General features: G+C 51.0%; 1 protein-coding gene across 1 annotated transcript; it reads right to left on the bottom strand.

Moving 5' to 3' along the window:
- Positions 1–12,513: 12,513 nt before the first annotated feature.
- On the bottom strand, positions 12,514–87,398 carry LOC140721729 (nuclear factor 7, brain-like). Its single transcript, XM_073036529.1, has 6 exons — positions 86,739–87,398; positions 86,514–86,609; positions 85,871–86,104; positions 68,939–68,961; positions 68,724–68,842; positions 12,514–13,550 (listed from the first exon to the last, which is right to left on the bottom strand). The coding sequence occupies exons 1-6, from the start codon at positions 87,396–87,398 to the stop codon at positions 13,018–13,020; spliced, it is 1,665 nt and encodes a 554-aa protein (XP_072892630.1). The 3' UTR covers positions 12,514–13,017.
- Positions 87,399–101,101: the final 13,703 nt, after the last annotated feature.

Below are 101,101 nucleotides of genomic sequence, written 5' to 3'. Positions count from 1 at the left end.
CAACCCACGTGTCTTTGAGAAGTGGGGAAAAAAGTCAAGCGTCCAGGGATACACAGGTAGTCACATGGTGGACGAGCAAACTCCACATAAACAGAAACCTATGTCAGGATATAACCTGAGTCTCGACGTTCTGAGGCAAAAGCTGCTGTGGGCAAGATGTACAGGAGCCTGAGCTCACACACCACCAGGACACTGCGCTTTGGGGCATCCCTCAATGCAAAGTCCTGATGTATGCCTGTCACACACCACCAGGACACTGCGCTTTGGGGCATCGCTCAATGCAAAGTCCTGATGTATGCCCGTCAGAATTCACCAGGACACTGCGCTTTGGGGCATCCCTCAACGCAAAGTCCTGATGTATGCCGTCACACACCACCAGGACACTGCGCTTTGGGGCATCCCTCAATGCAAAGTCCTGATGTATGCCCGTCACACACCACCAGGACACTGCGCTTTGGGGCATCCCTCAATGCAAAGTCCTGATGTATGCCCGTCACACACCACCAGGACACTGCGCTTTGGGGCATCCCTCAATGCAAAGTCCTGATGTTTGCCCGTCACACACCACCAGGACACTGCGCTTTGGGGCATCCCTCAACACAAAGTCCTGATGTATGCCCGTCACACACCACCAGGACACTGCGCTTTGGGGCATCCTCAACACAAAGTCCTGATGTATGCCCGTCACACACCACCAGGACACTGCGCTTTGGGGCATCCCCCAATGCAAAGTCCTGATGTTTGCCCGTCACACACCACCAGGACACTGCGCTTTGGGGCATCCCTCAACACAAAGTCCTGATGTATGCCCGTCACACACCACCAGGACACTGCGCTTTGGGGCATCCCTCAATGCAAAGTCCTGATGTATGCATGTCAGAATTCACCAGGACACTGCGCTTTGTGGCATCCCTCAACGCAAAGTCCTGATGTATGTCTGTCAGAATTCACCAGGACACTGCGCTTTGTGGCATCCCTCAATGCAAAGTCCTGATGTATGCCCGTCACACACCACCAGGACACTGCGCTTTTGGGCATCCCTCAACGCAAAGTCCTGATTTATGCCCGTCAGAATTCACCAGGACACTGCGCTTTGGGGTATCCCTCAATGCAAAGTCCTGATGTATGCCCGTCAGAATTCACCAGGACACTGCGCTTTGGGGTATCCCTCAACGCAAAAGTCCTGATGTATGCTCGTCAGAATTCACCAGGACACTGCGCTTTGTGGCATCCTCAATGCAAAGTCTTGATGTATGTCTGTCAAAATTTGCTGATGACATTAAACTGAGTGGAAAAGCAAATTGTACAGAGGATGTGGAGAGTCTGCAGAGGGATATAGATAGGTTAAGTGAGTGGACCAAGGTTTGGCAGATGGAATACAATGTTGGTAAATGTGGGACCATCCACTTTGGAAGGAATAATAGAAGAGCAGATTATTATTGTTATTATTTAAATGGTGAAAGATTGCAGCATGCTGTTGTGCAGAGGGACTTGGGAGTGTCTATTTTCATTAACCTGACATTAATACATAGGGAGAATCTTTTTAAAATACTGTCTGTGATCTCATTAACTCTCTCCAGATTCTACCACAGACACACACAAGGAACAATACACGGTTTCCAATTAACCCACCTATCCACAAGTCATATTTCAGGTAGCTATTACACTACAACAATCAGATTGGTGAACCAGCGTGGATATCTGTTCACAACAACACTGACCTGTCTCCACAACCTAGAGACTCGCTTTCAAAGACTTTACATCTCATGTTCTCTGTGTTATTTGTATTTTTATTGTTATTGTTTGCACGATTTGTCATCTTTTACACATTGGTTGTTTGCCTGTCTTTGTTTAAGCATAGTTTTTTCATAAAGTCCATTGTATCGTTTTTTCCTGAAAGAAAATGAATCTCAAGACTCTATATGGTGACATACAATATATGCACTTTGATAAATTTAACCTTGACTCTCAGTTCCCCCACAGTACCGGCTTCGAGCAGCAGGTGGGAATCGTGTACCGTGAATCTCCGCCATCCCTTTGCCTCTGCAGTCTTGGTCCAGTCCACACCCCCTCTCCTTACCAGGGAGGGGTCCTCACACACTGAGGGGATCACAAGGTACAGAAGTCTGGGAACACAGTGATTCAGCAGCTGTCGAGGAAACAGTCACCAACTGACACAGACATGATAGACAGTCAGAGTCTCGTTATCCTCAGCGTGGGAATGTCAATTCCCCCAGGGAGTAAATGTAAAGAGGTTTAAAGGAGATTAATGAGGCAAGTTTTTTTTTACACAGAGAATGGTCGGTGCCCGGAACGTGCTGTCAGGGGAGGTAGTGGAAACAGATACAACAACATTTCAGTGACATTCAGACAGACACATGAACAGACAGGGAATGGAGGCTTGTGGACCATGTACAGGCAGATGTGATGAAATTGAATTGGCACAATGTTCAGCACAGACGTGTGGGCCGAATGGCCTGTTCCTGTGCTGTATTGTTCAATGTTCTATGTTCAGCTGTTGTGAACGCAGCAGTCAACAACAACAACAACTGGTATTTAGGCACAGTCGCTGTGTAAATGCAGTAAAGTGTTCCGGGTGCTTACACAGACGTGTTTCTCACTGGATACAAAAACAATGAATACAACAAACTCTGCATCCTGTTACAAACACTGGGGACAGTGGAGTGAATACAGTCAACACGGAGTACAGAGGATGCTCTACACAGAGTGCATTGGTTACCGCTCCCCTGTGTAATCCAACAGACTGAAGACCAAAACATTAAAAGACACAAAGATCGATTTGTGTTTCAAGAAATTGAGAAACAGGAGCAGTTGTGGCCATTCGGCCCCTTACTCCTGCTCTGCCCTTCACTCAGATCATGGCTGATCATTGACCTCAGTGTCAATTTCCTGCACCATCCCATCATCGCTGTGCCCCTTAAATCCAGAAATCTTTTGTAGAGAATACCAAAGATTCACCACACACTGGGAGAGGAAATTTTCCTCATCTCAGTCCTGCTGAGGCGACCTCTGATTGTGAGTCTGTGACCCCTGGTTCCACACCCTACCCAGGGGAAACATCATTCCTGCCTCTACCCTGTCAATACCCAGTGAGACTGTGTCTGTACCAGTGAGACCACCTCTTCTAATTCTGAGACAGTCTCACTTAGTGTGATCTCCCCGAGGACACTACGTGAAGGGTAAAGCTTTAAAGTCAGAGGGTCAAAGTTGAACCGGGATGTTCAAGGAATGTTTTTGGACACAATGAGTTATATCTTCCTGGAATGCACGGCCGGGATGGGGAGTGGTGGAATCAGATACGATCGTGATGTTTAACAGACACACGAACAGGGAAGTGAACAGACAGGGAATGGAGGATATGGATCATTTGCGGGCAAATGTGATTACATCATGGTCAGCACAGACAGTGTGGGCAGAATGGCCTGTTCCTGTGCTGTACTGTTCTGTGTTCAGTGTTTGAAATATCACAGCCGGGGTCACAGCAATTTCTTCCCTGGATTTCCACCATGTCAGACGATACATTGGGTCAGACCCCCAGGTTTATTCAGCTTGTATGTGGGATGGTTTTCTGACCCAACATGTCGAGGAACCAACTAGAGAGCAGGCCATTCTAGACTGGGTAATGAGCAATGAGGAAGGGTTAGTTAGCAATCTTGTCGTGCAAGGCCCCTTAGGTAAGAGTGACCATAATATGGTGGAATTCTTCATTAAGATGGAGAGTGACATAGTTAATTCAGAAACAAAGGTTCTGAACTTAAAGAAGGTTAACTTTGAAGGTATGAGACGTGAATTAGTTAAGATAGACTGGCAAATGATACTTAAAGGGTTGATGGTGGATATGCAATGGCAAACATTTCAAGATTGCATAGATGAGTTACAACAATTGTTCATCCCAGTTTGGCAAAAGAATAAACCAGGGAAGGTAGTGCACCCGTGGCTGACAAGGGAAATTAGGGATAGTATTAAGTCCAAAGAAGAAACATATAAATTAGCAAAAAAAAAGCGGCACACCTGAGGACTGGGAGAAATTCAGAGACCAGCAGAGGAGGACAAAGGGCTTAATTAGGAAAGGGATAAAAGCTTATGAGAGAAAGCTGGCAGGGAACATAAAAACTGACTGTAAAAGCTTTTATAGATACGTGAAAAGAAAAAGATTGGTTAAGACAAATGTAGGTCCCTTACAGTCAGAAACAGGTGAATCGATCATGGGGAACAAGGACATGGCAGACCAATTGAATAACTACTTTGGTTCTGTCTTGACTAAGGAGGACATAAATAATCTTCCGGAAATAGTAGGGGACCAAGGGTTTAGTGAGATGGAGGAACTGAGGGAAATACATGTTAGTAGGGAAGTGGTGTTAGGTAAATTGAAGGGATTAAAGGCAGATAAATCCCCAGGGCCAGGTGGTCTGCATCCCAGAGTGCTTAAGGACGTAGCCCAAGAAATAGTGGATGCATAAGTGATAATTTTTCAAAATTCTTTAGAAGCTGGATTAGTTCCTGAGGATTGGAGGTTGGCTAATGTAACCCCACTTTTTTAAAAAAGGAGGGGAAGAGAAACCAGGGAATTATAGACCGGTTAGCATGACATCGGTGGTGGGGAAAATGCTAGAGTCGGTTATCAAAGATGTGATAACAGCACATTTGGAAAGCGGTGAAATCATCGGACAAAGTCACCATGGATTTGTGAAAGGAAAATCATGTTTGACGAATCTTATAGAATTTTTTGAGGATGTAACTAGTAGAGTGGATAGGGGAGAGCCAGTGGATGTGGTATATTTAGAGTTTAAAAAGGCTTTTGACAAGGTCCCACACAGGAGATTAGTGTGCAGACTTAAAGCACACGGTATTGGGGGTATGGTATTGATGTGGATAGAGAATTGGTTGGCAGACAGGAAGCAAAGAGTGGGAGTAAACAGGACCTTTTCAGAATGGCAGGCAGTGAGTAGTGGGGTACCGCAAGGCTCAGTGCTGGGACCCCAGTTGTTTACAATATATATTAATGATTTAGAGGAGGGAATTAAATGCAGCATCTCCAAGTTTGTGGATGACACAAAGCTGGGCGGTAGTGTTAACTGTGAGGAGGATGCTAAGAGGTTGCAGGGTGACTTGGATAGGTTAGGTGATTGGGCAAATTTATGGCAGATGCAATTTAATGTGGATAAATGCGAGGTTATCCACATTGGTGGCACGAACAGGAAAACAGATTATTATCTGAATGGGGGCGATAAGGAAAAGGGGAGGTGCAACGAGACCTGGGTGTCATTGTACACCAGTCATTGCAGGTGGGCATGCAGGTACAGCAGGCGGTGAAAAAGGCAAATGGTATGTTGGCATTCATAGCAAGAAGATTCGAGTACAGGAGCAGGGAGGCTCTACTGCAGTTGTATAAGGCCTTGGTGAGACCACAACTTGAGTATTGTGTGCAGTTTTGGTCCCCTTATCTGAGGAAAGCCATTCTTGCCATAGAGGGAGTACAGAGAAGGTTCACCAGATTGATTCCTGGGATGGCAGGACTTTCATATGAAGAAAGACTGGATCGACTAGGCTTATACTCACTGGAATTTAGAAGATTGAGGGGGGGATCTTATTGAAACGTATAAAATTCTAAAGGAATTGGACAGGCTAGATGCAGGAAGATTGTTTCCGATGTTGGGGAAGTCCAGAACGAGGGTCACAGTTTAAGGATAAAGGGGAAGCCTTTTAGGACCGAGATGAGGAAAAAATTCTTCATACAGAGAGTGGTGAATCTGTGGAATTCTCTGCCACAGGAAACAGTTGAGGCCAGTTCATTGGCTATATTTAAGAGGGAGTTAGATATGACCCTTGTGGCTAAAGGGATCAGGGGTATGGAGAGAAAGCAGGTACAGGGTTCAGAGTTGGATGATCAGCTATGATCATACTGAATGCCGGTGCAGGCTCGAAGGGCCGAATGGCCTACTCTTGCACCTATTTTCTATGTCTCTGTGTTTAAGCTGGCCAGCCTCCTTTGTAATGTCGGTATGTTTCATGACATTATTATTCTCCTCCCTGGGTTCCCCAGCTTCCATCACCTTCTCCACAGTAAATACTGATGAGAAGTATTTATTTCAGACCTCACCCATCTGCTGTGTCTCCACACACAGATGACTAACTGATCACTCAAGGGACATATTCCCTCACCAGTTACCCTTTTGTTTTCCACAGACTCTCAGAATCTGTTTGAAACCACCTTTATCTGACCTGCTAAAGCTATCTCATGTCCCCCTTTGCTCTCCTGATTTTCTCTGTTCAGTGTTCTCCACATCCCTTCTACTCCTCAAGGACCCCAGCTGGTTTCACCTGAATTACGACTCCATCCGGACGAGAGCCTCAATGACCCTCGTCAGCCAGGGTTCCCTCATCCCTCCAGTCTCGCTATTCACTCTAACAAGGACAGGCTAATCCTGAACCCTTCCAAACTGTTTTAAAGCCGCTCACTTGCCAGATGTCTGTTTACTAGGGACCACCCTCTGGTTCTACACCTCCATTTATTCCCCGACCCCTTCTATCCTCCCTCAGTTCAGTCTGTTCACTGCTCTGAATATCAGAAATAGCAGCAAGAGGAGGCCATTCAGCCCCTCACACCTGCTCTCCCATTGAATAAGATCAAAACCACCTCACTGTGCTACAGATGTAAAGGACGTGACAGAAGTGGAGGTGAGAGAGGGGGGGGAGTTGTGATGTTGAATCGGGAGAACATCACCACAGCACTCAGAGAGATCCTTGTGGGGAACGGCCAGTGAGAGTTTATTTGTAGGAGTTAGAAATATGGAGATGGTCACTTTGCTGGGATTGTACTATAGGATGCCAAATGTCAGTGAGAATCAGAAGAGCCCATGTGTAGGGAGAATGCAGATAACTGTTGGAATATCAGGGTTGTAATAGTCAGAGACTTCAGCTTCCCTAACATTGACTGGGACAGACACAGTGCCGAGGGATTTGACAGGGAAGGATTTGTGAGTGTGTCTGGAATGGTTTCACAAGCAGCGTTCAGATTCCCAACCAGAGAAGGGGTCACACTTGACCTCCTCTCTGGACAAGTGGTTGACGTGACAGTGGGGGGGGGGGGGGAGCGCACATTGGGACCAGTGACCGTCATTCTGTTAGACATGAAATAGTTATGGAAATGCCTGTATTGGACGTGTATTGAATCCTGAATTGGATTGAGGTGAATGCTGATGGGATCAGACGGGAACGTGATTGTTGTTTGGTCGATGTTGTTCACAGTCAAGGCACACAAAGCTGCAGAAAGTTGTAAACTCAGCCAGCTCCATCATCCTTTACTGAAATCCATACACACTACATCCACTGCTCTACCATCATCAATGTGTTTTGTTACATCTTCAAAGAACTCAATCAGGCTCGCAGAGCAAGACCTGCCCTTGACAAAGCCATGACCATCCCTAATCAGATTAAGTCTCTCCAAATGCTCATAGATCCTGCCTCATCTGTATTTACTGTGGAGAAGGTGATGGAAGCTGGGGGATTCAGGGAGAGACACAGTTAGACTGTATAGTGAAGAAGGGGTCTGGTACGCTGGCCTTCATCGATCGGGGATTAAGTACATGAGATGGTTTGTCGTGTTACAGCTGTACAAGACATTGGGGAGACCACACTCAGAGTACTGGGTGCAGTTCTGGTCACCGAGCTGTAGAAAGGATGACATTCAGCTGGAATGTGTGTAGACAAGATTCACAGGAATGTTACCGGGGCTCAAGGGCTTCAGGAGAATCTGGATCGACCTGGACTGTTTCCCTGGAGCAAAGTCAACGGGGGTGGGTATCGTATTGTGTGTGTGTGTGTGTGTGTGTGTGTGTGTGTGTGTGTGTGTGTGTGTGTGTGTGTGTGTGTGTGTGTGTGTGTGTGTGTGTGTCCGTGTGTCCACGATTGTTATTAGTTATCCGCGTGTGTTTTATTGCCGATCCGACTGCTGTAAATTGCGTGAGTGTTGCTCCTGTTGCCATTTTCCCACGTTTGCCGTCTGTAAAGAAAATCCTTTACTACCAAGACTGTGTGTCCAGAGTCCTTGTCTGTGATACCTATCGAATCTGTTCCCTCACTCACAACAGTCGGTAAATGGGACGAGCTGCCAGAGGAAATGGTGGACGCTGATAGAACTGAACCATTTTTAAGACATTTAGACAAGTTCTTGATTGAAAACGTTTAGAGGGATGCTGGCCAAGTGGGACGTGCTGAGGAAGCCACCTTGGTTGTCAGGGACATGTTACGTCGAAGGGCCGGTGTGTGTGCTGTCACCTCCATTAGTCTCATTCGGAAGAGTGGGACCTCACATCAGAGCAGGGCTGTACAGGGGGAAGTCAGGAAGTTTTCCTGCATCCGTGTTTGAGTAATCCCGGTATATCCAACACCTCACAATCTTCCGCTGCATCAATATCCCATATTTCAGTGTCAAAGATATTTTCCTGACAATTTAAATAACCGATATTTAATTACCTTTTCACCCTCCTTCTTTACACCTCTATTTATTCCCCGGACCCTTCTATCCTCCCTCTGGTCAGTCTGTACACTGCTCTGAAGAACATCAGAAACAGAAGCAAGGAGGCCATTCAGCCCCTCACACCTGCTCTCCCATTAGACATGATCAATACCACTTCCCTGTGCTCATGCTGTTTCTACTGATTCACTTTGTATCCAAAACTCTATCCACGTCTCTCCTCAACATAGTTACTGTGTAAATGTGCAGAGCCCTGTTAGATTGTGAGCTGTGTAAATACATTTATTCACCTCTGAATGGTCGTCCCCTCACTGTGTCTCCTCATCCTGTCGCCCCCGTTACCAGATACATCACCTGGGAGCCTGGAGCAAGTCTCAGTCTCTCTCTCTCTCTGTCTCCACCATACACAAATACACACAGGGGGCTTCACCATTTACATTTCTCCATTGCGTCAATGACCAACACAGTCTGCCCGAGGATTGTGCTGGGATCAGCCGGCATGTGTTGCCACACTTCCGGCTCCACGTCTCTCTCACCTTCACCGTACCTCTCCGGGTAGTTCCAACCTGAGCATCGGTTTCTCTAATGGTCCACTCCCCCCTCCTATCGCATTCCTCCTCCTTTATCCCCCTTCCGTCTCTCTCCCCTTCACTGTACCTCTCCGGGTAGTTCCAACCTGAGCATCGGTTTCTCTAATGGTCCACTCACTCTCCTATCACATTCCTCCTCCTTTATCCCCCTTCCGTCTCTCTCACCTTCACCGTACCTCTCCGGGTAGTTCCAACCTGAGCATCGGTTTCTCTAATGGTCCACTCACTCTCCTATCACATTCCTCCTCCTTTATCCCCCTTCCGTCTCTCTCACCTTCACAGTACCTCTCCGGGTAGTACCAACCTGAGCATCGGTTTCTCTAATGGTCCACTCACTCTCCTATCACATTCCTCCTCCTTTATCCCCCTTCCGTCTCTCTCACCTTCACTGTACCTCTCCGGGTAGTTCCAACCTGAGCATCGGTTTCTCTAATGGTCCACTCCCCCCTCCTATCACATTCCTCCTCCTTTATCCCCCTTCCGTCTCTCTCACCTTCACCGTACCTCTCCGGGTAGTTCCAACCTGAGCATCGGTTTCTCTAATGGTCCACTCCCACCTCCTATCACATTCCTCCTCCTTTATCCCCCTTCCGTCTCTCTCACCTTCACCGTACCTCTCCGGGTAGTTCCAACCTGAGCATCGGTTTCTCTAATGGTCCACTCACTCTCCTATCACATTCCTCCTCCTTTATCCCCCTTCCGGAGGAAATTACACTGCACTCCCGTTTTTTCTTCAATCAGATGCTGGAAGAACTAAAACAGAACAGAAATTACCTGAAACCCACAACAGACCAGGCAGTGTTTGAATCAATTCCGGGAGAGGTCACCAACGTGGAATGTGAAGCCTGTTCCTCTCTCCACAGATCCTGACCAACCTGCTGAGTTTTTCCGGCATTTCCTGATTGTTCTGGATCCATTTTGGATGCTGTTGAGGGGGATGATCACAGTGATTGGAGCCTGTTTCTGAGGTGCAGAAGGAAGAAAAAAAGAGGAATGCGGTAGTCAGAGGGGATTCCATAGTGAGGGGAACAGGCTGGAGGTTCTGTCAGCCTGATAGAGATACCCGCATGGTGTGTTGCCTCCCAGGTGCCAGGGTACAGGATGTCTCGGATCGGGTGCAGAGGATTCTGAAGACAGAGTGTGACCAGCCAGAAGTGGTCACTATGCTAAATCATGGATATTTGGCTAAATTTGCCAATGATACAAAGATAGGTGGAGGAGCGGGTAGTGTTGAGCAAACAGAGAGTCTGCAGAGAGACTTAGATAGTTTAGAGGAATGGGGAAAGAAGTGGCAAATTAAATACAATGTTGGAAAGTGTATGGTCATGCACTTGGTGGAAGAGATAAACGGGCAGACTATTATTTAGAAGGGGAGAGAATTCAAAATGCAGAGATGCAAAGGGACTTGGGAGTCCTTGTGCAGGACACCCCACAGGTTAACCTCCAGGTTGAGTCGGTGGTGAAGAACGCCAATGCAATGTTGACATTCATTTCTAGACGTGTAGAATATAAGAGCAGGGATGTGATGTTGAGGCTCTGAAGCTCTCGTGAGATCACACTTGGAGTGTTGTGTGCAGTTTGGGCTCTTTATTTTAGAAAGGATATACTGACATTGGAGAGGTCTCAGAGAAGATTCACGAGAATGATTCCAGGAATGAAAGGGTTACTGTATGAGGAACGTCCGGCAGCTCTTGGTCTGTATTCCCTGGAGTTCTGGAGAATGAGGGGATCTCAGAGAAACACTCCAAATGTTAAAAGGGCTGAACAGATTAGAATTGGAAAAGTTATTTGCGATGGTAGAGGATTCTAGGACAAGAAGGCACGACTTCAGGATTGAAGGACGACCATTCAGAACTGAGATGCGGAGAAAATCTGCATGGTAAATCTGTGGAATTTGTTGCCATGATCGGCTGTGGAGGCCGAGTGATTGGGTGTGTTTAAGGCAGAGATCGATAGGTTCTTGATTAGCCAGGAGATCAAAGGGAATGGGGAGAGGGCAGTGGATGGGGCTGACTGGAGGAAATCAGCAGTTCAGGCAGCAAACTTCTTCTGATTCTGTATCTTCTGGTCTTAAACTGAATATCCGATTCAATGTGGAGATCCCGGCTCTATTTGACTGGTAAATTAGAGGAACGGCTCCTCATGTTCCATCAGGGTGGCCGGCAACCTGATGGCATCAACATCGATTTCTCAAACTTCTGGTGGTCGCTCCCTCTCCGTCACTTTTCCTGTTTAATTGTCTCTCCCCTCCTGATCCACCAGCACCATCACCCTATCTCTTTCCCCTCCTTCCCCACCCTCTCCATCTGCCCATCACCCACACACTCCTCCCCACCCTCTCCATCTGCCCTTCCCCCCACACTCCTCCCCACCCTCTCCATCTGCCCATCACCCACACACTCCTCCCCACCCTCTCCATCTGCCCATCACCCACACACTCCACCCCACCATCTCCATCTGCCCATCACCCACACACTCCACCCCAACATCTCCATCTGCCCATCACCCACACACTCCTCCCCACCCTCTCCATCTGCCCATCCCCCACACACTCCTCCCTACCCTCTCCATCTGTCCATCACCCACACACTCCTCCCCACCCTCTCCATCTGTCCATCACCCACACACTCCTCCCCACCCTCTCCATCTGACCATCACCCACACACTCCTCCCCACCCTCTCCATCTGTCCATCACGCACACACTCCTCCCCACCCTCTCCATCTGACCATCACCCACACACTCCTCCCCACCCTCTCCATCTGCCCATCACCCACACACTCCTCCCCACCCTCTCCATCTGCCCTTCCCCCCACACTCCTCCCCACCCTCTCCATCTGCCCATCACCCACACACTCCTCCCCACCATCTCCATCTGCCCATCACCCACACACTCCACCCCACCATCTCCATCTGCCCATCACCCACACACTCCTCCCCACCATCTCCATCTGCCCATCACCCACACACTCCACCCCACCATCTCCATCTGCCCATCACCCACACACTCCTCCCCACCCTCTCCATCTGCCCATCACCCACACTCCACCCCACCCTCTCCATCTGCCCATCACCCACACACTCCTCCCCACCATCTCCATCTGCCCATCACCCACACACTACTCCCCCACCCTCTCCATCCGCCCATCACCTGCCCATTTCCCTCCACGGATGTAACCTGACACGCTGGGAGACCCAGGCGCTTTGTGTGTTACCACCACTACATGTCCCGTGTTACCAAGATTCGCCCTCCCTCTTCCAGTCAGCATCACCACCACTTGTCCCAGTTACCCTGTCAGTGTCCTGGTTTTCCGTTTCTCACAAATGACCAGGAGACGCAGGAGATTCTTCAAGAAGTTTTAAACTTTAATTTGCAAACCAAAGCTGAGACAGTCACTGATTGCCTTCCGATCATTATACACAGCATTTTTATAGCAATCTTCTTATCTTAGTTGCATTAACATATCCAATGATTCTATAGCTACATATCATCTATACATTAACTAATCAATAGCTCTTGCCTAGCTCTCGATCCGCCACCATTATTTCTTTCCAGTTGACATCTTGGGCCTCATTCAGTCAACCTCCCTTAACATTCCATTGCCTGCTCGTATCATCCTGTCTGCCACCGTTATCTCTTCATAAGCCATTCTATTGTATAATATATTGAGAATATTTCAGCTAAGCACATTTCTGCTAATGATACACAGGTGTTCTTAATATCAGAGTCGGTGGAATTATCACCCGGGGGAGCTTCGGACCCGCCGCCCGCGGCTGCTGCTGAATCCGCAGTCTTTCTGTTCCGTTGACGGATGCGGTGAACGGGTTAAAATTAATGGACCGACAATTCTCACAACGTGTTTATTTCACTCTCCGCACATTTATATTTACACAGACTTACTCCTGACTCCGGTCCCGGGACCCAACCCGTTTACAGACCCGGAGCGGAACCGGAGCAGATTCTCAGCCACTGGTTTGTATATACAGTCCCGAAGAAAGGATAAAGTTTCTCCGTGAATTTATTCCCAGTGAAGGTGTGGAGATGGGATTTGGTCTCCGCGTTGTAAAATGAAACTGTCCCGGACTCATAACTGAGATAAACTCCCACCCTGCGGGGGATGGGACCGGCAGGAAGACGGGATTCAGGGGAGGTGAGAACCCGCATCTGCTCATTAAACCGCCCGATGATCCAGAATCCGGTCTCCGGACTCAGTCTGACCCCTCTCTTCCTGTCCACAGACTCTGCGGCGACACCCAGTCTCCAACACCGATTCCCCGTCACCTCCACCTCCCAGTAATGTCTCCCCGATGTGAATCCCTCCGATCCCAGCACAGAAACCCAGCCTGTGAACCTCTTCCCGGTGTCAGGGAGATCCCTCAGGGTCTCGGTCCATCTCACACTCTTCCGATCCTCAGACACCTCGAGCTTCGGATGCGCCGTTTCCACATCCAGGGTGACAGAGACTGGGGTGAGAAGCAGAGAATTAGAGAGTCCTCGGGATCGGGGGGAGACTCGGGCAGCGCGGCCCTGGGGATAGGGGGCAGACTCGCAGAGAGGAGAAGAGGAGTGATAAGAAAGGAGTCTGAGGGGACTGTGGACTGAGGAGGGGTGAGGGATGATGAGTCTGGGGTGACTGTGGACTGCGGAAGGGGTGAGGGATGATGAGGAGTCTGAGGGGACTGTGGACTGAGGAGGGGTGAGGGATGATGAGTCTGGGGTGACTGTGGACTGCGGAAGGGGTGAAGGATGATGAGGAGTCTGAGGTGACTGTGGACTGAGGAGGGTGAGGGATGATGAGACTAGTCTGGCGTGTCTGTGGACTGCGGAGGGATGAGGAATCATGACACTAGTCTGAGAACACCGTCGACAGAGGAGAGGTGAGGGATGTTGAGACGAGCCTGAGGTGACTGTGGACTGAGGAGGGGTGAGGGATGATGTGACGAATATGAGGTGACAGTAGACTGAGGAGGGATGAGGGATGTTGTGACGAGTCTGATGTTACTGTGGACAGATGAGGGATGAGGTGGAGTCTGAGGTGATGTGGACTGAGGGGCGATGAGGGATGTTGAGACGAGCCTGAGGTGACTGTGGACTGAGGAGGGATGAGGGATGATGAGGAGTCTGAGGTGATGTGGACTGAGGAGGGAGAGGGATGAGGAGACAAGAGTGGTGACGGTTCACTGAGGAGGTGTGAGGGATGATTTGGAATCTGAGGTGACAGTGGACAGAGGAGGGGTGAGGGATGATGAGGAGTCTGAGGTGATGTGGATTGAGGAGAGATGAGGGATGATGAGACGAATCGGAGGTTACTATGGACTGAGTAGGGGTGAAGGATGATGAGACGAGTCTGAGGTTACTATGGACTGAGGGGTGACGGATGATGAGACGAGTCTGAGGTTACTATGGACTGAGGAGGGGTGAGGGATGATGAGACGAGTCTGAGGTGACTGTGGATTGAGGAGTGGTGAGGAATGATGTGACGAGTCTGAGGTGACTGAGGAGGGATGAGGGATTTTGAGACAAGTCTGATGTTACTGTGGACTGAGGAGGGGTGAGGGATGATGAGATGAGTCTGAAGTGACTGTGGACTGAGGAGGGTGAGGGATGATGAGTCTGAGGTGACTGTGGACTGAGGAGGGTGAGCGATGATGAGGAGTCTGAGGTGATTGTGGACTGAGGAGGGGTGAGGGATGATGAGATGAGTCTGAGGTGACTGTGGACTGAGGAGGGGTGAGGGATGATGAGACGAGTCTGAGGTGACTGTGGACTGAGGAGGGTGAGGGATGAGGAGACAAGAGTGGTGATGGTTCACTGAGGAGGTGTGAGGGATGATTTGGAATCTGAGGTGACAGTGGACAGAGGAGGGGTGAGGGATGATGAGGAGTCTGAGGTGATGTGGATTGAGGAGAGATGAGGGATGATGAGACGAATCGGAGGTTACTATGGACTGAGTAGGGGTGAAGAACGATGAGACGAGTCTGAGGTTACTATGGACTGAGGGGTGACGGATGATGAGACGAGTCTGAGGTTACTATGGACTGAGGAGGGGTGAGGGATGATGAGACGAGTCTGAGGTGACTGTGGATTGAGGAGTGGTGAGGAATGATGTGACGAGTCTGAGGTGACTGAGGAGGGATGAGGGATTTTGAGACAAGTCTGATGTTACTGTGGACTGAGGAGGGGTGAGGGATGATGAGATGAGTCTGAAGTGACTGTGGACTGAGGAGGGTGAGGGATGATGAGTCTGAGGTGACTGTGGACTGAGGAGGGTGAGCGATGATGAGGAGTCTGAGGTGATTGTGGACTGAGGAGGGGTGAGGGATGATGAGATGAGTCTGAGGTGACTGTGGACTGAGGAGGGGTGAGGGATGAGGAGACGAGTCTGAGGTGACTGTGGACTGAGGAGGGTGAGGGATGATGAGTCTGAGGTGACTGTGGACTGAGGAGGGTGAGCGATGATGAGGAGTCTGAGGTGATTGTGGACTGAGGAGGGGTGAGGGATGATAAGGAGTCTGATGTGACTGTGGACTGAGGAGGGGTGAGGGATGATGAGATGAGTCTGAGGTGACTATGGACTGAGGAGGGGTGAGGGATGATGAGGAGTCTGAGGTGAATGTGGACTGAGGAGGGGTGAGGGATGATGAGGAGTCTGAGGTGACTGTGGACTGAGGAGGGGTGAGGGATGATGAGATGAGTCTGAGGTGACTGTGGACTGAGGAGGGGTGAGGGATGATGAGACGAGTCTGAAGTGACTGTGGACTGAGGAGGGTGAGGGATGATGAGGAGTCTGAGGTGATTGTGGACTGAGGAGTCGGGAGGGATGATGAGATGAGTCCGAGGTGACTGTGGACTGAGGAGGGTGAGGGATGATGAGTCTGAGGTGACTGTGGACTGAGGAGGGGTGAGGGATGATTTGGAATCTGAGGTGACAGTCGACTGAGGAGGGGTGAGGGATGACGAGGAGTCTGAGGTTACTAGGGACTGAGGGGTGACGGATGATGAGACGAGTCTGAGGTTACTATGGACTGAGGAGGGGTGAGGGATGATGAGACGAGTCTGAGGTGACTGTGGATTGAGGAGTGGTGAGGGATGATGTGACGAGTCTGAGGTGACTGAGGAGGGATGAGGGATTTTGAGACGAGTCTGATGTTACTGTGGACTGAGGAGGGGTGAGGGATGATCAGACGAGTCTGAAGTGACTGTGGACTGAGGAGGGTGAGGGATGATGAGTCTGAGGTGACTGTGGACTGAGGAGGGGTGAGGGATGATGAGTCTGAGGTGACTGTGGACTGAGGAGGGTGAGGGATGATGAGGAGTCTGAAGTGACTGTGGACTGAGGAGGGTGAGGGATGATGAGTCTGAGGTGACTGTGGACTGAGGAGGGTGAGGGATGATGAGTCTGAGGTGACTGTGGACTGAGGAGGGGTGAGGGATGATGAGACGAGTCTGAGGTGACTGTGGACTGAGGAGGGGTGAGGAATCATGAGACAAGTCTGAGGTGACGGTTCACTGAGGAGGTGTGAGGGATGATTTGGAAACTGAGGTGACAGTGGTCTGAGGAGGGGTGAGGGATGATGAGACGACTTTGAGGTGACTGTGAATTCAGGCGTGTTGAGGGACGTTGAGACAAGCCTGAGGTGACTGTGCACTGAGGAGGGGTGAGTGATGATGAGGTGTCTGAGGTGACTGTGGACTGAGGAGGGGTGAGAGCTGATGAGGAGGCTGAGGTGACTGTGGATTGAGGAGCGGTGAGGGATGATGAGACGAGACTGATGGTACTGTGGACTGAGGAGTGATGAGGGATGTTGAGGCGAGTCTGAGGTGACAGTGTACTGAGGAGGGATGAGGGATGATGAGACGAGTCTGAGGTGACTGGACTGAGGAGGGGGAGGGATCATGAGACGAGACTGAAGTGACTGTCGACGGAGGAGGGTGAGGGATGATGAGACGAGTGAGGTGAATGTTCACTGAGGAGGAGTGAGGGATGATTTGGAGTCTGAGGTGACTGTGGACTGAGGAGGGGTGAGTGAAGATAAAACGAGTCTGTGGTGACAGTGGACTGAAGATGGTGAGGGATGATGAGGAATCTGAGGTGAGGAGGGATCTGAGGAGTGGGGAGGGATGATGAGATGAGTCCAAGGTGACCATGGATTGAGCAGGGATGAGGGATGATTAGGAGTCTCAGGTGACAGTGGACTGAGGAGGGGTGAGGGATGATGAGACGAGTCTGAGGTGACTGTGGATTGAGGAGGGGTGAGGGATGATGAGACGAGTCTGAGGTGACTGTGGACTGAGTAGGGGTGAGTGATGATGAGACAAGCCTGAGGTGAGTGTAGACTGAGGAGGGTGAGGGATGATGAGACGAGTCTGAGGTGACAGTGGACTGAGGAGGGGTGAGGGATGATGAGGAGACTGAGGTGACTGTGAATTGAGGAGGGGTGAGGGATGATGAGACGAGTCTGAGTTGACTGTGGACTGAGGAGGGTGAGGGATGATGAGGAGTCTGAGGTGATTGTGGACTGAGGAGTCGGGAAGGATGATGAGATGAGTCCGAGGTGACCATGGACTGAGGAGGGATGAGGGATGATGAGGAGTCTGAGGTGACTGTAGACTGAGGAGGGGTGAGGAATCATGAGACGAGTCTGAGGGGATCGTCGACAGAGGAGGGGTGAGGGATGAGGAGACAAGAGTGGTGATGGTTCACTGAGGAGGTGTGAGGGATGATTTGGAATCTGAGGTGACAGTGGACAGAGGAGGGGTGAGGGATGATGAGGAGTCTGAGGTGATGTGGATTGAGGAGAGATGAGGGATGATGAGACGAATCGGAGGTTACTATGGACTGAGTAGGGGTGAAGAATGATGAGACGAGTCTGAGGTTACTATGGACTGAGGGGTGACGGATGATGAGACGAGTCTGAGGTTACTATGGACTGAGGAGGGGTGAGGGATGATGAGACGAGTCTGAGGTGACTGTGGATTGAGGAGTGGTGAGGAATGATGTGACGAGTCTGAGGTGACTGAGGAGGGATGAGGGATTTTGAGACAAGTCTGATGTTACTGTGGACTGAGGAGGGGTGAGGGATGATGAGATGAGTCTGAAGTGACTGTGGACTGAGGAGGGTGAGGGATGATGAGTCTGAGGTGACTGTGGACTGAGGAGGGTGAGCGATGATGAGGAGTCTGAGGTGATTGTGGACTGAGGAGGGGTGAGGGATGATGAGATGAGTCTGAGGTGACTGTGGACTGAGGAGGGGTGAGGGATGAGGAGACGAGTCTGAGGTGACTGTGGACTGAGGAGGGTGAGGGATGATGAGTCTGAGGTGACTGTGGACTGAGGAGGGTGAGCGATGATGAGGAGTCTGAGGTGATTGTGGACTGAGGAGGGGTGAGGGATGATAAGGAGTCTGATGTGACTGTGGACTGAGGAGGGGTGAGGGATGATGAGATGAGTCTGAGGTGACTATGGACTGAGGAGGGGTGAGGGATGATGAGGAGTCTGAGGTGAATGTGGACTGAGGAGGGGTGAGGGATGATGAGGAGTCTGAGGTGACTGTGGACTGAGGAGGGGTGAGGGATGATGAGATGAGTCTGAGGTGACTGTGGACTGAGGAGGGGTGAGGGATGATGAGACGAGTCTGAAGTGACTGTGGACTGAGGAGGGTGAGGGATGATGAGGAGTCTGAGGTGATTGTGGACTGAGGAGTCGGGAGGGATGATGAGATGAGTCCGAGGTGACTGTGGACTGAGGAGGGTGAGGGATGATGAGTCTGAGGTGACTGTGGACTGAGGAGGGGTGAGGGATGATTTGGAATCTGAGGTGACAGTCGACTGAGGAGGGGTGAGGGATGACGAGGAGTCTGAGGTTACTAGGGACTGAGGGGTGACGGATGATGAGACGAGTCTGAGGTTACTATGGACTGAGGAGGGGTGAGGGATGATGAGACGAGTCTGAGGTGACTGTGGATTGAGGAGTGGTGAGGGATGATGTGACGAGTCTGAGGTGACTGAGGAGGGATGAGGGATTTTGAGACGAGTCTGATGTTACTGTGGACTGAGGAGGGGTGAGGGATGATCAGACGAGTCTGAAGTGACTGTGGACTGAGGAGGGTGAGGGATGATGAGTCTGAGGTGACTGTGGACTGAGGAGGGGTGAGGGATGATGAGTCTGAGGTGACTGTGGACTGAGGAGGGTGAGGGATGATGAGGAGTCTGAAGTGACTGTGGACTGAGGAGGGTGAGGGATGATGAGTCTGAGGTGACTGTGGACTGAGGAGGGTGAGGGATGATGAGTCTGAGGTGACTGTGGACTGAGGAGGGGTGAGGGATGATGAGACGAGTCTGAGGTGACTGTGGACTGAGGAGGGGTGAGGAATCATGATACAAGTCTGAGGTGACGGTTCACTGAGGAGGTGTGAGGGATGATTTGGAAACTGAGGTGACAGTGGTCTGAGGAGGGGTGAGGGATGATGAGACGACTTTGAGGTGACTGTGAATTCAGGCGTGTTGAGGGACGTTGAGACAAGCCTGAGGTGACTGTGCACTGAGGAGGGGTGAGTGATGATGAGGTGTCTGAGGTGACTGTGGACTGAGGAGGGGTGAGAGCTGATGAGGAGGCTGAGGTGACTGTGGATTGAGGAGCGGTGAGGGATGATGAGACGAGACTGATGGTACTGTGGACTGAGGAGTGATGAGGGATGTTGAGGCGAGTCTGAGGTGACAGTGTACTGAGGAGGGATGAGGGATGATGAGACGAGTCTGAGGTGACTGGACTGAGGAGGGGGAGGGATCATGAGACGAGACTGAAGTGACTGTCGACGGAGGAGGGTGAGGGATGATGAGACGAGTGAGGTGAATGTTCACTGAGGAGGAGTGAGGGATGATTTGGAGTCTGAGGTGACTGTGGACTGAGGAGGGGTGAGTGAAGATAAAACGAGTCTGTGGTGACAGTGGACTGAAGATGGTGAGGGATGATGAGGAATCTGAGGTGAGGAGGGATCTGAGGAGTGGGGAGGGATGATGAGATGAGTCCAAGGTGACCATGGATTGAGCAGGGATGAGGGATGATTAGGAGTCTCAGGTGACAGTGGACTGAGGAGGGGTGAGGGATGATGAGACGAGTCTGAGGTGACTGTGGATTGAGGAGGGGTGAGGGATGATGAGACGAGTCTGAGGTGACTGTGGACTGAGTAGGGGTGAGTGATGATGAGACAAGCCTGAGGTGAGTGTAGACTGAGGAGGGTGAGGGATGATGAGACGAGTCTGAGGTGACAGTGGACTGAGGAGGGGTGAGGGATGATGAGGAGACTGAGGTGACTGTGAATTGAGGAGGGGTGAGGGATGATGAGACGAGTCTGAGTTGACTGTGGACTGAGGAGGGTGAGGGATGATGAGGAGTCTGAGGTGATTGTGGACTGAGGAGTCGGGAAGGATGATGAGATGAGTCCGAGGTGACCATGGACTGAGGAGGGATGAGGGATGATGAGGAGTCTGAGGTGACTGTAGACTGAGGAGGGGTGAGGAATCATGAGACGAGTCTGAGGGGATCGTCGACAGAGGAGGGGTGAGGGAAGTTGAGACAAGCCTGAGGTGACTGTGGACTGAGCAGGGATGAGGGATGATGAGATGAGCCTGATGTTACTGTTGACTGAGGAGGAGTGAGGGATGATGAGTCTGAGGTGACTGTGGAGTGAGGAGGGTGAGGGATGATGAGGAGTCTGAGGTGACTGTGGACTGAGGAGGGGTGAGGGATGATGAGACGAGTCTGAGGTGACTGTGGACTGAGGAGGGGTGAGGGATGATGAGGAGTTTGAGGTGACTGTGGATTGAGGAGTGGTGAGGGATGATCTGACTAGTCTGAGGTGACTGAGGAGGGATGAGGGATGATGAGATGAGCCTGATGTTACTGTGGACTGAGGAGGAGTGAGGGATGATGAGTCTGAGGTGACTGTGGACTGAGGAGGGTTGAGGGATGTTGAGATGATTCTGAGGTGACTGTGGACTGAGGAGGTGTGAGGGATGATGAGGAGACTGAGGTGACTGTGAATTGAGGAGGGATGAGGGATGATGAGTCGAGTCTGAGGTGACTGTGGACTGAGTTGTGAGGGATGATGAGAAGAGACTGTAACTGTGGACTGAGGACGGTGAGGGATGATGAGACGAGTGAAGTGACTGTTCACTGAGGACGGGTGCGGGATGTTGAGACGAGTCTGAGGTGACTGTGGACTGAGGAGGGGTGAGGAATGATGAGACGTGTATGAGGTGACAGTGTACTGAGGAGAGGTGAGGAATGTTGAGACGAGTCTGAGGTGACTGTGGACTGAGGAGGGCTGAGTGATGATGAGACGAGTCTGAGGTGACTGTGGACTGAGGAGGGGTGAGGAATGATGAGACGTGTATGAGGTGACAGTGTACTGAGGAGAGGTGAGGAATGTTGAGACGAGTCTGAGGTGACTGTGGACTGAGGAGGGTGAGGGATGATGAGACGAGTCTGAGGTGATTGGGTACTGAGGAGGGGTGAACGATCATGAGACGAGTCTGAGGTGTCTGTAGACTGAGGAGGGGAAGGGATGATGAGACGAGTGAAGTGATCGTTCACTGAGGAGAGGTGAGGGATGATGAGACTTGACTGAGGTGACTGTGGACTGAGGAGGGGTAAGGGAATATGAGACGAGTCTGAGGTGACTGTGGACTGAGGAGGGGTTAGGGATGATGAGACGAGTCTGAGGTGACTGTGGACTGAGGAGGGTGAGGGATGACGAGTCTGAGGTGACTGTGGATTGAGGAGTGGTGAGGAATGATGTGACGAGTCTGAGGTGACTGAGGAGGGATGAGGGATTTTGAGACAAGTCTGATGTTACTGTGGACTGAGGAGGGGTGAGGGATGATGAGACGAGTCTGAAGTGACTGTGGACCGAGGAGGGTGAGGGATGATGAGGAGTCTGAGTTGATTGTGGACTGAGGAGGGGTGAGGGATGATGAGATGAGTCTGAGGTGACTGTGGACTGAGGAGGGGTGAGGGATGATGAGATGAGTCTGAAGTGACTGTGGACTGAGGAGGGTGAGGGATGATGAGTCTGAGGTGACTGTGGACTGAGGAGGGTGAGCGATGATGAGGAGTCTGAGGTGATTGTGGACTGAGGAGGGGTGAGGGATGATGAGATGAGTCTGAGGTGACTGTGGACTGAGGAGGGGTGAGGGATGAGGAGACGAGTCTGAGGTGACTGTGGACTGAGGAGGGTGAGGGATGATGAGTCTGAGGTGACTGTGGACTGAGGAGGGTGAGCGATGATGAGGAGTCTGAGGTGATTGTGGACTGAGGAGGGGTGAGGGATGATAAGGAGTCTGATGTGACTGTGGACTGAGGAGGGGTGAGGGATGATGAGATGAGTCTGAGGTGACTATGGACTGAGGAGGGGTGAGGGATGATGAGGAGTCTGAGGTGAATGTGGACTGAGGAGGGGTGAGGGATGATGAGGAGTCTGAGGTGACTGTGGACTGAGGAGGGGTGAGGGATGATGAGATGAGTCTGAGGTGACTGTGGACTGAGGAGGGGTGAGGGATGATGAGACGAGTCTGAAGTGACTGTGGACTGAGGAGGGTGAGGGATGTTGAGTATGAGGTGACTGTGGACTGAGGAGGGTGAGGGATGATGAGGAGTCTGAGGTGATTGTGGACTGAGGAGTCGGGAGGGATGATGAGATGAGTCCGAGGTGACTGTGGACTGAGGAGGGTGAGGGATGATGAGTCTGAGGTGACTGTGGACTGAGGAGGGGTGAGGGATGATTTGGAATCTGAGGTGACAGTCGACTGAGGAGGGGTGAGGGATGACGAGGAGTCTGAGGTTACTAGGGACTGAGGGGTGACGGATGATGAGACGAATCTGAGGTTACTATGGACTGAGGAGGGGTGAGGGATGATGAGACGAGTCTGAGGTGACTGTGGATTGAGGAGTGGTGAGGGATGATGTGACGAGTCTGAGGTGACTGAGGAGGGATGAGGGATTTTGAGACGAGTCTGATGTTACTGTGGACTGAGGAGGGGTGAGGGATGATGAGACGAGTCTGAAGTGACTGTGGACTGAGGAGGGTGAGGGATGATGAGTCTGAGGTGACTGTGGACTGAGGAGGGTGAGGGATGATGAGGAGTCTGAGGTGATTGTGGACTGAGGAGTTGGGAGGGATGATGAGATGAATCCGAGGTGACTGTGGACTGAGGAGGGTGAGGGATGATGAGTCTGAGGTGACTGTGGACTGAGGAGGGGTGAGGGATGATGAGACGAGTCTGAGGTGACTGTGGACTGAGGAGGGGTGAGGAATCATGAGACAAGTCTGAGGTGACGGTTCACTGAGGAGGTGTGAGGGATGATTTGGAAACTGAGGTGACAGTGGTCTGAGGAGGGGTGAGGGATGATGAGACGACTTTGAGGTGACTGTGAATTCAGGCGTGTTGAGGGACGTTGAGACAAGCCTGAGGTGACTGTGCACTGAGGAGGGGTGAGTGATGATGAGGTGTCTGAGGTGACTGTGGACTGAGGAGGGGTGAGAACTGATGAGGAGGCTGAGGTGACTGTGGATTTAGGAGCGGTGAGGGATGATGAGACGAGACTGATGGTACTGTGGACTGAGGAGTGATGAGGGATGTTGAGGCGAGTCTGAGGTGACAGTGTACTGAGGAGGGATGAGGGATGATGAGACGAGTCTGAGGTGACTGGACTGAGGAGGGGGAGGGATCATGAGACGAGACTGAAGTGACTGTCGACGGAGGAGGGTGAGGGATGATGAGACGAGTGAGGTGAATGTTCACTGAGGAGGAGTGAGGGATGATTTGGAGTCTGAGGTGACTGTGGACTGAGGAGGGGTGAGTGAAGATAAAACGAGTCTTTGGTGACAGTGGACTGAAGATGGTGAGGGATGATGAGGAATCTGAGGTGAGGAGGGATCTGAGGAGTGGGGAGGGATGATGAGATGAGTCCAAGGTGACCATGGATTGAGCAGGGATGAGGGATGATTAGGAGTCTCAGGTGACAGTGGACTGAGGAGGGGTGAGGGATGATGAGACGAGTCTGAGGTGACTGTGGATTGAGGAGGGGTGAGGGATGATGAGACGAGTCTGAGGTGACTGTGGACTGAGTAGGGGTGAGTGATGATGAGACAAGCCTGAGGTGAGTGTAGACTGAGGAGGGTGAGGGATGATGAGACGAGTCTGAGGTGACAGTGGACTGAGCAGGGATGAGGGATGATGAGATGAGCCTGATGTTACTGTGGACTGAGGAGGAGTGAGGGATGATGAGTCTGAGGTGACTGTGGAGTGAGGAGGGTGAGGGATGATGAGGAGTCTGAGGTGACTGTGGACTGAGGAGGGGTGAGGGATGATGAGACGAGTCTGAGGTGACTGTGGACTGAGGAGGGGTGAGGGATGATGAGGAGTTTGAGGTGACTGTGGATTGAGGAGTGGTGAGGGATGATCTGACTAGTCTGAGGTGACTGAGGAGGGATGAGGGATGATGAGATGAGCCTGATGTTACTGTGGACTGAGGAGGAGTGAGGGATGATGAGTCTGAGGTGACTGTGGACTGAGGAGGGTTGAGGGATGTTGAGATGATTCTGAGGTGACTGTGGACTGAGGAGGGGTGAGGGATGATGAGGAGACTGAGGTGACTGTGAATTGAGGAGGGATGAGGGATGATGAGTCGAGTCTGAGGTGACTGTGGACTGAGTTGTGAGGGATGATGAGAAGAGACTGTAACTGTGGACTGAGGACGGTGAGGGATGATGAGACGAGTGAAGTGACTGTTCACTGAGGACGGGTGCGGGATGTTGAGACGAGTCTGAGGTGACTGTGGACTGAGGAGGGGTGAGGAATGATGAGACGTGTATGAGGTGACAGTGTACTGAGGAGAGGTGAGGAATGTTGAGACGAGTCTGAGGTGACTGTGGACTGAGGAGGGGTGAGTGATGATGAGACGAGTCTGAGGTGACTGTGGACTGAGGAGGGGTGAGGAATGATGAGACGTGTATGAGGTGACAGTGTACTGAGGAGAGGTGAGGAATGTTGAGACGAGTCTGAGGTGACTGTGGACTGAGGTGGGTGAGGGATGATGAGACGAGTCTGAGGTGATTGGGTACTGAGGAGGGGTGAACGATCATGAGACGAGTCTGAGGTGTCTGTAGACTGAGGAGGGGAAGGGATGATGAGACGAGTGAAGTGATCGTTCACTGAGGAGAGGTGAGGGATGATGAGACTTGACTGAGGTGACTGTGGACTGAGGAGGGGTAAGGGAATATGAGACGAGTCTGAGGTGACTGTGGACTGAGGAGGGGTTAGGGATGATGAGACGAGTCTGAGGTGACTGTGGACTGAGGAGGGTGAGGGATGACGAGTCTGAGGTGACTGTGGATTGAGGAGTGGTGAGGAATGATGTGACGAGTCTGAGGTGACTGAGGAGGGATGAGGGATTTTGAGACAAGTCTGATGTTACTGTGGACTGAGGAGGGGTGAGGGATGATGAGACGAGTCTGAAGTGACTGTGGACTGAGGAGGGTGAGGGATGATGAGGAGTCTGAGTTGATTGTGGACTGAGGAGGGGTGAGGGATGATGAGATGAGTCTGAGGTGACTGTGGACTGAGGAGGGGTGAAGGAAGATGAGACGAGTCTGAGGTGACTGTGGACTGAGGAGGGGTGAGGGATGATGAGACGAATCGGAGGTTACTATGGACTGAGTAGGGGTGAAGGATGATGAGACGAGTCTGAAGTGACTGTGGACTGAGGAGGGGTGAAGGATGATGAGACGAGTCTGAGGTTACTGTGGACTGAGGAGGGGTGAAGGATGATGAGACGAGTCTGAGGTTACTGTGGACTGAGGACGGTGAGGGATGATGAGTCTGAGGTGACTGTGGACTGAGGAGGGTGAGGGATGATGAGGAGTCTGAGGTGATTGTGGACTGAGGAGTCGGGAGGGATGATGAGATGAGTCCGAGGTGACTGTGGACTGAGGAGGGTGAGGGATGATTTGGAATCTGAGGTGACAGTGGACTGAGGAGGGGTGAGGGATGATGAGGTGTCTGAGGTGATGTGGACTGAGGAGATGAGGGATGATGAGACGAATCGGAGGTTACTATGGACTGAGTAGGGGTGAAGGATGATGAGACGAGTCTGAGGTTACTAGGGACTGAGGGGTGACGGATGATGAGACGAGTCTGAGGTTACTATGGACTGAGGAGGGGTGAGGGATGATGAGACGAGTCTGAGGTGACTGTGGACTGAGGAGGGGTGAGGGATGATGAGACGAGTCTGAGGTGACTGTGGACTGAGGAGGGGTGAGGGATGATGAGACGAGTCTGAGGTGACTGTGGATTGAGGAGTGGTGAGGGATGATGTGACGAGTCTGAGGTGACTGAGGAGGGATGAGGGATTTTGAGACGAGTCTGATGTTACTGTGGACTGAGGAGGGGTGAGGGATGATGAGACGAGTCTGAAGTGACTGTGGACTGAGGAGGGTGAGGGATGATGAGTCTGAGGTGACTGTGGACTGAGGAGGGTGAGGGATGATGAGGAGTCTGAGGTGATTGTGGACTGAGGTGTCGGGAGGGATGATGAGATGAATCCGAGGTGACTGTGGACTGAGGAGGGGTGAGGGATGATGAGACGAGTCTGAGGTGACTGTGGACTGAGGAGGGGTGAGGAATCATGAGACGAGTCTGAGGTGACGGTTCACTGAGGAGGTCTGAGGGATGATTTGGAAACTGAGGTGACAGTGGTCTGAGGAGGGGTGAGGGATGATGAGACGACTCTGAGGTGACTGTGAATTCAGGCGTGTTGAGGGATGATGAGACGAGTCTGAGGTGACTGTGGACTGAGGAGGAGTGAGGGATGATGAGACGAGTCTGAGGTGACCGTCGACAGCGGAGGGGTGAGGGACGTTGAGACAAGCCTGAGGTGACTGTGCACTGAGGAGGTGTGAGTGATGATGAGGAGTCTGAGGTGTCTGTGGACTGAGGAGGGGTGAGAGCTGATGAGGAGTCTGAGGTGACTGTGGATTGAGGAGCGGTGAGGGATGATGAGACGAGTCTGAGGTGACTGGACTGAGGAAGGGGAGGGATCATGAGATGAGACTGAAGTGACTGTCGACGGAGGAGGGTGAGGGATGATGAGACGAGTGAGGTGAATGTTCACTGAGGAGGAGTGAGGGATGATTTGGAGTCTGAAGTGACTGTGGACTGAGGAGGGGTGAGGGATGATGAGGAGTCTGAGGTGATTGTGGACTGAGGAGGGGTGAGGGATGATGAGATGAGTCTGAGGTGACTGTGGACTGAGGAGGGGTGAAGGATGATGAGACGAATCGGAGGTTACTATGGACTGATTAGGGGTGAAGGATGATGAGACGAGTCTGAAGTGACTGTGGACTGAGGAGGGGTGAAGGATGATGAGACGAGTCTGAGGTTACTGTGTACTGAGGAGGGGTGAAGGATGATGAGACGAGTCTGAGGTTACTGTGGACTGAGGACGGTGAGGGATGATGAGTCTGAGGTGACTGTGGACTGAGGAGGGTGAGGGATGATGAGGAGTCTGAGGTGATTGTGGACTGAGGAGTCGGGAGGGATGATGAGATGAGTCCGAGGTGACTGTGGACTGAGGAGGGTGAGGGATGATTTGGAATCTGAGGTGACAGTGGACTGAGGAGGGGTGAGGGATGATGAGGTGTCTGAGGTGATGTGGACTGAGGAGATGAGGGATGATGAGACGAATCGGAGGTTACTATGGACTGAGTTGGGGTGAAGGATGATGAGACGAGTCTGAGGTTACTAGGGACTGAGGGGTGACGGATGATGAGACGAGTCTGAGGTTACTATGGACTGAGGAGGGGTGAGGGATGATGAGACGAGTCTGAGGTGACTGTGGACTGAGGAGGGGTGAGGGATGATGAGACGAGTCTGAGGTGACTGTGGACTGAGGAGGGGTGAGGGATGATGAGACGAGTCTGTGGTGACTGTGGATTGAGGAGTGGTGAGGGATGATGTGACGAGTCTGAGGTGACTGAGGAGGGATGAGGGATTTTGAGACGAGTCTGATGTTACTGTGGACTGAGGAGGGGTGAGGGATGATGAGACGAGTCTGAAGTGACTGTGGACTGAGGAGGGTGAGGGATGATGAGTCTGAGGTGACTGTGGACTGAGGAGGGTGAGGGATGATGAGGAGTCTGAGGTGATTGTGGACTGAGGAGTCGGGAGGGATGATGAGATGAATCCGAGGTGACTGTGGACTGAGGAGGGGGGATGGATGATGAGACGAGTCTGAGGTGACTGTGGACTGAGGAGGGGTGAGGAATCATGAGCGAGTCTGAGGTGACGGTTCACTGAGGAGGTCTGAGGGATGATTTGGAAACTGAGGTGACAGTGGTCTGAGGAGGGGTGAGGGATGATGAGATGACTCTGAGGTGACTGTGAATTCAGGCGTGTTGAGGGATGATGAGACGAGTCTGAGGTGACTGTGGACTGAGGAGGAGTGAGGGATGATGAGACGAGTCTGAGGTGACCGTCGACAGCGGAGGGGTGAGGGACGTTGAGACAAGCCTGAGGTGACTGTGCACTGAGGAGGTGTGAGTGATGATGAGGAGTCTGAGGTGTCTGTGGACTGAGGAGGGGTGAGAGCTGATGAGGAGTCTGAGGTGACTGTGGATTGAGGAGCGGTGAGGGATGATGAGACGAGTCTGAGGTGACTGGACTGAGGAAGGGGAGGGATCATGAGATGAGACTGAAGTGACTGTCGACGGAGGAGGGTGAGGGATGATGAGACGAGTGAGGTGAATGTTCACTGAGGAGGAGTGAGGGATGATTTGGAGTCTGAGGTGACTGTGGACTGAGGAGGGGTGAGTGAAGATAAAACGAGTCTGTGGTGACAGTGGACTGAAGATGGTGAGGGATGATGAGGAATCTGAGGTGAGGAGGGATCTGAGGAGTGGGGAGGGATGATGAGATGAGTCCAAGGTGACCATGGATTGAGGAGGAATGAGGGATGATTAGGAGTCTCAGGTGACAGTGGACTGAGGAGGGGTGAGGGATGATGAGACGAGTCTGAGGTGACTGTGGATTGAGGAGGGGTGAGGGATGATGAGACGAGTCTGAGGTGACTGTGGACTGAGTAGGGGTGAGTGATGATGAGACAAGCCTGAGGTGGCTGTAGACTGAGGAGGGTGAAGGATGATGATTCTGAGGTGACAGTGGACTGAGGAGGGGTGAAGGATGATGAGGAGACTGAGGTGACTGTGAATTGAGGAGGGGTGAGGGATGATGAGACGAGTCTGAGTTGACTGTGGACTGAGGAGGGATGAGGGATGATGAGACAAGTCTGAGGTGACTGGACTGAGGAGGGGGAGGGATCATGAGACGAGACTGAAGTGACTGTCGACGGAGGAGGGTGAGCGATGATGAGACGAGTGAGGTGAATGTTCACTGAGGAGGAGTGAGGGATGATTTGGAGTCTGAGGTGACTGTGGACTGAGGAGGGGTGAGTGAAGATAAAACGAGTCTGTGGTGACAGTGGACTGAAGATGGTGAGGGATGATGAGGAATCTGAGGTGAGGAGGGATCTGAGGAGTGGGGAGGGATGATGAGATGAGTCCAAGGTGACCATGGATTGAGGAGGGATGAGGGATGATTAGGAGTCTCAGGTGACAGTGGACTGAGGAGGAGTGAGGGATGATGAGACGAGTCTGAGGTGACTGTGGATTGAGGAGGGGTGAGGGATGATGAGAGGAGTCTGAGGTGACTGTGGACTGAGTAGGGGTGAGTGATGATGAGACAAGCCTGAGGTGACTGTAGACTGAGGAGGGTGAGGGATGATGAGACGAGTCTGAGGTGACTGTGGACTGAGGAGGGGTGAGGGATGATGAGGAGTTTGAGGTGACTGTGGATTGAGGAGTGGTGAGGGATGATCTGACTAGTCTGAGGTGACTGAGCAGGGATGAGGGATGATGAGATGAGCCTGATGTTACTGTGGACTGAGGAGGAGTGAGGGATGATGAGTCTGAGGTGACTGTGGACTGAGGAGGGTTGAGGGATGTTGAGATGATTCTGAGGTGACTGTGGACTGAGGAGGGGTGAGAGATGATGAGAAGCCAGAGGTGACTGTGGACTGAGGAGGGATGAGGGATGATGAGTCGAGTCTGAGGTGACTGTGGACTGAGTAGTGAGGGATTATGAGAAGAGACTGTAACTATGGACTGCGGACGGTGAGGGATGATGAATCTGAGGTGACTGTGGATTGAGGAGGGGTGAGGGATGATGAGACGAGTGAAGTGACTGTTCACTGAGGACGGGTGCGGGATGTTGAGACGAGTCTGAGGTGACTGTGGACTGAGGAGGCGTGAGGAATGATGAGCCGAGTCTGAGGTGACTGTGTTCTGAGGAGAGGTGAGGAATGTTGAGACGAGTCTGAGGTGACTGTGGACTGAGGAGGGTGAGGGATGATGAGACGAGTCTGAGGTGACTGTGGACTGAGGAGGGGTGAACGATCATGAGACGAGTCTGAGGTGTCTGTAGACTGAGGAGGGGAAGGGATGATGAGATGAGTGAAGTGATCGTTCACTGAGGAGAGGTGAGGGATGATGAGACTTGTCTGAGGTGACTGTGGACTGAGGAGGGGTAACGGAATATGAGACGAGTCTGAGGTGACTGTGGACTGAGGAGGGGTGAGGGATGATGAGACGAGTCTGAGGTGACTGTGCACTGAGGAGGGGTGAGGGATGATGAGGAGTCTGAGGTGACTTTGGACTGAGGAGGGGTGAGGGATGATGAGGAGTCTGAGGTGACTGTGGACTGAGGAGGGGTGAGGGATGATGAGACGAGTCTGAGGTGACTGTGCACAGAGGAGGGGTGAGAGATGATGAGACGAGTCTGAGGTGACTGAGGAGGGATGAGGGATTTTGAGACAAGTCTGATGTTACTGTGGACTGAGGAGGGGTGAGGGATGATGAGACGAGTCTGAAGTGACTGTGGACTGAGGAGGGTGAGGGATGATGAGGAGTCTGAGGTGATTGTGGACTGAGGAGGCGTGAGGGATGATGAGATGAGTCTGAGGTGACTGTGGACTGAGGAGGGGTTGAGGGATGATGAGACGAGTCTGAGGTGACTGTGGACTGAGGAGGGGTGAGGGATGATGAGACGAATCGGAGGTTACTGTGGACTGAGGAGGGGTGAGGGATGATGAGACGAGTCTGAAGTGACTGTGGACTGAGGAGGGTGAGGGATGATGAGTCTGAGGTGACTGTGGACTGAGGAGGGTGAGGGATGATGAGGAGTCTGAAGTGATTGTGGACTGAGGAGTCGGGAGGGATGATGAGATGAGTCCGAGGTGACTGTGGACTGAGGAGGGTGAGGGATGATTTGGAATCTGAGATGACAGTGGACTGAGGAGGGGTGAGGGATGATGAGGAGTCTGAGGTGATGTGGACTGAGGAGATGAGGGATGATGAGACGAATCGGAGGTTACTATGGACTGAGTAGGGGTGAAGGATGATGAGACGAGTCTGAGTTTACTAGGGACTGAGGGGTGACGGATGATGAGACGAGTCTGAGGTTACTATGGACTGAGGAGGGGTGAGGGATGATGAGACGTGTCTGAGCTGACTGTGGATTGAGGAGTGGTGAGGAATGATGTGACGAGTCTGAGGTGACTGAGGAGGGATGAGGGATTTTGAGACAAGTCTGATGTTACTGTGGACTGAGGAGGGGTGAGGGATGATGAGACGAGTCTGAAGTGACTGTGGACTGAGGAGGGTGAGGGATGATGAGGAGTCTGAGGTGATTGTGGACTGAGGAGGGGTGAGGGATGATGAGATGAGTCTGAGGTGACTGTGGACTGAGGAGGGGTGAGGGATGATGAGACGAGTCTGAGGTGACTGTGGACTGAGGAGGGTTGAGGGATGATGAGACGAATCGGAGGTTACTGTGGACTGAGGAGGGGTGAGGGATGATGAGACGAGTCTGAAGTGACTGTGGACTGAGGAGGGTGAGGGATGATGAGTCTGAGGTGACTGTGGACTGAGGAGGGTGAGGGATGATGAGGAGTCTGAGGTGATTGTGGACTGAGGAGTCGGGAGGGATGATGAGATGAGTCCGAGGTGACTGTGGACTGAGGAGGGTGAGGGATGATTTGGAATCTGAGATGACAGTTGACTGAGGAGGGGTGAGAGATGATGAGGAGTCTGAGGTGATGTGGACTGAGGAGATGAGGGATGATGAGACGAATCGGAGGTTACTATGGACTGAGTAGGGGTGAAGGATGATGAGACGAGTCTGAGGTTACTAGGGACTGAGGGGTGATGGATGATGAGACGAGTCTGAGGTTACTATGGACTGAGGAGGGGTGAGGGATGATGAGACGAGTCTGAGGTAACTGTGGATTGAGGAGTGGTGAGGGATGATGTGACGAGTCTGAGGTGACTGAGGAGGGATGAGGGATTTTGAGACGAGTCTGATGTTACTGTGGACTGAGGAGTGGTGAGGGATGATGAGACGAGTCTGAAGTGACTGTGGACTGAGGAGGGTGAGTGATGATGAGTCTGAGGTGACTGTGGACTGAGGAGAGTGAGGGATGATGAGGAGTCTGAGGTGATTGTGGGCTGAGGAGTCGGGAGGGATGATGAGATGAATCCGAGGTGACTGTGGACTGAGGAGGGGTGAGGGATGATGAGACGAGTCTGAGGTGACTGTGGACTGAGGAGGGGTGAGGAATCATGAGACGAGTCTGAGGTGACGGTTCACTGAGGAGGTGTGAGGGATGATTTGGAAACTGAGGTGACAGTGGTCTGAGGAGGGGTGAGGGATGATGAGACGACTCTGAGGTGACTGTGAATTCAGGCGTGTTGAGTGATGATGAGATGAGTCCGAGGTGACTGTGGACTGAGTAGGGTGAGGGATGATGATGAGTCTGAGGTGACTGTGCACTGAGGAGGGGTGAGTGATGATGAGGAGTCTGAGATGACTGTGGACGGAGGAGGGGTGAGAGCTGATGAGGAGTCTGAGGTGACTGTGGATTGAGGAGCGGTGAGGGATGATGAGACGAGTCTGAGGTGACTGGACTGAGGAGGGGGAGGGATCATGAGATGAGACTGAAGTGACTGTCGACGGAGGAGGGTGAGCGATGATGAGACGAGTGAGGTGAATGTTCACTGAGGAGGAGTGAGGGATGATTTGGAGTCTGAGGTGACTGTGGACTGAGGAGGGGTGAGTGAAGATAAAACGAGTCTGTGGTGACAGTGGACTGAAGATGGTGAGGGATGATGAGGAATCTGAGGTGAGGAGGGATCTGAGGAGGGGTGAGGGATGATGAGACGAGTCTGAGGTGACTGTGGATTGAGGAGGGGTGAGGGATGATGAGACGAGTCTGAGTTGACTGTGGACTGAGGAGGGTGAGGGATGATGAGAAGTCTGAGGTGATTGTGGACTGAGGAGTCGGGAAGGATGATGAGATGAGTCCGAGGTGACCATGGACTGAGGATGGATGAGGGATGATGAGGAGTCTGAGGTGACTGTAGCCTGAGGAGGGGTGAGGAATCATGAGACGAGTCTGAGGGGATCGTCGACAGAGGAGGGGTGAGGGATGTTGAGACAAGCCTGAGGTGACTGTGGACTGTGCAGGGATGAGGGATGATGAGATGAGCCTGATGTTACTGTGGACTGAGGAGGAGTGAGGGCTGATGAGTCTGAGGTGACTGTGGAGTGAGGAGGGTGAGGGATGATGAGGAGTCTGAGGTGACTGTGGACTGAGGAGGGGTGAGGGATGATGAGACGAGTCTGAGGTGACTGTGGACTGAGGAGGGGTGAGGGATGATGAGGAGTTTGAGGTGACTGTGGATTGAGGAGTGGTGAGGGATGATCTGACTAGTCTGAGGTGACTGAGCAGGGATGAGTGATGATGAGATGAGCCTGATGTTACTGTGGACTGAGGAGGAGTGAGGGATGATGAGTCTGAGGTGACTGTGGACTGAGGAGGGTTGAGGGATGTTGAGATGATTCTGAGGTGACTGTGGACTGAGGAGGGGTGAGGGATAATGAGAAGCCGGAGGTGACTGTGGACTGAGGAGGGATGAGGGATGATGAGTCGAGTCTGAGGTGACTGTGGACTGAGTAGTGAGGGATGATGAGAAGAGACTGTAACTATGGACTGAGGACGGTGAGGGATGATGACGAGTCTGAGGTGACTGTGGACTGAGGAGGCGTGAGGGATGATGAGACGAGTGAAGTGACTGTTCACTGAGGACGGGTGCGGGATGTTGAGACGAGTCTGAGGTGACTGTGGGCTGAGTAGGCGTGAGGAATGATGAGACGTGTATGAGGTGACAGTGTACTGAGGAGAGGTGAGGAATGTTGAGATGAGTCTGAGGTGACTGTGGACTGAGGAGGGTGAGGGATGATGAGACGAGTCTGAGGTGATTGGGTACAGAGGAGGGGTGAACGATCATGAGACGAGTCTGAGGTGTCTGTAGACTGAGGAGGGGAAGGGATGATGAGACGAGTGAAGTGATCGTTCACTGAGGAGAGGTGAGGGATGATGAGACTTGTCTGAGGTGACTGTGGACTGAGGAGGGGTAAGGGAATATGAGACGAGTCCGAGGTGACTGTGGACTGAGGAGGGGAAGGGATGATGAGACGAGTGAAGTGATCGTTCACTGAGGAGAGGTGAGGGATGATGAGACTTGTCTGAGGTGACTGTGGACTGAGGAGGGGTAAGGGAATATGAGACGAGTCTGAGGTGACTGTGGACTGAGGAGGGGTTAGGGATGATGAGACGAGTCTGAGGTGACTGTGGACTGAGCAGGGTGAGGGTTGACGAGTCTGAGGTGATTGTGGACTGAGGAGGGGTGAGGGATGATGAGACGAATCGGAGGTTACTATGGACTGAGTAGGGGTGAAGGATGATGAGACGAGTCTGAGGTGATTGTGGACGGAGGAGGGGTGAGTGATGATGAGATGAGTTTGAGGTGACTGTGGACTGAGGAGGGGTGAGGGATGATGAGACGAGTCTGAAGTGACTGTGGACTGAGGAGGGTGAGGGCTGATGAGTCTGAGGTGACTGTGGACTGAGGAGGGTGAGGGATGATGAGGAGTCTGAGGTGATTGTGGACTGAGGAGTTGGGAGGGATGATGAGATGAGTCCGAGGTGACTGTGGACTGAGGAGGGTGAGGGATGATGAGTCTGAGGTGACTGTGGACTGAGGAGGGGTGAGGGATGATTTGGAATCTGAGGTGACAGTGGACTGAAGAGGGGTGAGGGATGATGAGGAGTCTGAGGTGATGTGGACTGAGGAGATGAGGGATGATGAGATGAATCGGAGGTTACTATGGACTGAGTAGGGGTGAAGGATGATGAGACGAGTCTGAGGTTACTAGGGACTGAGGGGTGACGGATGATGAGATGAGTCTGAGGTTACTATGGACTGAGGAGGGGTGAGGGATGATGAGACGAGTCTGAGGTGACTGTGGATTGAGGAGTGGTGAGGGATGATGTGACGAGTCTGAGGTGACTGAGGAGGGATGAGGGATTTTGAGACGAGTCTGATGTTACTGTGGACTGAGGAGGGGTGAGGTATCATGAGACGAGTCTGAAGTGACTGTGGACTGAGGAGGGTGAGGGATGATGAGTCTGAGGTGACTGTGGACTGAGGAGGGTGTGGGATGATGAGGAGTCTGAGGTGATTGTGGACTGAGGAGTCGGGAGGGATGATGAGATGAATCCGAGGTGACTGTGGACTGAGGAGTGGTGAGGGATGATGAGACGAGTCTGAGGTGACTGTGGACTGAGGAGGGGTGAGGAATCATGAGACGAGTCTGAGGTGACGGTTCACTGAGGAGGTGTGAGGGATGATTTGGAAACTGAGGTGACAGTGGTCTGAGGAGGGGTGAGGGATGATGAGACGACTCTGAGGTGACTGTGAATTCAGGCGTGTTGAGGGATGATGAGATGAGTCTGAGGTGACTGTGGACTGAGGAGGAGTGAGGGATGATGAGACGAGTCTGAGGTGACAGTGGACTGAGGAGGGGTGAGGGATGATGAGGAGACTGAGGTGACTGTGAATTGAGGAGGGGTGAGGGATGATGAGACGAGTCTGAGTTGACTGTGGACTGAGGAGGGTGAGGGATGATGAGGAGTCTGAGGTGATGCTGGACTGAGGAGTCGGGAAGGATGATGAGATGAGTCCGAGGTGACCATGGACTGAGGAGGGATGAGGGATGATGAGGAGTCTGAGGTGACTGTAGACTGAGGAGGGGTGAGGAATCATGAGACGAGTCTGAGGTGACCGTCGACAGAGGAGGGGTGAGGGATGTTGAGACAAGCCTGAGTTTACTGTGGACTGAGGAGGGATGAGGGATGATGTGACGAGTCTGAGGTGACTGTGGACTGAGGAGGGGTGAGGGATGATGAGGAGTTTGAGGTGACTGTGGATTGAGGAGTGGTGAGGGATGATCTGACTAGTCTGAGGTGACTGTGGAGTGAGGAGGGTGAGGGATGATGAGGAGTCTGGGGTGACTGTGGACTGAGGAGGGGTGAGGGATGATGAGGAGTTTGAGGTGACTGTGGATTGAGGAGCGGTGAGGGATGATCTGACTAGTCTGAGGTGACTGAGCAGGGATGAGGGATGACGAGATGAGCCTGATGTTACTGTGGACTGAGGAGGAGTGAGGGATGATGAGTCTGAGGTGACTGTGGACTGAGGAGGGTTGAGGGATGTTGAGATGATTCTGAGGTGACTGTGGACTGAGGAGGGGTGAGAGATGATGAGAAGCCAGAGGTGACAGTGGTCTGAGGAGGGGTGAGGGATGATGAGACGACTCTGAGGTGACTGTGAATTCAGGCGTGTTGAGGGATGATGAGATGAGTCTGAGGTGACTGTGGACTGAGGAGGAGTGAGGGATGATGAGACGAGTCTAAGGTGACCGTCGACAGCGGAGGGGTGAGGGACGTTGAGACAAGCCTGAGGTGACTGTGGACTGAGGAGGGGTGAGTGATGATGAGGAGTCTGAGGTGACTGTGGACTGAGGAGGGGTGAGAGCTGATGAGGAGTCTGAGGTGACTGTGGATTGAGGAGCGGTGAGGGATGATGAGACGAGTCTGAGGTGACTGTGGACTGAGGAGGGTGAGGGTTGACGAGTCTGAGGTGACTGTGGATTGAGGAGTGGTGAGGAATGATGTGACGAGTCTGAGGTGACTGAGGAGGGATGAGGGATTTTGAGACAAGTCTGATGTTACTGTGGACTGAGGAGGGGTGAGGGATGATGAGACGAGTCTGAAGTGACTGTGGACAGAGGAGGGTGAGGGATGATGAGGAGTCTGAGGTGATTGTGGACTGAGGAGGGGTGAGGGATGATGAGCTGAGTCTGAGGTGACTGTGGACTGAGGAGGGGTGAGGAATGATGAGACGAGTCTGAGGTGACTGTGGACTGAGGAGGGGTGAGGGATGATGAGACGAATCGGAGGTTACTATGGACTGAGTAGGGGTGAAGGATGATGAGACGAGTCTGAGGTGATTGTGGACTGAGGAGGGGTGAGTGATGATGAGATGAGTTTGAGGTGACTGTGGACTGAGGAGGGGTGAGGGATGATGAGACGAGTCTGAAGTGACTGAGGAGGGATGAGGGATTTTGAGACGAGTCTGATGTTACTGTGGACTGAGGAGGGGTGAGGGATCATGAGACGAGTCTGAAGTGACTGTGGACTGAGGAGGGTGAGGGATGATGAGTCTGAGGTGACTGTGGACTGAGGAGGGTGTGGGATGATGAGGAGTCTGAGGTGATTGTGGACTGAGGAGTCGGGAGGGATGATGAGATGAATCCGAGGTGACTGTGGACTGAGGAGTGGTGAGGGATGATGAGACGAGTCTGAGGTGACTGTGGACTGAGGAGGGGTGAGGAATCATGAGACGAGTCTGAGGTGACGGTTCACTGAGGAGGTGTGAGGGATGATTTGGAAACTGAGGTGACAGTGGTCTGAGGAGGGGTGAGGGATGATGAGACGACTCTGAGGTGACTGTGAATTCAGGCGTGTTGAGGGATGATGAGATGAGTCTGAGGTGACTGTGGACTGAGGAGGAGTGAGGGATGATGAGACGAGTCTGAGGTGACAGTGGACTGAGGAGGGGTGAGGGATGATGAGGAGACTGAGGTGACTGTGAATTGAGGAGGGGTGAGGGATGATGAGACGAGTCTGAGTTGACTGTGGACTGAGGAGGGTGAGGGATGATGAGGAGTCTGAGGTGATGCTGGACTGAGGAGTCGGGAAGGATGATGAGATGAGTCCGAGGTGACCATGGACTGAGGAGGGATGAGGGATGATGAGGAGTCTGAGGTGACTGTAGACTGAGGAGGGGTGAGGAATCATGAGACGAGTCTGAGGTGACCGTCGACAGAGGAGGGGTGAGGGATGTTGAGACAAGCCTGAGTTTACTGTGGACTGAGGAGGGATGAGGGATGATGTGACGAGTCTGAGGTGACTGTGGACTGAGGAGGGGTGAGGGATGATGAGGAGTTTGAGGTGACTGTGGATTGAGGAGTGGTGAGGGATGATCTGACTAGTCTGAGGTGACTGAGCAGGGATGAGGGATGATGAGATGAGCCTGATGTTACTGTAGACTGAGTAGGAGTGAGGGATGATGAGTCTGAGGTGACTGTGGATTGAGGAGTGGTGAGGGATGATCTGACTAGTCTGAGGTGACTGTGGAGTGAGGAGGGTGAGGGATGATGAGGAGTCTGGGGTGACTGTGGACTGAGGAGGGGTGAGGGATGATGAGGAGTTTGAGGTGACTGTGGATTGAGGAGCGGTGAGGGATGATCTGACTAGTCTGAGGTGACTGAGCAGGGATGAGGGATGACGAGATGAGCCTGATGTTACTGTGGACTGAGGAGGAGTGAGGGATGATGAGTCTGAGGTGACTGTGGACTGAGGAGGGTTGAGGGATGTTGAGATGATTCTGAGGTGACTGTGGACTGAGGAGGGGTGAGAGATGATGAGAAGCCAGAGGTGACAGTGGTCTGAGGAGGGGTGAGGGATGATGAGACGACTCTGAGGTGACTGTGAATTCAGGCGTGTTGAGGGATGATGAGATGAGTCTGAGGTGACTGTGGACTGAGGAGGAGTGAGGGATGATGAGACGAGTCTAAGGTGACCGTCGACAGCGGAGGGGTGAGGGACGTTGAGACAAGCCTGAGGTGACTGTGGACTGAGGAGGGGTGAGTGATGATGAGGAGTCTGAGGTGACTGTGGACTGAGGAGGGGTGAGAGCTGATGAGGAGTCTGAGGTGACTGTGGATTGAGGAGCGGTGAGAGATGATGAGACGAGTCTGAGGTGACTGTGGACTGAGGAGGGTGAGGGTTGACGAGTCTGAGGTGACTGTGGATTGAGGAGTGGTGAGGAATGATGTGACGAGTCTGAGGTGACTGAGGAGGGATGAGGGATTTTGAGACAAGTCTGATGTTACTGTGGACTGAGGAGGGGTGAGGGATGATGAGACGAGTCTGAAGTGACTGTGGACAGAGGAGGGTGAGGGATGATGAGGAGTCTGAGGTGATTGTGGACTGAGGAGGGGTGAGGGATGATGAGCTGAGTCTGAGGTGACTGTGGACTGAGGAGGGGTGAGGAATGATGAGACGAGTCTGAGGTGACTGTGGACTGAGGAGGGGTGAGGGATGATGAGACGAATCGGAGGTTACTATGGACTGAGTAGGGGTGAAGGATGATGAGACGAGTCTGAGGTGATTGTGGACTGAGGAGGGGTGAGTGATGATGAGATGAGTTTGAGGTGACTGTGGACTGAGGAGGGGTGAGGGATGATGAGACGAGTCTGAAGTGACTGTGGACTGAGGAGGGTGAGGGCTGATGAGTCTGAGGTGACTGTGGACTGAGGAGGGTGAGGGATGATGAGGAGTCTGAGGTGATTGTGGACTGAGGAGTCGGGAGGGATGATGAGATGAGTCCGAGGTGACTGTGGACTGAGGAGGGTGAGGGATGATGAGTCTGAGGTGACTGTGGACTGAGGAGGGGTGAGGGATGATTTGGAATCTGAGGTGACAGTGGACTGAAGAGGGGTGAGGGATGATGAGGAGTCTGAGGTGATGTGGACTGAGGAGATGAGGGATGTTGAGACGAATCGGAGGTTACTATGGACTGAGTAGGGGTGAAGGATGATGAGACGAGTCTGAGGTTACTATGGACTGAGGAGGGGTGAGGGATGATGAGACGAGTCTGAGGTGACTGTGGATTGAGGAGTGGTGAGGGATGATGTGACGAGTCTGAGGTGACTGAGGAGGGATGAGGGATTTTGAGACGAGTCTGATGTTACTGTGGACTGAGGAGGGGTGAGGGATCATGAGACGAGTCTGAAGTGACTGTGGACTGAGGAGGGTGAGGGATGATGAGTCTGAGGTGACTGTGGACTGAGGAGGGTGTGGGATGATGAGGAGTCTGAGGTGATTGTGGACTGAGGAGTCGGGAGGGATGATGAGATGAATCCGAGGTGACTGTGGACTGAGGAGTGGTGAGGGATGATGAGACGAGTCTGAGGTGACTGTGGACTGAGGAGGGGTGAGGAATCATGAGACGAGTCTGAGGTGACGGTTCACTGAGGAGGTGTGAGGGATGATTTGGAAACTGAGGTGACAGTGGTCTGAGGAGGGGTGAGGGATGATGAGACGACTCTGAGGTGACTGTGAATTCAGGCGTGTTGAGGGATGATGAGACGAGTCTGAGGTGACTGTGGACTGAGGAGGAGTGAGGGATGATGAGACGAGTCTTAGGTGACAGTGGACTGAGGAGGGGTGAGGGATGATGAGGAGACTGAGGTGACTGTGAATTGAGGAGGGGTGAGGTATGATGAGACGAGTCTGAGTTGACTGTGGACTGAGGAGGGTGAGGGATGATGAGGAGTCTGAGGTGATTCTGGACTGAGGAGTCGGGAAGGATGATGAGATGAGTCCGAGGTGACCATGGACTGAGGAGGGATGAGGGATGATGAGGAGTCTGAGGTGACTGTAGACTGAGGAGGGGTGAGGAATCATGAGACGAGTCTGAGGTGACCTTCGACAGAGGAGGGGTGAGGGATGTTGAGACAAGCCTGAGTTTACTGTGGACTGAGGAGGGATGAGGGATGATGTGACGAGTCTGAGGTGACTGTGGACTGAGGAGGGGTGAGGGATGATGAGGAGTTTGAGGTGACTGTGGATTGAGGAGTGGTGAGGGATGATCTGACTAGTCTGAGGTGACTGAGCAGGGATGAGGGATGATGAGATGAGCCTGATGTTACTGTGGACTGAGGAGGAGTGAGGGATGATGAGTCTGAGGTGACTGTGGACTGAGGAGGGTTGAGGGATGTTGAGATGATTCTGAGGTGACTGTGGACTGAGGAGGGGTGAGAGATGATGAGAAGCCAGAGGTGACAGTGGTCTGAGGAGGGGTGAGGGATGATGAGACGACTCTGAGGTGACTGTGAATTCAGGCGTGTTGAGGGATGATGAGATGAGTCTGAGGTGACTGTGGACTGAGGAGGAGTGAGTGATGATGAGACGAGTCTGAGGTGACTGTCGACAGCGGAGGGGTGAGGGACGTTGAGACAAGCCTGAGGTGACTGTGCACTGAGGAGGGGTGAGTGATGATGAGGAGTCTGAGGTGACTGTGGACTGAGGAGGGGTGAGAGCTGATGAGGAGTCTGAGGTGACTGTGGATTGAGGAGCGGTGAGGGATGATGAGACGAGACTGAGGTGACTGGACTGAGGAGGGGGAGGGATCATGAGATGAGACTGAAGTGACTGTCGACGGAGGAGCGTGAGGGATGATGAGACGAGTGAGGTGAATGTTCACTGAGGAGGAGTGAGGGATGATTTGGAGTCTGAGGTGACTGTGGACTGAGGAGGGGTGAGTGAAGATAAAATGAGTCTGTGGTGACAGTGGACTGAAGATGGTGAGGGATGATGAGGAATCTGAGGTGAGGAGGGATCTGAGGAGTGGGGAGGGATGATGAGATGAGTCCAAGGTGACCATGGATTGAGGAGGGATGAGGGATGATTAGGAGTCTCAGGTGACAGTGGACTGAGGAGGGGTGAGGGATGATGAGACGAGTCTGAGGTGACTGTGGATTGAGGAGGGGTGAGGGATGATGAGACGAGTCTGAGGTGACTGTGGACTGAGTAGGGGTGAGTGATGATGAGACAAGCCTGAGGTGACTGTAGACTGAGGAGGGTGAGGAATGATGATTCTGAGGTGACAGTGGACTGAGGAGGGGTGAGGGATGATGAGGAGACTGAGGTGACTGTGAATTGAGGAGGGGTGAGGGATGATGAGACGAGTCTGAGTTGACTGTGGACTGAGGAGGGTGAGGGATGATGAGGAGTCTGAGGTGATTGTGGACTGAGGAGTCGGGAAGGATGATGAGATGAGTCCGAGGTGACCATGGACTGAGGAGGGATGAGGGATGATGAGGAGTCTGAGGTGACTGTAGACTGAGGAGGGGTGAGGAATCATGAGACGAGACTGAGGTGACCGTCGACAGAGGAGGGGTGAGGGATGTTGAGACAAGCCTGAGGTTACTGTGGACTGAGGAGGGATGAGGGATGATGTGACGAGTCTGAGGTGACTGTGGACTGAGGAGGGGTGAGGGATGATGAGGAGTTTGAGGTGACTGTGGATTGAGGAGTGGTGAGGGATGATCTGACTAGTCTGAGGTGACTGAGCAGGGATGAGGGATGATGAGATGAGCCTGATGTTACTGTGGACTGAGGAGGAGTGAGGGATGATGATTCTGAGGTGATTGTGGAGTGAGGAGGGTGAGGGATGATGAGGAGTCTGAGGTGACTGTGGACTGAGGAGGGGTGAGGGATGATGAGACGAGTCTGAGGTGACTGTTTACTGAGGAGGGGTGAGGGATGATGAGGAGTTTGAGGTGACTGTGGATTGAGGAGGGGTGAGGGATGTTGAGACAAGCCTGAGTTTACTGTGGACTGAGGAGGGGTGAGGGATGATGAGACGATTCTGAGGTGACTGTGGACAGGAGGGGTGTGGGATGATGAGGAGTTTGAGGTGACTGTGGATTGAGGAGTGGTGAGGGATGATCTGACTAGTCTGAGGTGACTGAGCAGGGATGAGGGATGATGAGATGAGCCTGATGTTACTGTGGACTGAGGAGGATTGAGGGATGATGAGTCTGAGGTGACTGTGGAGTGAGGAGGGTGAGGGATGATGAGGAGTCTGGGGTGACTGTGGACTGAGGAGGGGTGAGGGATGATGAGGAGTTTGAGGTGACTGTGGATTGAGGAGCGGTGAGGGATGATCTGACTAGTCTGAGGTCACTGAGCAGGGATGAGGGATGATGAGATGAGCCTGATGTTACTGTGGACTGAGGAGGAGTGAGGGATGATGAGTCTGAGGTGACTGTGGACTGAGGAGGGTTGAGGGATGTTGAGATGATTCTGAGGTGACTGTGGATTGAGGAGGGTGAGGGATGATGAGAAGCCAGAGGTGACAGTGGTCTGAGGAGGGGTGAGGGATGATGAGATGACTCTGAGGTGACTGTGAATTCAGGCGTGTTGAGGGATGATGAGACGAGTCTGAGGTGACTGTGGACTGAGGAGGAGTGAGGGATGATGAGACGAGTCTGAGGTGACCATCGACAGCGGAGGGGTGAGGGACGTTGAGACAAGCCTGAGGTGACTGTGCACTGAGGAGGGGTGAGTGATGATGAGGAGTCTGAGGTGACTGTGGACTGAGGAGGGGTGAGAGCTGATGAGGAGTCTGAGGTGACTGTGGATTGAGGAGCGGTGAGGGATGATGAGACGAGTCTGAGGTGACTGGACTGAGGAGGGGGAGGGATCATGAGATGAGACTGAAGTGACTGTCGACGGAGGAGGGTGAGGGATGATGAGACGAGTGAGGTGAATGTTCACTGAGGAGGAGTGAGGGATGATTTGGAGTCTGAGGTGACTGTGGACTGAGGAGGGGTGAGTGAAGATAAAACGAGTCTTTGGTGACAGTGGACTGAAGATGGTGAGGGATGATGAGGAATCTGAGGTGAGGAGGGATCTGAGGAGTGGGGAGGGATGATGAGATGAGTCCAAGGTGACCATGGATTGAGGAGGGATGAGGGATGATTAGGAGTCTCAGGTGACAGTGGACTGAGGAGGGGTGAGGGATGATGAGACGAGTCTGAGGTGACTGTGGATTGAGGAGGGGTGAGGGATGATGAGACGAGTCTGAGGTGACTGTAGACTGAGTAGGGGTGAGTGATGATGAGACAAGCCTGAGGTGACTGTAGACTGAGGAGGGTGAGGGATGATGATTCTGAGGTGACAGTGGACTGAGGAGGGGTGAGGGATGATGAGGAGACTGAGGTGACTGTGAATTGAGGAGGGGTGAGGGATGATGAGACGAGTCTGAGTTGACTGTGGACTGAGGAGGGATGAGGGATGATGAGACGAGTCTGAGGTGACTGGACTGAGGAGGGGGAGGGATGATGAGGAGTCTGAGGTGATTGTGGACTGAGGAGTCGGGAAGGATGATGAGATGAGTCCGAGGTGACCATGGACTGAGGAGGGATGAGGGATGATGAGGAGTCTGAGGTGACTGTAGACTGAGGAGGGGTGAGGAATCATGAGACGAGTCTGAGGGGACCGTCGACAGAGGAGGGGTGAGGGATGTTGAGACAAGCCTGAGGTGACTGTGGACTGAGCAGGGATGAGGGATGATGAGATGAGCCTGATGTTACTGTGGACTGAGGAGGAGTGAGGGATGATGAGTCTGAGGTGACTGTGGAGTGAGGAGGGTGAGGGATGATGAGGAGTCTGAGGTGACTGTGGACTGAGGAGGGGTGAGGGATGATGAGACGAGTCTGAGGTGACTGTGGACTGAGGAGGGGTGAGGGATGATGAGGAGTTTGAGGTGACTGTGGATTGAGGAGTGGTGAGGGATGATCTGACTAGTCTGAGGTGACTGAGCAGGGATGAGGGATGATGAGATGAGCCTGATGTTACTGTGGACTGAGGAGGAGTGAGGGATGATGAGACGAGTCTGAGGTGACTGTGGACTGAGGAGGGTTGAGGGATGTTGAGATGATTCTGAGGTGACTGTGGACTGAGGAGGGGTGAGAGATGATGAGAAGCCAGAGGTGACAGTGGTCTGAGGAGGGGTGAGGGATGATGAGACGACTCTGAGGTGACTGTGAATTCAGGCGTGTTGAGGGATGATGAGATGAGTCTGAGGTGACTGTGGACTGAGGAGGAGTGAGGGATGATGAGACGAGTCTAAGGTGACCGTCGACAGCGGAGGGGTGAGGGACGTTGAGACAAGCCTGAGGTGACTGTCGACTGAGGAGGGGTGAGTGATGATGAGGAGTCTGAGGTGACTGTGGACTGAGGAGGGGTGAGAGCTGATGAGGAGTCTGAGGTGACTGTGGATTGAGGAGCGGTGAGGGATGATGAGACGAGTCTGAGGTGACTGTGGACTGAGGAGGGTGAGGGTTGACGAGTCTGAGGTGACTGTGGATTGAGGAGTGGTGAGGAATGATGTGACGAGTCTGAGGTGACTGAGGAGGGATGAGGGATTTTGAGACAAGTCTGATGTTACTGTGGACTGAGGAGGGGTGAGGGATGATGAGACGAGTCTGAAGTGACTGTGGACAGAGGAGGGTGAGGGATGATGAGGAGTCTGAGGTGATTGTGGACTGAGGAGAGGTGAGGGATGATGAGCTGAGTCTGAGGTGACTGTGGACTGAGGAGGGGTGAGGAATGATGAGACGAATCGGAGGTTACTATGGACTGAGTAGGGGTGAAGGATGATGAGACGAGTCTGAGGTGATTGTGGACTGAGGAGGGGTGAGTGATGATGAGATGAGTTTGAGGTGACTGTGGACTGAGGAGGGGTGAGGGATGATGAGACGAGTCTGAAGTGACTGTGGACTGAGGAGGGTGAGGGCTGATGAGTCTGAGGTGACTGTGGACTGAGGAGGGTGAGGGATGATGAGGAGTCTGAGGTGATTGTGGACTGAGGAGTCGGGAGGGATGATGAGATGAGTCCGAGGTGACTGTGGACTGAGGAGGGTGAGGGATGATGAGTCTGAGGTGACTGTGGACTGAGGAGGGGTGAGGGATGATTTGGAATCTGAGGTGACAGTGGACTGAAGAGGGGTGAGGGATGATGAGGAGTCTGAGGTGATGTGGACTGAGGAGATGAGGGATGATGAGACGAATCGGAGGTTACTATGGACTGAGTAGGGGTGAAGGATGATGAGACGAGTCTGAGGTTACTAGGGACTGAGGGGTGACGGATGATGAGATGAGTCTGAGGTTACTATGGACTGAGGAGGGGTGAGGGATGATGAGACGAGTCTGAGGTGACTGTGGATTGAGGAGTGGTGAGGGATGATGTGACGAGTCTGAGGTGACTGAGGAGGGATGAGGGATTTTGAGACGAGTCTGATGTTACTGTGGACTGAGGAGGGGTGAGGGATCATGAGACGAGTCTGAAGTGACTGTGGACTGAGGAGGGTGAGGGATGATGAGTCTGAGGTGACTGTGGACTGAGGAGGGTGTGGGATGATGAGGAGTCTGAGGTGATTGTGGACTGAGGAGTCGGGAGGGATGATGAGATGAATCCGAGGTGACTGTGGACTGAGGAGAGGTGAGGGATGATGAGACGAGTCTGAGGTGACTGTGGGCTGAGGAGGGGTGAGGAATCATGAGACGAGTCTGAGGTGACGGTTCACTGAGGAGGTGTGAGGGATGATTTGGAAACTGAGGTGACAGTGGTCTGAGGAGGGGTGAGGGATGATGAGACGACTCTGAGGTGACTGTGAATTCAGGCGTGTTGAGGGATGATGAGACGAGTCTGAGGTGACTGTGGACTGAGGAGGAGTGAGGGATGATGAGACGAGTCTGAGGTGACAGTGGACTGAGGAGGGGTGAGGGATGATGAGGAGACTGAGGTGACTGTGAATTGAGGAGGGGTGAGGTATGATGAGACGAGTCTGAGTTGACTGTGGACTGAGGAGGGTGAGGGATGATGAGGAGTCTGAGGTGATTCTGGACTGAGGAGTCGGGAAGAATGATGAGATGAGTCCGAGGTGACCATGGACTGAGGAGGGATGAGGGATGATGAGGAGTCTGAGGTGACTGTAGACTGAGGAGGGGTGAGGAATCATGAGACGAGTCTGAGGTGACCTTCGACAGAGGAGGGGTGAGGGATGTTGAGACAAGCCTGAGTTTACTGTGGACTGAGGAGGGATGAGGGATGATGTGACGAGTCTGAGGTGACTGTGGACTGAGGAGGGGTGAGGGATGATGAGGAGTTTGAGGTGACTGTGGATTGAGGAGTGGTGAGGGATGATCTGACTAGTCTGAGGTGACTGAGCAGGGATGAGGGATGATGAGATGAGCCTGATGTTACTGTGGACTGAGGAGGAGTGAGGGATGATGAGTCTGAGGTGACTGTGGACTGAGGAGGGGTGAGAGATGATGAGAAGCCAGAGGTGACAGTGGTCTGAGGAGGGGTGAGGGATGATGAGACGACTCTGAGGTGACTGTGAATTCAGGCGTGTTGAGGGATGATGAGATGAGTCTGAGGTGACTGTGGACTGAGGAGGGGTGAGGAATCATGAGACGAGTCTGAGGTGACCGTCGACAGAGGAGGGGTGAGGGATGTTGAGACAAGCCTGAGGTTACTGTGGACTGAGGAGGGATGAGGGATGATGTGACGAGTCTGAGGTGACTGTGGACTGAGGAGGGGTGAGGGATGATGAGGAGTTTGAGGTGACTGTGGATTGAGGAGTGGTGAGGGATGATCTGACTAGTCTGAGGTGACTGAGCAGGGATGAGGGATGATGAGATGAGCCTGATGTTACTGTGGACTGAGGAGGAGTGAGGGATGATGATTCTGAGGTGATTGTGGAGTGAGGAGGGTGAGGGATGATGAGGAGTCTGAGGTGACTGTGGACTGAGGAGGGGTGAGGGATGATGAGACGAGTCTGAGGTGACTGTTTACTGAGGAGGGGTGAGGGATGATGAGGAGTTTGAGGTGACTGTGGATTGAGGAGGGGTGAGGGATGTTGAGACAAGCCTGAGTTTACTGTGGACTGAGGAGGGGTGAGGGATGATGAGACGATTCTGAGGTGACTGTGGACAGGAGGGGTGTGGGATGATGAGGAGTTTGAGGTGACTGTGGAGTGAGGAGGGTGAGGGATGATGAGGAGTCTGGGGTGACTGTGGACTGAGGAGGGGTGAGGGATGATGAGGAGTTTGAGGTGACTGTGGAGTGAGGAGGGTGAGGGATGATGAGGAGTCTGAGGTGACTGTGGACTGAGGAGGGGTGAGGGATGATGAGGAGTTTGAGGTGACTGTGGAGTGAGGAGGGTGAGGGATGATGAGGAGTCTGAGGTGACTGTGGACTGAGGAGGGGTGAGGGATGATGAGGAGTTTGAGGTGACTGTGGATTGAGGAGCGGTGAGGGATGATCTGACTAGTCTGAGGTCACTGAGCAGGGATGAGGGATGATGAGATGAGCCTGATGTTACTGTGGACTGAGGAGGAGTGAGGGATGATGAGTCTGAGGTGACTGTGGACTGAGGAGGGTTGAGGGATGTTGAGATGATTCTGAGGTGACTGTGGATTGAGGAGGGTGAGGGATGATGAGAAGCCAGAGGTGACAGTGGTCTGAGGAGGGGTGAGGGATGATGAGATGACTCTGAGGTGACTGTGAATTCAGGCGTGTTGAGGGATGATGAGACGAGTCTGAGGTGACTGTGGACTGAGGAGGAGTGAGGGATGATGAGACGAGTCTGAGGTGACCATCGACAGCGGAGGGGTGAGGGACGTTGAGACAAGCCTGAGGTGACTGTGCACTGAGGAGGGGTGAGTGATGATGAGGAGTCTGAGGTGACTGTGGACTGAGGAGGGGTGAGAGCTGATGAGGAGTCTGAGGTGACTGTGAATTGAGGTGCGGTGAGGGATGATGAGACGAGTCTGAGGTGACTGGACTGAGGAGGGGGAGGGATCATGAGATGAGACTGAAGTGACTGTCGACGGAGGAGGGTGAGGGATGATGAGACGAGTGAGGTGAATGTTCACTGAGGAGGAGTGAGGGATGATTTGGAGTCTGAGGTGACTGTGGACTGAGGAGGGGTGAGTGAAGATAAAACGAGTCTTTGGTGACAGTGGACTGAAGATGGTGAGGGATGATGAGGAATCTGAGGTGAGGAGGGATCTGAGGAGTGGGGAGGGATGATGAGATGAGTCCAAGGTGACCATGGATTGAGGAGGGATGAGGGATGATTAGGAGTCTCAGGTGACAGTGGACTGAGGAGGGGTGAGGGATGATGAGACGAGTCTGAGGTGACTGTGGATTGAGGAGGGGTGAGGGATGATGAGACGAGTCTGAGGTGACTGTAGACTGAGTAGGGGTGAGTGATGATGAGACAAGCCTGAGGTGACTGTAGACTGAGGAGGGTGAGGGATGATGATTCTGAGGTGACAGTGGACTGAGGAGGGGTGAGGGATGATGAGGAGACTGAGGTGACTGTGAATTGAGGAGGGGTGAGGGATGATGAGACGAGTCTGAGTTGACTGTGGACTGAGGAGGGATGAGGGATGATGAGACGAGTCTGAGGTGACTGGACTGAGGAGGGGGAGGGATGATGAGGAGTCTGAGGTGATTGTGGACTGAGGAGTCGGGAAGGATGATGAGATGAGTCCGAGGTGACCATGGACTGAGGAGGGATGAGGGATGATGAGGAGTCTGAGGTGACTGTAGACTGAGGAGGGGTGAGGAATCATGAGACGAGTCTGAGGGGACCGTCGACAGAGGAGGGGTGAGGGATGTTGAGACAAGCCTGAGGTGACTGTGGACTGAGCAGGGATGAGGGATGATGAGATGAGCCTGATGTTACTGTGGACTGAGGAGGAGTGAGGGATGATGAGTCTGAGGTGACTGTGGAGTGAGGAGGGTGAGGGATGATGAGGAGTCTGAGGTGACTGTGGACTGAGGAGGGGTGAGGGATGATGAGACGAGTCTGAGGTGACTGTGGACTGAGGAGGGGTGAGGGATGATGAGGAGTTTGAGGTGACTGTGGATTGAGGAGTGGTGAGGGATGATCTGACTAGTCTGAGGTGACTGAGCAGGGATGAGGGATGATGAGATGAGCCTGATGTTACTGTGGACTGAGGAGGAGTGAGGGATGATGAGACGAGTCTGAGGTGACTGTGGACTGAGGAGGGTTGAGGGATGTTGAGATGATTCTGAGGTGACTGTGGACTGAGGAGGGGTGAGAGATGATGAGAAGCCAGAGGTGACAGTGGTCTGAGGAGGGGTGAGGGATGATGAGACGACTCTGAGGTGACTGTGAATTCAGGCGTGTTGAGGGATGATGAGATGAGTCTGAGGTGACTGTGGACTGAGGAGGAGTGAGGGATGATGAGACGAGTCTAAGGTGACCGTCGACAGCGGAGGGGTGAGGGACGTTGAGACAAGCCTGAGGTGACTGTGGACTGAGGAGGGGTGAGTGATGATGAGGAGTCTGAGGTGACTGTGGACTGAGGAGGGGTGAGAGCTGATGAGGAGTCTGAGGTGACTGTGGATTGAGGAGCGGTGAGGGATGATGAGACGAGTCTGAGGTGACTGTGGACTGAGGAGGGTGAGGGTTGACGAGTCTGAGGTGACTGTGGATTGAGGAGTGGTGAGGAATGATGTGACGAGTCTGAGGTGACTGAGGAGGGATGAGGGATTTTGAGACAAGTCTGATGTTACTGTGGACTGAGGAGGGGTGAGGGATGATGAGACGAGTCTGAAGTGACTGTGGACAGAGGAGGGTGAGGGATGATGAGGAGTCTGAGGTGATTGTGGACTGAGGAGAGGTGAGGGATGATGAGCTGAGTCTGAGGTGACTGTGGACTGAGGAGGGGTGAGGAATGATGAGACGAATCAGAGGTTACTATGGACTGAGTAGGGGTGAAGGATGATGAGACGAGTCTGAAGTGACTGTGGACAGAGGAGGGTGAGGGATGATGAGGAGTCTGAGGTGATTGTGGACTGAGGAGGGGTGAGTGATGATGAGATGAGTTTGAGGTGACTGTGGACTGAGGAGGGGTGAGGGATGATGAGACGAGTCTGAAGTGACTGTGGACTGAGGAGGGTGAGGGCTGATGAGTCTGAGGTGACTGTGGACTGAGGAGGGTGAGGGATGATGAGGAGTCTGAGGTGATTGTGGACTGAGGAGTCGGGAGGGATGATGAGATGAGTCCGAGGTGACTGTGGACTGAGGAGGGTGAGGGATGATGAGTCTGAGGTGACTGTGGACTGAGGAGGGGTGAGGGATGATTTGGAATCTGAGGTGACAGTGGACTGAAGAGGGGTGAGGGATGATGAGGAGTCTGAGGTGATGTGGACTGAGGAGATGAGGGATGATGAGACGAATCGGAGGTTACTATGGACTGAGTAGGGGTGAAGGATGATGAGACGAGTCTGAGGTTACTAGGGACTGAGGGTTGACGGATGATGAGATGAGTCTGAGGTTACTATGGACTGAGGAGGGGTGAGGGATGATGAGACGAGTCTGAGGTGACTGTGGATTGAGGAGTGGTGAGGGATGATGTGACGAGTCTGAGGTGACTGAGGAGGGATGAGGGATTTTGAGACGAGTCTGATGTTACTGTGGACTGAGGAGGGGTGAGGGATCATGAGACGAGTCTGAAGTGACTGTGGACTGAGGAGGGTGAGGGATGATGAGTCTGAGGTGACTGTGGACTGAGGAGGGTGTGGGATGATGAGGAGTCTGAGGTGATTGTGGACTGAGGAGTCGGGAGGGATGATGAGATGAATCCGAGGTGACTGTGGACTGAGGAGTGGTGAGGGATGATGAGACGAGTCTGAGGTGACTGTGGGCTGAGGAGGGGTGAGGAATCATGAGACGAGTCTGAGGTGACGGTTCACTGAGGAGGTGTGAGGGATGATTTGGAAACTGAGGTGACAGTGGTCTGAGGAGGGGTGAGGGATGATGAGACGACTCTGAGGTGACTGTGAATTCAGGCGTGTTGAGGGATGATGAGACGAGTCTGAGGTGACTGTGGACTGAGGAGGAGTGAGGGATGATGAGACGAGTCTGAGGTGACAGTGGACTGAGGAGGGGTGAGGGATGATGAGGAGACTGAGGTGACTGTGAATTGAGGAGGGGTGAGGTATGATGAGACGAGTCTGAGTTGACTGTGGACTGAGGAGGGTGAGGGATGATGAGGAGTCTGAGGTGATTCTGGACTGAGGAGTCGGGAAGAATGATGAGATGAGTCCGAGGTGACCATGGACTGAGGAGGGATGAGGGATGATGAGGAGTCTGAGGTGACTGTAGACTGAGGAGGGGTGAGGAATCATGAGACGAGTCTGAGGTGACCTTCGACAGAGGAGGGGTGAGGGATGTTGAGACAAGCCTGAGTTTACTGTGGACTGAGGAGGGATGAGGGATGATGTGACGAGTCTGAGGTGACTGTGGACTGAGGAGGGGTGAGGGATGATGAGGAGTTTGAGGTGACTGTGGATTGAGGAGTGGTGAGGGATGATCTGACTAGTCTGAGGTGACTGAGCAGGGATGAGGGATGATGAGATGAGCCTGATGTTACTGTGGACTGAGGAGGAGTGAGGGATGATGAGTCTGAGGTGACTGTGGACTGAGGAGGGGTGAGAGATGATGAGAAGCCAGAGGTGACAGTGGTCTGAGGAGGGGTGAGGGATGATGAGACGACTCTGAGGTGACTGTGAATTCAGGCGTGTTGAGGGATGATGAGATGAGTCTGAGGTGACTGTGGACTGAGGAGGAGTGAGGGATGATGAGACGAGTCTAAGGTGACCGTCGACAGCGGAGGGGTGAGGGACGTTGAGACAAGCCTGAGGTGACTGTGGACTGAGGAGGGGTGAGTGATGATGAGGAGTCTGAGGTGACTGTGGACTGAGGAGGGGTGAGAGCTGATGAGGAGTCTGAGGTGACTGTGGATTGAGGAGCGGTGAGGGATGATGAGACGAGTCTGAGGTGACTGTGGACTGAGGAGGGTGAGGGTTGACGAGTCTGAGGTGACTGTGGATTGAGGAGTGGTGAGGAATGATGTGACGAGTCTGAGGTGACTGAGGAGGGATGAGGGATTTTGAGACAAGTCTGATGTTACTGTGGACTGAGGAGGGGTGAGGGATGATGAGACGAGTCTGAAGTGACTGTGGACAGAGGAGGGTGAGGGATGATGAGGAGTCTGAGGTGATTGTGGACTGAGGAGGGGTGAGGGATGATGAGCTGAGTCTGAGGTGACTGTGGACTGAGGAGGGGTGAGGAATGATGAGACGAGTCTGAGGTGACTGTGGACTGAGGAGGGGTGAGGGATGATGAGACGAATCGGAGGTTACTATGGACTGAGTAGGGGTGAAGGATGATGAGACGAGTCTGAGGTGATTGTGGACTGAGGAGGGGTGAGTGATGATGAGATGAGTTTGAGGTGACTGTGGACTGAGGAGGGGTGAGGGATCATGAGACGAGTCTGAAGTGACTGTGGACTGAGGAGGGTGAGGGATGATGAGTCTGAGGTGACTGTGGATTGAGGAGTGGTGAGGGATGATGTGACGAGTCTGAGGTGACTGAGGAGGGATGAGGGATTTTGAGACGAGTCTGATGTTACTGTGGACTGAGGAGGGGTGAGGGATCATGAGACGAGTCTGAAGTGACTGTGGACTGAGGAGGGTGAGGGATGATGAGTCTGAGGTGACTGTGGACTGAGGAGGGTGTGGGATGATGAGGAGTCTGAGGTGATTGTGGACTGAGGAGTCGGGAGGGATGATGAGATGAATCCGAGGTGACTGTGGACTGAGGAGTGGTGAGGGATGATGAGACGAGTCTGAGGTGACTGTGGACTGAGGAGGGGTGAGGAATCATGAGACGAGTCTGAGGTGACGGTTCACTGAGGAGGTGTGAGGGATGATTTGGAAACTGAGGTGACAGTGGTCTGAGGAGGGGTGAGGGATGATGAGACGACTCTGAGGTGACTGTGAATTCAGGCGTGTTGAGGGATGATGAGACGAGTCTGAGGTGACTGTGGACTGAGGAGGAGTGAGGGATGATGAGACGAGTCTGAGGTGACAGTGGACTGAGGAGGGGTGAGGGATGATGAGGAGACTGAGGTGACTGTGAATTGGGGAGGGGTGAGGTATGATGAGACGAGTCTGAGTTGACTGTGGACTGAGGAGGGTGAGGGATGATGAGGAGTCTGAGGTGATTCTGGACTGAGGAGTCGGGAAGGATGATGAGATGAGTCAGAGGTGACCATGGACTGAGGAGGGATGAGGGATGATGAGGAGTCTGAGGTGACTGTAGACTGAGGAGGGGTGAGGAATCATGAGACGAGTCTGAGGTGACCTTCGACAGAGGAGGGGTGAGGGATGTTGAGACAAGCCTGAGTTTACTGTGGACTGAGGAGGGATGAGGGATGATGTGACGAGTCTGAGGTGACTGTGGACTGAGGAGGGGTGAGGGATGATGAGGAGTTTGAGGTGACTGTGGATTGAGGAGTGGTGAGGGATGATCTGACTAGTCTGAGGTGACTGAGCAGGGATGAGGGATGATGAGATGAGCCTGATGTTACTGTGGACTGAGGAGGAGTGAGGGATGATGAGTCTGAGGTGTCTGTGGACTGAGGAGGGTTGAGGGATGTTGAGATGATTCTGAGGTGACTGTGGACTGAGGAGGGGTGAGAGATGATGAGAAGCCAGAGGTGACAGTGGTCTGAGGAGGGGTGAGGGATGATGAGACGACTCTGAGGTGACTGTGAATTCAGGCGTGTTGAGGGATGATGAGATGAGTCTGAGGTGACTGTGGATTGAGGAGGGGTGAGGGATGATGAGACGAGTCTGAGGTGACTGTGGACTGAGGAGGGGTGAGGGATGATGAGGAGACTGAGGTGACTGTGAATTGAGGAGGGGTGAGGTATGATGAGACGAGTCTGAGTTGACTGTGGACTGAGGAGGGTGAGGGATGATGAGGAGTCTGAGGTGATTCTGGACTGAGGAGTCAGGAAGAATGATGAGATGAGTCCGAGGTGACCATGGACTGAGGAGGGATGAGGGATGATGAGGAGTCTGAGGTGACTGTAGACTGAGGAGGGGTGATGAATCATGAGACGAGTCTGAGGTGACCTTCGACAGAGGAGGGGTGAGGGATGTTGAGACAAGCCTGAGTTTACTGTGGACTGAGGAGGGATGAGGGATGATGTGACGAGTCTGAGGTGACTGTGGACTGAGGAGGGGTGAGGGATGATGAGGAGTTTGAGGTGACTGTGGATTGAGGAGTGGTGAGGGATGATCTGACTAGTCTGAGGTGACTGAGCAGGGATGAGGGATGATGAGATGAGCCTGATGTTACTGTGGACTGAGGAGGAGTGAGGGATGATGAGTCTGAGGTGTCTGTGGACTGAGGAGGGTTGAGGGATGTTGAGATGATTCTGAGGTGACTGTGGACTGAGGAGGGGTGAGAGATGATGAGAAGCCAGAGGTGACAGTGGTCTGAGGAGGGGTGAGGGATGATGAGACGACTCTGAGGTGACTGTGAATTCAGGCGTGTTGAGGGATGATGAGATGAGTCTGAGGTGACTGTGGACTGAGGAGGAGTGAGGGATGATGAGACGAGTCTGAGGTGACTGTGGACTGAGGAGGGGTGAGGGATGATGAGGAGACTGAGGTGACTGTGAATTGAGGAGGGGTGAGGTATGATGAGACGAGTCTGAGTTGACTGTGGACTGAGGAGGGTGAGGGATGATGAGGAGTCTGAGGTGATTCTGGACTGAGGAGTCGGGAAGAATGATGAGATGAGTCCGAGGTGACCATGGACTGAGGAGGGATGAGGGATGATGAGGAGTCTGAGGTGACTGTAGACTGAGGAGGGGTGAGGAATCATGAGACGAGTCTGAGGTGACCTTCGACAGAGGAGGGGTGAGGGATGTTGAGACAAGCCTGAGTTTACTGTGGACTGAGGAGGGATGAGGGATGATGTGACGAGTCTGAGGTGACTGTGGACTGAGGAGGGGTGAGGGATGATGAGGAGTTTGAGGTGACTGTGGATTGAGGAGTGGTGAGGGATGATCTGACTAGTCTGAGGTGACTGAGCAGGGATGAGGGATGATGAGATGAGCCTGATGTTACTGTGGACTGAGGAGGAGTGAGGGATGATGAGTCTGAGGTGTCTGTGGACTGAGGAGGGTTGAGGGATGTTGAGATGATTCTGAGGTGACTGTGGACTGAGGAGGGGTGAGAGATGATGAGAAGCCAGAGGTGACAGTGGTCTGAGGAGGGGTGAGGGATGATGAGACGACTCTGAGGTGACTGTGAATTCAGGCGTGTTGAGGGATGATGAGATGAGTCTGAGGTGACTGTGGACTGAGGAGGAGTGAGGGATGATGAGACGAGTCTGAGGTGACTGTCGACAGCGGAGGGGTGAGGGACGTTGAGACAAGCCTGAGGTGACTGTGCACTGAGGAGGGGTGAGTGATGATGAGGAGTCTGAGGTGACTGTGGACTGAGGAGGGGTGAGAGCTGATGAGGAGTCTGAGGTGACTGTGGATTGAGGAGCGGTGAGGGATGATGAGACGAGACTGAGGTGACTGGACTGAGGAGGGGGAGGGATCATGAGATGAGACTGAAGTGACTGTCGACGGAGGAGCGTGAGGGATGATGAGACGAGTGAGGTGAATGTTCACTGAGGAGGAGTGAGGGATGATTTGGAGTCTGAGGTGACTGTGGACTGAGGAGGGGTGAGTGAAGATAAAATGAGTCTGTGGTGACAGTGGACTGAAGATGGTGAGGGATGATGAGGAATCTGAGGTGAGGAGGGATCTGAGGAGTGGGGAGAGATGATGAGATGAGTCCAAGGTGACCATGGATTGAGGAGGGATGAGGGATGATTAGGAGTCTCAGGTGACAGTGGACTGAGGAGGGGTGAGGGATGATGAGACGAGTCTGAGGTGACTGTGGATTGAGGAGGGGTGAGGGATGATGAGACGAGTCTGAGGTGACTGTGGACTGAGTAGGGGTGAGTGATGATGAGACAAGCCTGAGGTGACTGTAGACTGAGGAGGGTGAGGAATGATGATTCTGAGGTGACAGTGGACTGAGGAGGGGTGAGGGATGATGAGGAGACTGAGGTGACTGTGAATTGAGGAGGGGTGAGGGATGATGAGACGAGTCTGAGTTGACTGTGGACTGAGGAGGGTGAGGGATGATGAGGAGTCTGAGGTGATTGTGGACTGAGGAGTCGGGAAGGATGATGAGATGAGTCCGAGGTGACCATGGACTGAGGAGGGATGAGGGATGATGAGGAGTCTGAGGTGACTGTAGACTGAGGAGGGGTGAGGAATCATGAGACGAGTCTGAGGTGACCGTCGACAGAGGAGGGGTGAGGGATGTTGAGACAAGCCTGAGGTTACTGTGGACTGAGGAGGGATGAGGGATGATGTGACGAGTCTGAGGTGACTGTGGACTGAGGAGGGGTGAGGGATGATGAGGAGTTTGAGGTGACTGTGGATTGAGGAGTGGTGAGGGATGATCTGACTAGTCTGAGGTGACTGAGCAGGGATGAGGGATGATGAGATGAGCCTGATGTTACTGTGGACTGAGGAGGAGTGAGGGATGATGATTCTGAGGTGACTGTGGAGTGAGGAGGGTGAGGGATGATGAGGAGTCTGAGGTGACTGTGGACTGAGGAGGGGTGAGGGATGATGAGACGAGTCTGAGGTGACTGTTCACTGAGGAGGGGTGAGGGATGATGAGGAGTTTGAGGTGACTGTGGATTGAGGAGTGGTGAGGGATGATCTGACTAGTCTGAGGTGACTGAGCAGGGATGAGGGATGATGAGATGAGCCTGATGTTACTGTGGACTGAGGAGGATTGAGGGATGATGAGTCTGAGGTGACTGTGGAGTGAGGAGGGTGAGGGATGATGAGGAGTCTGGGGTGACTGTGGACTGAGGAGGGGTGAGGGATGATGAGGAGTTTGAGGTGACTGTCGATTGAGGAGCGGTGAGGGATGATCTGACTAGTCTGAGGTGACTGAGCAGGGATGAGTGATGATGAGATGAGCCTGATGTTACTGTGGACTGAGGAGGAGTGAGGGATGATGAGTCTGAGGTGACTGTGGACTGAGGAGGGTTGAGGGATGTTGAGATGATTCTGAGGTGACTGTGGATTGAGGAGGGTGAGGGATGATGAGAAGCCAGAGGTGACAGTGGTCTGAGGAGGGGTGAGGGATGATGAGACGACTCTGAGGTGACTGTGAATTCAGGCGTGTTGAGGGATGATGAGACGAGGCTGAGGTGACTGTGGACTGAGGAGGAGTGAGGGATGATGAGACGAGTCTGAGGTGACCATCGACAGCGGAGGGGTGAGGGACGTTGAGACAAGCCTGAGGTGACTGTGCACTGAGGAGGGGTGAGTGATGATGAGGAGTCTGAGGTGACTGTGGACTGAGGAGGGGTGAGAGCTGATGAGGAGTCTGAGGTGACTGTGGATTGAGGAGCGGTGAGGGATGATGAGACGAGTCTGAGGTGACTGGACTGAGGAAGGGGAGGGATCATGAGATGAGACTGAAGTGACTGTCGACGGAGGAGGGTGAGCGATGATGAGACGAGTGAGGTGAATGTTCACTGAGGAGGAGTGAGGGATGATTTGGAGTCTGAGGTGACTGTGGACTGAGGAGGGGTGAGTGAAGATAAAACGAGTCTTTGGTGACAGTGGACTGAAGATGGTGAGGGATGATGAGGAATCTGAGGTGAGGAGGGATCTGAGGAGTGGGGAGGGATGATGAGATGAGTCCAAGGTGTCCATGGATTGAGGAGGGATGAGGGATGATTAGGAGTCTCAGGTGACAGTGGACTGAGGAGGGGTGAGGGATGATGAGACGAGTCTGAGGTGACTGTGGATTGAGGAGGGGTGAGGGATGATGAGACGAGTCTGAGGTGACTGTAGACTGAGTAGGGGTGAGTGATGATGAGACAAGCCTGAGGTGACTGTAGACTGAGGAGGGTGAGGGATGATGATTCTGAGGTGACAGTGGACTGAGGAGGGGTGAGGGATGATGAGGAGACTGAGGTGACTGTGAATTGAGGAGGGGTGAGGGATGATGAGACGAGTCTGAGTTGACTGTGGACTGAGGAGGGATGAGGGATGATGAGACGAGTCTGAGGTGACTGGACTGAGGAGGGGGAGGGATGATGAGGAGTCTGAGGTGATTGTGGACTGAGGAGTCGGGAAGGATGATGAGATGAGTCCGAGGTGACCATGGACTGAGGAGGGATGAGGGATGATGAGGAGTCTGAGGTGACTGTAGACTGAGGAGGGGTGAGGAATCATGAGACGAGTCTGAGGGGACCGTCGACAGAGGAGGGGTGAGGGATGTTGAGACAAGCCTGAGGTGACTGTGGACTGAGCAGGGATGAGGGATGATGAGATGAGCCTGATGTTACTGTGGACTGAGGAGGAGTGAGGGATGATGAGTCTGAGGTGACTGTGGAGTGAGGAGGGTGAGGGATGATGAGGAGTCTGAGGTGACTGTGGACTGAGGAAGGGTGAGGGATGATGAGACGAGTCTGAGGTGACTGTGGACTGAGGAGGGGTGAGGGATGATGAGGAGTTTGAGGTGACTGTGGATTGAGGAGTGGTGAGGGATGATCTGACTAGTCTGAGGTGACTGAGCAGGGATGAGGGATGATGAGATGAGCCTGATGTTACTGTGGACTGAGGAGGAGTGAGGGATGATGAGACGAGTCTGAGGTGACTGTGGACTGAGGAGGGTTGAGGGATGTTGAGATGATTCTGAGGTGACTGTGGACTGAGGAGGGGTGAGAGATGATGAGAAGCCAGAGGTGACTGTGGACTGAGGAGGGATGAGGGATGATGAGTCGAGTCTGAGGTGACTGTGGACTGAGGAGGGGTGAGGGATGATGAGGAGTTTGAGGTGACTGTGGATTGAGGAGTGGTGAGGGATGATCTGACTAGTCTGAGGTGACTGAGCAGGGATGAGGGATGATGAGATGAGCCTGATGTTACTGTGGACTGAGGAGGAGTGAGGGATGATGAGTCTGAGGTGACTGTGGAGTGAGGAGGGTGAGGGATGATGAGGAGTCTGGGGTGACTGTGGACTGAGGAGGGGTGAGGGATGATGAGGAGTTTGAGGTGACTGTGGATTGAGGAGTGGTGAGGGATGATCTGACTAGTCTGAGGTGACTGAGCAGGGATGAGGGATGATGAGATGAGCCTGATGTTACTGTGGACTGAGGAGGAGTGAGGGATGATGAGTCTGAGGTGACTGTGGAGTGAGGAGGGTGAGGGATGATGTGACGAGTCTGAGGTGACTGTGGACTGAGGAGGGGTGAGGGATGATGAGGAGTTTGAGGTGACTGTGGATTGAGGAGTGGTGAGGGATGATCTGACTAGTCTGAGGTGACTGAGCAGGGATGAGGGATGATGAGATGAGCCTGATGTTACTGTGGACTGAGGAGGAGTGAGGGATGATGAGTCGAGTCTGAGGTGACTATGGACTGAGGACGGTGAGGGATGATGAGACGAGTGAAGTGACGTTTCACTGAGGACGGGTGCGGGATGTTGAGACGTGTCTGAGGTGACTGTGGGCTGAGTAGGGGTGAGTGATGATGAGACGAGTCTGAGGTGACTGTGGACTGAGGAGGCGTGAGGAATGATGAGACGTGTATGAGGTGACAGTGGACTGAGGAGGGGTGAGGGATGATGAGTCGAGTCTGAGGTGACTATGGACTGAGGACGGTGAGGGATGATGAGACGAGTGAAGTGACGTTTCACTGAGGACGGGTGCGGGATGTTGAGACGTGTCTGAGGTGACTGTGGGCTGAGTAGGGGTGAGTGATGATGAGACGAGTCTGAGGTGACTGTGGACTGAGGAGGCGTGAGGAATGATGAGACGTGTATGAGGTGACAGTGTACTGAGGAGAGGTGAGGAATGTTGAGATGAGTCTGAGGTGACTGTGGACTGAGGAGGGGTGAGAGAAGTTGAGATGAGTCTGAGGAGAAAGTGGACTGAGGAGGGGTGAGGTATGATGAGACGAGTGTGAGGTGACTGTGGATTGAGGAGGGTGAAGGATGATGAGACGAGTCTGATGTGACTGTGGACTGAGGAGGGAGAGTGATGATGAGATGAGTCTGAGGTGACTGTGGAGTGAGGAGGGGTGAGGGATGATGAGACGAGTCTGAGGTGACTGTGGACTGAGGAGTGGTGAGGGATGATGAGGAGTCTGAGTTGACCGTGGACTGAGGAGTGGTGAGGGATGATGAGGAGTCTGAGGTGACCGTGGAAAGAGGAGGGTGAGGGATGATGAGACGAGTCTGTGGTGACTGTGGACTGAGGAGGGGTGAGGGATGATGAGACGAGTCTGAGGTGACCGTGGACTGAAGAGGGGTGAGGGATGATGAGACGAGTCTGAGGTGACCGTGGACTGAGGAGGGGTGAGGGATGATGAGAGGAGTGAAGTGAATGTTCACTGAGGAGGGGTGATGGATGATGAGTCTGAGGTGACTGTGGACTGAGGAGGGTGAAGGATGATGAGTAGGTTTTCCTAGGTAGGGGTGGTGTGGTGATGTGGGCTGGAGTTGGGAGACATTGGGAAGTGAATGATAGATGAAGACAGACACAGAGACAAAACGGTGTGAGGAAGATGGACGAAGTTTCGGGGGAGGGTGGGCGAGTCTGAGCTGATGATGGGAACCATTAGGGGAGAGATGAATGGCAGATGAAACCAGAACCAGGTTGGGGAGGTGGAAAGCCCTTGGGTGAACTGTGTGTGGAGGGGGACCTCGAAGGTGGAGGGGATGAAGATGGGTGATGAGGGTCCATTTGCCCCTTTCTATAACCCCAACCTCCTCAGATCCTCATTAGGACAGGGGATTCATCATTATCATAGTTTTTTTTTGACTGCCCTGTTATCAAAAAGTATTGGAGGGGGATACACAATGCCGAACAAGACATCTTTAAATGTGAAATACCCTTAGAGATTAAGAGCATATATTTTGGATATATACCTCAAGAATGGTTGAAAAGAGATAAATATTTAATGAATATACTGTTGGTGGCTAGTTAAAAAACTCCAGGGTTATTACAGGAGAGCCGAACTTTAAATGCATGGATGGAAATTACAATGGACATTTACAAAATGAAGATAACAGCATCTGTTCGTCATAAGCTGGAACAATTTGATTCATGCTGGGATATTCTCACAAATCAATTAATCTGTTGTAAAAAAATCACTCCCTACTTGTACATTCCTTGTACATAGTTCTTTCCTTTTGCTTGTTTTTTCTCTCCACTCTTTTCTATGTGTATACCTCAGATAAATACTTTGTGGAGATTTTGTGATATATTTGATTATATAATATACATATGTACAATATCTGAAATACATCTTATGGAAATGTTTGATTGATGAACTTCAATAAAAAAATAAATCACAAAAAAAGGATAGGGGATTCATTTGCAGGCACCCTGGGAGATACATTTGCTTTGCATTCAGCCACAGCTGATGTCCCAGATTATTGGAAGGTGGCTGAGGTTGTGCATTCCGTTAATGGGGCTGGAAGATCACTCCAGGGAACTCCAGGACACTGAGTCTAACGTCAGTGGTTGGGAAGTTTCTGAGGACAGGATCGAGCAACATTTGGAAAGACAAGGATGACGTTGTGCTCGGGGAATCACATCTCACAAATTTGATTGAGTTGTTTGAAGAGGTGACAGAGGATTGTCCAGGACAGGGTGGTAGACATTGTCCACATGGACTTCACCAAGGCCGTTGACATCGATGGTAGACCACACTCGGAGTACTGTGTGCATTCCTGGTTCCCGGACTATGGGACGGATGTCATCACACTGGACAGGAAGCTTCAGGAGGATGTTACCAGGACTGAAGGGCTTGGCTTAAAATGAGAGAGTGGATAAGCTGGGGCTATTTCCTTGGAGTGTAGGGGTGACCCCTGGTCAAAGTATATAAACTCATAGGGGGCATAGATAACGTGTCTTTTTCTAGAATAAGGTGTCCAAAACTTGAGGGTGTAGATTTAAGGTGAGAGGGGAATGATTTTTAAGGGATCTTTGACCCCTTCCCTCAAACCCCCTCCCACACAGTCCCCTCATCACCCACACACTCCACTCTCTGTCCGGATGCAGGGTTTTTCATTAAGGATCAGTTTAATAAATACAGAGGGGAATCGGCCCTTCCAGCCCTTCGATCCACACCACTCAGCAATCCCCTGATTTAATCCTAGACGCATCATGGGACAATATACAATGACCGACCAACCGGTACATCTCTGGACTGTGGGAGGAAACCGGAGTACACGGAGGAAACCCACATGGTCCCGGGGAGAACGTACAAACTCCGTGCGGGCAGCAGTGGGAATTGAAACCTTGTCACCTGTACTGTGAAGTGTTGTGCTAACCACTACACTACCGTGCCACTCCACCTGGAGTCACAGGAGATGGGAGAGGCCCTCAGTGTATTTCCCAGAGACATGGGTATGCAAGATAATGAATAATGAATAGACCAGAGGAGCATAAGATATAGGAGCAGAATTAGGCCATTCAGCCTCGAGTCTGCTCTGCTGTTCCATCATGGCCTATCCCAGATTCCACTCAAACCCACTACATCTGCCCTCTCCATAAACTGGCCAATCAGAAAACGATCAATTTTCACTTTAAATATACCCACGGTCTAGTCCTCCACAGCTCTCTGTGACAGAATATTCCACAGATTCACTACACTCTGACTAAAAAAAAAATCTTCCTCATCTCTGTTCTAAAGGGTCACCCCTCAATTATGAGGCTGTGCCCTCGAGTTCTGGACACTCCCACCATAGGAAACATCCTCTCCACATCCACCCTATCGAGTACTTTCAACATTCGGTAGGTTTCATGAGATCCCCCTGCATCCTCCTAAATTCCAGTGAGTACAGGCCCAAAGCTGACAAACACTCCCCATGTGTTAACCCTTTAACTACTGGAATCATCCTCGTGAACCTTCTCTGAACTCTCTCCAATGACAACACATCCTTTCTGAGATAGGAGGAATTATTAAGAATTATAAAGCTCAATTGTTTAATTGCATATTCTGTACTGTTTGTTATTGCGGGGTACTGATTTGTAATGGGAACACATCACGCAGTATCCACCCAAACGAGATTTCTTAAGTTTGGCCGGGCTGAGGACTATCACCCCCAACATTAAGCTGCTAGCTGAAGCGAGAGTTACACCAACATTGCATTTGCCATCCTTACCACAGACTCCACCTGTAAATTAACCTTCGGGGAGTCTTGCATGAGGACCACTAAATCCTCTGATGTTTGAATTTTCTTCCCATTTGGATAACAGTCTACACTATTGTTCCTTTCACCAAAATGCATTATCATACACCCGGCATTATCATAGACCGTCACCTCTCTTTTACTCTTTATATATCTGAAAATCTTTTCATATCCTCTTTTATATTATTTGCCAGATAACTTTCATATTTCATCTTTTCTCTCCTCATTCCTTTTTTCAGTTGCTTTCTGTTGGCGTTTAAAAGATTTCAGTGCTCTAACTTATCACTAATTTTTTGCTGTATTCTATGCCCTCTTGCTTTTATTTCAGCCATGTTTGCTGCATTCTCCCTTTAGAATTCTTCTTCATATGTGGGATGTATCTTCTGAATTGCCACCAGAAACTCAAACCATTGCTAATCTGCTGTCATCCAACACAAAGCAGCACCCATCATCAGGGTCACCCACCACCCAGGACATGCTCTCTTCTCACTGCTGCCATTAGGAAGAAGGTACAGGAGCCCCAGAACTCACACCACTGGGTTCAGGAACAGTTATTACCCCTCAACCATCAGGCTCTTGAACCAGAGGGAATAACGTCACTCCATTTCAATTGCCCCATCACTGAACCGTTCCCACAATCGATGGATTCACTGTCAAGGACTCCTCTTCCCAGGTTCTTGATATTTATCAGTATTAATTCTTTTTTGTTGCTTCTTTTTGTGTTTGTTGTCACTGGTTGTCCTCCCTGGTAATGCAGTCTTTCATTGCTTCTATCATGGTTATGGGATTTACTGAGTATGCCCGCAAGAAAATGAATCTTATCATTGTATATGGTGACACATGTCCTTTCATAATAAATTACTTTGAACTTTGAACCATCACTGAAGGTGTCTCCTTCCCATCAACTTTGGCCAGCTCCTGTCTGATGCCTGTGTAGTTCCCTTTACTCCACTGTCATACTAATACATCTGACTTTATCTCCTCCCTGTTAATCTGCAGGGTGAATTTTCTCATGTTATGATCACTATCTACTAAAGGTTCCTTTACCTTAAGCTCCCTAATCAAATTCGGTTCATTACACAACACTCAATGCAGAATACCTGATCTCCTTGTATGCTCGAGCACAAGCTGCTCTAAAAGCCATCTTATAGACGTCCTCCAAATTCCATTTCTTAGGCTCCAGCTCAACCAGATTTTCCCAACCCAGTTACATATTGAAATTCCCCATAATTATCCGAATATTGCCCATATTACATGTTCTTTTTATCTCCCATTGTAATGTATAACCCATATCCTGGGATATGGAATGTGTATCCTTGGATGTTCAGCTCCCAACTATGATCTTCTTTCAGCCACGATTCAGTGATGCCCACGATGTCATACTTCTCTAACTCTGCTACAAGATCATCTACATTCAAATATAACACCTTCAGTCCTGTATCGGTCACTCTTGCTGATTTTGCCCCGTTTGACTGCAGCTCACCCCACCGACTGCAATTCTGCCCCATCATCTGTCTGTTCTTCCTCACAGTCCCACTACACAGTGCATCAACTTGTATATCAACTGCCCCTTCCTCAGCCCTGTCACTCCGGTCCCCATCCCCTTCCACATTAGAGATTTTCCCCTTCCTCAGCCCTGTCACTCCAGTCCCCATCCCCCTCCACATTAGGGATTTTCCCCATCCTCAGCCCTGTCACTCCGGTCCCCATCCCCCTCCACATTAGGGATTTTCCCCATTCTCAGCCCTGTCACTCCGGTCCCCATCCCCCTCCACATTAGGGATTTTCCCCAGGGAGGTTGTGTGAAGAACAGGAGTGCAAAGGTTTATGATCAGAGGCGATGGATTTAAAAAGGACATTAGGAACATTTCTTCACACACAGGGTGGTGCATATTTGGAATGAACTGCTGGAAATAAGCAACGTTTAAAAGAATCTACAGTGGATAGTACATGGATTGAAGAGTTTTATTGGGTTTTGGACCAAACGTGGGCAGATGTCACCAGCTCACTGGGCAACACAGTCGGCACAGACTTTGGTCCAAATGTACGACACCCTGACTCGAACAGGTCACCCTGAGGATCAATGTGGTCATCGATAAAAGGAGAGGGGGAGGTTTTAAATTAATATCTCCCAGGGAGAGGGTCACGGAAGCTAAGGAATTAAGGAAAATGAGCAGTAATGTCTTGGAACATATCACAGTGCAAAAGCGAAGGTGCTGGAGGTATTAGAGGTGGATGAGCCCCGGACCGTGATCTGCTCTGTCTGATACCTCCAGACTAGGGAACGAATTCCAGGGCCCTGGAGGATAAATTTGCTTCACATTTCACCACAGGTGAGCTGCTGGAAGACAGGAGGGTGGCTCAGGTGTTGTCTTGAGTTCAGAAGGATGCGAAGGTCAAGCCAGGGAACTCCAGGCCACTGAGCCTAACATCAGTGGTGGGACAATTACTAGAATGGACACTGAGAGACAGATTTACCAGCATTTGGAAAGGCAGGGACTGAGTCAGGATAGTCTACACTGTTTTATGACTGGGAAATAGTGACTCAAAAATTTAATTAATTTTTCTTTGATGATGGGAAAGAAAGGGTAGTTGAGAATAGGATGATGGACATTGTCCACATGAACTTCAGCAGGGCCTTTGACAAGGTTCCATGAGGAAGGCTCATAGAGAAGGTTTGATCACATGGGATTCACGGTGAGCTATCCAATTGCATGTAAAATTTGTCTGGCGGTAGGAGACAGAGGGTGGTGGTGGAGAGGTGTTGTCCAGACTGGGTCACTGTGACCAGTGGGGTTACCATGGGGATCGGTTCAGGCACAATAGGCACAACAATTTGGAAGAGAATATAGATGACATGGTTAGTGAGTTTGCAGATGACAGCAATATTAGTGGTATAGTGAACAGTGGAGGTGTTTATCTAGATCACTACAGGATCACTGAAATATTTTTGATTATTTACAATGTTATTTATCATCATTATTTATAATTATAGTATGGACAAGGTGGGCCGAAGGGCCTGATTCCATGTTTATATCTCAATGACTGGAATGAGATATCAACAGAGGATGTGGGGGTGTTGCTGCAGCTTTTCACTGAATGTCCTGTTTCTCAACTTGATAAAAGATCCACCCAAGGGGAGGGAACGAGGATCGACAACCGCAGAAACACTAGGGATTCAGTGTAGGGAGGTGCCGGCTTCCGAAATGATCAAATCTCTGTGCAGTCAGATTTGTGGGGAGAGGAGAAATAAAGTGAGCGAAAGCTGTAACTGGAGCCTCAGTGAACAACCACAGAAGGTTCACAGTTTACTGGCCACAAATGTGTGTTGTTGTCCCTGTGAATAAACTTCTGCCAAACCCCTTCCCAGATCATCCTCCTGAGGAATCTCACCCTGGAGCCTGACTGTGTTGAGGAATTCCATGGAAAGGTATAAATTTCTAACAAGGCTCAACGGGCTGGATGCAGGGAGAATGTTTCCCTTGGCCGATGAGTCTGGAACCAGGGCTCACCGACTCTGAATAAGGGAAATGTCACTCAGGATTGAGAAGAGGAGAACTTTCTTCTCGCAGAGGGGTGTGAATCTTTGGAACTCTCTATCCTGGTGGCTCTGGAGTCTCAGTCACTGGGTTCACTCACAACCGGAATCTTGCCGGCCACACACACAAAACGCCAGACAAACTCGAGTCACGCGCGGTTTACGGAGGGAAATGAACACTTTGGGCTGAGACCCTTCACCCGGACTGGAGATGAAGGCAACAGGATGCAGAATAAGAAGCTGAGGGAGGGGGATGAGCAAAAGCTGAAAGACTCACCAGGAGAGTCCAGGCGAGGGAGAAGGTAGGTGGAGGGGAGAGGGGGATGATAGGGAACGATGTGAGAAACTGCGATGTGATAGGTGGAAGACACAAAGGTCTAAAGAAGAAGGAATCTGATAAGAGAGGGCAATAGACCTTGGACAGACTGAGTGACGCAGATTTCCTTCTCTGAAGGACTCGTATGTATTTTTCTGAAAATCCCACTCACATGACAGACGCCAGCTTTTATTACCTGGTGATGTCTTGTTGTGTTTATACAGTGTGAATTGGTTCAGGATTCAGTGGGTAATCTAACAGTCTCATGTATTGGTTGTATCGTCCCCCTGTGTAGGTGTGTTCAGGGGTCGGACATCTCCAGCTGACCATGTGACAGTGATGTCTTCACCCAGAGTTACAGACAGTCTTTGCGAGCAAGTAGCACTTAAAATTGTTCACAAACAAGGAGAAAGGAAACTGTAAATGTTTACCTCGCTTAATTGTATCAGACATTTCTCTCAGCATTGTGTTCAACGAAAAGCGGTGATCGAATTTTTCAACAGGTAGGGTGCCATGTGTCACCGACAGCACCAGGTCATCATCACTGATCCTGTAAACATTACACAGCCGGTCATAAACTGATCATCAGTGATATTGGAACTATTTTACAAATCCACACTGTGTTTCAGAGAAGACTATGTCCTACCTTCTCTTCCGACAAGCTTCCTCCTGAAATAAATAAAACACAGATCTCAATTGACTGACTGTATCCTGACGCAGGAATTTGAGCCAAGTTATTACAAGCTGCTGAAATTTCCCACTTCCCAGCTCTCTCTCACTGACACACACGGAGAAAGGGGAGACTGTAACAAGGGGCACAGAACCCGGGAGAAAGTTGATAATTATCCTATAACTGAGAGGATGGAACTGACGTGAAAGACTGGACAGGCTGAGAATGTTTTTCTGGATATGATGTCAGGGAGGATCAGATGCCAGAATTTAAGATTAGTGGTGGATTGGATTGGGTGTGGGTGGAGAACGCATCTCTGCTTGAAATGTAGTGAAGGGAAAGTGGAACTCACTGTCACAGGAGTGGTTGAAGTGGAACAGCAGAGATTGAATGTGATGGGGAAGTCGGATAAACACATACAGACTCTGGTCCAACTCTGCGTGTTGTTGGGGAGAGTGTGAGAGTGAGAGAAACAGGTTTGGCTGGTTTGGTCTGTAGCATTCTTTTGTTCTATTTTAAATCACAGACACGACTGCTTCTATAACTTGTGTTTGGTCACCTTACAGGGGCAGCAAAGGAATATTTTTCTGGCCTATCGCTTGATTTGAGCGGCCATGCATAAGCAGTTCCCCAGCACCCATGGTAACAGAGGCACTGAGCGTGTTTTATCAAAGACAGAAAGCCAACCAATGATGAGAATAGTGATGGGATTGTCGAAGGACTAACAAAGCGGGACTAATAGGCTATATGGTGGGATGGTTGAGGGACAGTGGAAGACTATCAAACAGATTTTTCACAGTGCTCAACAAAAGTATATCCCAGTTAAAATCAAGGACAGTGAGGGTGGGGAGAGCCTGCCATGGATAACTAAGGAAATAAAGGAAGCCATCAAACTAAAAGCTCGTTTGTGCAAAGTTGCCAAGAGTAGTAGGAAATTCAAAGATTGGGAAAACTTTAAAAAGCATCAAAGAACCACTAAACGAGCAATAAAGAAAGGGAAGATAGATTATGAAAATAAACTAGCACAAAATATAAAAATGGATAGTAAAAGTTTTTATAATGATATAAAGCAGAAGAAGATGGACAAAGTGAACGTACGTCCCTTGGAGGACGAGAAGGGGAAATTGATATTGGGTAATAAGAAAATGGCCGAGGCTTTGAATGACTATTTTGTGTCAGTCTTCATGGTGGAGAACACAACTAGCGTGCCAAAGAGAGATGTTATGGATGTGATAGGAGGTGAGGACATCAACACAAGAGGTAGAGCTGAACAAACTTGTGGGCCTGAAGATAAATAAGTCCCCTGGTCCTGGTGGAATGTGTCCCAGGGTACTGAAAGAAGTGGCAAAGAATCTGGTGATAGTTTACCAAAATTCTCTAGTTTCTCGGCAGGTCCCAGTGGATTGGAATAAGGTGAATGTCACACCACAGTTCAAAAAAGGATGTAGGCAAAAGGCAGGTAACTAAAGCCAGTTAATTTAACGTCTGTAGTTGGGAAAATGCTTGAAGCTATCATTAAAGAAGAAATAGCAAGAAATGGACCCATCAGGCAGAGCAGCATGGATTCAGCAAAGGCAGGTCGGTTTGACAAACTTACTGGGGTTCATTGAGGATATAACGGGCGCAGTGGATAGAGGGGAACAGATGGACATCATTTACTTGGATTTCCAGAAGGTGTTCAATAAGGTGCCACATGAAAGACTTATCCATAAAACAAGGATGCATGGAGTTGGGGGTGATGTATTAACATGGATAGAGGATTAGTTAACCAATAGAAAGCAGGGAGTTGTGAGACATGGATGTTTCTCTGGTTGGCAATCAGAGGTGAGGGGTGTGTCACAGGGGTCGGTGAAGGGCCCACAACTGTTGGTGATAGACATTAATGATCTGGAAGAGGGGACCGAGTGTAATCTATCTAAGTTTGCTGGTGACACAAAACTGGGAGTAAAAGCATATTGTGCAGAGAGATTTACATCGGTTAATCGAGTGGCCGAGGGCCTGGCAGATGGAGGACAGTGTTGGTCAATGAAAGGTTTTGCCCTTCACCGACTGGATTTTCATCCAAAATATGTGACTGGTACTCAAAGGCCTATAAAAGATCCTTCCCCTTGGAAGCTGGTCTCGCCATCTTTGGATGTTCGCAATCCACGCTACGCTTCCCTGCAGCCATACAACAGTCTCTGATGCCTGGGATGACTGTCGCTAAAGACTCCTCCTGAGGGAACGGAAATCACCCTCTCCCCCTTCTCTCCGGAGATGGACGGCTGACATGATCTCAGTCGTACAGATGGAGAGACTCAGGTTCCTGAGAACCAATTCAATTAAAACATTTCGGCCGTCTGGGATCCATTTCTTGCCGACCTAGACGAGGCCGGGGGCAGATGAGCAATCTCCCCCCAGCTAATCGTTCACGGCCCTCATTTGAGACTTAATGTTTAGCACTTTTCAGCACTCTGTACAACAGGCATCCCTCTAATGTTATGTCCTTTTTCTTTGCTCATTTTATCTTCACACATGTCTGAGCTTAGGTGTTCTTGTTATTTTTATTGCTTTTTGAAAATTTTGAAAATAAAATATTAAAAATAAAGAAGACAAAGGGAATGTGACCTTCATTGCGAGAGAGGTTGTATTTTAGAGCAGGGATGTTATGCTGCAACTGTACAGGGTACTGGAGAGGTAACTGTACAGGGTACTGGTGAGGCGACTGTACAGGGTACTGGTGAGGCGACTGTACAAGGTACTGGAGAGGTAATTGTACAGGGTACTGGTGAGGCAACTGTACAGGGTACTGGTGAGGAAACGGTACAGGGTATTGGTGACGTGACTGTAAAGGGTACAGGTGAAGCGACTGTACAGGGTACTGGTGAGGCGACTATACAGGGTACCGCTGAAGCCACTGTACAGGAGACTGGTGAGGCGACTGTACAGGGTACTGGTGAGGTGACTGTACAGGGTACTGGTGAGGAAATGGTACAGGGTACTGGTGAGGCACCTGTACAGGGTATTGGTGAGGAGACTGTACAGGGTACTGGAGAGGTAATTGTACAGGGTACTGGTGAGGCAACTGTACAGGGTACTGGTGAGGAAACGGTACAGGGTATTGGTGACGTGACTGTACAGGGTACCGGTGAAGCAACTGTACAGGGTACTGGTGAGGCGACTATACAGGGTACAGCTGAAGCCACTGTACAGGGGACTGGTGAGGTGACTGTACAGGGTACTGGTGAGGTGACTGTACAGGGTACTGGTGAGGTGACTGTACAGGGTACTGGTGAGGAAATGGTACAGGGTACTGGTGAGGCACCTGTACAGGGTATTGGTGAGGAGACTGTACAGGGTACTGGTGAGGAGACTGTACAGGGTACTGGTGAGGCGACTGTACAGGGGACTGGTGAGGCCACTGTACAGGGTACTGGTGAGGAGACTGTAGAGGGTACTGGTGAGGCGACTGTAGAGGGTAGTGGTGAGGCAACTGTAGAGGGGACTGGTGAGGAAAAGGTACAGGGTACTGGTGAGGCGACTGTACAGGGTACCTGTGAGGCGACTGTACAGGGAACTTGTGAGGCCACTGTACAGGGTACTGGTGAGGAAAATGTACATGGTACTGGTGAGGGGACCGTACTGGGTACTGGTGAGGCAACTGTACAGGGTACTGGAGAGGCCACTGTACAGGGGCCTGGTGAGGAAACGATACAGGGTACTGGTTAGGCAACTGTACAGGGGACTTGTGAGGCCACTGTACAGGGTACTGGTGAGGCCACTGTACAGGGTACTGGTGATGTGACTGTACAGGGGACTGGTGAGGCCACTGTACAGGGGACTGGTGAGGCGACTGTACAGGGGACTTGTGAGGCCACTGTACAGGGTACTGGTGAGGGGACTGTACAGGGTACTGGTGAGGGGACTGTACAGGGTACTGGTGAGATAACTGTACAGGGTACTGTTGAGGCCACTGTACAGGGTACTGGTGAGGGGACTGTACAGGGTACTGGTGAGGGGACTGTACAGGGTACTGGTGAGGCAACTGTACAGGGTATTGGTGAGGAAACGGTACAGGGTACTGGTGAGGCCACTGTACAGGGTACTGGTGAGGGGACTGTACAGGGTATTGGTGAGGAAACGGTACAGGGTACTGGTGAGGCCACTGTACAGGGTACTGGTGAGGGGACTGTACAGGGTACTGGTGAGGGGACTGTACAGGGTACTGGTGAGATAACTGTACAGGGTACTGTTGAGGCCACTGTACAGGGTACTGGTGAGGGGACTGTACAGGGTACTGGTGAGGGGACTGTACAGGGTACTGGTGAGGCAACTGTACAGGGTATTGGTGAGGAAACGGTACAGGGTACTGGTGAGGCCACTGTACAGGGTACTGGTGAGGGGACTGTACAGGGTATTGGTGAGGAAACGGTACAGGGTACTGGTGAGGCCACTGTACAGGGTACTGGTGAGGCAACTGTACACGGTACTGGTGAGGACATGGTACAGGGTTTTGGTGAGTTAACTGTACAGGGTACTGGTGAGGGGAATGTACAGGGGACTGGTGAGGCCACTGTACAGGGTATTGGTGAGGTATCTGTACAGGGTACTGGAGAGGCGACTGTACAGGGTACTGGTGAGGGGACTGTACAGGGTACTGGTGAGGCGACTGTACAGGGTACTGGTGAGGGGACTGTACAGGGTACTGGTGAGGTAACTGTTCAGAGGACTGGGTGGATAACTGTACAGGGTACTGGTGAGGCGACTGTACGGGGTACTGGTGAGGGGACTGTACAGGGTACTGGTGAGGGGACTGTACAGGGTACTGGTGAGGCCACTGTACAGCGTACTGGAGAGGCCACTGTACAGGGTACTGGTGAGGTATCTGTACAGTGTACTGAAGAGGCGACAATACTGGGAACTGGTGAGGGGACTGTACAGGGTACTGGTGAGGCGACTATACAGGGTACTGGTGAGGCAACTGTACAGGGTACTGGAGAGGCAACTGTACAGGGTACTGGTGAGGCAACTCTACGGGAACTGGTGAGGCAACTGTACAGGGTATTGGTGAGGAAACGGTACAGGGTACTGGTGAGGCTACTGTACATGGTACTGGTGAGGACACGGTACAGGGTTTTGGTGAGTTAACTATATAGGGGACTGGTGAGGCTGGTACAGGGTACTGGTGAGGCAACTGTACAGGGTACTGGAGAAGCAACTGTACAGGGTACTGGAGAGGCAACTGTACAGGGTACTGGTGAGGCCACTGTACAGGGGACTGGTGAGGCAACTGTACGGGGACTGGTGAGGCAACTGTACAGGTTACTGGTGCGGAAACGGTACAGGGTTTTGGTGAGTTAACTATATAGGGGACTGGTGAGGCTGGTACAGGGTACTGGTGAGGCAACTGTACAGGGTACTGGAGAAGCAACTGTACAGGGTACTGGAGAGGCAACTGTACAGGGGACTGGTGAGGGGACTGCACAGAGTACTGCTGAGGCGACTGTACAGGGGACTGGTGAGGCCACTGTACAGGGTTTTGGTGAGGCAACTGTACAGGGCACTGGTGAGGCAACTGTACAGGGTACTGGTGAGGCAACTGTACCGGGTACTGGTGAGGCAACTGTACAGGTTACTGGTGAGGAAACGGTACAGGGTTTTGGTGAGGTAACTGTACAGGGTACTGGTGACGGGACTGTACAGGGTACTGGTGACGGGACTGTACAGGGTACTGGTGAGGTGACTGTACAGGGTACTGGTGAGGGGACTGTACAGGGGACTGGTGAAGGGACTGTACAGGGTACTGGTGAGGCAACTGTACAAGGGACTGGTGAAGGGACTGTACAGGGTACTGGTGAGGCAACTGTACAGGGTACTGGTGAGGCCGCTGTACAGGGTACTGGTGAGGCCACTGTACAGGTTACTGGAGAGGCCACTGTACAGGGTACTGGAGAGGCCACTGTACAGGGTACTGGAGAGGCCACTGTACAGGGTACTGGTGAGGCGACTGTACAGGGTACTGGTGAGGCGACTGTACAGGGTACTGTTGAGGCGACTGTACAGGGTACTGGTGAGGGGACTGTACAGGGTACTGGTGAGGGGACTGTACAGGGTACTGGTGAGGGGACTGTACAGGGTACTGGTGAGGCGACTGTACAGGGTACTGGTGAGGCAACTGTACAGGGTACCGGAGAGGCAACTGTACAGTGTACTGGTGAGGCCACTGTACAGTGTACTGGTGAGGCGACTGTACAGGGTACTGGTGAGGCGACTGTACGGGGTACTGGTGAAGGGACTGTACAGGGTACTGGTGAGGCAACTGTACAGGGTACTGGTGAGGCGACTGAACGGGGTACTGGTGAGGTAACTGTACAGGGGACTGGTGAGGCCACTGTACAGGGTACTGGTGAGGCGACTGTACAGGGTACTGGTGAAGGGACTGTACAGGGTACTGGTGAGGCAACTGTACAGGGTACTGGTGAGGCAACTGTATGGGGACTGGTGAGGCAACTGTACAGGTTACTGGTGAGGAAACGGTACAGGGTTTTGGTGAGGCGACTGTATAGGGGACTGTTGAGGCAACTGTAAAGGGGACTGGTGAGGCATCTGTACAGGGGACTGTACAGGGTACTGGTGACGGGACTGTACAGGGTACTGGTGAAGGGACTGTACAGGGTACTGGTGAGGCAACTGTACAGGGTACTGGTGAGGCAACAGTAAATGGTACTGGTGAGGTGACTGTACAGGGGACTGGTGAGGTGACCGTACAGGGTACTGGTGAGGCAACAGTACAGGGTACTGGTGAGGCAACTGTACAGTGTACTGGTGAGGCAACTGTACAGGGGACTGGTGAGGCCACTGTACAGTGTACTGGTGAGGCGACTGTACACGGTACTGGTGAGGTGACTGTACAGGGTACTGGTGAGGAGACTGTAGAGGGTACTGGTGAGGTGACTGTACAGGGTACCGGTGAGCTGACTGTACAGGGTACCGGTGAGGCAACTGTACAGGGTACTGGTGAGGAAACTGTACAGGGTACTGGTGAGGTGACTGTACAGGGTACTGGTGAGGTGACTGTACAGGGTACCGGTGAGGTGACTGTACAGGGTACCGGTGAGGCAACTGTAGAGGGGACTGGTGAGGAAACGATACAGGGTACTGGTGAGGCAACTGTACAGGGGACTGTACAGGGTACTGGTGAGGCCACTGTACAGGGTACTGGTGAGGCGACTGTACAGGGTACTGGAGAGGCAACTGTAGAGGGGACTGGTGAGGAAACGATACAGGGTACTGGTGAGGCAACTGTACAGGGGACTGTACAGGGTACTGGTGAGGGGACTGTACAGGGTACTTGTGACGGGACTGTACAGGGTACTGGTGAGGAGACTGTACAGGGTACTGGTGAGGCGACTGTACAGGGTACTGGTGAGGCAACAGTACAGGGTACTGGTGAGGCGACTGTACAGAGGACTGGTGAGGCCACTGTACAGGGTACTGGTGAGGTGACTGTACAGGGGACTGGAGAGGCGACTGTACAGGGTACTGGTGAGGGGACTGTACAGGGTACTGGTGAGGCAACTGTACAGGGTACTGGTGAGGCCACTGTACAGGGTACTGGAGAGGCAACTGTACAGGGTACTGGTGAGGCAACTCTACGGGAACTGGTGAGGAAACTGTACAGGGTACTGGTGAGGCCACTGTACATGGTACTGGTGAGGCGACTGTACGGGGTACTGGTGAGGGGACTGTACAGGGTACTGGTGAGGGGACTGTACAGGGTACTGGTGAGGCCACTGTACAGGGTACTGGAGAGGCCACTGTACAGGGCACTGGTGACGTATCTGTACAGTGTACTGAAGAGGCGACTATACTGGGTACTGGTGAGGGGACTGTACAGGGGACTGGTGAGGCCTCTGCACAGGTTACTGATGAGGCAACTGTACAGGGTACTGGTGAGGTGACTGTACAGGGTATTGGTGAGGAGTCTGTACAGGGTACTGGTGAGGAAACGGTACAGGGTTTTGGTGTGGTAGCTGTATAGGGGACTGTTGAGGCAACTTTACAGGGGACTGGTGAGGGGACTGTACAGGGTACTGGTGAGGCATCTGTAAACGGGACTGTACAGGGTACTGGTGAGGGGACTGTACAGGGTACTGGTGACGGGACTGTACAGGGTACTGGAGAAGCAACTGTACAGGGTACTGGTGAGGCCACTGTACAGGATACTGGAGAGGCCACTGTACAGGGTACCGGTGAGGCAACTGTACAGGGTACTGGTGAGGAAACTGTACAGGGTACTGGTGAGGTGACTGTACAGGGTACTGGTGAGGTGACTGTACAGGGTACCGGTGAGGTGACTGTACAGGGTACCGGTGAGGCAACTGTACAGGGGACTGGTGAGGCGACTGTACAGGGTACTGGAGAGGCAACTGTAGAGGGGACTGGTGAGGAAACGATACAGGGTACTGGTGAGGCAACTGTACAGGGGACTGTACAGGGTACTGGTGAGGGGACTGTACAGGGTACTTGTGACGGGACTGTACAGGGTACTGGTGAGAAGACTGTACAGGGTACTGGTGAGGCGACTGTACAGGGTACTGGTGAGGCAACAGTACAGGGTACTGGTGAGGCGACTGTACAGAGGACTGGTGAGGCCACTGTACAGGGTACTGGTGAGGGGACTGTACAGGGTACTGGTGAGGCAACTGTACAGGGTACTGGTGAGGCCACTGTACAGGGTACTGGAGAGGCAACTGTACAGGGTACTGGTGAGGCAACTCTACGGGAACTGGTGAGGAAACTGTACAGGGTACTGGTGAGGCCACTGTACATGGTACTGGTGAGGCGACTGTACGGGGTACTGGTGAGGGGACTGTACAGGGTACTGGTGAGGGGACTGTACAGGGTACTGGTGAGGCCACTGTACAGTGTACTGAAGAGGCGACTATACTGGGTACTGGTGAGGGGACTGTACAGGGGACTGGTGAGGCCTCTGCACAGGTTACTGATGAGGCAACTGTACAGGGTACTGGTGAGGTGACTGTACAGGGTATTGGTGAGGAGTCTGTACAGGGTACTGGTGAGGAAACGGTACAGGGTTTTGGTGTGGTAGCTGTATAGGGGTCTGGTGAGGCAACTGTACGGGGACTGGTGATGCAACTGTACAGGTTACTGGTGCGGAAACGGTACAGGGTTTTGGTGAGGTAACTGTATAGGGGACTGTTGAGGCAACTTTACAGGGGACTGGTGAGGGGACTGTACAGGGTACTGGTGAGGCATCTGTAAACGGGACTGTACAGGGTACTGGTGACGGGACTGTACAGGGTACTGGAGAAGCAACTGTACAGGGTACTGGTGAGGCCACTGTACAGGATACTGGAGAGGCCACTGTACAGGGGACTGGTGAGGCTGGTACAGGGTACTGGTGAGGCAACTGTACAGGGTACTGGTGAGGCCACTGTACAGGGTACTGGTGAGGCCACCGTACAGGGGACTGGTGAGGCCACTGTACAGGGTACTGGTGAGGGGACTGTACAGGGTACTGGTGAGGCGACTGTACAGGGTACTGGTGAGGGGACTGTACAGGGTACTGGTGAGGTAACTGTTCAGAGGACTGGGTGGATAACTGTACAGGGTACTGGTGAGGCGACTGTACGGGGTACTGGTGAGGGGACTGTACAGGGTACTGGTGAGGGGACTGTACAGGGTACTGGTGAGGGGACTGTACAGGGGACTGGTGAGGCCACTGTACAGGGTACTGGTGAGGTGACTGTACAGCGTACTGGAGAGGCCACTGTACAGGGTACTGGTGAGGTATCTGTACAGTGTACTGAAGAGGCGACAATACTGGGAACTGGTGAGGGGACTGTACAGGGTACTGGTGAGGCGACTGTACAGGGTACTGGTGAGGCAACTGTACAGGGTACTGGAGAGGCAACTGTACAGGGTACTGGTGAGGCAACTCTACGGGAACTGGTGAGGCAACTGTACAGGGTATTGGTGAGGAAACGGTACAGGGTACTGGTGAGGCCACTGTACATGGTACTGGTGAGGACACGGTACAGGGTTTTGGTGAGTTAACTATATAGGGGACTGGTGAGGCTGGTACAGGGTACTGGTGAGGCAACTGTACAGGGTACTGGAGAAGCAACTGTACAGGGTACTGGAGAGGCAACTGTACAGGGTACTGGTGAGGCCACTGTACAGGGGACTGGTGAGGCAACTGTACGGGGACTGGTGAGGCAACTGTACAGGTTACTGGTGCGGAAACGGTACAGGGTTTTGGTGAGTTAACTATATAGGGGACTGGTGAGGCTGGTACAGGGTACTGGTGAGGCAACTGTACAGGGTACTGGAGAAGCAACTGTACAGGGTACTGGAGAGGCAACTGTACAGGGGACTGGTGAGGGGACTGCACAGAGTACTGCTGAGGCGACTGTACAGGGGACTGGTGAGGCCACTGTACAGGGTTTTGGTGAGGCAACTGTACAGGGCACTGGTGAGGCAACTGTACAGGGTACTGGTGAGGCAACTGTACCGGGTACTGGTGAGGCAACTGTACAGGTTACTGGTGAGGAAACGGTACAGGGTTTTGGTGAGGTAACTGTACAGGGTACTGGTGACGGGACTGTACAGGGTACTGGTGACGGGACTGTACAGGGTACTGGTGAGGTGACTGTACAGGGTACTGGTGAGGGGACTGTACAGGGGACTGGTGAAGGGACTGTACAGGGTACTGGTGAGGCAACTGTACAGGGGACTGGTGAAGGGACTGTACAGGGTACTGGTGAGGCAACTGTACAGGGTACTGGTGAGGCCGCTGTACAGGGTACTGGTGAGGCCACTGTACAGGTTACTGGAGAGGCCACTGTACAGGGTACTGGAGAGGCCACTGTACAGGGTACTGGTGAGGCGACTGTATAGGGTACTGTTGAGGCAACTGTACAGGGTACTGGTGAGGGGACTGTACAGGGTACTGGTGAGGCGACTGTACAGGGTACTGGTGTGGGGACCGTACAGGGTACTGGTGAGGGGACTGTACAGGGTACTGGTGAGGGGACTGTACAGGGTACTGGTGAGGCGACTGTACAGGGTACTGGTGAGGCAACTGTACAGGGTACCGGAGAGGCAACTGTACAGTGTACTGGTGAGGCCACTGTACAGTGTACTGGTGAGGCGACTGTACAGGGTACTGGTGAGGCGACTGTACGGGGTACTGGTGAAGGGACTGTACAGGGTACTGGTGAGGCAACTGTACAGGGTACTGGTGAGGCGACTGTACGGGGTACTGGTGAGGCGACTGAACGGGGTACTGGTGAGGTAACTGTACAGGGGACTGGTGAGGCCACTGTACAGGGTACTGGTGAGGCGACTGTACAGGGTACTGGTGAAGGGACTGTACAGGGTACTGGTGAGGCAACTGTACAGGGTACTGGTGAGGCAACTGTATGGGGACTGGTGAGGCAACTGTACAGGTTACTGGTGAGGAAACGGTACAGGGTTTTGGTGAGGTAACTGTATAGGGGACTGTTGAGGCAACTGTAAAGGGGACTGGTGAGGCATCTGTACAGGGGACTGTACAGGGTACTGGTGATGGGACTGTACAGGGTACTGGTGAAGGGACTGTACAGGGTACTGGTGAGGCAACTGTACAGGGTACTGGTGAGGCAACAGTACAGGGTACTGGTGAGGGGACTGTACAGGGTACTGGTGAGGCAACTGTACAGGGGACTGGTGAGGTGACCGTACAGGGTACTGGTGAGGCAACAGTACAGGGTACTGGTGAGGGGACTGTACAGGGTACTGGTGAGGCAACTGTACAGGGGACTGGTGAGGCCACTGTACAGTGTACTGGTGAGGCGACTGTACACGGTACTGGTGAGGTGACTGTACAGGGTACTGGTGAGGTGACTGTACAGGGTACCGGTGAGCTGACTGTACAGGGTACCGGTGAGGCAACTGTACAGGGTACTGGTGAGGAAACTGTACAGGGTACTGGTGAGGTGACTGTACAGGGTACTGGTGAGGTGACTGTACAGGGTACCGGTGAGGTGACTGTACAGGGTACCGGTGAGGCAACTGTACAGGGGACTGGTGAGGCATCTGTACAGGGGACTGTACAGGGTACTGGTGAGGGGTCTGTACAGGGTACTGGTGACGGGACTGTACAGGGTACTGGTGAAGGGACTGCACAGGGTACTGGTGAGGGGACTGTACAGGGTACTGGTGAGGCCACTGTACAGGGTACTGGTGAGGCCACTGTACAGGGTACTGGTGAGGGGACTGTACAGGGTACTGGTGAGGCCACTGTACAGTGTACTGGTGAGGCCACTGTACAGGGTACTGGTGAGGGGACTGTACAGGGTACTGGTGAGGGGACTGTACAGGGTACTGGTGAGGGGACTGTACAGGGTACTGGTGAGGCCACTGTATAGGGTACTGGTGAGGGGACTGTACAGGGTACTGGTGAGGTAACTGTACAGGGTACTGGTGAGGCAACTGTAAACGGTACTGGTGAGGCCACTGTGCAGGGTACTGGTGAGGCGACTGTACAGGGTACTGGTGAGATAACTGTACAGGGTACTGGTAAGGCCACTGTACAAGGTATTCGTGAGGGGACTGTACAGGGTACTGTTGAGGCCACTGTACAGGGTACTGGTGAGGGGACTGTACAGGGTACTGGTGAGGCAACTGTACAGGGTATTGGTGAGGAAACGGTACAGGGTACTGGTGAGGCCACTGTACAGGGTACTGGTGAGGGGACTGTACAGGGTACTGGTGAGGCCACTGTACAGGGTACTGGTGAGGCAACTGTACACGGTACTGGTGAGGACACGGTACAGGGTTTTGGTGAGTTAACTGTACAGGGGACTGGTGAGGCCACTGTACAGGGTATTGGTGAGGTATCTGTACAGGGTACTGGAGAGGCGACTGTACAGGGTACTGGTGAGGGGACTGTACAGGGTACTGGTGAGGCAACTGTACAGGGTACTGGTGAGGGGACTGTACAGGGTACTGGTGAGGTAACTGTACAGGGGACTGGTGAGGCGATTGTACGGGGTACTGGTGAGGGGACTGTATAGGGTACTGGTGAGGACACGGTACAGGGTTTTGGTGAGGCAACTGTACAGGGCACTGGTGAGGCAACTGTACCGGGTACTGGTGAGGCAACTGTACGGGGACTGGTGAGGCAACTGTACAGGTTACTGGTGAGGAAACGGTACAGGGTTTTGGTGAGGTAACTGTATAGCAGACTGTTGAGGTAACTGTACAGGGTACTGGTGAGGTAACTGTACAGGGTACTGGTGAGGCAACTGTACAGGGTACTGGAGAGGCAAGTGTACAGGGTACTGATGAGGTATCTGTACAGGGTACTGGTGAGGCCACTGTACAGGGTACTGGAGAGGCGACTGTGCAGCGTACTGGTGAGGCCACACCTGGAATACTGTGTGCAGTTCTGGTCTCCTTACTTGAGGAAGGAAATACTGGCTTTGGAGGTGATGCAGAGGAGGTTCACCAGGTTGATTCCAGAGATGAAAGGGTTAGACTATGAGGCGAGATTGAGTCACCTGGGTCTGCCTTCGCTGGAATTCAGAAGAATGAGAGGAGATCTTCCAGAAACATAAAATTATGAAAGGGATAGAGGAAGGAAAGTTGTTTCCACTGGTAGGTGAGACTATAACTAGGGGACATAGCCTCAAGATTCAGGGGAGCAAATTTAGGACAGAGATGAGGAGAAACTGCTTTTCCCAGAGAGTGGTGAATCTGTGGAATTCTCTGTCCAATGAAACAGTGGAGGCCACCTCAATAAATATATTTAAGACAAAGTTGGATAGAGTTTGGCATAGTTGCAGAATTAAGGGTTACGGGGAAAAGGCAGGTAGGTCGAGATGAGTCCAGGATCGATAGGATCAGACATGATCCTATTGAATGATGGAGCAGGCTCGATGGTCCAGATGGCCGACTCCTGCTCATCATTCTTATGTTCTTATGGAGCTCGGGCACTGTTGCCAGTAGTGGTGATAGGTGGGAGGTTGCTTGTGAAGCAGAGAAGTTGATAGCAGAAGAAGGGTTGAAAGACCTGTCTATTGTGTAAAATGGGATATAATCCAATGAAGAATATACCTGAAAAAGAAAGACAGGGTAATAGTCTCTAAAACGATGAGCTTGATGCAAGCTGGATATAGACATTAATAGGATGCAAAACTGGGCTGAGAGGTGGCAGATGGAGTTCAACCCAGATAAGTGTGAGGTGGCTCATTTTAGTAGTTCAAATATGATGGCAGAATATAGTATTGATTATAAGACTCTTGGCAGTGTTGAGGATCAGAGGGATCTTGGGGTCCGAGTCCATTGGACTCTCAAAGCAGCTGCACAGGTTGACTCTGTGGTTAAGAAGGCGTATGGTGTATTGGCCTTCATCAATCATGGAATTGAATTTAGGAGCCGAGAGGTACTGTTGCAGGACCTTGGTCAGACCCCGCTTGGAGTACTGTGCTCAGTTCTGGTCACCTCACTACAGGAAGGATGTGGAAACCATAGAAAGGGTGCAGAGGAGGTTTACAAGGATGTTGCCTGGATTGGGGAGCATGACATGAGAATAGGTTGAGTGAACTCGGCCTTTTCTCCTTGGAGCGACAGAGGATGACAGGTGACCTGATGCAGGTGTACAAGATGATGAGAGGCATTGATCATGTGGATAGTCAGAGGCTTTTTTCCAGGGCTGAAATGGTTACCACAAGAGGACACAGGTTTAAGGTGCTGGGGAGTAGGTACAGAGGAGATATCAGGATTAAGTTTTTTATGCAGAGAGTTGTGAGTGTGTGGAATGGGCTTCCAACAACGGTGGTGGAGGGGGATACGATAGGGTCTTTTAAGAGACTATTGGATAGGTACATGGAGCTTAGTAAAATAGAGGGCTATAGGTAAGGTTAGTAATTTCTAAGGTAGGGACATGTTCAGCACAAATCTGTGGGCCGAAGGGCCTGTATTGTACTGTAGGTTTTCTATGTTTCTATGCTTATAAAAAGTATTCACTCCCCTTGGAAGTTTTGATGTTTCATTGTTTTACAACATTGAATCACAGTGGATTTAATTTGGCTTGTTTGACACTGATCAACAAATACACTCCAGTGTCAAAAAAGATTCTTTCGTGTCAAACTGAAAATAGATCTGTACAAAGTGATCTAAATTAATTAAAAAACGAAATAATTGATTGCATTAGAATTCATCCTCCTTTAATACAACACACCAAATTATCACTCGTGCAGCCAATTGGTTTTAGAATTATAATCGTTTCAATGGGGATCTGTTTTTAGAGACCTGTGTGCAGTGAAGGTGTTTCAATTGATTGTAGTAAAATTACACCTGTATCTGGAATCTCCAACTGCTGGTGAGTCAGTATCCTGGCAAAAACTAAACCATGAAGACAAAAGAACAGTCCAAGCAACTCCACAAAAAGGTTATTGAAAAGCACAAGTCAGGAGATGGACACAAGAAAATTTCAAAGTCACTGAATATCCCTTACAATACAGTTTCAGTAATCATTACGATGTGGCACAGCTGTAAATCTGCTGAGAGCAGGCTGTCCTCAAAGACTGGGTGTCTGCGCAAGAAGGGGACTCGTGAGGGAGGCCTCCAAAAGACCTATGACAACTCTGGAGGAGTTACAAGCTTCAGTGGCTGAGATGGGAGAAACTCTCAACAACTGTCGACCCATCACAGCTTTATGGGAGAGTGGCAAAGAGAAAGCCACTGTTGAAAAAAGCTCACATGAAATCTCAGCTAGAGTTTGCCAGAAGGCACACGGGAGACTGAAACCAGCAGGACGAAGGTTCTATGGTCTGAGGAAACCAAAACTGAGCATTTTGGCCATCAGTCTACATGCTGTTTTGGGCCTGGTGGTGGCTGCATCATGCTTCACTGCAGCAGGCCCTAGAAGGCTTGTAAAGGTAGAGACTGAAATGAATGCAGCAAAACACAGGGAAATCCTGGAGGAAAACCTGATGTATTCTGCAAGAGAACTGTGACTTGGAAGAAGATTTGTTTTCCAGCAAGACAATGACCCCAAGCATAAAGCCAAAGCTACACAGGAATGGCTTAAAATCAACAAAGTTAATGTCCTGGAGTGGCCGAGTCAGCATCCAGTCTCAATCCATTGAGAACTGTGGCTGGATTTGACAAGGGCTGTTCACTCACGATCCCCGTGCAGTCTGACAGAGCGTGTGCAGTTTTGTAAAGAAGAATGGGGAAAGATTGCAGTGTCCAGATGTGCAAAGCTGATAGAGACCGATCCACACAGGCTCAAGGTTGTAATTGCTGTCAAAGATGCATCTACTAAATACTGACTTCAAGGGGATGAATACTTATGCAATCAGTTATTTTGTGTTTTATATTTCTAATTAATTTAGATTAATGTAGAGATCTGTTTTCACTTTGAGACAATGAAACATGAAAAACAATGAAACTTCCAAGCCGAGGGAGGGGTGGGGGGGGGGTGGTGATGAATACTTTTTACAGACATTGTGGATGTTTAATCTGATGTGTGGGTCACAATGTGAAATTCAATCTCAGTTCCCACTAATCGACAAGAGTGACCCTCACACCCACCACCCCAGGCACACTCACAGCCTGTGACTGTAACTGGGTGTTACTCTGAGTCTCAGGGGATATTATACGTGGGAATCACAGAAACGGTCACCAGCTCAATGCTCTGATCAGAGTAACTCATTCCCGAGAAGGTTGCAGACTGTCCTGTGATGTACAGATGCTGTGGGAGGCCGGTTTGGGGAACACAACAGTCCTGAACAGTTAAAACATCTTTCCAGTTTAAATATGTTTACAATAATAGTATCTGTAAATACCACACTGAGTTAAAATACATCATTTTGAGACAGTGCACTTTTACAGAACCAAACTGAAATCTCTCACCATGAGGAATGTCACATTGTCTTGTTGATCCATCTGTTCCTGTAACTTTGACATTTTCTCCCGGATAGAATTTAAATTCTCTTGAATCTTTTGAAGATTTTTCTCCATTGGATTCAGAATCCTCTCCTCCTCTTCCCTGAGATCTCGGAGTGCACGCTGCTCTTTCTCGGTGATAATCCGGCGCAGTTCATCAAACTGGGATGTGATGTGGGACTGAACACTGTGTGACTGTTCCTGTCGAATGAAAGGAGAGGCTAGTTTATTATTTGGCTGTAAAGTATTTCCCTATGACATGGAAGGAGACCATTCAGTCCACTGACCCTATGCTATTTCTCAGATATTCAATCCAGTCCATTCACGTCTCCCTGAAACCGATTCTTCCTCACTGATCCATCAACTCCCACCTGATTCACAGACCACCCGGCATCACAGGGTTAATTACAGCCCCGAATTAAACATTTAACCTAGATTTCTTGGCAATGCCGGCCCACTGTGATCTCAAGGAGAACATGCAAACTCCACGCAGAGAGCACCAGAGGTCAGGATCGAACCCAGATCACTGGAACTGCGATACTCTGCTACTCGGCATTAAAGGAAACAAAACTACACAGTATTATTGTAAATTCTGCTCAGGAAGCCTCACCCGAACTGCAGAAACCTTCTCTTTCTGTTGCCGCTCCACGTCCTCGAGCTCGCATTTCTTTTCTGTGAGAGAGTCTAACACAGATTTAACCCGTTCCTGGGAGGCAGAGAGTGAAGGAATTAGACAATAAAGATGCAGTGCTGAGTCGAGCCAATTGATTGCCATATACAAATAAATATAAAATGAAAAAAAAACATTAGGTGATCAAAATCGATTTGATTTTACCTTATAGTCTTCAACAGCTTCTTTAATCGGCAGGAAGCGGTGCTCCCTGTGTTCCCGCGAATCTTTACAGATCAGACAGAGCAGTTTCTTGTCCGTCTCACAAAACAGCTTCAGTTCTTCCTCGTGTTCCTCGCAGTGAAGTTTACTTTCCTTCCCTTTGGGATTCAGGTTTAGTTTTCGAGCTTTCTCAGACAGATTTGCCAAGGCCCGATTGACCCTGAGGGTGCGGTCTGCAATCTCCTCTCTACATTCCGGGCAGGAGTTTCTCTCCTCCCTTTCCCAATACCGAGTGATACAGGAGCGGCAGAAGTTGTGTCCACACTCCAGTGTAACCGGATCGGTGAAGAAATCCAGGCAGATGGGACAAATTACCTCCTCAGTTAAACACTCGACCTGTCCTTTCGAAGCCATGTTAACTCTCGGTATTTCCCGGTTCAAGGTCCATTCACTTTCGGGGAGCTGCTGAACCCTGCGGTACCGGGACTGTCCACCAGTGGCGCTGCAGTCTCGGGAATGAACGTTGTGTTGTTGCCGGTGAAACCACTTCACTGGGCGTGTCTGTAGCTCCTCGCCAACAGCCACCGGACTCAGCGGTGAGAAAAACACTTCTCCCACTCTCTGTATCTCTAGGGTAGATATGACTTGGTCCCCTAAACCCATGAGGTTGAATGTCTCGCCCATCCAAACCCTGATCTGTGTAACTTACTGCTCCCATGCAATCACTCGGCGGCACAAATAACAGACTATTATTACAATTATTACAATTACAATTACAATTACAATTCAGAAATATACAATTCTCAAGAAAGTACAGTGGCATGCAAACGTTTGGTCAAAATTTCTGTTATTGTGAATAGCTAAGCGAGTAAAAGATGAACTCATTGTGGATTTTGAGGTGTGTTTAGGATCATTATCCTGTTGTAGAAGCCATTCTCTTTTCATCTTCAGCTTCTTTACAGACCGGTGTGATGTTTGCTTCCAGAATTTGCTGGTATTTAATTGAATTCATTCTTCCCCCTACCAGTGAAATGTTCCCCGTGCCACTTGCTGCAACACAAGCCCAAAGCATGATCGATCCACCTCTGTGCTTAGCAGTTGGAGAGGTGTACTTGTCATGAAATTCTGCACTCTTTTTTCTGCAAACATAGCTTTGCTCATTGCGGCCAAAAGGTTCTGTTTTAACTTCACCAGTCCACTGGACTGGTTTCTAAAATGCATCAGGCTTGTTTAGATGTTCCTTTGCAAACTTCTGATGCTGAATTTTGTGGTGAGGATGCAGGAAAGGTTTTCTTCTGATAACTCTTCCATAAAGGTCATATTTGTGCAGGTGCATATTTGGGGTGTATGGGGTATCAGGGAGGGGTAGCACCTCTGGTGGGGGAATATGTCGCGTCCCTTTCAGGTGGTTTGTCCACCGTTGGGCCCCACCTGGCACTCAGCTCTCACCTGTGGCTCCCCGTAGCTGATTTCATGCGACAGCGGTCACACCCCGGGCAACGGCCTCGACAAGCCGGCTGAACCAGGTGAGGGTAGCCAACGGGTCTCAAACCCTCGGTGAGATAGGGAGTTGTCTATCCCAGCATGTGAAGACAGACTCCGGCAGATTGAGTGGACAAGACCAATGGAAGGTCCAACGGTCAAGAAGGCGGTCTCTGCAATGCGTAGTACACGACAAGACACAGAAGATGTCTTGTTTGTGTCTTGTGGTCAAAACCATTAATGGTTTTGAGGTCTTCATCGATGATGATGGATGAACAACATTTGTGCAGGTGTCGCTGCACAGTAGAACAGTGCACACCACTCCAAAGTCTGCTTAATCAACCTGAAGATCTTTTACAGTCAAACGGGGGTTCTGATTTGCCTTTCTAGCAATCTTACGAGCAGATCTCTCGGAAAGTTTACTTGGTCTTCCAGACCTCAACTTGACCTCCACCATACCATGGACCGAGACGATTAAAGAGGGGTCCGGTTGTGAACCACTGTCTATGGACACTTCGATGTGATCTCCGTTTTCCTGAGCGTCCTGGGAACAGCCTGAAGATCAGTGTCACTCGGCTGCCGTGGCACCGGCCCTTGCATCTTTCTCCACATCCGTCCGCAAAGAGCTGAGAGACGGTCTCATCTCCACTGCATCAATCTCGGGGCAGCGCGCTGAGGGAGTGATGCTCCGGTGTGCAGCAAGGATCAGACTGGGAGGGCTCCTCTCACCGCCGGCCAGGCGAGGTCTTGGTGACTGACGGTGAGATCTGCTGATGGTCCGGACTGTCGCTCAGGGAACCACCACACCAGGTACATCCAATCGTTGTCCTGCAGTAACTGCGGGGCATTCCGTGCTGACCACTGCCTGATAGACCTGTGGTCAACGTGCTGGTCTGAATGAATGTAACCCATTTCATTAACACAGGGTTCACATCGAGAGTGCGATGAAGCTACAAAAGGTAGTGGATTCGGCCCAGTACATCACAGGGAGAGCCCTCCCAACCACTGAGCACATCTACATGAAATGCTGCCGTAGGAAAGCAGCGTCCATCATCAGAGATCCTCACCACCCAGGCCGTGCTCTCTTCTCGCTGCTGCCATCAGGCAGAAGGTACAAGAGCCTCAGGACTCGCAGCATCGGGTTCAAGAACAGTTACTAGCCCCCAAAGATCGGGATCTTCAACAATAGGGGATAAATACACACACCTGCCCGTCCATTGAGATGGTCCCACAACCAGAGTCACGCAGTGAAAGACACTGTCATTTCATCTTCTTTATTCATTTGTTTGTATTTGTACAGTTTGTTGTTTTCTGCACACCGCTTCATTTTTCATTGATCCTGTTACTATTTTATAGATTTTCTCAGTGTGGCCGCAGGAAATTAAATCCCAGGGTTGTATGTGCTGACACTTCGGAACTCTGATGATAAAATGTACTTTGAGCTCTTGAGTTTCGGGAACTTCGTTCTCAGCCACACTCACAGCCAATCAGCGAGCAGTGCTGGGAAAGGCCGCCTCTCATTGGCTGCGGTCGGTGGCAGTGGGCGGGACGCAGAGCGCCCGGTGCGGAATGCGGTCAGGTGTTTGGAACCGGGACCTATTGGACCCGGGGCGAGGCCGGAGATCGGGGGCAGCTCCTCGGGCAAAGGTGCAACACCGGCCGGGGTTCCGACTGCGGAGATGGAGAAACTGGCGGGGATCGCATGAGATGGCGAATCATATAACTAGGGCTGCAGAGAGGTCTTTAAACTGACTAGTGGGGGGGGGGGGGGGGGAGAGGATTCTAGAGAGCAAATAATTAAAAAGACAATGGAGAAGGTAATGGATGTAGGTAAAAGTGGAGGAATAAAAAGACAGGGTGTGTCAGGAGGGGAAGAATGTACGGAGATAAGCGTAAAGTTGTACAAAAGGAAAAGGTAGGAAATAAGTGTCAAACATATTTGAAAGTCCTTTATTTGAATGCGCGTAGTATCAGGAATAAAATTGATGAGTTGACGGTACAAATAACTACGTATGGTTATGATATTGTGGCAATTACGGAAACATGGCTGCAGGGTGACCAGGACTGGGAATTAAACATACAAGGGAATTCGACAATTAGGAGAGACAGGCAAGAAGGAAAAGGAGGTGGGGTGGCTATGTTAATAAAGCAAGAAATCACTGCAATAAAGCGAAATGATATTGGCTCAAAGGATCAGGATAACGAAACAATTTGGGTAGAAATAAGAAATAGTAAAGGGAAAAAAGCAGTGGTGGGAGTAGTCTATAGGCCTCCAAACTCAGTTGGTCGGAGCATAAATCAGGAAATAGTTGGGGCTTGTAATAAGGGAACAGCTATAATTACGGGGGATTTTAACTTTCATATTGACTGGACTAATCAAGTCGGACACGACAGCCTTGAAGAAGAGTTTATTGAGTGTATTCGGGATGGGTTCCTTGAACAATACGTTACTGAGCCGGCAAGGGGGCAAGCAGTCTTAGATCTGGTCCTGTGTAATGAGACAGGACTAATAAAAAATGTCCTAGTAAAGGATCCCCTTGGAATGAGTGACCATAACATGGTCGAATTCCATACTCAATTAGAGGATGAGAGGGTTGGATCTCAAACAAGCGTACTGAGCTTAAATAAAGGAGACTATGATGGTATGAGAGCGGAATTGCTTAAGATGGATTGGGAAAATAGATTAAAGGGTAGATCGGTACTTGATCAGTGGTGTATATTTAAGGAGTTATTTTACAACTATCAAGAAAAGTATATTCCACTGAAGAAAAAAGGGTGTAAAAGAAAAAATAGTTATCCGTGGCTAAGTAAAGAAATAAAGCAAAGTATACGACTAAAAAGAAAGTTATATAAGGTAGCTAAATCTAGTGGGAAGACTGAAGATCGAGAAGCTTTTAAAGATCAGCAGCAAATAACAAAAAGATTGATTAAGAAGGGGAAGATAGATTATGAAAGTAAATTGGCGAAAAACATAAAAGCAGATAGTAAGAGTTTTTATAGTTACATAAAAAGAAAAAGGGTGGCTAAAGTAAATGTTGGTCCCCTAGAAGATGAGACCGGGAAATTAATGGTAGGGGACATGGAGATGGCGGAAACACTGAACAAATATTTTGTATCAGTTTTAACAGTAGAGGACACTCAAAATATCCCAACACTGGATAAACAGGGGGCTCTAGGGGGAGAGAAGCTAACTACGATTCAAATCACCAAGGAAATGGTACTTGATAAATTAATGGGACTGAAGGTGGATAAATCCCCTGGACCGGATGGCTCGCATCCTAGGGTCTTAAGGAAAGTGGCGGTCGGGATGCATTAGTGGATGCATTAGTGATAATTTTTCAAAACTCGCTGGACTCGGCAATGGTCCCGGCAGATTGGAAAAATGCTAATGTAACTCCTTTATTTAAAAAGGGCAATAGACAGAAGGCTGGGAATTATAGGCCAGTTAGCCTAACATCTGTGGTTGGCAAAATGTTGGAATCGATAATTAAGGAAACAGTAACAGGGCATTTGGATAAACATAGCTTAATAGGACAAAGTCAGCATGGCTTTACAAAAGGGAAGTCATGTTTGACAAATTTGTTGGAGTTCTTTGAGGACATAACATATAAGGTAGATAAAGGGGAACCAGTGGATGTGGTGTATTTGGACTTCCAAAAGGCATTTGACAAGATGTCACACCAAAGATTATTACTTAAAGTAAAAAATCATGGGATTGGGGATAATATTCTGGCATGGGTGGAGGATTGGCTTTCTAACAGAAAACAGAGAGTTGGGATAAATGGTTTATTCTCAGGCTGGCAGTTGGTGACTAGTGGTGTTCCACAGGAGTCGGTGTTGGGACCCCAACTCTTTACAATCTATATTAATGATTTGGAGAAAGGGACTAAGTGCAACGTATCGAGGTTTGCTGATGACACAAAGATGGGAGGGAGTGTAATGAGTGCGGAGGACATTGAAACCCTGCAGGGGGACATAGATAGGCTGAGTGATTGGGCAGACATTTGGCAGATGAAATATAATACTGACAAGTGTGAGGTCTTGCACTTTGGCAGGAAAAATAATAGAGCAATTTATTATCTAAATGGAGAGAAACTGGAAAGTGCTTCTGTGCAAAGGGATCTGGGGGTCCTGGTGCAGGAAACACAAAAAGTTAGTATGCAAGTGCAGCAGGTGGTGAAGAAGGCCAATGGAATGCTGGCTTTTATTGCTAGGGGGATGGAGTATAAGAACAGGGAGGTCTTACTGCAGTTGTACCGGGTATTGGTGAGAGCACACCTGGAGTACTGCGTGCAGTTCTGGTGTCCATATTTAAGAAAGGACATATTGGCTCTCGAGGCAGTGCAGAGAAGGTTCACTAGGTTAATTCCGGGGATGGGTGGGTTGATGTATGATGAGAGGTTGAGTAGATTGGGACTCTACTCATTGGAGTTCCGAAGAATGAGAGGCGATCTTATTGAAACATATAAGATTGTGAAGGGGCTTGATTGGGTGGATGCTGGGAGAATGTTCCCAATGATGGGTGAAACTAGGACTAGGGGGCATAATCTTAAAATAAGGGGATGCCGTTCCAGGACTGAGATGCGGAGAAATTTCTTCACTCAGAGGGTAGTGGGGCTGTGGAATTTACTGCCCCAGAGAGCTGTGGAAGCTACTACACTCAATAAATTCAAAACGGAGATAGACATTTTCCTGGATAAAAATGGCATTAGGGGATACGGTGAGCGAGCAGGTAAGTGGACATGAGGCTAGGTTTAGATCAACCATGTGATCTCCTGGACCAGTTTTCGATAGCCTGGATGGGTCGGAGAGGAATTTTCCAGATTTTTTCTCCTCAATTGGCAACTCGGTTTTTTCTCCCCGGGTGATCACATGGGTTTGGGCGGGATGAATAATAAAATAAAATGGGTGGCATGGTGCCCTGTTGGTTGGCACTGTTGCCTTGTGGGATTCGGTGAAAACTAGAGTTAAGGTTGGATCAGCCATGATCTTGTTGAATGGCGGAGCAGGCTTGAGGGGCCGATTGGCCTACTCCTGCTCCTATCTCTTGTGTTCTTATGTTTCAGGTGCACGGAGGGTGCCCGGCCTTTCTCCCAGGTGGATCGGGGCCTGTTTCCCGCAGCTGCCTCCGAAACCCGCCTCCTGCCGCCGGGAGACCGGAGCTGCCCCGCAGCGGCTGCTGACGGATCTCTGGTTCCCTCACCTCTCCCCTGTGCAATCCGGTAGACTGAGGGCGAGGGTGAACGAGACACAAAGTGTTTTAGAACAGGAGCCGGCGTGGCCATTCGGCTCCTTGCGCCAGCTCTGCCCTTCACTCGGAGCATGGCTGAGCTTTGACCTCAGTGCCACTTTCCTCCCAAGTTCCCGTCATCGCTGAGCCCCACATTTGCCGTTTGAATTTAAAATCTTCGTGGAGACACTTCCAAAGGTTCACCACACTCAGGGCGAGGAAATCTCTCCTCATCAGACTTGCTGAGGTGGCCTCTTATCTCCAGTCTCTGACCCCCAGTTCCACACCCACAGGGGAAACATCATTCCTGCCTCAACCTGTCAATATTCAGTGAGACTGTGTCTGTGTCAGTGAGACCACTGATTTCTCTAATTGTGAGACAGTCCCGGTCAGTATAATCTCTCTCAGGACACGACCTCACCCCCCAAATCAATCTGGGAAACCTTTTCATTCCCTTCATCCCACAGGCTGACTCTGGGAGGGAGCCCGAACCTGTACACAGTGTTCCATGTCCGCTCTCACCAGGACCCCAAATACCTTCAGAGGAGATCTGTATTCTTGTATTCAAACCTTCCTTCCCATTCAGTGCTCTCCATCGAATATAGAACTCAACAGTGAACAGATGCACCCCCCTCAGACTGGAATTGAAAGGGCAAGTGTTCCCACAGTTAGAGCTTCAGGCCGAGAGCCTCAGAGTAGGCAGAGAGACACGGGGGGGGGGGGGGTGGGGGTATGTGGGAGCCGGAGCCCAGCTGTGTGGTTTGTGTATCAGAATCAGGTTCAATATTTCCAGCATCTGTGGTGAAATGTGTTGTTTTGTGTCAGCAGGACATTGCAATACACAGTAATAAAAACTATAAATTACAATGAGAATATATTAAAATACATTTAAAAAGTAATGACAAAAGAGAGGGAAAATACTGAGGAGGTGTTCGTGGGTTCATTGTCCGTTCAGGAATCCGATGGCGAGTGGAAGAAGCTGTTCCTGAAATGCTGAGTGTGTCTTAAAACCATAAGACATAGGAGCAGTAGGCCATTCAGCCCATCGAGTGTGCTCCTTCAATCATTGGCTGATCCAATTCTTCCAGTCATCCGCACTCCCCTGCCTTCTCCCCACACCCTTAGATACCCTGGCTAATCAAGAAAAGCACATCTCTTTCTGCCTTAAACACACCCAATGACTTGGCCTTCACAGCCGCTCATGGCAACAAATTCCACAGATTTACCACCTCTGACTAAAGTAATTTCTCCGCATCTCAGTTCCAAACTGACGTCCTTCAATCCTGAAGTCGTGCCCTCTTGTCCTAGACTCCCTTACCATGGGAAATAACGTTGCCATAACTATATTATATTATATTATATTCGGCCATTATATTTGACCTACAAAAATGAACCACCTCACACTTACCTGGGTTGAACTCCATCTGCCACTTCTCAGCTCAGTTTTGCATCCTATCAATGTCCCGTTGTAATCTCTGACAGCCCTCCACACTATCCAAAACACCCTAAACCTTTGTTTCATCAGCAAATTTACTAACCCACTTCTTCATCCAGGTCATTTAAGGTTGGAATGACATTTTGTAATTTTCCAGTCCTCAGGAACCATTCCAGAATATAGTGAATTCTGAATGATCATTACTAATGCCTCCTCATTCTCTTCAGCTAACTCCTTCAGAATCGAATCCTGGGATTTAGTCCCATCTGGTGCAGGTGACTTATCTACCTTCAGATCGTTCAGTTTCCCAAGCTCCTTCTCCCTAGAAATAGCAATTACACTTACTTCTGCCCCCTGATATTCTTCAACTTCCAGCATACCACAGGCCCTTCCACAGTGAAGAGTAATGCAAAATATAGATTGAGTTCATCCACCATTTCCGTGTTCCCCATTACCACCTCTCCAATGTCGTTTTCCAATGATGCAATATGTACTCTTTCCTCTTTTTACTTCTTATATTTCTGAAAAAAGTTTTAGTATCCACTTTCATATTGTTGGCTCGCATACCTTCATATTTCATCTTTTCCCTCCTTATTGCTTTACAGTTGCTTTTTCAGTTGTTTTTAAATTTTAAATTTTCACAATTCTCGAAACTCCAACCAATGTTCGCTTTGTTTTACACCCTCTCTTTTACTTTTTGTTGGCTTTAACTTCCCTTGTCAGCCATGGTTGAGTCATCCCGCCTTTAGAATAATTCTTCTCCTTTGGAATGTATCTATCCTGTGCCTTCCAAACAGTTCCCAGAAACTCTATCTGCTGTTATCCCTGCTCGTGTTCCTTTCCAGTCAAATTTCTCCAGCTCCTCTCTCAGACCTCTGAAATTGTCTTTACTTCACAGTAATACTGATACATCTGACTTTCACTTCTCTCCCTTAAATTGCAGGGTGAATTATTTCATATTATGATCACAGTCTCCAAAGGATTCCTTTACCTTAAACTCCCGAATCAAATCAAGTTCATTCTAGAACACCCAGTCTAAGAATAGCAGATTCCCCAGTGGTCTCAACCACAAGCTGTTCTTGTAAATATATCTGGTGTCATTCCACAAGTACTCTCAGAATTCTGAAAACTTTCCTCTGACATCTACCCTGAACTTTCCTTCAGTCGCCTCAAATGGATGTCCACTGGTATTGGCCACTTTCACCCTGGGAAAAATGTGCTGGCTTTCCAATCTATCCGTGCCTCTTATCATCGTGCACACTTATCAGTCTCCTCTCATCCTCCTTTGCTCTGTGGAGAAGGAAAACTCTGATTTTAAACCTCCATCCGCTGCCTTGTGGCCATACCCACCCATGGGACAGGCTTTGGGAGTAAACCCCGAGGAAGAAATCCGGAGCCGGGGTCCCTGAGGCAGTTTGATGTTGTTTACAACTTCACTCTGGCAACCCCTGTGACGACACTGGTGCCAAGCTGTATCGGTGCTTGCCCTTCCCTTGGACTACATCAATGACGTGGACGGGGCAACAGCCGGTTCTTCAAATGTTGCCACCCAGACTTGTGCCCTGGAGAGGACACAGTTCACCAGGGGTGCAAACCCGCGATGCCCTGGGACCGATGGCTGCCTACTACTATGTCCATAATATGACGTTGGGCACAGGAGTGTCGGTACATGAGGTGACTCTAACTGGAAATGATAAAGTAGTGCTGGTGGGGATGTGCAGGGGTGTCGGTACATGAGGTGACTCTGACCGGAAATGATAAAGTATTGCTGGTGGGGATGTGCAGGGGTGTCGGTACATGAGGTGACTCTGACCGGAAATGATAAAGTAGTGCTGGTGGGGGGTGTGCAGGGGTGGGTTACTGAGTGGAGGTGTTGATCAGCCTTGGGGAAAGTAACTGTTTTTGAGTCTGGTTGTCCTGACATGGATGCTACGTAGCCTCCTCCCTGATGGGAGTGGGACAAACAGTTCATGAGCAAGGTGTGTGTGTTCCTTCATGATGTTACTGGCCCTTTTCCCGCCCCTTTCTGAATATACGTCGTTGATGGCCGTGACTCATTGGGCAGTTTTGACTGTTGTGAAATCTATCTCGCTCAACCTTTCCTCATTAAACATACTTCCTACTCGAGGCAGCTTCCTGTAAATCTCTGCACATCTTCAGCTGTACATTGCAATGCATAATAATAATAATAATAATAATAATAATAATAATAATAATAATAATAATAATAATAATAATAATAATAATAATAATAATAATAAACTATTAAATAACAAGAAGAAATGTGTATAAAATAAAAATTAGTACATAGTGCAAAAAGAGACAAAAGTTGAGTAAGTGTTCTGGGGTTCACTGTCCATACAGAAATCCGTTGGTGGAGGGGAAGATATTGTTCCAAACACATTGAGTGTGTGTCTTCAGGCTCCTGTACCTCCCTCGTGATGATAGCAATCAGAAGGGGGCATGTCCTGGGTGACTGGGGGTCCTTAATGAAGGGTGACACCTTTTTGAGGCATCACCTGCTGAAGATATCCTCGATGCTGGGGAATCCAACGTCCATGATGGAACTCGGTGAGTTTAGAACTTTCTGCAGCTTTTCCCGATCCTGTGCAGTGACCCCTCCATCCTCGATGGTGAGGCAACCCGTTAACGTGTTTCCATTTGTGATAGTCTTTGGCATCTGTGTCCCTCACAATTTTACACACCTCTATAAGTTCACCCTTCAGTCTCCTGCGCTGTGAAGAATAAAGTTCAGCCTGGTCCACCTTTCCCTGTGACTCAGTCCCTTGACCACCGACAGTGTCCTTGTAAATGTCTTTTTGTCGTGCTGGGCTCATCAGGAGTCATTCACTGTGGGGACGACACGTGACTCCCCGGCGTGAAGCACAGGGTAATGTCGATGGAGGTGAGGGCTCGAGAAGAATGATAAATGTAAGTGATTCTGTAGATCCCTGATATCCAGAGCAACACACACACACACACACACACACAGACACACACACACACACACACTCACTCTCACACACACACACACTCACTCACACACACACACACACACACAAAACAGAGAGAGAGTCACACACACACACACACACACACACACACACACACACACACACACACACACACACACACACACACACACACACACACACACACACACACACACAGTGCTGGAGGAACTCAGCAGGCCAGGCAGCATCTGAGAACCTCCATTGGTCAGGCTCAGCTATGGACGTTGCATCCTAGCTGTCTACATTGCCGGTGTGCAGGTCAGGGCAGTACGATATGGAGAAAAGCTGTTGTCCAGGCAGGAGGCTCCCACTCTCCGTGTAGCTGATGAATCTCGAGGAAGAGCAGAGACCGATACAGTCTGACACCAGCATCGTTGCAGGCTTTGCCAGTCAGCATTGAACTCAACGTCGAACTGCCTCAGGGACTCCAGCTCAGGATTTTTCCTCGGGGTTTACCTCCGATGCCTTCCCCATGAGTGGGTATAGCTGCAAAGCAGGGGAGGTGAGAGATCAGAGTTTTCCTTCTCCTCTATGAGCTGGCAGCCACGGGTGTCTCGCTCCTTCCGCCCGAAAGGCAGCATCTATGGAGAGGAATAAACAGTCGACATTTTGGGCCTGACTCCACATCGGTGTTGCTCTGGGAGAATGAGCCCCACTGAGAGTGTACCACACCTTTGATCTGGCCAGGGTTTGGTTCTCACCCTCTGGGGAGGCAGTTGGAGGTCGGAGTGGGTGTGGTCCCACTCCCCAACCCCATGGACTGAGATCAGTTGAGTTGTGTGGCTTCTGCTTGTCCTCTCCTGACACTCTCTGTGAGGCAGTCTGGTCCATACGACCCAAACACATTGGAGCAGAATTAGGCCTTTTATCCCATCCCCTCCTCTCTGTCATTCCAACATGGCAGATTTATGATCCGTCTCCAACCCATTCCCCGGCCTTCCTCCCATAAGCTTTGATACCCTTACTGATCAATAACCTATCAACCTCCATGTTAAACGTACCCAATGACATGGTCTCCACAGAAATCTTTGGCAATGAATTCCACACACCCACAACCATATTGGGAAAGAAATTCCTCCTCATCTCTGTTCTGAAGGGGACTCTTTCCAATCTGAGAAGGTGACCACTGGTCCCAGACATCCCGTGACAGGAAACACCCTCCACATCCACACTGTCTAGGCTTTTCAATATTCAGTTGGTTTAAATGGGATCCATCCACACTCCCTATTCTTCTAAACTCCGGTGAGTACAGGGCAGAGTCATCAAATGGTCCTCACACATTAACCCTTTCATTCCTGGGATCATTCCTGAGAACCACATCTCAACCATCTCAAACACCAGCATATTCTATGTTAGCGGAGGGTCCCAGAACTGTTCAGAATACTCCAGATGCAGTCTAACCAATGCCTTATAATGCCACTGTGTTACAGACTTGATTTTATATCCCAGACCTCTCGAAATGGATGATACATTGCATTTGCCTTCCATTCCACTGACTTCACCTGTAATTTGCTGATTTGGGAATTCTGCATGAGGACCCAGATGTCCCTTTGCTCCTCTGAATTCTGAATTTGCTCCCCTTTTGAAAACATTCTGTGCCTTTATTCCTTCCACCAAACTACATGACCAGAAACATCCCATCACTGCACCTGCCCCTTCAACAGGACTTTGGATGATGGAGTCTGAAGCAACACACAAAAATCTGAGGTGGAAAGGGTCTCGGGAGTCCTGGTGTAGGATTCCTTAAAGGTTGATTTGCAGGTTGATTCTCCGGTGAGGAAGGCAAATGCAACGTCAGCATTCATTTCAAGAGGACGAGTGTATGAAAGCAAGGATGTAATGTTGAAACTTTATGAAGCGTTGGTGAGGCTGATTTGGAGTATTGTGAGCAGGTTTGGGCCTCTTATCTCAGAAAGAATGTGCTGAAACTGAGAGAGTTCAAAGGAGGTTCACAAGAATGAACGGCTTGTCATAGGAGCTCTGTGTCAGTGTTCACTAAATTCGGAAGAATGAGGGGTGACCTCATTGCAACCTTCAAATGGTGAAAGGCCTTGGCAGAGTGCATGTGTGGAGGGTGTTTCCTGTGGTGGGAGAGTCTAAAACCAGAAGACACAGCCTCAGGATGGAGGGGCGTCCTTTCAGAATGGAGATGAGGAGTAGTTTCTTTAGCCAGAGGGTGGTGAATCTGTGGAATTTTTTGCCACAGGCAGCTGTGGAGGTCAAGTCTTTCTATTTAAGGCAGAGGCTGATAGATTTTTGACTGGTCTGGACATGAAGGGATACGGGGAGAAGGCAGGAGATTGGGGCAAAGAGGAAAATTGGATCAGTCAGGTTGAAATAGCCGAGCAGACTCGATGGGCCATTGAGCTTCTATATGTTATGGTCATATGGTCTGTTCAAATGATAATTAAACACCTTCACTGTCCACCATCTGCAAGTTCACTGATCAGCTCACCCACATTCTCATCCAAATCATTCATGTATTAGTCTGTATATCAGATCATAAAAGAAATAGGATGATGCGACTGATTGTTTGATAATTAGATGAATATGATTTCAGCAAGACTTCAGTTCAAATTCACCTTTTTCCATCTTCCCTGTGGAAAATGTTTCGCTTCAGCTCTTAAATATTTTCCACTCTCACCTCACATCCATGAAATTACCGGCCATGGCACCACTCTCTGCTTCCTATCACAAACAAATGTTTTATCCCCACAAGGATCTCTCTGAGTGCTGTGGTGATGTTCTCCCTGATCAACATCACAACTCCCCCTCCTCTCTCACCCCCACTTCTGTCACGTCCTTTGTATCTGTAGCACAGTGAGGTGGTTTTGATCTTATTCAATGGGAGAGCAGGTGTGAGGGGCTGAATGGCCTCCTCTTGCTGCTATTTCTGATGATCAGAGCAGTGAACAGACTGAACTGAGGGAGGATAGAAGGGGTCGGGGAATAAATGGAGGAGTAGAACAGAAGGGTGTTCCCAAGTGAACAGACATCTGGCAAGTGAGCGGCTTTAAAACTGAGTTTGGAAGGGTCCAGGATCATCTTGTCCTTGTTAGAGTGAATAGCGAGACTGGAGGGATGAGGGACCCCTGGCTGACGAGGGTCATTGAGGCTCTGGTCAGGATGGAGTCGTGTGTGAGGGGAAAGAGGCTGAGCTCCTCAAGGGGTAGAAGGGGTGTGGGGAACACAAAAAAGGGAAACT

Source organism: Hemitrygon akajei, chromosome 2 (genome assembly GCF_048418815.1).
Source record: "Hemitrygon akajei chromosome 2, sHemAka1.3, whole genome shotgun sequence".
NCBI classification, from domain to species: Eukaryota; Metazoa; Chordata; class Chondrichthyes; order Myliobatiformes; family Dasyatidae; genus Hemitrygon; species Hemitrygon akajei.
Note: the sequence above shows the minus strand (reverse complement) of the source record. Positions and strands in the feature narration are given on the sequence as shown.

What these genes read in the sequence shown, in the direction of transcription:
- LOC140721729 (XM_073036529.1), bottom strand. Translation starts at nt 87,398, where the DNA reads ATGGGTTTAGGGGACCAAGTCATATCTACCCTAGAGATACAGAGAGTG. An exon ending in GAAGCTTGTCGGAAGAGAAG is followed by an intron (nt 68,843 to 68,938) that starts GTAGGACATAGT and finishes TAATGTTTACAG; the next exon opens with GATCAGTGATGATGACCTGG. An exon ending in GTCTGATACAATTAAGCGAG is followed by an intron (nt 13,551 to 68,723) that starts GTAAACATTTAC and finishes TTCTCACCCCAG; the next exon opens with TCTCTGTCACCCTGGATGTG.